General features: G+C 37.9%; 10 protein-coding genes, 2 long non-coding RNA genes and 1 pseudogene across 15 annotated transcripts; 6 read left to right on the top strand and 7 right to left on the bottom strand.

The window, feature by feature from the left end:
- Positions 1-6,155: 6,155 nt before the first annotated feature.
- Positions 6,156-16,401, top strand: LOC147868532 (uncharacterized). Of its 2 annotated transcripts, XM_087320417.1 has the most exons (7): positions 6,156-6,325; positions 6,408-6,604; positions 10,677-10,757; positions 12,718-12,888; positions 12,967-13,242; positions 13,318-13,940; positions 14,108-16,401. In XM_087320417.1, the coding sequence occupies exons 4-7, from the start codon at positions 12,724-12,726 to the stop codon at positions 15,681-15,683; spliced, it is 2,640 nt and encodes an 879-aa protein (XP_087176543.1). In that variant the 5' UTR covers positions 6,156-6,325; positions 6,408-6,604; positions 10,677-10,757; positions 12,718-12,723; the 3' UTR covers positions 15,684-16,401. The 2 variants fall into 2 exon arrangements, with proteins under 2 accessions (XP_087176543.1, XP_087176551.1); XM_087320425.1 differs by lacking the exons at positions 6,156-6,325; positions 6,408-6,604; positions 10,677-10,757 and having other exon boundaries at positions 12,760-12,888; positions 13,004-13,242.
- A 6,802-nt stretch (positions 16,402-23,203) lies between these two features.
- On the bottom strand, positions 23,204-25,979 carry LOC147868531 (3-ketoacyl-CoA synthase 4 pseudogene; annotated as a pseudogene). The gene is made up of 2 exons (XR_015529859.1): positions 25,398-25,979; positions 23,204-25,214 (listed from the first exon to the last, which is right to left on the bottom strand). The product of XR_015529859.1 is annotated as a 3-ketoacyl-CoA synthase 4 pseudogene (transcript).
- Positions 25,980-30,209: 4,230 nt separating this feature from the next.
- On the top strand, positions 30,210-36,757 carry LOC147868530 (protein NRT1/ PTR FAMILY 8.1-like). The gene is made up of 6 exons (XM_087320389.1): positions 30,210-30,389; positions 30,538-30,776; positions 33,643-34,009; positions 34,275-34,492; positions 34,734-35,308; positions 35,555-36,757. Exons 3-6 carry the CDS (start codon positions 33,673-33,675, stop codon positions 36,540-36,542), a joined length of 2,118 nt encoding a protein of 705 aa, XP_087176515.1. The 5' UTR covers positions 30,210-30,389; positions 30,538-30,776; positions 33,643-33,672; the 3' UTR covers positions 36,543-36,757.
- On the bottom strand, positions 34,647-37,822 carry LOC147868529 (uncharacterized). The gene is made up of 2 exons (XR_015529856.1): positions 37,701-37,822; positions 34,647-36,486 (listed from the first exon to the last, which is right to left on the bottom strand). It is a non-coding gene; the product is annotated as an uncharacterized LOC147868529 (long non-coding RNA).
- A 1,524-nt stretch (positions 37,823-39,346) lies between these two features.
- On the top strand, positions 39,347-46,456 carry LOC147868527 (uncharacterized). Its single transcript, XM_087320370.1, has 10 exons — positions 39,347-39,495; positions 40,110-40,234; positions 41,098-41,164; positions 42,250-42,439; positions 42,569-42,680; positions 43,324-43,407; positions 44,152-44,265; positions 45,258-45,412; positions 45,493-45,699; positions 46,136-46,456. The coding sequence occupies exons 1-10, from the start codon at positions 39,362-39,364 to the stop codon at positions 46,430-46,432; spliced, it is 1,485 nt and encodes a 494-aa protein (XP_087176496.1). The 5' UTR covers positions 39,347-39,361; the 3' UTR covers positions 46,433-46,456.
- Positions 45,189-46,275, bottom strand: LOC147868528 (uncharacterized). The gene is made up of 2 exons (XR_015529855.1): positions 46,143-46,275; positions 45,189-45,753 (listed from the first exon to the last, which is right to left on the bottom strand). It is a non-coding gene; the product is annotated as an uncharacterized LOC147868528 (long non-coding RNA).
- Positions 46,457-48,237: 1,781 nt separating the features above from the next.
- On the bottom strand, positions 48,238-49,818 carry LOC147868526 (uncharacterized). Its single transcript, XM_087320357.1, has 5 exons — positions 49,652-49,818; positions 49,041-49,082; positions 48,801-48,931; positions 48,670-48,714; positions 48,238-48,582 (listed from the first exon to the last, which is right to left on the bottom strand). The coding sequence occupies exons 1-5, from the start codon at positions 49,745-49,747 to the stop codon at positions 48,468-48,470; spliced, it is 429 nt and encodes a 142-aa protein (XP_087176483.1). The 5' UTR covers positions 49,748-49,818; the 3' UTR covers positions 48,238-48,467.
- A 1,084-nt stretch (positions 49,819-50,902) lies between these two features.
- On the top strand, positions 50,903-56,707 carry LOC147868525 (uncharacterized). 2 transcript variants are annotated; one of them, XM_087320496.1, is made up of 8 exons: positions 50,913-51,295; positions 51,775-52,018; positions 52,161-52,223; positions 52,561-52,643; positions 54,360-54,390; positions 54,804-54,890; positions 56,274-56,433; positions 56,566-56,707. In XM_087320496.1, the coding sequence occupies exons 1-7, from the start codon at positions 51,018-51,020 to the stop codon at positions 56,427-56,429; spliced, it is 942 nt and encodes a 313-aa protein (XP_087176622.1). In that variant the 5' UTR covers positions 50,913-51,017; the 3' UTR covers positions 56,430-56,433; positions 56,566-56,707. The 2 variants fall into 2 exon arrangements, with proteins under 2 accessions (XP_087176628.1, XP_087176622.1); XM_087320502.1 differs by lacking the exons at positions 56,274-56,433; positions 56,566-56,707 and adding an exon at positions 55,227-55,365 and having other exon boundaries at positions 50,903-51,295.
- Positions 56,708-57,767: 1,060 nt separating this feature from the next.
- Positions 57,768-60,183, bottom strand: LOC147868524 (pentatricopeptide repeat-containing protein At1g11290, chloroplastic-like). The gene has a single exon (XM_087320344.1). The coding sequence runs from the start codon at positions 60,178-60,180 to the stop codon at positions 58,273-58,275; it is 1,908 nt and encodes a 635-aa protein (XP_087176470.1). The 5' UTR covers positions 60,181-60,183; the 3' UTR covers positions 57,768-58,272.
- A 6,624-nt stretch (positions 60,184-66,807) lies between these two features.
- On the bottom strand, positions 66,808-71,931 carry COX10 (cytochrome c oxidase 10). The gene is made up of 7 exons (XM_087320333.1): positions 71,332-71,931; positions 69,343-69,472; positions 68,693-68,830; positions 68,451-68,584; positions 67,719-67,844; positions 67,542-67,645; positions 66,808-67,443 (listed from the first exon to the last, which is right to left on the bottom strand). The coding sequence occupies exons 1-7, from the start codon at positions 71,826-71,828 to the stop codon at positions 67,091-67,093; spliced, it is 1,482 nt and encodes a 493-aa protein (XP_087176459.1). The 5' UTR covers positions 71,829-71,931; the 3' UTR covers positions 66,808-67,090.
- A 1,179-nt stretch (positions 71,932-73,110) lies between these two features.
- On the top strand, positions 73,111-78,752 carry HVA22K (HVA22-like protein K). Its single transcript, XM_087320321.1, has 8 exons — positions 73,111-73,309; positions 74,192-74,250; positions 75,682-75,779; positions 76,415-76,466; positions 76,572-76,635; positions 77,139-77,234; positions 77,939-78,011; positions 78,318-78,752. The coding sequence occupies exons 1-8, from the start codon at positions 73,277-73,279 to the stop codon at positions 78,449-78,451; spliced, it is 609 nt and encodes a 202-aa protein (XP_087176447.1). The 5' UTR covers positions 73,111-73,276; the 3' UTR covers positions 78,452-78,752.
- Positions 78,753-79,713: 961 nt separating this feature from the next.
- On the bottom strand, positions 79,714-81,827 carry LOC147868521 (copper-transporting ATPase PAA2, chloroplastic-like). The gene is made up of 4 exons (XM_087320309.1): positions 81,506-81,827; positions 80,830-80,883; positions 80,263-80,410; positions 79,714-79,846 (listed from the first exon to the last, which is right to left on the bottom strand). The coding sequence occupies exons 1-4, from the start codon at positions 81,785-81,787 to the stop codon at positions 79,833-79,835; spliced, it is 498 nt and encodes a 165-aa protein (XP_087176435.1). The 5' UTR covers positions 81,788-81,827; the 3' UTR covers positions 79,714-79,832.
- An 11,888-nt stretch (positions 81,828-93,715) lies between these two features.
- LOC147868520 (protein MANNAN SYNTHESIS-RELATED 2-like) lies at positions 93,716-98,241 on the top strand. The gene is made up of 6 exons (XM_087320297.1): positions 93,716-94,010; positions 94,614-94,713; positions 95,611-95,681; positions 95,821-95,906; positions 96,633-97,209; positions 97,722-98,241. Exons 1-6 carry the CDS (start codon positions 93,897-93,899, stop codon positions 98,013-98,015), a joined length of 1,242 nt encoding a protein of 413 aa, XP_087176423.1. The 5' UTR covers positions 93,716-93,896; the 3' UTR covers positions 98,016-98,241.
- The last annotated feature ends 10,489 nt before the right edge of the window (positions 98,242-108,730 follow it).

Genomic DNA, 108,730 nt, shown 5'->3' with positions numbered 1-108,730 from the left:
AATTCTGAACTCAAGTAAAGTAATCGGCAACTAACATTTTCAAATACATATAGGCATTGGATTTCAAAAATGAAAGTAATATCTTGTAATCCTAAATTTTGTATATTACCAAAATCCCTTGTCGAACTACCATCATATAAATTCTGTGGTGTTTGTTTAGTTGACACTCTGCCTTGCTTGATTGGTCATCAAAATGATGTGTTTGGAATCTACTCCATACATATATCTAACGGGAAAATTCATCTTTGTACAATAAACATATTCATGTTTAGTGATTTACAATAGGTTACAAGTTTACGGATTTACAATAGGTTGATCTTTACCAACACCACATAGGTGGGAAAGATTTTTCGTCTTTCTTTCCTAAACCTGAACAATATCCATACGCGAGGTAGTCATGAATAATCTATGCCCAACTCACATGGGCTTTTAAATCATGTTTATTATCTCGTTTGGATTCATTGATGACATTTGTACCACTCCATGAGATTTTAAGGCTATAAACTAGAAGTGTTAAATGTACACATTTTAATCCCTTAACTTATCTTTTTCGAATGACTAATAAAGACGACTTGAAGTGTCCCTTTCTTATTCATAGTCTCTAGATATGGTGGTAGGCTATCACTTATTGTGACGCTTAACCAAAGTTGATTGTTTTGATTGATTACATTAAAAACATATTAGTCTTGTATAACCTTGCATTGAGTTTTATGTTTCTTCACATATTCTTAAATTGTGGAATGTGAAACGCTTAATAGGAATTCTTATAACTTCCTCCCTGGATTAACGGCACACCTTCATTCTTTTTCCTCACTCTAAAGAATAAAAACATGTGTTGTATTCGTGGGGCCATGGGGAAATGACATAGTACATTTCTAGGAGAATTTGAGTCCTTACAACATGACATGCAACAAGCATGACCAAAGGTAGACACCTCACTTGCCTACAAAATTAGGTACTATTTTATTTTTATTTTTTCAAATAAAGAGATACTACATTAGTATTAGAAAACGCCATAAGGCTAAACATACAAGATATCCACAAATCCCCTCTATTCTTCTAAATTCTAACCATCGGCTTAAATAAATACTTTTGGTGTTGAGTAAAACCACTCCACCTTATCAAAAGCCGTCTATAAACAAGTACAATTTTTTACACAATGGTGAATTGACTAGTAGTCAAAGGTTGACCTTTGAAAATATTTTTTCTTTCTTCTCTCTTGATTTAGGGAGGACATCCTTAAGGAAAAGCTTACTTGAAAGGAAACTTGTAAAAATACAATGTTGGAAATCATAAGCTAATAATAATCAACAAGCTCCATGTAGAAATTTATATTCATACAATATAAAATTCATGTAGAGAAGTTGTAACGGAAACATTGCTCAAACCATAGCAACTTTGCAAGTTCAATATTGAAAGACTTAAACTTAATTGGTTAGGGCACATCCACCATACTTTAGGCTCAAAACATGTTTAACATTTTGAAAGCAACATCAAGAAACTTACTCATTCCATTGTCATGTCGTTTAGGTTATTGCCAACTAGATCCATTTTCATCCGTGTAGGTATTGTCATGTTGATACCTTGGCCTAACATATGTATTAGGATGATTTAATGAAGGATTTGCATTTAGTCGTTTGGCAATGGGAAATTAAGCTCGTTTATGATATCCCAACAATAAATAAACCCCATATATATGTTTAGTGGAATATATAATAAATTATGGAAGGAATTTATTAATGTGTAAGAACTACATTGTTAAAGGCTTTTAAAAATATAAAGTAGGCAACAATTTTGTTTTCTATTATATTATGGAATCATGATTAGGATATTAAGTACAATGGACACTAGATTGGAGTTCAATGATTTATGTGCCAAGATAATCAATCAAAATTCCATCACCAACACATAACAATCTAATCGCAGAAAAATAACTTAAGTATATTTATGCTCATATGGTCGATGGCTATTATTATTATTATTATTTTCCAAAAAAATGCCTATGGCTATTATTACGTTCTATAGATACACAATTAGCTTGATTATTTATTCCTCGGCAATGATTTATAATGGTACATTAATGTATCAATCTATGATGTTTTTGTTTGTTTCAAGGAGTGAATTTATATACGAATTAATGCATGATGAAGGCACAACATTTGTGATGTCTTAGAGTGTGGCAATATATGTACACCCACCCTTCAATAATACCCATAGACTATGTCAATATAAAACACCATAACGAGCAACAATTACACGATCTACATCATTATGACTTTCTCTTTATATTTGTTCTTGTCGATGAAATAATAATGTTATATTAAAAGTTCTTGAACTATAATATATTAATTATAGATAACTTTGATAATTAGTATTGGTCTTTTGGTTAGGTGTTGGTAATTAAGGTTAGGAATAGATACTGTAATGGGTCTTGGTAATCACGATTCAATAAAATATTGGGCAATGGCATTCTTCTCAGATTCCTTTTTAAGTTTAATTTTTGGAGCAAAAACCAGGTAGTTTGAAACCCATAGATTGGCTCACAACCCACTCTCATTTGTCATCTTTCTCTAAAAATTTAGAAATTTGGAAACAAGGTCAAGCGGGGGGGATTGTAAAAGGCATTTACACAAGTTTATCTCCATAAAAGAATTCATATTCACCATTGGATCATGGCCTTTACCAATTGAAATCCAAATCCATTGCTTTGACATTGATCCCCTTAACGTGCTCTTTTCACCGCATCAAATTGGGGTAAGTGTCTTGCTTGTTTCCTCCACACTTCCATCCATTTGCATTTTATGAAGTGCCTGTGTAGAGCACTCACCTTTCTTTTGATGAGACGGCATTGGCACAATTATAGCCATCAACATACTCGTGACTAACGTCCATGGAGATTTTTGAGATAGATGTTAACACTATATATTTATGGACGGTTATGTCAATACCCCATATCATGTATGGGCACTGAGAGGATGGACTTTCCAATCATCTACCCCATTATTTCCGTCCTTACCTTTTACCATGCCTATGCTCTTCTAGGTTGAACTATAGATATACATCACCTCCTATCCCAAATACATTGAACTTTTGACTTATTTCTATTGTCCATGAGTCACATTTATATCTATTAATTCCATTGTCTAATATATTGTGGTGTGCATGAATGCCCTTGTGCCACTCTTTTAGCACGCCCTTTTTAGGATGCATGTACCTAAGCCGACCCACCCTTTTAGCATATCCTTTTAAGCTAAGCCAACCCAAATGGGTACCTTTGTATAAACTATAAATTGAGTAAGAAGTAAGAAGCTAACTAGATTGGTTTTGATCTCTTATGTGCATTTCACATATTGGTGGAGAAGTGGGGTACCAATCCCCCACGTCCAAGCATCTGCCTCTTCCCCCTCGACTTCTTGTCCCATGAGTTTCTCCGATCCCCTTCCTACACAATCCCCGATCCCCCTCTGACACGATAGCCCTCCTGTCCCCCACCTCAACCAAGTCCAGGAGCGATTGATCTTCGCCGCCATATGATCTTTCCTCGATCCCCCTCCGACATGATAGCCCTCTTATCCCCCACCTCAACCAAGTCCAGGTGGCCCTCAGTCCACAGGAGCGATTGATCTTCGCCGCCATATGATCTTTCCTCGATCCTCCTCCGACACGACAACCCTCCTGTCCCCCACCTCAGCTAAGTCCAGGTGGCCCTCATTCCACAAGAGTGATTGATCTGTATTCGCCGATTGATAGCTCGTTTTCCATCACTAGCCCCGTCCAACTATCAAGGCCAATAAATCCACGGGGGATGTCCTCAATGTCGTTGCAACTCAACTACGTGTCCGTAGATGTTTACATCCCCACGCCATCTTCACCGAATGTCTCAACAAGACCCTCAAGCAGGAGGTTGCCGCACGAATCAACCCTTTTAGAGCACTCTATGGGTGTAATCCTCACCTCCCACCAGAATCGTCCATTGACGTCCATTCCGAACCTGCCAACATGCCACCCTAGGCCCATCTTCTGACCCCCATCCTTTCCCTGTGTTGTAAACCTCCTTGTTTCTCTCAGGGGGGAAATGTGGTGTGCATGTATGCCTTTGTGCCACTCTTTTAGCACACCCTTTTTAGGATGCATGTACCTAAGCCGACCCACCCTTTTAGCATACCCTTTTAAGCTAAGCCAACCCAAACGGGTACCTTTGTATAAACTATAAATTGAGTAAGAAGTAAGAAGCTAACTAGATTGGTTTTGATCTCTTATGCGCATTTCACAATATTACCCTTGTGTTATAAACATGTTGCATGCCCTAAATGACAATGCATTATTCATGTTTTCATGGTTTGCCCAATCAAGTGAAGATCCATGGTTCAAATAGTCAGATTGACATCGAGTCTAGAACACAAGGAAGTATGGTTGAGAATGTATAGTCCACACGGAAAGTCCATGCTTCATTGATTATAAACTAATAAATTTGCACACTATATAAATCCAATTAGTGACCATGTAAATCACTAGTCCGTGAATTGCTCTCAGGACCTACGTGGAGTGATGCATACTTACATAAATTCGAATTGTTCATCTAGTTGGCTTTCCATACACAATACCATGACATATATACCTATAAATTTATACATACACACATGCATGGTAACCCAACAATATCAATCATTTTCTATTATCAACAAAACAATAATGATTGCATCGTTCATGATAATGGCAACTACATGATAAAGCATTGAAGGTCGAGTTTCTCGATTACAACATCCCATGCTCCATACTTGAGTGTGTTTATTTGAATATGCATGCTTTTCAAACCTAAAATCACTCATGTGAAAGTCGAAGAGTTCCCTAAACTCGTCCATGGAACAAGCATGACAAATAACACACACCAAAGTGGAACTTATCAACGGTAGGGCCGGAAAACCACATAATAAAAGCTCTATAGATAGTGTTCCATTCCTTTCTTATCATTTCCTCCTTCGTGTCTTTATGCACATGAGCCATTAGGTGAACCAACTTGTAAATTGACAACAAAAATTAGTTGGGCCGATAAAAGACAACAGTTTTTTGCTTCTCCCTCATGTATTGTTTCATTGTGATTCCATAATAGCACGAGAAGAACCTATGATCATGTGACGAATCACTATTATTTATTTATTTACTAGATATGAAGTGAGCCATTCTTTAAAAAAAAACCTCTAGAATTCATTTAGTTCTAAATCTTAGGTACCATCCAATCTTGATAAAAAAGCTATTTGGAGACTAGGGCCTAGGCCCTCTAGATAGATACATGACAATTTGTCACTTCTCTTTCTCTACGCACGAGGTGCATGAGGCAACTTCTTGAGATACGAGGAACATCCATCAAGAGGGGATACCAACTAAATAAGTTGATTCCTACTTCTCATTAATGAAGGTTGCCATGTGCATTTTTTGTTTGCAAACACGTCATTCCTCATAATGCAAGAAGGCATTGAAGACACACAAAAAAAAGTATCGATATCTATCAAATTGTAATTCTCTATATGTTTGATGAAAAGTGAGCATCAACATTTTCTTGACATGGCACTAGCACTTTGATATCTGAAAGTTAAGGGGAACTATATTGGAAGGGGGAGTGGGGGGTGATAACGTATTCCATAAATAACACAAGGATATGGGATGTCTCCGTCCATGGAGGGTGGCACCGAGAGGGATGGGGCCCATTGGTAGAAAAAGCCAAAAGCCCCTATCTGGGGAGGCTTGGCTAGGTGGGTATTTTGTAATTAGGGTAAGGTGGGGACTTCCTGGCGCTCTGAGCTCCCAAAGTAGACTACAAATCTCTTTTTTTTTTTACACTACTAGCATTACATGTTAGCGTTCGGAACCCTTCTCACCTCTCTATTACTCCATAGATATCTCCTATTTCACTAGATGCCACTTTGGAATGTAGGGGTTGAACCCATGACCACTTGGTCTCCATTGGGCAGCCTTACCAAATGAGATACAAATCTCTCTCTCTCTCTCTCTCTCTCTCTCTCTCTCTCTCTCTCTGACACACACACACACACAGACATAGACACACACACATATGTATAATGTATATATGAACTTATTTATTTATTTAGGGAAAAGAGAGTTAAAAAGAAATCACGTGATAAATGCCCTGTTCTCTTCTCCGCAACAGAGCTTTATTTTTAGATCACTCTCTCTCTCTCTCTCTCTGTGCGTGCGTGCGATAACAAGCCCTACTAAGAAGATTAGGGAAGAAGAAAGAATAAGAGGAGGATCCTACGTTCCCCTTTGCTGCTTCTCCTTTCAATGGACGCCGTTTCTCTGATCGTAGGTCTCTTTTCTTCCTCTCTCTGCCGTTTCCTCGTCGATTTCTTTATTGATGTTTTTCTTTTGCTGTTGTTTTTCCTAACTAGAGAATGGAAACTCCCGTTTTTGGAACCATGCGCATGCACACGTACACCAAGCAATGCGATCTGTAAGCTGAAAAACGCCCCCAGGGATCCAGCTTCCATTTTTATCCCATCTTTCGTGAAGCAATATGTCAGTTTTCGACAGATCCGTGAGGATTCTTTGGCTTGGTTTTCGTTGAACTACTGTTTCATGGCAAAAGGTGCAATATGAACTTTACATCATGTTTGTTTAATATTCCCTTTTTCTAACTGAGTGGATCTCTGAACATAGGACAGATGTGCTATAGAACTTTCCAGTTTCTTTTGGGGTCACCTTTTTTGACAAGGTTAAAAGATCCCTCATCATTTCCAGATTACATGATGTCTTGATCCTAAGTTCATTGTGTGTAGAATTGATGACTAGAAAGGACTATAAGAGAAATTCACCCTGGACAAGAGAAATCCGACAGGGGCACAGCCATGTACACGAGAGTGTCAGATATATGTCAACAATGGGGGATCCCAATCTATGAATGGGTTACAATTTCTGTAAACTTATAACACGTAGAAGTCCACTTGCGGTGGCATTGCCCTCGAAGCATCGACGACACACTGATGTCAACAACCATCATCTATGAACAGGATGATCCAGTTGGTGTGAAAAAGTAATATGCATTGATGCACAAGATTCCATTTTTAAGAGGAATGGGTGATGATCGAGGATCATCAAAGATGTTTGTGAGTTGTAACATGGGTTGTGTAAGCCAAGCCCAAGCCTAACATACTTCGTTGATGCTTCACCTTGATTGTTTATGCCGGACAATGTAGTCCAACCTGAAAAAGAGGCCAATGTTCAAAAAGGGGTTCCATACTCTTGTTGTAGATTGAACATGCACATAACCAAGGACGCGGTACTTTTGTCCCACGTTATCAATCACCATATTAATAAAAGGGATCTAATGAGTGAGTGAATTCGATACCAAAGCCATGGGTTTCTCAAGAGAATCTTGTGTAGGATGAACTTCGACCACTTCTCGTGCTTTTGCAAGCACACCAGATTTGATATACATATCTACCAATCTGTTATAAAACGCGTTTCTCAGAAACCTGTGGCGGGCAATCTCATTGTGAACTCATATGCCCTTTCCAACAGAACGTAGGTTACGGCAAGCCCTTAGAATGTAAATGAATCTCACTTCATTGAGAGAGATTCTCTCCTTTTGCATTTGCTCAAATTATGTGAATGTTTTGTAACGTAGCTCTTTGTTGGACATGCCTATAATGGTTTTGTTTCCCTTTTTCAATTGCCTTTTTGGTGCTACAATCTTTGAAGGATGAGGTTTGTCTGATCTGGAGAAAGATCCTCTCTCTGCATCTCTGCTACCTAAATGCTTCATGATCTTGCTTGCGTTGCACATACCCTGTCATAAATGTATTTCAAAACATCGTGTCTTGAATGGGAGACTGTTCATGTACCTTTCCTTTTGCAAATGCCACACCTAGCGTACATATCCACCAAAGTATTACCAAACTCACCATTCTTCAAAAACAAGATCCAATAAACAATCTCCTCTTGAATTTTTTGATAGCTCCAAGACTATCATGTGTTTGCATTCAGTGAGGGTCCTGGAATTTCCATATTTGCAGAAAACCACATCTTGGATAGGAAGCTCTTTGTGCACTTGCTAGTAGATCACATTCAGCATACATGCATACCAAAGTATGACCAAGCACAATGTTTTTCTGCAACATCCCCAGTTCCAAATCTTATCATTAGCTTCCCTTATCAATATTTCCTATGTTTCTGCAAATGACCTCATGCAAAGACAAGCCCTCTTTTTGCTTTTCATGACAATCTCTTTGTGAATGTGTTTGCTCTTATGAATAACACCTATAATGCCATAAGGCTTGAGAGTGCAAGTGACAATGACCTTGTTGGGAGAGCCATGGAAACAAACATATCATTTTCATTTTAGAATGATTGAAGAAATTCAAATTTGCTTGTTGGAAATCGTATATGAAGGCTCGTTTTATTACAATGTGCATCAGATTTCAGTTATTCATTGTAATAATAACAATGTCCAAGACATGGAAACAAAAAGTACATTCAGAAACAAAGACTAGATAGATAGATAGATACATGCATGCATGCATAGATATAGAGCTTTAAATTGTTACTTTTTCCAATTCAGTATTTTTTGAAAGAAAATGAAGTAGTTGATAAATAACAAACTGTTACAATAAACAGGTATTAAACCCACCGATAAGAGTCTAATTCTAGCAACATGATACCTATGTCCATTCATCCCACTATTGTGAAACTACCTTATAACCTTGTAGACCTTTAGTGCAAACAGTTCTTAATTCTACCACCATGTACTTTTTCCAATTCAGTATTTTTTGAAAGAAAATGAAGTAGTTGATGAATAACAAACTGCTACAATAAACAGGTATTAAACCCACCGATAAGAGTCTAATTCTAGCAATATGATACCTATGTCCAATCATCCCACTATTGTGAAACTACCTTGTAACCTTGTAGACCTTTAGTGCAAAAAGCTCTTAATTCTACCACTATGTGCCAATGTCATTATACATAATGTTCATATTTCGATGAGAGAACCTGATTGTTATCTGATATGCTCTCTTCAGAGATAGAATACTTTGTATAGTCTGTTCTAGAAATTCTCTATCTATTGTTGTACAGGATTTTTCGGCCAACTTAAATAAGATATCCTATTGAGGAAAAGACCGAGCTCAAATTTCCTAGTGCTCTAACTGTTAAGCTATGTGTTTTTATACCCGTTGGTCACTAATCACGACTAGAATACTAAATAAGATATCCTATTGGATAAAAGACCTAGCTCAAATTTCCTCTAAGGTCCATGAATAGTGCTCTAACTGTTAAGCTATATGTGTCTTTTATAACCTTTGGTCACTAATCACCATTAGAACTCTATTTATAGATGCTCCACTAAATTTCCCTATTAATGAGGTAGAAGATCAAAACCATTTAATATGATATTAAAATTATACTATATAGCTTACCAGTAGAGTGCTGATTAATTTTAAAACTGCCCAATGGAAGTGTGGAGTTTATCAGTATTCCATTAATCTTTCCACGGTATACAATAGGGGGCCACTTAGAAATGCTGAAGATTGGGCTTGACGAAATGCTGGAGTTTCCTTATCAATTAAGTATGCTATTGGATGGAATGATATACCTTGCTTAGTCCTATTGGCTAGTTAGGGCCATTGCTCAGTTTGTTTCCTCATGTGCTGGATCCTCCTCCCATCCACTTGAACCCTTTCTTCCATCCTCTCCTTCGATGATAATGTTGATTTGATTAGTAGTGAAGGAATTTATCGTGAAGCTACTTCGCAGTAGAGTGCTGATTAATTTTTAAAACTGCCCAATGGAAGTGTGGAGTTTACCAGTATTCCATTAATCTTTCCACGGTATACAATATAGGGCCACTTAGAAATGCTGAAGATTAGGCTTGACGAAATGCTGGAGTTTTCTTATCAATTAAGTATGCTATTGGAATTTGGATGGAATGATATACCTTGCTTAGTCCTATTGTCTAGTTAGGGCCACTGCTCAGTTTGTTTCCTCATGTGCTGGATAATCCTCACATCCTCCTCCCATCCACTTGAACCCTTTCTTCCGTCCTCTCCTTCGATGATGATGTTGATTTGATTAGTAGTGAAGGAAGTTATCATGAATCTACTTACCAATAGAGTGCTGATTAATTTTTAAAACTGCCCAATGGAAGTGTGGAGTTTACCAGTATTCCATTAATCATTCCACGGTATACAATAGGGGGCCACTTAGAAATGCTGATGATTAGGCTTGACGAAATGCTGGAGTTTCCTTATCAATTAATTATGCTATTGGATGGAATGATATACCTTGCTTAGTCCTATTGGCTAGTTAGGGCCATTGCTCAGTTTGTTTCCTCATGAGCTGGATAATCCTCCCATCCTCCTCCCATCCACTTGAACCCTTTCTTCCATCCTCTCCCTCGATGATGATGTTGATTTGGTTAGTAGTGAAGGAAGTTATCGTGAAGCTAGAAACAAAGCAAATCTGTTTGTTCTTGGTTAGGGAACATTGTTAGCTGAAGGTTATACATAGGATGGATTGAAACATTTGGAATATCTGTACGTAAACATTTTTAATTATTTCACTTAATTTACCTCAAGATCCTGATCAAAACTGAGTAATTGCGAGTGAAACTGGATTAGTAATATATTTAATCTTATCTTAGAACTTGATATGTTGAAATACAGGGTTGCTCATGATGTCAGAAAATGTTATGGAGAGGCGTTTTCATCCCGAAGGCATAATTCTTGTAGCTGCACACTAATAGGGTAAGGAAGATTAATGTTTACAAAAGTTGATATGCTCAATAAAGATGGCTTTTAAGGTGTTCTATGTGGTTTTGACTCAACTTTTAAGGTGAAGAAATTACGTGTTTTTTAAATTGTTCAAATGTTGGTTTTAGATCAGTATAGGAACTCTATGGTCTACTGAAAATTGATCTCTTTCTGATTATATTTTAAGAAAATTATGTTGGATATGTACATTTAATATTTCAGGCTAAATTTCAAATCTCTAAGGTTGAACAGAAGAAATCATATGTGAATTTTAAACCTATTGGGCAGAAGGACAGAGGGATAGTACGGTTCATGGTTGTGAACAATATGGAGATCTATGGTTGTGAATAATGAGAGGAAATGTGTGAATAGATAACTGAATGAAAGAAGTAACCCTAGCTAAAAATCAGGTGTCCAAGAAATATATAACAGAGCCAGGTAGATGAGGAATCCAGTGCATAATGAACATTTTTGAACAAATTGGGAAAATATGTATTGGATGACGAGTCCTCATTTATCAGATGTTTATGAAAGGAAGGCCCCAGAATCAAACATTCTTGAAGGGAAAGTCAGTAGAAGTGGAATATTTTCGAAAGAATAAAGATATGGATATTTCAATGCATGTGGATGATCATATTCACATCCCAAACCTAGCCTTAAACTCATCATGCTAACACATCTCATTTATCATGGCCAAGCAGACTTTGAAAAAATGATTTTCAACAAGCCAAGGGTTTACAAGTGATTTTTTTGCCTTATAGAAGTCATGCTAATAAGAGATGCTGCTTTCATTATTCATCTTTTAGTTTGAGATCATGTACACTGTAATCCTCAACATTCATTTCTCACATCCCAACGGTTTAAAATGAAGCTTTTCTTTATAAAATGCAATACTGTTAAGTAAAATATATCAATCAATGCTGAAACTCTATACATACATCAAAATGTTCAATTGTAAGATTATATTTGATGTTGAAGTTGTTCATTGTGTGCTAGCAATGTGTTGGAAGTTGCATGTTGAATGAATAAATTTCTCATTTTGATTTCACTTCCTCTGTATTACACATGAAAAACATCAAGAAAGATAAATGAGTTTATTTTCGAATGGGTTTCATAATATGATGATTGAAGGCAATACCATAAATTATGAATTGTTGATCAATGTGAAAGCTCTATAGAACGTAGTGCTCTATTGTGAGCAATAGATGTATGTTGAGGGGCCCCATTGTGTTCTGGCAAGTTGTTTAGAAGTTGCAGATCCAGATGGAAAATAAGTTTCTCACATTGATTGCATTTCTTCTCTCTCGTACACTAGAGAAGCTTAAAGAAAGACAAAGAAAGGAGTTTAGTTTCAGGATAGGTTTCAAAATGTGGCAAATGAGTTATTTTTTAAAATTGTGTGAAACTGTATTTAGGTTTACTAGTTTTGGCTGGGGTTGAAATGCAGTTTCATGCTACCATGGAAAGGTCATATTTTGAAATTAGTTGTTTGATATGTTGTTTTGAGTTGCAGTTTAGACTTGTGGTCTGATATTAGGAGTTGGCATATGTTGGCAATGGTATCATAAGATATATAGACAGACAGAAAGAAAATAATATTATTATACAAAAGGACAAAGGACCTGTGAGAACAATGCATTTATATAGAACTGGCAGAATTGTATCTCATGTTAGTTGCTTTTCTGTCTAACGATGCTAATATCTTGTGTTTGGTAGACCATGATTGCTCTAAAGTAACCTTTGAATGTACAACATATTGGTATACTTTTGTGTTTACTAGTTATATTGCTTTCTTTGCAGTATCATCAGTTGCACCCTTTTGTGTTTGGTACATCACAATTGGTCTATAGTAGTCTTTGAATGTAACAACATATTGCTATACTATTAATCTTTGTCTCTTTGCAATATCAGCAGTTGCCTCTGTCTAAAGTCCTTCTTTTTTTCATAATTCCAGCTCTGCATGGAGCCTTATGTTCAAAAATCAGGTTTTAAGCCTTACATTGGAGAAGGGTTCATAAGTCCAAACAGGCAGTTAGTAACTGATCACGTGAAAGATCTGGTTACAGAGCATCCTTCCTTTGCTAGGGCTATTCAGAAAAGGTGTCTTGGCCCAGCTGGAAGATTGGTACAATAGCCTAACCCTTTCAAATTGTGTTTCTTCAATATAGTCAAAGCCCCGCATCCTAATACTGTCTTGTTTCAGGCACTTCCAATAACTTTCATGAGCAAATACTTGACAGGATCACAAGGCCAAGTTATACTTGAGGACAAAGATGGGGTAGTATGGAGTATTGACTGGATAGCTTATATGCAGTCTGGGAGGAGGCTTACATTTACTCGTGGTTGGCCTGCTTTTGTTTCACGTCATGAAATCAAAGATGGTGATATATTTGTTGCAGAGATTGTGGCACCTGAACATTGGAAAGTTCAAGTTATTTGTGCTGAGGTTGCATATACAAAACCATATGTTTTGCGCTCGGTGAGTTTATCATTAGATATAGAGGTATCCCTCTGTTTCTATGGGGCTTAATGATTTTACTCGTACTCTCTTAAGGATCATGCTGCAGAGGCTCTTATGGATGTCAATAGTGGACAAAGTAACATGGATGACCAGGAAGCTTGCCTTGACGTGACCTCTGATCGAAAATCTCCATTGGCATTCTTGGCTGCGGAAACCCAAATAACAAGGCGTAAGAGGTCTGGAAAACGAAAAAGCAGAGAAGACTCATATCCTTTTGCAGATAGCCCAGAGAAGGCATTGAGACATAAGGATGATGCTTCTCCTTCTGAGAAGGTGATAGCTTTGGGCTCAGATGAGGGCAGCGAACCTTCTCTAAGTGACTCTAAACTCTTTGAATGTATTGCTGACAAGGAAGATGATGAAAAGCTTTTTGTTTACACAAGGAAGACTCAGACACAATCTTGTGTCGTGTCTGGAAGTGGTATCAGTGCAGTGTGTGCAGACATGAAATCGTTTAACAAAGGAACGACTTATGGGGTTCGATATTGTCAATCTTCGAAGGAACAGTGTTCTCAATATGTATTACATGGATTTCAGTACTGTATACTACATATTTTGGAGGATACATCAGCCCCTTACAAGCAATGCGATTTTGTGGACAGACAAACCTATGCAAGGTGTGGATTTGCTGTTTGTCTCAACATCGTAGATACAAGGTTGGAATATGTTCTCTCTTTTTTTCCATAATTCTCTCTTTCATTCTCTAATGCACGGACATATATAGTCTCTCCTTCAACAGTTCCATTTTCATTTCATAGGATGCTAGTTTTCTCGAATGTCTTATTTAAAAAACATGAAAAGGAATGACAGTGTAGTTATGCAGGTTGTGTCAGATCCATAAGCAACATAATGCTTCTACTCCAGATACACCGAGCCTAGCTAAAGATTTGTGGAGTATCCTTCCCAAACTAGGAAGCCTTTCTTTATTGATGATGGCAGCAATGGTGGCTCATCAATGTCACAACGAGGCAGATTTCTGGGTTTTAACCAAAATGCAATCATCTTATGGCAATATTCAGATTCCAGAGGCCAAAGATGGAAATTTCAGGTTAAATTTACCCGTTGAAGCAAGAAATGTTTGTGTAGACAAGCTCACATCTCCAATCAATATCAGTAGAGTGGGGGAGAATTTAGCTAATGAGGGTGTGCAAGTGCTACCTGTAAAAGTCAGTGAAGAAAATATAGTGCGTTATGTGGGTTGGAAGTTTTATGCTGCTAATAAAGGTAATCTAGCTGCTACGAAAAGTGTTTTGCCTTCTGCATTACAGAACACTGAGAAGCTTTCTGACATTCGGAAATCAGAACCCTGTCGATCTATATCAGTGAATGCAAATAATAGTTATACTGATTTGAAGAGAACGTCTATGCTAGATATGGGTTTCATGGAGTCCATGCAAACAAGGTCAGATTATGCTGTAGATGAGGCTTTATGTCTTGCAGGTCAGCAGAGAACATTATGTGCCATGCATATCCAGGGTAAAAACATCGGTTTCTCTCGGTTTATTGGTGTTTGTAAACGTCCATGGATTACTGGGGCTGAGATCCATTTTCCTCAAGGGAAGCATCAATGGGTTGGTGCATTCCCTACTAAGAAGGAAGAAGCACATACCTATCATGATGATCCTCACAGTGCAGTTACCCATTTTGATAAGAGAGAGGGTGTATACGATCTATATGAAATAGGGAATGGGTCTTTTGCTAAGCAGCAGCTTGATGAGATCATATCTGAGGCTCCGAAGAAGAGAAACTTTACATTTGATGGGAGTAATAAGTTTGACAGAAAAAAACCTGATAGATCAATGCCTTTTACTCTTGCTTTTGATGCAAAACATGTGGATGCTATGTCATCCCAGTGTGAAAGACCCGATCACTCTAAGACTGATGAGATTGTGAATCCAGAACAGAAAAACGGTTCACAATGTCTGATCAGTATGAGAACAGAAGTTAACTTGCCAAGCTCCTTGGCCACAGACCTTACTCTTGCATCAACATGCTGCAAAGAGGAACATTATTCAAGCCTAGAAGAGTGTAGGCATGAAAAGGGGACCCCCTTTGGGGCTTTCAAAATTCAACCTACAATTCATGAAGGTACTAAGGAAGCCAAAACCTTTGTCAATCATGTAGAGTCAATGGGTGTAGTAGCGCCAGAGGCAAGCAATGTTCTGCATGCTGCCAGCAGGACGATAAAAGTTTTCAAGAAGCTGTTCTTAGCTGTTCCTGGAGTAGAAGAGTATGAATCCCAGTCAGATCTATCGGTGGATTCCTTATCTGGACCAGAAGAACCTAGAGTTACAGCCCAACTTCATAAACGCTTTTTGGACCTTAATGATGTTGGGCATGGTGATAGCAAAGATAGCACTGGAAGGTTAAAAGTAATGGAGACGATGAACATCCTTTGATGGGTGATAAGTTCGGGCATACAAATCTCTGCATCTGATGATAGCAACAAGTCACAAAGTTCCTGTCTCTCATGCATCATTGTGGTTAAAGATGTCTATGATCAATGCATATTAGAGGATCATCTTTTAAAGATATGGCAAAGTTACACCATGCGCAGAAGTATCCAGTATGCTGGTGGGAGAAGTACTGTTTTTATACACAGTTTTATCTTGTAGTGGGACAACTCCACACCAAGTATGTATTTAACCTTACTACCTCTGAGTGAACAAATTTGATGTGGCGCCAATGAACTTTCAGCTGCCACTCAAATCAAAGAGTTCATGTGCTATCATTGGACAATCTGTGGCCAATTGTCCTGTTCTAGGTGCTAACCATTCTCGCTTGGAGAGAGATTCTAACCAAAAGCTTATGCCATTTTTTATGATTCATATTTGGGTCAAACGTTTCAAAAAATGGTCTTATAAAATGGTCCTCCATAATGTACCCAATTGGCTTGTTCAGATTACCTTATTCTTTGAGCTTATGATCAAAGCAAATGCAGTGTTTAGTGTAACTGTTTTTATGTGCCCATTCTTCGTGGTAGAACTTGAGTGTACTCTGAGACGTGTAAATTTTTTCTTCAGTGTACCCAATGGTTTGTTCAAACAGTATTATTCTTTCAGATGATAATGAGCAAAGCTTGTGTAAGCCTTTATATCTTGCCATTCTTGGTTATAATGTTATATCGAATGATTTGTTATAATGAACATCTTCAAAGTCCAATATAACCTATGAGACCAAAAGTTAGTGTGTGAATATAAGAGAATGTTCTGTAGGTGCCCTATGTAACAAGGATGTAACCAAGTTACAATGATATTGGGACCATGGGTAGTTGTAATGTGGGGTATACAGTGTACAAAATAATACACGCCTGGAAGAAGTAGAATATGAGTGCATCAGCCTGTGAACACTGTCATAGGATAATACAATGTGGTGTATGTATCCTTCTGTTTGTTGATCTGCATATCTTCAGGTAACAAACCAAATGAACTGTTAGGTCAAGCAATTTTCCTCTACGAAGTGCTGATTGTGCTTGCTTTCAGGTATCATGGTATAACATTCAGAAGAGGTCAACTTTGTACAAAACTTGCTGGCTGTTTATACCATGAGCTAGGAGAATGTGTAAAGTCTCTCTAAATAGGCTGTTGAAGATTCATGTAGTAATCCTTAGACTTTGACTCAGTATGCAGTAGTTATACATCCACTTGCCCATCTATCTCTATCTCCATTGATTCATGGAAGTGTATGACTCCAAATTAGACCCTGAAATCTGCACCCAGATAGTTATAACTGAGTCCATTGCATTTGGAATTGATTCTTTGAGTACATCCGTCGTACTTCTCCTTTTGTGCAAACACCTAATGAGTTCTACATCAATGTAGGTATATGTCTACAACTTCCACTCTTTGCTTTGAGTACTCCGAGAACTTGGGTGATAAACTTTTATGTACAGTTTTCACCCCATACCGAGGTTCCCTACTAGTAATATTAGAAATCACTAAAAGAAGAAAGACGGTATATATGACTAAATAATTCGCACTCCCCTGTTTCCATACGTGCTAACTTCTAAGGCATATATGGCTACATAATTCACCCTCCCTTGTTTCCATGCATGCCAAGGTATATATGACTAAATAATTCACCCTGCCATGTTCCATGCATGCTGAGGTATATATGACTAAATAATTCACCCTCCCCTGTTCCCATACATGCTTGGGACATTGTCATTCATTCAGATGTAGTGGTAAACAACATGAGCTCAATTCTCCCATAGTTCTCTCGAGTCTACAACTATGTGCAAAAGAATACAGAGCATCCCAAGTGTCTCTTTAAGCACACTCGATATTCTGATCTTTAAGCACGATATGATCTGCATTTAATAGAAGAGGTATCCAAAGCACCCGCCAACTGAACAAACCTCTTTCCCACCTCTAACAGTAAGGTCATAAACATGGAGTATCCCTATCCTATTCCAATTGTGGAATGAACAGGCTCTGGAACCCCCTTCTAAAGTCTGTACTTTTGTTTGCCTATTGCGTTCTAATAAGTGCCAAGATCCCCATGAACGTCCCCAAGGACTCTTGTGACAACCGCCTTCTTACCTCTATATTTCTCTTCATTTTTTCACTAACCTATTTTCATCCATCATTCTTTATTCCATCAAACCATACATTGTTTTTTCGAGTTTTCATCCTTTTGTCTTCATCCTCATCACTTAAAATATGTTATTATGAAGTCTTGTGAGCCTTGATTAGTGGAGACAAGAATTTCATCTAGGAGTTTGAAAACATGGCATCTTATATGAAGTTATTCTTGAACTTCATTCAAAGTCTTGACTTTATTTTTCAGATTCATTGAATGGGTAATCAACGGGACACAATTTTCTTATAAATTGTTTCATTGAATTTTGTCTTATTTTACGTATTTGAGTTTATTTAGGGGAACATGCTACAAATTGTTCATTGAAGGTCATGCAAGAGTAGACGTTGTGCATATATCGTGGTAGGGGCTAGATGTATGGGAGAGATTATTATAAAGTAAACAAGTAGAGGGTGAGACTCAATTGCAATAAAAAAACCCCAAAAACATAAAACATTTCCAAACTATGTGGACATGATTTTAGCATGCACCTCTCACAATGCAAAGAATTAGAAAAACATGCAGAGATGATTTTAGCATAAAGAGGATCCCAAATTGCATTTCATACATATTTCTTTAGTCTGATTTTATGAGTATGTAACTGTTTTGGGGGCAAAGGGGACCTGTTAAAGAAAACAAAAACAAACAAGTTACACCTTTGAACCATATAAACATTTTTGTCATTTTCAAACACTTTTTAGACTAAATGCAAACTCTTAGTTATTTGTTGTTATCGTAACACCCATCTCATTGGAAATCATTATTGGCAATAGGGCAACAAGAAGATCCGCAATTCTAACTCTATATTTTAATGTTAAAAAAGTTGTTAGCCATTAATGGATGCATGCAATTTGGTCATCTATAAAGTTGGCCTCTCCACTTACATCTCATAAAGATTGCACAAACTTAATTACATACTATTGAATTTTAACATATGCTGGTAGTTGTGCTTTTCTAAAGTGGTGCCCTATTTACTTACAAAGACATATGTACATCAAGGATGGGTTATTTGAAAGTCAATACTAAATTGTAATGTGGATGTCTTTGTTTCTAATATACAATGTTTTTCACCTAATCTTGCTTGGGGGTCTCTCACATAGCACTACAATTTATGAGGTTTTAAGTCAAGATAAAAAGTTGTAAATATCAATCTACACTGGAGCCAACCATATTGGGACATACAAATAGACAAAAAGAGATGACAATGTATTGTGTCCTCGAGAGGTCGTTAAGATGACCTATTGAAATCATGGTAGATTCCTCCTGCAATCAATGGCAATGGATGAAAACCGTAGTTAAGTTGGCTATGTTAAGCTTGTAGAAACCAATAGGGTGTTGATAAGTTTATACTCAAAAGATGTTGGCAATGAGGATATTAGCTTGAACACGACATTGCACGCTTTGAGTTAACTTTATGCCGAAAAGATGTCGCAATCGTAACTTTTGCAAATTGTTGAAAAGGTTATGTCGGTTTCCTTTACAATTATACGTCAAGTTAATTTCCTAACATTCTTATAACATTGTGAGAAATAGCCCCAATCATGCCCAATGATCATTCTGCAGCTTCAAGAGAACCTTTCCACGAAGGGAGAGAGAAAGAATGAAAGAAATTACTTTTTATGGAGACCAAAATTAACCTAGTACATGTGTATCCTTTGGATATCCATAGCAATTTTAGTAAATGACAAAAAAGGTGTCGGCAAATAAATGGGTTTTGCCCTTTTTAACAATGTCCTTGAAAAACTCTATCAACCTTCTTCCTCTCAACACAAATCAATTGGGCCGGATGCAAACTGTATTGAAAACAACTTTGCTCATTTTTCTCCATTGCTCATCATAAAGAGTCATTAGTCATATATGTAAGTTGTAATGAGAACAAGCGATGTACTTGTCTATAAATGTGCAATTTAGATAAATGTGGATGAAACTTACCTTTATATAAATTGCTTTTAAAAGGCAATATAATGTACGATATCACAAAACGTGATTTGTTAAAACCTATGATGCATCAACACAACACATAACAAGGACCTTGAGATCTCCTAAAGCTAATAAGCTAAAAACATTTTAAGTTCAGAGTATAGAGATGCTCCAAGACAATATAAGAACTATCACAAGCATGTAAAGGCAACTCCACGATCTTTGGAAAGGTCTTGGATTCTAAATTTTCACCATCAATATTTAGAAACAGAAGAAAGGATACTATGGAGATAGTTTCTATGGTGCATAGGAGTGCTTTTCTTTTTCATCAAAAGAGCATCACTCTCTAGGCTATTATTCAATGGAAGATTCCATTATGAATTCACATCTATACTATGTTGACTTCCGCAACATACTCCTACCTGGCTATTGCTCAATAGAAGATTCAAATATGAAATCACATCCATACTCCTACTGCCCAAACTATTCTCCAAACAAAGGTTAGAGAAAATCATTATTTCTATTTCTCCAATAACACATGTTTTCTTATGAGGTTGTGGCAATTGTTAAGCAACTAATTCACACGACATCTACCAATATTACTACTCGAGGACATAACCTTTCCCAACATGCACTTACACAAGTTTTGCAATGCACATACCCCCAAATTTCTGGTTAAAGCTAGAACGACCTTTACTCTTAAGTTGGATAAGAGGGGCAAAACAAAATACTTTTCAAGCATGAGTGTGCACAAATGTATCTATTCACCAAAATTTAGTAATATAGCTTTTCCGGTCAACATGAGGCCATTTGAATTGTGAATATTTAGGCCCACTTACATTCTTACGGTACACAAATATTCCAAACTTAAGAAATTACGTCAAGGCATTTTATTTCACTCTCTTATAATTCTCTCATGAGGCGAAGGAACGAGTGGCAGATATAGTTGAATATCAGCAATAAATATAGTTGCATGATTCTCAGTCGGGCATGAAGTTGCCAAGTGGATAACTTCATATTTTTTATTTATCTTCTCTAGTACCTCACTCAACTAGTGCTCTTGCCGAGTTACACCATACTAGAGAGGATAGCCAAGATGTGTCACCAACTCTTTCGATTATACTACTTGAGTAGGGTGACAAAAAGAATGTCAACTACGAAGACAGAACTTTGGATTTTGATAGATTGATCCACAATCTCACAACTAAAGCAAATAACTCAAAGTTTAAAACGATTCATCGTAAATCACACAGTTTTTATAGATAAAAAAAGAATGAATCATCAACGTATGTTAAGGATGACTTGCATAAATTTCACCACTTTGACTAAAGGGTGGTACACATGAAGCAGTGACAAAGTAAAGTACTTATGACCCACGATAATGGTTATGTTAAGAACTCGCGTAATTGGACATTCAATTGGTAAAGGAAACATTCGTAGCTCAAAAAGCAATGTCTAAACGATTGTGGTGCCATACATACCGGCCATTGTCTCTATGCCAATGTATATATTTCAAATGCTCATGACTCATATTGAAACAAAGGAGCATCATGATTCATAACGCATTTTCAAGCTTGTTATAAACACCATAATTTAGAGTTGACCTCAGCAAGCAAGAAGCTCATGATTTCTCTTTCTCCTCATTAGCATGCAATTCAAGATAATGTGTTTTAGCGCGCATAATATTTAACCAGCAATTTTTTACTAGGGCATGCTTGCACATTACCAGATGACAAATCGAGATCATGACACTCTCGATTGTGAGGAGTATGCATTTTTCTTCAAGAGATGCATATAAACTCTTATCATTTTGTTAGAAATATGTATTAAATATGCACACTCCATTGTGTCAACAACAATAGCATTATAATAGTTGTGTAAAAATTACATAGTATGTGGGCTCTTTGGTGCATTGTTGTTACAATAAGACAAGCCAACCCGAATTGACTCTAATGCATTTATTATGATCTAACTACCTGTGCATATATTCACATTACTCTTAGTGTCCTCACATTTTTGCTTTCCTTCTGACAATGTTCAAATGCTTGCTTTTTCTTTTTCGAGTTCAAGCAAACTATGCCTCCTTTTCTCAATACAATTACATCACATTAGTATTGCAGTTTACACCAGAACCGTGGCATGATGCAAGGCTTCATCAGTCACTTTTTAGCTTACCCGAAAAGGTATCCGAAGTTTTGTCAGTCAATTTTCAGTTCATTCAAAATGCAACTGAAATCTGGCAAAGCACTAGGATTGAAAACAATCTCATGCAATGACAGAAATGGACTTGAGGAGAACTGAAAATCGCATGGTGTAGGTAGCTTGGTTTAATCTTTAATTTGTATAATTCCCCTCCCCCCAACCAACAATTGAAAGTGAATCAGCCCACCCACCAACAAAACATAGACATGCAGGAGAAGTGATGTATGTGGATCTCAGAGATTCAACACAGGTTGGTATGCAGCATAAATGCAACATAAAGCATTGGTAGCTTGTTAAGATTGGGAGTCCAAAAGAGCTTTTGCATCAACCCAACAGAATTAATGGAGCCACCTACCTACCTCATCAACAATGTTGGCCATCCGCTTCCTTGCAGACTAGTTTGCGTAAAAGTCGGAAAAACAGCCCATTATCAAAATCTCATCTAACCACAACAGAGAAGATTATTCGAATTGCACTCCATCTCATGGTGATCCATCAATGCATCTCAATAGCCAGTAACTACATATATATCCATCTAATTACTGGTACAACTATCGACACACACACATATACAGAAATACAGGGTTCATTTCCTTCGGTCACACAATATTGAAGAATTATTGAATGCAATAAAATTAATTCTGTTGAAAGTTTTTTAAACATGTATGTATGTTCTCACCAAGACGCCGCCCATGAAAGGATCAAATCAAAGTAAATTACAACTACCCATAAACATCTAACAACAACCTGCCTTTTTATGTAGAGGAAAATTAACAGACTAGCAGAACACTAATATGATATAACAATGGCCGAGTCTGAAAATTTGTTCTCTGCGTGCAATATTCATTCACTCATTCACAGAGTGGACATGAATAATCCTGAATACCAGAGGTTCAGAACAAGCCCAAGGTTAATAATTCAATAAATCAAATGGAAATTACAACGAGATTTTTAACAGATTTGCAGAAAAGATAAAAAGGGTGAGTGGGTGGGTGATTAATTACGGCAATACACAAAGATTGGAGATTATATTTAGCCACTGATGAGTGGAGAGCCATGATGATGATGACAATGACGATGATGCCAATGAGAGACGATTATGTTAATTACGAAATGGACATTGTAGTTGCAACCATCAGATTCTTATTGATCTAGAAGCAAACACTGATTAAATGAAGAAATAGATATTTAGTTTCTTTGTACTTTTATAGCCCAAAGATAAAGAAATATAATAAGAGATAACTGTGAAAGATTGAAGGTTTGTATCAACGTGTAAAAAAAAAAACGTGAGGTAAGTAATAGAATAGAGGAAATTGAGAGGATTTCTGTGAAACATAAGGGAAATAGGGCAGAAAATAAAGCTGTGCTCCGAGAGAACGGAAGAAAGGGAGGGAAATTTTGAGCACTGCCAAAATAATAGGTACCAGCAGCAGTTGCCCCCGGATTAAATCAATAATGAAGAATCGCTTACTTAGAAGAAAAAGATATGAGAGTGAAGGTGGAGATGGAGATGGAGATGATGAACTTACATAACAGCGGGGACGAAATTATTGATTTATCGAACCAAAAAAGAAGCCCAGTTTACTTTAGTTGTCATCGAGCTCAGGGCAACTGTCGGGGACATGGAGAGGGTACGAGAGGAGGCAATCGCGCCACGGGTTGTGGACGGTGCACTTGGAGTCCCACAGGGATTGCCAGACGGCGCTGAAGCACTTGAATCCCGAGCCGAGGCCGACCTGCCAGAGGCGGTCGCCCCTCTTCACCTTCTGCATAGCCTCAGCATACGCCATCTCGTACCACACCGAGGTGGACGACGTGTTGCCGAAGCGGTGCAGGGTCATTCTCGAGGCCTCCGTCATCGCCTCGGTGAGCCTCAGGTTCTTCTCCATCTCCTGGATCACCGCCTTCCCGCCTGCGTGGATGCAGAAGTGGTCGAAGGCCCTCTTGAAGTTGGGCTGGTATGGCTTGCACTGCACCCCGAACACAGCCCTCGCCACGTAGTTCCCCGCGTACCTCGCCAGCTCCGACACGGGCAGCACGAATGGAGCCATGGCCGTCATGTTCTTGGTCAGGGCCGCCCCTGCCACCTGCATGAGCTCCTTGGACAGGGAGACCCCCACCCTACCGTGCTCATCCTCTCCATGGGTTATGCAAGAGAAGGAGCGATCGTCGGCTGCAGTGTTGGTCCTGGTCGTGTGGAGAAGCCTGTACTTGGCCCTCCTCCTGTCGGATACCCTGTTGGACAGGAGAATGGCTGCTCCTCCCGTCCGGAATAGACAATTCGCGATCAGCATTGACTTCTTGCCCCCCATGTAATCCCTCCCTGACATGTTCTCGGAGCTCACGATGAGCGCATACGTCTCTCTGTTCACAGACAGAAGGTGCTTCACCATGTCCACCGACAGCAGAGACGCCGCGCATCCCATGCCGGAGATGTTGAAGGACTTGATGTCAGATCGCATCTTGTATTTGTTGATCACCATAGCTGAGAGAGACGGAGAAGGATAGAAGAGGCAACAGTTGAGGACCAAGATCCCGATCTGAGAGGGAAGGACTGCGGTCTTGCTGAACAGCTCGTCCAGCATGGTGAAGAAGACCGTCTCTGATTCGTGGCGAGAGAAAGACATGCCTTGGCTGCAGGGAATGTAGTGATAGGATGGAGGGAGCGCCGTCAGCTGAGACAGGCCAGAGTGCTGAATGATCTTCTTCTGGAAGTCTCGATTGCTTTCGGACATGCCGTTGAGAGCAGAATGCTCTAGGAACGTGGCATATGAAACCCTCCATAGATCCGGAGGCCTGAAACAAGCATAATCCAGAAGATAAACCTGCTTCGATTGCCATCTCTTCATCAACAACGCCCACACGAGCACACAGGCTACAAGGACGAAGGCCGCCATGGCCACACCTAGATACTGCTCCTCGTTTCTGTAAAAGGCATTAGGACCGAATAGGAAAGACTTCACCTTTTCTGCATCAGTACTGAAGAAGAGGTCATTGGCGCTGCTTGCGGCAGAAGAGTAGAGGGAGCGAAGGAGGGGAGGTATGCCATGGGTATGAAAGACAGAATCTCCTTCTGCCATGACCAAAAAAAGAACGACTTGTGGTAGAAACGTGTTACAGAAAAGTAGAATGAACTTGCATGTGGATCTTCAGAACAAGAAGAGAATGACCAGTAGAGGATGAAGATGGTCGGATGAAACAGAATCAATAGTAGATTGCTTCTGTCGTTGCTGTAGAAAAAAAAGGACATCGTCACAGAAGGATGATTTTTATTTTATACTTGAAGAAGCAGAGAAACAAAGAAAAAAGCATGGGAAACCTAGAAACAGTAGTAATGGTTATGGTTGCAAGTGTCATATGAAGGTAGAAAATGGAACTAACTTTGCAGAAAAAGGGAGAAGAAGAAGGATTACCTGTGGGTGATAGTCGATGGGATAGGTAGGAAATAGCGCAACCAGATGACGAACCAGGAGGTCGATATGCTTGAAGAAGAAGTAGAAGAAGAAGAAGAAGAAAGGAATCGGAGGACCTGTGCAATAATCAGCAACGGTTGCAGAAGAAGTAGTAAATGGCGATGGCGGATGGAGGTGAGGGCAAGGCGGAGGAATTGAATGAATAGAAAAGACTGAGATAGAGATGGAGACAGGGACAGAGACAGAGAGGGAAGGGGGTGTAACGAGCAACGGACTAGAGTAAATATAGCGTGTACAGTAGTACTACCGCAACTGATCGAGCAGCCATGGCTACACAACAGTCAATATGACTTAGACCAGTACGTCCTTGTCTGAGCAGTTAGGCTCTAACTCTAACGAAGAAAATCTTCTTCCCCCCTTCTTCCTTTCTTCTCCTTCCCCCTTCTTCTTCTTCTTCTTCTTCTTCTTCTTCTTCTTCTTCTTTCCTCTCTGCTGCTACCTCCCTCCCTTAGGTCTTCCTTCCTCTGTCTGTCTGTCTGTCTATATGGTTTTCCTTTTAGGGTTTAGCAGAGACAGAGACAGAGACAGATACATACATACATATTGAGATGGGGGAAGATTCAATAGGGGAGGGAGAGGCTGTTTTCTTTTCTGTACTACTATATATAATTAATACATAGTCTATTTATTTAGTTAGTTCCTTTTCCGTGTATGTATTATATAAATTACACTTTTTCTTTCCCCTGCCCTGTTTTTCTAATAATGAATCAACACACACACACACAACAATAACTCAAACCCAAAAAGCAAAGTTTTTTGGGGGTTTGTTTTATTGAAAAGAGGTGAGGGAGACATGTAACATGACCTCTCTCTATTCCATCTCCGTGTATATATTGTATCAGTATGTATGTATGTATGTATGTATGTATGTATGTATGTATGTATGTATCATGTATGTATTTATTGCACATGAAATGAATGGTGTTGGTGTAGTGGTGATGATGAGACCCATTGATCTCTACACCTAATCAATCTATCTACCCCTTATCATCTTAGGTGGCCATGGCAAAAAGTAAGGATGGGTTGATGCCAATGGGGCCCCTCCTTCCTTTTTGCCCATCCACCTAACCACCCTCTCTCTCTCTCTCTCTCTCTCTCTCTCTCTCTCTCTCTCTCTCTCTCTCTCTCTCTCTCTCTCTCTCTATGCATGCATGCATGCCCCACCCCCATCATGATCACCCATGACATGCATCTAGCATCATCCATCCTCGATCCATCCATCATATGCATTTACGAACGGGTCATCCGTATCCTACCCCCCCCCCCCCCCCCCCCACCTCCCCCCTCAGTGTTTCCCTACTGTCATTAGCCTAACTTGCTCCATGAAACATAGCCCACACACTGTGTGATCGTGTATTGTTATCTTGTGACGTGTCTTTGCACATTCATTGATGATGCTTGTCCATGCACATGCATATCCTTCGACATGCATGTCCATAAGGATCCTTATTTATGGCATCCACAAAGTATATATACATCCTCGGGTCCGGACGTGTCTAATCATCTGTTGTCATCGCAGCTTAAACACAATCTCACCATACTATATTCTGCTCAAATTGGTGAACAATACGCCCGCCATTCATCTACCCCCCTATTCATTATTCATTGTGTGGCAAATGACAAACCGCCTACCTACATAACCCATGTTTCATGAATACGATGCCCTTTCACCACCATTTATGTCAAGTAGATTCTTGGTGGCAATAGGATACAATCATTGCAATAAATTATAAAAACTTAAAGTCGAATCATTGCCCTTCCTTCCCTTGAGTATACCTCTTTATCAACAAATGAAAAAGGAGGTGAGATAAGTTACAATTCTTAAAGATGTTTAAGAATTTGTGGGTGAGAATTATAAGAAGTTATTCCCTAACTCAACACATTATTGTTCCCTAACTTACAATTTAACATGAACCTATTTGACTGGGATATGAATCTCGTATGCTCATTGAGTCTCTTACCCACTAAGAGGGGGGTAAGGGGAGTGTATGCTTATAGGTAAAAAAGTGTGTACAATGGTGTTTGCCATTTGGCCAATCCTTGGAAGTAACATGTGTGTCATTCATTCCCTTATGTATTTTAGTGTTTGTGCTTAAATTTTTCTTTGAATGGTATGAATTTACCTCAATGGTACATATATCATGGATACAATAGAGCCCTACAAGAAACATTTTTTCTATAACCAACTACAACAAACTCTAAGAACTGATTATTACACCCTGTAATAAGAAACGTAATATACATAACACACAATTTTGCATATAGTTTTATGATCATATCCTTGGGCTCGCCCATCCTCATTGATGTTCACAGGTGCAACCATATGCCTTCAAGGTCCATCTATGAATGCCTCTTTTAATAGGTGAGCATTATTCAACCATAATCCATGAAGTATGCATCTCTATTATATTTTTGTCATTATGCGTTGACAACGATTTATCCAATATAAACAAGTATCATCACATAATATTTTATACAAGTTGCTCTTACATCTTTCAAAGGGGATTTCATTCTTTGGAGTAAAGGTAATATTTCTTTATGCATCTTCTTATGAACTATTGTTTTAAAAATGATCATTTCTGCATTTACAAATGGTGCAACTTTATATGTTTAAGTTGTACTTAAAATTTTCAAATTTTATATGGTTGTATGTGAGAATGGGGCTATAAGGCTCACAAAACAAGAACTCGAGCTAACAAACGATCCAATGATGCATGTCTTCTTATACATATATATGATAAAGGTTATCATATGCCTAGTTTGAGAACAGTTATTGCCCATGATGCACATTGGTTAGTATCTTACCAATAACAATGTATATTTTCAAATTTGAGTACTAGAAGGGAGGATGGTCAATGTTGATGAGTCATGGGCAATCTATGTTGTGGGTATTGAATATCCAAAAACATTACAAATCACAATAGCTCTTTTCTGGACATAATATATGCCTTGCAGCCTTTGTATTGGAAACAATGACAATGACAATGTTTCTCAAAAGTTACGAGTCATTGGTTTATATTTTCCTTCCCACCTTTGTTTGTTGGAAGTGTTGTACAACTATCATACCTGCTTGATTGCCATGACTAAATCCTTATGGATACGTATTATAGCAAAAGCACATTGTACAAAGCATTGCCATTATATATTATTAAAGAGCATTTCATTCTTGATCATTCTTGCACATGTTTTTTAGTAGATTTACAAAAACAATTTATTAAAAACCTAATATTTAAATATATTACGCATTATTCTATTGAATCTCCAACATGCGCTCGATGATTTACTCATTATAAAACTTGACACATTTTTTGTTTAAGATCATGCACATTGACAATTTGTGGTTGAAAAATGACTTTACAATATTGAATTTGATGCCATTTCTACAATGCAATGACTTACAATTCAAATGAAATCACACATATCTTGTTATTAATCAAACAAACAACCTCCAAGAGGGCATTTCTTCTTCATTAGCCTTGTGCCAATTGATGACTTTGTAATCTCTCATGGAGCTCTTTGAAAAGGTATTGGAAACTTAGGTGTATGATGGGAAACATCTAAATTTAGCCCTCCCTCCCCCAATAAGCAATGCCACCTCTTGTGAGTTTTCGGGTAAAGCTAAAATCAACTTCTGCTTTTCTTGAGATACATAATCGAAGATAGAAGCTAGAGGTTGGGGAAATTACCAAAAAAACGCATAGGTCAGGTCTATGTAGTACAAGTTTGAAATTTATTGCTTGGTTATTTTCACGATTACTCACAATAGGCTAGGTCGACCAACATTCAATTCCTAATCGCATGAAAATTAAGATTGTAAATGATATTATTAGCTTTAAACATAAATTGGAGTTGATGAAGTCCACTTTTTTCACAACAATTAAAAAATATGTTATTGCAAATCGCAAGACTTAATAATTATTGTTCCTTAACAAGAAAGTCGGAGCACGGACAATGTAAATGTAAAAAGTGGGCATGCCCATGATTGGCAAAATCATAAGCATAAGTTGTTTGTTTTCTGTCTAGTTTAAAGCTCAACGGCATGTTCAATCTTTAGTATCGTGCCATTAAAAGCTCTACTTTGACGATATATATATATATAGGTGAATCATGTAAGCAAGCCAATATACTATTATGATTCATGAGATATACACAAGTATGATAAATTTTCTCTTCAAAGTTAGGGGGGACAATAATATAGCATACTTGTGTCTCTCTAATGGTAATTTTATTCCTTTGGAGCAATTCTCCTACTTCCATTGGGTTTATATGTGAAAATTTTAGATATCGGTCAAGCTTGTGTAGTTTGGTCCATGTCTAAAACGTTATCAGATGCCTTGCCATCTAACAATATCGAGCACATAGAGCAAAATCGGATCCCCTTCCCACAACTCTTATATCAACACAAACATTATCCGATGCCTTGCCATATGACAATATCAAAAGTGCGTAGCCCAAAAGCAATTCCCGTTCCCACAAGTCTTATATCAATGTAAAAACTCTTTTCTCCTCGGTATCGTGTCCTATAGTGAGTGAACATCACAAGTTTCCTTCACATGAGACGTCTTGCGATTCCACACCTGAGGTGGTAGGGCGTTAGAGCAAAAAGGCATAAAAAAGGGGGGGTTAAAAGGGCAACGCTCTAGATATAGATAGAAGAAGGGGGGGGGGGGGGGGGGGGGGGCTCCGTTTCTGTCTGTACTCACAGCTTAATACTAAATGTATGTATAATGTATGTATATAGATGGCATCTATGTCTAAATATAGACATGAAGGCGAAGGGGCATTCGCGCCCCCTCACTCTACTCAATTCATCGATCTCCATTTCCATTTCATCTTCTCTCAACCATAACAATACAGGCAAGACAGGGGTGCCCCCCCCCCCCGCCGCCTTCTTACGCCACCATGGTCACATCATCACCTCGCCCTTTCAATGTATGTATATTCCACCATTTCTTCTTCTTCTTGGTAAGCACAAATATGCATTCTTCCCCTGTAGTCAATGAATGAATGCAAGCATTTTGTGTTTATTTGTTTGTGTTTTAGACTTGATCTTAACCTTTTCTCTTCTCTCCCCTCACAGTACTCCCATTGGAGCATGTATCGGGGATCGGGCGTGGGAATCATCTAGCCCGCAAATAAACTCCAGGCTCGAATGCTTTGCTTGTTGCAGCAAAATTGATTGCGGTGTCGCGCTATTGTAAATCGTCACTCAATATTACAATCCGTGCTTGGCAATCAGGGGCCTCTTCCCGGAACAATATTCCAAGAAAACTCAACTTGCAGCAGTCGAGCCAAAGCTTGTGGGAGGATCTGGAGCTAGTAGGCCTATCATCTTACTTTGTGGCTTGTGAATATCTGTTCATTGACATGTTCTGTTACACATATAGTTAATGCATGCACGAGTCAAATTTATTTGTAGAGTCACAAGCTGTTTGGGAATTGAATTGATGGGAAAAACATTAATTTCCTGACTCAAGGCAATATACAGTCTCTATAAAGGAATCACAGTTCCTTAGCTTACAAAATAACTAGGAGCATCATTGTTGGTGCGACATGACTCTGAGAACCCCACAATGTAGTTGGCGACTAGGAAGGGGCAAAATTTACATATGAGTAAGTATGAATCCCCTTGCAATACATATACATAGCTCGCGACCCTTAGACTGGGAGGGGCTTATCATATTATCTGTGAATAAATGCTGAAGACTCGCAACCAAGTAATATCGAGATCAAAGTTGGGAGTCTTGGGCAAATAAAAACTTCACCATCATATCCAAGCTCTTTATGAACCCTAAGTGAGCAAGTTGCATTATCTGTCTACCATGGACAGTGCTGTCGTAACAAATTTTCTATCTTGGCCTATTTCGTGTATACAGAAAATTGAGGCGCCACATTGCATTAATGTATGCATGCTAAACCCCTATTTTTATGCGTTTCTAATTTAGGGTTGTGTCGATTTGGCACAAGCATGTGCCATTCTGAATCACATTTTTGTGTGACTTATTAATAGGGAAGGAAGGGGTTGTGCAATATGAAGATTTGGGACTTTGGAGTTACAAATTCATATGTGTATTTAAATGTGCAATATTCACTTCATGAACATAACAATTATCATTACCATTGTAGTTACATTTGTTTTCCATACTCCTTTACTTAGCATAATCTTTACGTCAATTGTGTACTAATCTTCTTTGGTCCATCGTCGCACTTCAATTGATACCTGACCAACATAGTAGAGTCAAATAGGTTGTTTTATTTTATATATCAATAAATGCATGAGTAATCATTTATTATTCTTTGTGTATTTCTCTGAATCCATTTAGGGTTGTTGAACTATTTGTATTTAGGGCTTCAATCGCAAATATTCATCTCCTTGCTTTCACCAAATCTTACATGCATACCTTTCCCTACTAGCTCCACATCTATTACACATTTGTACCTGCTTCCCTTTGAAAAGCTACTTTTCACACCATATGAAATTCTCTTTCCCTGTTAACCTTTTTAGAAATTCAAAACAGAAGAGAAGATGTTATAAAGGAGCTCCTGATATGACGAAAGGACCATACTGGAATGGTTTTGTTTTTCATGCATTATTGACGTTGACATTTTTGTTAGATGACTAGGACATCTTGTTTGGGCTATGGTTCAAGGGAATCTTAGATGTGAGCTCACAATAGTGTGAGTGCAACATGACAGCCAATACCCAATAAATCAAACTATGGGCATACAATTGTTTAAAAGATACATGAATCTTATTGACTCATTTGGTTTGGTATTAGAACATGCTTAGGGTTATATGTGTCCTCGTAACTAGTAAGTAGTCAGTGTTAGGGTATCATTATTGAGAATTTGTTGGCATAGTGAGTTTAGATCCCCCCCATGTCTGATGGCATGTTGAAAGCTATATTTTGTAATATCTTTATTTCTTCTCTCCTTTAGTGATATTGACATGTCTGATGGCACTGTGTTAGATATTTGGTTTAGGCATTCCTGTTGTTGGAGCTAAACGATTTTGCATGGTCACATCATATTAAGTTGCTTGATTCTGCATATTTCATATGCATTTACAGACTTGTATGGATCAAAATGTTTAGTGTTATAAAATATTCATAGATCTACCCTTGATTAGGGTGCATATCTTCGATGATCCCTTGATGGTAGACCATTTTGATTTTTGCCACCAAGATAGGGAGCATGTTTTCTCTTGTTTGTTAATATAGCAAGATGCCATCTTAATATCTATAGACGCCCTTGGTCTTGGAAAGGGGCCTTTGGGGTTAACCTCAATGGAATTTGACAAATACTGAGAATGCAATGGGGAAACATAGCTCGTTAGTTAGGTTTCTAGCATTGTTATAGATTTATGTCCCTAGTTCTCCCTCTTTATTTCCTAGATGTCCTTCCCAACCATTACATCTATTTCCCAACCCTTTATCTTCACTGGAATGATTTTGTATATTTCCATTCTCTTTTTTTTTGTATTTTGTTAATGTATAATACTTTTGGACAATTACTTATGCAATCACTTGTGTAGCCATACAATTGAAACTTAGCTTCATTGTACATCAACATCTTAAGTGTGCTTCAATCATAGTGTGCAAGATACTTGGGTAAAAGTACTTGGAGACATTGGTGTTCATTAACATGTGGGTTTAGTACAGAGACAGAGAGAAATAAAGGCATTTAGGTTATTATGTTTTGCAACTTTGGGCATCATCAACTGGGATCTTCTTCTCCTTTTAGTGGGCTTTCCCTCAAGAGCTAGAAACTCATCTTAAGTATTGGGCTGTAAGGTGATGCTTGATTACCCTCAGCATTGGGGTTTATGGTAAGTTTTCGGGTCTATGGAGTATGAGAAATCAGTTTTTGTTTGATGGTCTTCATGGAGTACCAGAACTGGTACGTGGATTGAAAGGAAAATTAATTGGGTTGCCCTGGTAAGCAAGTTTTGTAGACACGTTGTCCGCAATGGAGTTGCCTTATACCAATGAGTCTTATAGAAGCTTGAAGTTTGTACCATAACATAAAGACCTTCACTATTGTGGCTGGGTCAAAAAAAGGAGTCATATATATATATATATATATATATATACTTTTGGGTGTTATCTTAATTTACATGCTATTTTATGAATTAAAAAAAGGGAGGGAACAACTTCAATATAAAATGTTAAATGATATGATGCAGGTATATGTTTGAAAAACTCAAACTAAGTCGATGGATGATAAAGAGAACATAGATCCTGGCCTAGTTGTCTCGCAAGCCATTGATCTTCCTTCTCCTGTGGCACCCATAAATAGTAATCTTGATCTACCAGCCCTTGCCACCTTGATCACAATATTGAAGGCTGACATTGATCCACAACTTGTTGCTACGATTAAACCTACGTCGAAACCTACATGCCATATACCTGATACTACCACGACATTTGATCAATTGTATAGTGACGATGCAACATGTGGGGACTCAGTTCAAGACTCTGCATTGGACATGCACGGCAAGCCTGCGTCCAAATCCAAGACTGGCAACTGGAAAGCTTGCTTCCTTATCTTCGGTACAAACAATTGTGAATTTATTTACAGGCAACGAATCATAATTAGGGAATTTGAAATAATATTAATGCCAATGCTCTGAGCTGACAAAGGGAGTTATTGCTACTACTCTGGGAACAAATCATTGTAATTGTGAATTCTATATACACATTTACTGCTACTAGTGTTAGTTACAGCATCATCAGCACCATACTATTTTCTAATTTCTAGATTTATTTGATTATTAATGTAATCCACCTACCACTTTTTTTAACTTGTTTCTTCTAGGGTGTGAAGTTAGTGAGAGAATGGCATTCTATGCCATCTCCTCGAATTTGGCAATTTATTTATCAAGAGAATTGCATGAAGGTATAGCCGAATCAGCAAAGAACGTGAACAATTGGACTGGCACCACCTTTCTTACGCCCCTCATTGGAGCTTTTTTGGCCGATGCCTTCCTTGGCCGCTATTGGACCCTTGCCATTTTCCTCTGCGGATATTTGTTGGTGAGTTGTGTGTAATAAGCACAAGATAATGTGTCATCTTATTATCAGGCTAATTGACACATTATTATATAGTAAATTGGAACTCAATATCAATATCTTTATGTATACACACACAAATGTATTGCCTACGTACATGCAGTTGTAGACATATGTTTTAAAACTCATCCATTTTCAATAGAAAACTACTTCAAATAATCTGAACTAATGATATTAATAATGAATCCTTTTGTTTCCAATGCAGTCACTTGTTTTTGTGACCATGGCAGTTTCATTCCCGTCATTGAAGCCTCCTTCATGTGAAAAGCTTGGTGACAACTCAATTTATTGCCCCCCTGCATCAACAGCACAAGTTGGGTTCTTTTACTTTGCTCTATATTTGATGGCATTGGGAGCAGGGGGCATCAAATCCAATGTCTCTGCTTTTGCTGGTGACCAATTCGATAAGACGGATGCAGTGGAAAGCCGGAGGAAGATCTCATTCTTGAATTGGTGGTTGGTGAGCATTAGTTTTGGGACCATGTTATCAGTGAGCTTGTTTGTGTATGTGGAAGAGAATGTTGGGTGGTCGTGGGGATATGGAGCTGCAACTTTTGTGACAAGCATTGCGTCCCTTCTCTTCTTTGCGGGAACACCTTCTTACCGACATCAAACTCCCGCAGGGAGCCCGTTAACTCGAGTCGCACAAGTTATCGTCGCTGCAATTCGCAAATGGCACATGACCTTACCAGGACACTTGGATATTGGATTTAATCTTTATGAGCCTGAGGGTTTATCATTTTCTCATAAATCTAGGCTTCCACATACCGATGAGTTTGCGTAAGTATTTATGCTCAGATCGAAACTTAAAGATTTGCTCATAGGATATAAAATTTTCTGCAATATTGGGCACTTACCTTCTCTTTGGCAACATGGACTGATGCTCATCAAAGGCAATGTATCTCATGTTGTGTGTAATTGTTCAACAAGCTGCACTGAATGGGATGAGAAGAGTTTGCATATAGCGAAAGGAAAAGAAATTCCGCCCACTTAGGCTATGGCAATTTTCACTATGTACTTCTGCAGGTTTTTGGATAGAGCTGCTGTGATCATACCTAGTGACCAATTACTCGATGGGCTTGGCATGCTGAAGCCGAACCCGTGGAGGTTGTGCCCAGTGACACATGTAGAAGAAGTGAAGTTGCTCATAAGGATGTTGCCGATATGGGTGACAAATCTTGTATTCTCCGCCGTGTTTGCTCAAGTGGGTACCTTGTTCTTGAACCAAGGGACGACAATGGATCGAAGGATGGGCCCCCACTTTGAGATACCTGCAGCATGTTTCCCTTTCTTCATCACACTCACTATCTGCATCTTGCTCCCACTCTACGACAAGTACTTCGTTTCATTTGCCAGGAGGTTCTCAGGAAATGAGAGGGGTCTCACAATCTTACAGAGGATTGGTGTAGGGCAAGCTATCTCCACGATGTCTATTGCAGTGGCGGCCATGGTGGAGATGATGAGGTTGAGAGTTGTGAAGGAGGAAGGATTGCTCGACCAACCCATGGACTCTAGTTTTGTTCCAATCACCATCTTTTGGCTCCTTCCACAATACATTCTCACGGGTGTATGCGAAGTCTTCATATCTGTAGGCCAGCTAGAATTCTTTTATGATCAAGCACCTGATTCCATGAGAAGTGTTGGCGCTGCTCTCTATTTGAGCACCATATCCATTGGTAGCTTCATAAGTGGCCTTCTTGTCACCATCGTGTCTAAAGTGACTCGAGGTGATGGAAGTGAAGGATGGATTGGGAACAACCTCAACAGAAGCCATTTGGACTACTTTTATTGGCTTCTAACAGGAATCAGTGCTGTGAATTGTTTTATGTATGTGATGTGTGCAAGGCGTTACACATATAAATCTGTTAGCGGCTCGAGAAGCTCGTCATCGTCATCGTCTTCGGTAACTTCAGTGTCTTCATCAGAAGAAGACCCTGTGATCATCACTTGTGATGCACCTTTTACATCAAATAAAGCTCTCAGCTACAAGGAGCTTGGTCCATCAGATCAATAAGTGTGTAAATGGTGTAGGAAGACATCGGATTAAATCAAACATAGATATATGTGAAGGGATGCAAAGCAAGAAGCTCCAACTAATTCCAACTTCAACATAAACGAGGTGCGCATCATTCTTAATTTGTACTTATATTAACAATTATTAGTACTACTTGTGAAAGATGGTTTGGACTCTAAAAAAAAACTAAAATCTCTCTATTTTCTAGAGTTCAATTTGAATTGCATTCTTTTGTTGCACACATATGACTTATGTGTACTTAATATCACCTTGTGTGTGATGCATGCATAACATAAAGAATAACTATCATCAAACAAAATTTACAAATGAGTGTGACTAAATTTTCTGGAGCTCTGTAGGGTTGGTTGTCCTTGGTTAACTTATGATGTTTTGGTACCTTTATCTTGGTGAAAATACTATAATCGATTATTAATAATAGAACCAAGATATAAAAGCGAAAGCAAAAAAACATTATATGACTGCAATATGAGTAAGAGGTTAGTTTGCATAAGCATTACATTATTGACATGTTCATGCTATATGCTTGGGAACTCCTTTCTTCTTGTATCTTCAATCTAATATTAGAGAATCAAATCTATGATTTACGGTTGGCTACTTAGTTTTTAATACATTAAAATTATGGATGTATGTTGAATGCACCTTTTTTAATGAGCATGGTTTTGGGAGTATCTATATTGTCTATCATTCAATCGAGCATCTTAATGTACTTCACTCGAAGCTAAATCTTAATAATAATCCCTTTTAATGAGCATGATTGGGATTATCTTTTTCTTGCCGCTCTTCTGATTGTTAGATCAAGATTCTTAATAGCATAGAAACCAAATCATGAAAATCCAGGTATATAATCCAAGAATCGTTATATAATGGAACTTAGCTATTCTAATGCTGTTACATGTATATCTTATGGTTAAGATTGACCTTGTATTCTACAATTTCTATGATGCCTTTTATAGGCCTGGCCCCTCTCTTATGCAAAATCACTAGGAAGTGTCTCAAATAATGAAAACTTGTATTTATTTTGTAAATGCAATAAGACCCATAATTGATTCTCATTGTTTGAATGTTGATTATAAAAAATCCTTAAACATTAGATTAGTTGCAAGTAGAACTATAATTGATAATATTATGTTTTCTTACCTCTTGAGTTTGCTTTAGGCTGTCGTAATGTCTGATTTCAAATTAAGTAAAAAGTTTGCTCAAACAATTCACAGAGACATTGATGGCTCATGAGCCATGTATAAAAGAGAGATACAAAACAAAGAGAGTTTGCTATATATATTTTGCTACGCTATTGCAATATCTTTATAGGGTTAATCAATATTCAAACCACTACTTGAAGTTGGTGGTTACATAGATTCAGATAAACATGAAGGCCAAGTATCTTCATATATTATAGCAGGATGTGCACTACTTGAATTCACTTTTCTACTTCTATATATTTGGATAGCTTTGATGTACATGAAAGCTTAAATTTATATTGCCAATGAAAAATAATCAATCTTATCATGATTCATCTATCGCCAATTATTGAATAGGGGCCCAAGAATTATACATTGCAACTACTAATTGCCAAATATAGTGAAATCCATGAGGTATATGAAACTTGGTGCACTAAAATAATGTTTTGCATTGTTACCAAGCCAAGTCTTGCTATATGATTCAACTCAAATTGAGATTTTCATTTCCATATTGATGAAATAGTGATGAAGATGGAAACATCTTGGTTGGTAGAGATTTATATCTTTTTCGCATTTGGATGGTTGCCATTGAGTAGCAGAGCTTGAGCACTTGAACAATTTGTTCTTGTTAGTAACATGCCACCTTGAAGCCACAATCCTTCTCTACAAAATAACAAATTATATGTTAAAGGACAAGTTCAAATACACATACATGTAATGAATTTAAATCTTCAAGCAACCAAGCGATCCTCCAAATTTGGAAGGGATGCCCATTGCAAGCACTCTATGTGTAGATATGCCTACACCAAATCCACTCATGCCTGTTCTTGAGTTTTTATGCTACAATGTGACTCTCAATGAACAAGCTAAATGATAAGAGTGATTTCTTTGTCCATAGTTGGCATATATAAAAATAAGAAAAAAGGTAACCTCTCTCTCAAGTGTGTGCGCGCGCGCGCGTGCATACACACACACACACAACACATGTCAAGTTTATCTATTTGTGGCAAATTTATACATCTAGTTCTCTACGTATACAAATGTTTGGCGCATAGTTAGCACAATGATTTTAATACAATGGTACATATAAGTTACCTAATGGCTCTAATAGCTAGTAACTACAATAGCGTAGGGTTGGGCATGTTTTAGCCAAAAGTTATGGATTTATATTGCAATATAAAGTAAGTGAATGGTCTAGAAAACAAGCAAGATTAAGGAAAAGGCACATTATTATAGATCATGTCTCACCCTAAGAGGAATTGTGGAGAAAGGCTGCCCTCTCCCTCCCAACGAAAGGAGGGTTGGTTATTGTGTGAAGGTGTTTCTTTTGCAAAGAAGACGAGGAAGGATAGGGCTTTAGGAGAAGACGGAAGGGTATTTTGGGAGTTTCCGTGAAACAGAGGAGGGGTATATCTGGAATTTCGCAAAAACGAAGAGCTTTTTTTTTGGGAAAATAAAAAATCGAATTTAAAAAACCTTCGTTAATTACAGACGAGGTAGGAAATTCAGAATCGGCCGGTGATCTCCGTCTCCGTCTCCGTCTCCGTCTCTATCTCCGTTCCATCTCCGTCTCCATCTCCATCTCCATCTCCATCTCTATCTCCATCTCCATCTCCGCTCATGAATTCTGTGGCGAGTTCTGCATTCTCCCTCTCCTTCTCCTCCTCTCCTTCCTCCCGAAAACGTCCCTGCTCTCGAACGCTGATCATCGCTCCTTCCGCCTCCCTCGGTTTCAATGCTGATCCTCGACTCAGGTGAGAGCTCTCTGCCCGTTTCTCTCCGCCATTTCTCTACCTTTTCAGCTCAATAACCCGCTGTTCCTTTGCGCTTCTGCTAGGTCTACCTCCTCCCTTTGTTTCCTGTTGCTTTTCTTCTCCCTCATCAGGACTCTCCCCTTTGTCCGGCGAATGTTTTTCGTTCATTCACGTCTCTGTCCCATTCATTATCAGGGAAAGGGAAGCATTTGCGATTTCCCTTCACTTTTCTGTTCAGGCATTCCTGTCTAGTTTTTTTTGTTTCTCCCATACCTAGTAAGTATTTCTGCCGCTGTGCACGTTTATCGCGGGAAATTCCTTCCTTTCGAGTGAATTTCCACGTTTCTGCTTTTCTTCAAGTAGAGTGTTTGCAGTTTCTTCACGTTTCTCATCTATTTATTGTTTTTCCATGTTTCTCGCACTTAGTTGTTGCTCCTTTTCTTCTTTATCAGGCAATCACTTTCTGTTTCTCTCAAAACTTTGTCCCTTATCATGCAGTTATTTTCCACCTCTATTATGAATATCACAAATTCGTCTCACTTGCTGCACGTTTTTGTTATTCCATCTCCCTTTTTCTTTATCGTTTGTTTCAGAACTTCTTCTTTCGTTTTCAGTATCGAGAGAGCAGCAAATAATTTGTTAAAGGATGCTTCAGCTCTTCTACTTTACCAGGAAGTCCTTCGAGTTCCTCCTGCCCAAGCTTTCCTGAAGGTTCTTCTTTCTCTCCGTAGAGGTGACGGTAAGGACCTCTGCATTCTACACTGCCTTATGAGATTACCAAACACAAGTTTCGTTTTGAGAACATTATGCTGATATTTCTATGTTCTCTTCACTGTTAAAGTCTATTTTGTAAGAAAATAAACCAAATTTCATATTGCTTCCTTATAGCATTCTTGGACTGACTGTGATTCTAAATTAAAGGTTGCTATATATATCCTGAATATTTACGATTCAATAAACTGGATTCTGCATTAATCTAGAAACTTGATGTAAGCTTTAAACTGTCCAAAGTAATAGATTTTTAAGAGGTATATTCATCATCCTTTCCTGTCTTGCTTCTCTCGGTCACCATGATTAATTAAATAGGAGAAAGGGAGGATGAAAGTTGTGACTGAACTAAAACATCAAACTTAGAATGAGAAGGAAATGGAAAAAGGCTCACTTGAGTTTTAAACTGTCAAGTAATAATGAACCTTGAGGAAGATTCATGCGGAATGACAAGATTCAGGATGAAATAGCTGCATAGAAAATGTGGGGAATAGGGAGGAAAAAATAGATTGGGGGAAACAAATTATGTCTTTTTTTGATATTCGATAGAAGGACAAAATTATGAAATTTTAAGGTTATGTTTAAATATTTCAGATTTTTGTATCATTGTGTATAATCATATATGATGTATCTATGGTGATGAATCTCTTCTTGCCTCATATGCAATTTTAGCTTCTTTAGAGGTGATAATCAACTCTCTTTTCTTCGTTCGCTCCTTTCACTCTTGTAGGTTAATTTGATCTATGATAGAATACCAAATGCTATATACCTCAGATTTCCCAAAAGGTGATACCAAAAATTTTCTGCAGATTATAATTGCATTTCTTTTTGCAGATGGATGGAAGCAATTAGATACATATGGAGAATTTTACAAGCTTATGGCTGCAGGGCATCATCTCAGGTTGGCTAAAAGCATATACTTTCTGTTTCATATGTGCATGAAGTTAGAAATTCTTCCATTTTAAAATAAAACTAGCCCTGCATAAAATGTCTTGTTCTGCCAAGTTTCTAGAGATAGAAAGATACTCAATTGAAAACTATGAAAATCACACTTTGCATTGGACAATGAGAGGGCATTGTGAAAATTGATTGGAGAATCTGTTTATGTTGATTTTCTGATGAAGGGCACTGGATTTTATCAACCACAAACGGGGCCAACCTTGTTCGATAAAAATGGCTTCTGGTGTCTTTGGATATCTTTGAAGTTCCTCCTTTTTCTTTTGCACTGAGTATGAATATTATGCAAATTACAACTGTAAAGGAGGGAAAGGCTGGAGCTGTAAGATTCAAGGCATCTCCAAGGTGGACTAGGAGGTGCCTCTTTGGACTGATGCATGCATCAAGAATGCAAGAAAAGTACCTTGCTAATTGTAGATATCTACTTGCCCTGAAAGAGGCACTATCCATAAAAAAGTAATTGATAGCAATGCATCTCGAAACTTTTTATTTTACTCATCCAAATTATGATAATCTTTGGAGCTCAATCCATGCCATATGGTCTTGAAATTAACCTCAAAAAAACAGTAAGGCAAGGCCCAAATCTAAGCAAAAGTTTGCTTGAAATGGAATCCAAATTGAAGGAACTGTACCTTGAGCAAGTGAAATTGTCCACCAATGGAGAGCGTTTCCTGTTAGAAAGGAAGCTGCTTTCCTTAAATTCGAAGATATTTTGAATTTCCTGTCAGAAACAAGTACTAAAATTTTCTTGGCCTTTTGCCCAATTAATATCTTGAATGTGACCGAAGGACCTTTTGTCACAGCTAATATAAGGCACTATTTTTCAGAAATAACATCACGTGCAGTAAAATGTAATTATGATTTTTTTCCATGTTCTGCCTATATAAATGAATTGATTAAATTTTGATTTTCATGGGTTTAGTAGGTCTAACGTAGAGACTGCTTGTTTCTATTAGTGAACTGCTGGATTAACATGTATCCTATATCTTCAATATATGTGTCACATGTATTAATTATTGTTCTGTGCAGCTGGGAAGACTTGATTTTGGAGGGAATCTTAGCGGGGGAAGGAAATCCTTTTGCGGAGGCCTCAGCCAATGTTGGGAACCCTAGGAGTAAATGGTCAGGTGGACCCCCCCCTTCTCTGCAGACTGCAGCTGGTGCAGATCTTGACAGTCTTCAGCGTCTCAGCGTTACAGAAAGCACGCTAGTTGGATGGGTAACTGCCACTGGCTTTACTAGAATTGAGCTATCATGAAACAAACTTCGATTGATGTTTTTCAATTCGGAGACAATTATAACTTAAAATACAAACAAATCATTTGTGTTTACATTCATCTTATATCAGGTGATGGATTTAGTCCCTGATGTTAGGCCAGAGTGGAGAGTGGCTGCTGAATCCACCCTTAGTAGTCGAGACATAAAGCAAGAACCATCTCATTTGAATCCATTAATCCCAGGTATTGTTCCCACATAGATTGAAATCGATGAGGATTAACTATTCCCAGTGGACATCCCATGTAGGAGGAATTTGCCTAATCTAGGTGCTTCCTGGATCTATTAAACCTGGTTATATCTCTTTATCTATTTAATTGGCTGTTCGCATCTGACTAATTAAAGCTATGATATTGCCAATACTGTCCTGTCTTGAATATGCATCACTCGTTCCAGGGTAAATGTCGTTTGACTGACCTTTGTTTACACACGTGTCCTTGGTTTATCACACCTAAATCCAGGTCACTTGTTTGTCGTCTAAGTAACACTACCTCATATGACTATCATCTTGTTCTGTGTGCCAAGACAACTTTTCAAAGAGAAAAACAATTGGGCAGACGAACTTGCCATAGATTGGAAGGTTTTTTGATAGAAACGATTATCATCCTTTCTATACACTCCTAAAGACATGAAAGGTGGAGTGTATAGAAAGGATTAGTCATCTTTTTTAAAGATGGCTATTTATGTGTCTATATGTATGTATGCTAATCTGAATTAGTAACTTATAATTGAAGGTAGTCCCATAGAAGGTTTAGGGTTTACCATTTATTTCTTCTTTATCTTTTGGCAGATGGATGTAAACTTCTAACAAAAATTGTTTTGTGGCAGATGACTCTATTTCCAATTCAAAAACTACTTCGACTGCGGGGATTTTATTGCCAAACAATTTGAGCAATAACATACTATCTAATGGTGCGTATTAAGGTTGTTTTAATCCTTTGACGTGAGTATGCAAAAGCTTAACTATGTGAACTCTCAAAATATGTATATATGTTATGGAACCTAGTATTTGACCAACGAAGATAATAAGCTGAACATTGTGTGATTATTAGTTCATGCACACACTTTCTCTTTGATTTTATCATCTTCTATTGCCTTATGGATCACCACTTGTACTCAATTAAGTTTGACTGTGCACAAATGGTGACTGGAAGACTTTATCAAGAAAGTATCATGGAAAGCTCCAATAAAGCAAGATCATTATAGTTTGTTCCTTCATAGAGGTTCAGGAAATTCTGGAACACATCTTATACTGGGGCACTCTATAATCTAAGCTACCAAACTGGATTCAAATCTCAATGGCTGGTTTGAGAATAGATTCTAGAATGGCTAAGGATTGACATCAAAAGCGTGATAATTAAAATGCTGTGGGTGAATTGTGCATATCTAGTGAAATTTCAAACAATGACTGTATGTCCTTATGAATTTATATTTGTATTATTTGAGAAATGTGTGTTTCTTAGGATTTTCTGATCATAAACATGGAAAATGTTTGAAAATAACTTGAGAAACATATTTTGAACTTTGTTTTCTGCTTAACAAACCAAGAAATGGGTAAATAAAACAAGCATAAACTTAAAAAAGAATGCCTTAAGTATCTCATTAGTATATTTCCTCATGGTGAAGGGTGGTTTTGGCTCATTTGTCAATGTCCAGACAGGGAAAAATGGCGCAAGAAGATCGGTGGTTTATGGCGATGGTCGGAGGCTGTTCCACTTTTAAAGGAGTACTATGCACTGAATGGCATTGGAAGGCTTGGATTTGAACAAGGTTGTGAATCATGGCATGGTCCTTTGTAGTTTCACAGTTCTTTTGAACTAACAAGGTCCTTTCACCTAATCTCGTCTTGAAATGCATTTAAGATGCAATAAATTTAGTTAGCTCAAACTTTAAATCACGAGTCTTGGTTTCCAAATAGCTATTTAAGGAAACCTAAAATGTGAAGAAATATAATGGTTAAATCTGCTGGCACTTATATGTGGGTGTTATTTGAAACCCCAAATTGTTTCGTAGAAGCATTTAAGTTATGCACATTAATTCTGTAAACGTGTTCGACAGCCGCAGAATGGATATAGATTTCCTTTTAAAACGGGAAAAAATTAGGATTGCCAAAATGATTGGCATGAAAACAAAACTATTATAAGGCAGGAGATATGAAACCATTATTATGTGTTGATACACTCTACAATTGGAATCCTCAGTACATGATCTACAGTACAATGCTGATTCAAGGCTTAACACATGCTCCATATGAGGACTGTAAGAACAAATGGCATCTGGGAAAGTATATGAGTAAAGTTTTAGGTTTTATTCATAAAGAATGTCCATTCACTGATTCTTTGCTTATATTAAGAAAGCTTTTTGATCAGTCATAAGAGAAAAACTGAGGATCAAAATAGAGAATATTTCTGTATAAAATTCCACTAATATGTGGAAAGATGATGACTGCTTTCACATACTACAAGGTCAGACATCAATAAAACAGGAGTTTCTACTGCTCCCTAGGATGAGATAAGTCACGGATAATGCTTTGGAAAAGCAGGGATAGAATCTAACCATTGAACTTCGTTCTCTTTCTTCTCAAACTTATATGTCATGGTTGATGGTTGACATGTCATATTTGTGTTGAGATACCCGCTATTCGCTCAGTCTTGAATCTTAAATGCCCATGCCTGAAACTTCGTTTTCTCCCGTCTCTTTAATTGTGTATCTTCATTTTTCTTATCCTTCTCTGAAAGAGACTATTCTGGTGATCTTTGCAGCACTGCTGTGCAAGGGAGGGAAACTGCTTCCTGATCATGATTTTCATAGATTTGGACAAGCTTGCAGACTGAGTATTCATTTAAAACATCATGAGAAACTGTTAAAGGAATTTGAAAGGCATTCTTCAAAGCAACCTGCCTTGCATATATTGGTGGTGCGTAACCTACTGTAGGTGATGAAATAATAATGGAAAAACAAGAATTATAAATTCTAAAACCATGCGTGTTGTTGCAGCAAGGTCCAAATGGTTCTGGAAAGACTTGGCTGGTTTATTCAGCCTTGTATGGCTTTGTAATAGCTGGGAAACTTAGAGCAGTGTTTATGCCGAAGAATGAAAGCAAGTATCTGAAAGTAATTGTAGAGGAGCTGGCAAAGAACTGGCAACTGCGCTATGTTTTGGTGATTGAAGGAGGCTCAAGTATGGAGGAAATAACTATGATGGTAAGCTAAGCTGAACCTTTATCTTGATATAGCTTCTGGTTCTTTGGATTGCCTCTGATATGCCAAGAACAAAATTACATGTCTATCTTTAGATGCAGATATTTTCAAATTAAATATGTAGTCAATTGATTTGCTAGATTGTTTGCGTAAAAAAGAAATTGAATATATTCCTGTATAATTTGCGTGCTATAGTGGGCTGAATTTGGGCATGATTAGATGTACAAATTCTACATCTCCAATAGCAGATCATAATCTTGGGGTACATTGGATAGATTTAGATTGTTAACATGATATGATCCTTTGCCATTGCTACAAGAAATCTCTTTGACCTAAAGTAAAGGTAGGATCGGCCAATCAAGAATCCTGCATCATATGCTTTTCAAAAGAAAGAGTGTATATTTACGAACAAAAGACAAAAAGAGGTCTGGTTTTGCAGGATTTACCTGAAAATGTGATTATGTGTGTGATAAACCTCACATCAAGTACAAAGGAGATTGATGACCAGGAATTTGATCTGTTTGGCTCAATTTTGACCTTACATCATTTAGATCTACAGAACTTTCTCTTATGTGTCGAAGAAATGCAGACTTCTAAAGAAAGGGCTGGTCTACCACTACTAACTTTTCATGTTGACCGTGAAAACCTTATGAAACAAGCTGGCTCCTGGGCTGAAGCGCGGAAAACACTCTCTGTTCGTTATGCTGCCCAGTTTGTAAGAAGTATTCAATTGTAATATACTGAAATCGAGATTTTTGTACATCTTTATTCATTCAGTTAGTAAAGCCCCAACAATACATCTTGAAAATCTGAGTTACAAAAAATCTTCTTGAAGTCTTGACATCTCAACTGCTATAAGCTTAAATTCTCAACTGCTATGTAAAAGGTTGTAATTGCTTGGTCACAGCGTAACAATTTTAATACATGGATATTGGATAAACATAAAGGTTGATTTGCAAATCATATTCATGAATTATTATAGCTATTTTCTCACCTCACAATATAGTTATAGCTTCGGATAATGAATTCTCATATGTTAAGCCTTACTGAACTAGCTGGTTAAAGTTGACATTGTGGTTAACGATGGCTCATCTGATTTTCACTACTCTCTTCAAGCTTTTATCATGTCCTACTTAAGACTGTCGGATTTTGACTGACAGTTTCATATTTATAGAGTACAATTTTTGGAGTTGGAGGATGTATTTTCAATGAAATCAAATTCTTGCAACTAAGTTTAGAAAAAGGAAAAATTAATTAAAAATGTGGATGCCTGAAAAAGTGGTTCTCGATCTAAACATTGTAACAATCATTATGAATATGTTGCATCTGGGAAGAAATTGTATTTTCTTGTTAGTCTGGGCTTATCTGTATCATAATATGTATGTGAAGTCATGAGGGAAGCTGTTGTGTACAGAATTGCATATGTAAATGAAGAAGGGAACACTATTTTGTGGCCACATTCAACTTCATATGATCACACAAATGTATCCATAAACCTTTCAACCGAACCTCAAATTTTATTCAGCAAATTGTCACCCATTTGTCAGTTAGATTTGTGGATATTTTATCATTATAGAACAACTTCATGGGGATGTAACTGTTTCTCCTAATTTTAAATCTTGAAGGATTTTTGCTATGTTAAATCCACTATCTTGCATGCTCTCTATTTGACTAAGCTTTGGAATGGGCTGAACTGAATGGCATGACAACCAACCTCAAGATATCTGAATTGCTAATATTGATAGTTGGTCTAAGCTATAATGCATGCTTACACTTGCACATGAAAAGTTAAACAACCATTTTCATAAACATCTTTCTTCATACTATGATCAAAAGGCATGAATATTTTTCTAGGATGAATATAAGTGTCCATGCAAATGAATAAATTGAACAATATCATATTGCATGTGCAATTATTAGCATCATGTTAACTGTGGCATTCATCTTGTCACATCAATAATCGTAGGTTCAGGTTGTGCAAGGGTGTTCAGAAACTTACAAATCTATAGATTTTCCAAGAGGTAATTTTGCCACTATCATAGGTGCATCAAATCAACACTAACATATCAATATCCGACATAGAACACTGCTTCATCAAAAGATATGTGTATGCCTATACAACCTTATGACTAGAATTTTAACCAAACTAGAAATTGTTGACTATGCTACAAAGCACTGATGTACAGCATAACGTAATTTTCTATGTCAAAAGGCACACATCACACAGTGTATTTTTATATAAAAAAAAGACACTGTCCATCTAAACACCATGTCATACAGTGTATTTCTATGTAAAAAGACACTGTTCATCTAAACACCATGTCTGGCATTTAAACCATTACAAAAAACATCCCTTCACGTGCGTACATCAAAGATATTGCCCAGAATTTAAAACACCCATACAACATCATGTCAAAGAATGATCAACACCTATACAATACCATGTTCAGTATTATAACCACCTAAAAATACATGTTACCACCATATTTCTCTTTCAAAACCTAATAATAAAATTTGTCAACTCACTCTCACACCCCTAGCGCAAACCCAACAACATTATGTCCGGCATTCAATCGATTTTCAATTACCAGAAAGATATCTTATTAAAGGATTTCTAATCCATAGCTTGATTTAGAAAAGGATTGCAAGCCTATCAAAGATTTATAGTTTGAAACATAATTATAGAAAATCCTCAAAGTTACGAACATTGAATTAGCAGCACATGCTTTATTGATAAGCCCGAATCCCACAATGATGGATATCGGTCACAATCACGCAAAAAATGCTAATTGAATGCCAAACACAACGGTAGCTATGAGGAGACCAAGTAGACCAAGCATGCCCCACGCACCTCTCATTCTTTTCCTTGGATCTCCAGTGTAATACCTACATGTGAAACACCATTTAATGACATCAGGAAATGATACCAAAGCAATAGTTTGAAATACAGAATTAACGCGGGTAACAACTAACCCCAAGGAATAGAAGATCCTTCCTGCAATCCAAATCATCCCCAATCTGCAAATCACAAAAATAATGGACACAATGATTGCATGCAAAATACATCAACTATCAGCTGACATGGTCATAATAGCAAGACTTACATTGATACAATTAAGGGGTAACCTATGCCTCCTAAGAGAAGTAGAATCAAGAATGCAGGGTAGGATTCAAGAGTGTTCTGATGGGCACGTTGGTAGCAGTTGAAAATAGAATCATCTTTGTCTTCATACATCTGCAGAAGATGCAGTTTTTTAGAATATCAACAATAACAATTATGCCGTGCAGGACATCCTGCATTTGTATGTGGCCGAGTGGACAAGAACTCTCTAGAGTGCACATACCTTGGGGTACTTGAGGCCACATTTCTTCCTCTGCCTTCCAACCTGCATAACACAATTTCAGGAAATGTAATATCATTTCCTTAAGATTGAAACATCGTGACATTCTTAAAACGCCTCCAGTATCTATGGCTTGTGAGAATTTCATTCATGATTCCTAAATCCTCATGAAATTTTACGTGTACTCAGAGCAGATGGGTGACAGAGTCACAGGAGTGGCCTTAACAGTGGTTGGTGCTTTGCATGAACAGAGGCACTCACACACACGCACACACACATTCATAGACGCACGCACATGCATACATACATATAAATACCACATATGCATATACATACATATAAATACCACACATGCAAATAAATACACACATGTATACAAGCATACATACATACATGCATACATACACAAATATGTTATCTGATTCTCATATCTGTGTAAGCCTAGAGCCTAGAAGCCCTTACATACCTATGCACCAACCAACTCTATGCAGTACATAAGTAAGGATCTGAGTCTGCTAATTTGGGCACGGGGGGTATTATTTCTATCAATCCTCCCTCCAAACAATTTACATACAAGGGAAGGGGGCTAAGGTTACCCTTTCTTTTTCTTTTACCTGGATAGCTTGCCACTGGGTGAGGAGTGTGCTCGCCGCTGCAGTGAGGACGACGTAGCCGAACTCGGGAGGCAGCGAGAACGAGATGCCAACCATGCTTGTCTCTCTCTTTCTCTCGATCACTATATTTCTCTGGTTTATGTCTCTGCTGCTCCCCCTCTTAGAACCTCGCCAGTCTCTCTGTGTGTGTGGTTTAGTTGCAAGAAATTACTTAATTGTTATGTGTGAGAGAGAGTGAGTGTGTGTGTGTGTATGTGTATATACATATAGCGAGTGATGTTTTTGAATCGGAACAAGTCAAAAACTTGCCTCTTCCCCCAAGTCATGACTTTGGGTGGGTTGTTTATTTTTTTGGTGTGTGTGTGTGTGTGGTGGGGTGGGGGATGGGAAATTGAAGGAACCTTCTGTAGAACCTTCCTGCTTAGTCTACTCCATTATATCCACGTGAATGCATGTTTCTTTCATCATCAACTAACTACTCTCGCGTACGGTAATGGTTGTCTCCCTACCCATCCACTTACTACTTTGTTACGGACACTTTGTCTTCGCACACATGCAAACGTACCCTTATCACCGTTGTGTGCCCCAAATATGGAATTGTCTCTCTTCCATATGGCATGCCTTTTCTAGAAAGTGTAGTTGCATTGAAGACATAATTATATGCCGCCTTCTATTGATTATTAGGAGGACGCAATCATGAAATTCCAGTGATTTGTGAATGGTTTGGTAAAATACTTTTCGGCCGAGCCCAATGTTGTCGTTCTTTCAGGAGGAGAAGGTAGGTCGTCGAGGTGAGGCGAGTGAATCAAAGGGTGGAAGGGGGGACTCACCTCCTCAGATCGTGCCGAATAACGTTAAGGTAAAAAAGTGTTCGTTACACAGGTGCAATTCTAGTGTATGTAACACACGAAAGCTTTGGGTGGGGCAAGCACGAGTGGCGATGTAGTAGCACGAGACACCATCTCATGGCATCGAGATAAACTTAGGGACTCAGGGACGAGACAAGAAAGAAACGAATCACTTCTCTCCTTTCACATATGCATATATGGTATGTGTAAGTATTGTATGTATACAGTACTGTACATGTATATGTACATATTGTATGTATTGAATGTATGTAGTGTGTGCATGTATATTGTACATATGTATGTACTATTTGTATTGTATGTACGTTGTGTTTTGCGGAACACAGAAGAAAGAGAGAGAGAGAAGAGAGAGAGAGAGAGACACACACACACAGACACACAGAGGCAGAGGCAGTCCCCATCCATCAAACAAACAAACAGAAGATTGAAAGCCAAGAAAACCACGATCAGACAGGAAATCTGAAATCTCTCTCTCTCTCTCTCTCTCTCTCTCTAGTTCCATGGGCCGCCGCCGCCGCCGCCACAGCAGTGACGAAGACGAAGACGAAGACGACGCTGCTGCTTCTTCCACCTCATCATCTTCTTCTTCGTCTTCGTCTGCATCCACGTCAGGCTCCTCTTCTTCTTCTTCTTCTTCTTCCTCGTCTTCCTCGCATGATGATGGACACGGTAGCATTCGTGGCACCAGCAGACTTCATCATCATCATCATCATCATCGCAAACCCCATCAGAAGTCAGAATCTCGTAAGATCAGAAGTAGCAGCACCGGTTCCAAGAGGTCTACCTTCTCTCCTCCTCTTTTTTCTTCATAGTGGTAATCCGAGTTTCTACTTATCCATGCACTGGGCGACCGAATCTCATTGTATATTCACACACACACAGCTTTACTAAATGTACCTGCGTAATGTAGGGGGTCGAACACAAACACACCAAATTCTCTCTCTCTCTCTCTCTCTCACTGTCGAGAATGTCTTCTCTCTGCTTTTGTTTCTAATCATGGATGAGTGTTGTATATACATCCTATTTCTTGAAGCTCATTCTTAACTCATTGCGTGTTTGGTATCAACGATGAATAGTTATAAACTCATTCCTTTTCATTTCATTATCTTGGTAACCGCTCTACACATTTCCTTAAAACGGTAACTGATAGAGTAAAAAAAATCTTATCTTGCTACTGCATGTTTATTCTCAGATATTCTTACTTTTGAACCTGTTGCCTTTTTTTCTTGTGTGTATTAATTGTTTGTCTGTAAAAAGATCGAAGAAGAGGCGACTGAAGGATGATCATTCTTCTAGTTCCAGAAGGGACAGGATGCAAAGAAAGAAACGTGATTACCAGTTTAAAGAGACATTGAAAAAGTCAAAGCAAAAGAAAAGGAGAAAAGAAAATGAACATGATGAGGCAGACAGGATATCTTATCCTAAGAAGAAGAAATCCCAAAATTTGGCTGAGGATGCTAGAGAATCAAATTCAAAGCTTACGACTAACAACCCCTTACAAGTATGAAATGCGTGCTGACTTTCTGTCCAACTTCCCTTTGTTGTGGGAATTTATGTTTCATATGATATCGATGTTTGTTTTGAATTCCATCCCAAATGTTTGTTTGCTCATTGAGAGTCGCTTCTATTTTTCAAATCCACAGATTGCATTAAGTGTTCAGGAGCAGCAGAAAGCTATGATACGCCACAATGCAGAGATAGCGAAGGTATGTCTGTCTCTTCTAATATCTTGAAGGAAAATATTTTATAATCGTCATAAGAAAAAAGAGAAGTTTTCTTATCTAATATCTTGAATTCTTTTTTATAATTATCATAAGACAAAAGAGAAGTTTTCTTATCTAATATCTTCAAGGAAAATCTTTTGCAATTATCATAAGAAAAAGAAATGTTTCCTGAGAATCTCATTTTTAACATGTCCTCCTAAACTCAAGGAATTATTAGGCCTATCGCTTTGAGAATGTCCTTTGTAAAGCCTGTACCCCAGCATGCGTGCTTGATGTGTTTAACTCCCAGATTAAAAATCCAACCATGTTTTTCTGACAGGCTAGGTTGGCAAGTGGAGAGCTTCAGAGAGCCAGGGAAGAACAAGCGAAGATGCTTGAGCTCTATGGCACTGTTGATTGGAGGTCTTCCATGTTTCTAATCTTCAACTTGTTTCTAGAAATTTTGATTGCATCACTATCTTTTGTCTTAATTTTGGGGTTCCATGGAGTTTTATGACACGTTGAAGGTTTTTCATGATCATTTTTTGGATTTGAAGCACACCAATGCAGTTGGCATACAAGATAAGATGCATTATATGAAAAAATATATGCAGAAGCCACAGGATGTCCCTAATTGGGAACATGTGACACAATTTTGTTAATACTTTGTTGAATGATTTTTACTGCCGGAGAGTTTGATGTTGAAGATGACATTAATGTTGATCTGGATATTAGATATGTACAAGCTGTTCTATGAGCAGGCAACCGTGCTGTTGTACGAGAAACGTTTCTTTGATTTCTTGGGCTAGACCATAGTTGCATGCACTGTTAAAGGAAGAGTGTACCTGCTATTTAAATGGGTCCTTTTGAGTTGTGATGGTGAAACAAGAATCAATGTACAAAAGTGTATTTTCATCCACTAATAGGAATGGACACAAAAAAACAAACAGCAGTACAAGAATGATAGCAATAGAAACGGAGATGTTTATATGGTCTTGTGGTAGAGAGATGACAAGGTATAGCAGCTCCTAAATCTAGTTAATGGTTATAAGTCCAACTTAGCACAGTGATGAGATCCATATTGTATTTCCGCTGTTTCATTCCTTGCATGTCCTTGCTGAAATGCTACTTCGTAAACCTCTCGTTCCACAGAGAAGAGTTTGCTCCACTCATACATTGAATACCATTGCTCTAATTTCCATCTAGGAGCTGTGCTTAAATGCACACGTTTTCAAATTCATAGGATTGGGCTGTGTCAGCTTCCACCTCCCTACTTAGACACCTGCTCCTCATGTGTTGGCTTGGTGTGCCACTTGCCAAGGTATTTGAAATTGTGAACCACTTCAATTGAAGCTTGACCAAGCAAAGTGTCATGGATCAGCTGTCTCCATCATTTGTCAAATGGTGGAGTCTGCATAGACAGTGTAAGCTGGGAATAGTCTTCACATAATTTGCGAAATCTTGCAGCTCTAGTTTTACAAAGTGCTCACCCTGTGTCAATTTTTAATTGGTGGGGGGAAACTGAGTTGGCGTATTGCTTTGCAAGCACTCTATGGTATGAATCCATCCTCCGAGAAGTTCATGAAATGATATTAGCAACCTATCTGAGAACAGAGACAGAGAGATAGAGAGAGCGAGAGGGAGAGTTGGATTAGCAACATGCATTTCTTCTTTTGCACTCTTCAAGTGGAAGAGTATGCATCGTTTCATACAATGTCTGATGACTCATCAGATTTTGGGTTACATTTCTCAGACTTGGCAAGTTTTTTCAAGTTGTTATTAACACCAAGACAGTGAGTGATTGCAGGAATCACACAGTTCGACGCAGGATCAGAGATGGAGATCATTTTCCTTTTGTTTTTGATGGTAGACATGGAGTTAGAACATATCTACAGAAGTTGAAGGAAATATTGATGTAGCAGTTTTGTTTATTGGTGCAAGGGAAAATTCTTTCCATTATGTTCGTCTTGCCTATCAGAGATTCAGCATGCCCCAATACCCATGTAGCGGTGACCACCACAGTTGTACCATTGTAGAATTTTCACACACATTTTGTTAATATTATCGTGTGTTTTAACCAGAGAGAGGGAGAGACAGAGGGAGACAGAGAGGGAGACAGAGAGATGTCTTTGTTTACAGAGCCAAAAAGAAGCTTCGAACTGAGAAAAAGGTAAATTATGGGAGGAACCTTTGCTTAGTTGAGTTAAGCAAATTGTGGCATATTTTTTACTTGATTTTCATGTATGCTACTTGATTTTCATGCCCATCCATAAAGGAATGTGAATCTCTTTTCATGATCTAAAAGAAGCAAATAAATGGGTAGAGTTTTCATTTTGCCTAAATTTGATTAAGTTTCTACTATATGTATTGAATAATTTAGTAGATGGCAAATTCTTGTATTTAGCTCTAATGCTAGTGAACTGTATGTTATTGTGGCATTCTTTTGACTTGCTTTGTTGCCTATCAAGCCATCATACTCTTAAGAGGAATTGACAGTTCTTTTTGTTTTATGATTATGAGAATGATTTGTCAGCATTAATTGAATTAGAGCTGTGAAATTTGAATTTGTTCTTCTTTTGCCAGAAACTTGAACAGACTGTTGCTGCAGGAAAGAAACTAGCATCTTTGGAAGAACGTGAACATGCTCGAATGGATGCTTTTCGAGTAGCGGTATGGAATTGAGATTTTATCGTTAAATTTATATGCCTAATGATATGTAAATACCACACTATATCGTTAAACTCAAATACCTAATGATACGTAAATATCAGTATCTACCATAAATTTGAAGAAGATTGATAGGAATCCACATAATAAAATGACGGATTTCTTATTTATACTTCATGCTCATTGGGAGAGGAAACGACACATTGCTTGCCCATTATGTCTAGATAAAAAAATTGCTCCTAAGAGAAAGTAGTTGTCTCAATAGATGACTCTTGGAGTGAGAGATTTCTCGCTTGAGATGGAGAAAGATGCAATGCTGGTTATGCTTTTACTTTTTAGGGGTTGTTTGCTGATAGAAGCACTTAAAACGATGGTTTACCTCAAGTTCAACATGATACCTCCACTTCCATGGAATGGATGTGTATAAACTGTTGGATTTTTTATGAATGGGAATATTGGAGGAGGAGATTTTCACATAACCTCAGTTGGCAGCTTATAGCTCTAGCAGTGCATTTGCCTCGCATGTCTTAAAATCATTTCCATGTGTCGCGTTTTCTGTGAGAGCTGCAGGCTTGGATTGGCAACACCCACATCCTTCACTTTACCTACAGATTCAGTCTTTAGGACTTCAAGCTGTATGAACCACAAATCTATGAAGTCAATAGGACTTCCAGCATCATTTTCTATGAAGTTAATAGGCTTGATCCTGAAGTGGCATGCTTTGCACATTCTCAATATTGTTCCTGGCAGCCTATGATTCCATATAAGGCTAATGCTATTTGTCCGGAGAGTTTACGTAGGAGATAAAATATAGCTCCAATTAATACATTGATCATCATTTTAAACAAAGGGAGAAAAAGTTCAAAATGGTCAAATGATTTAGTGTCGGTTAGTATGGATACCAACAGGCAGAGATGATGCATCAATTTAGGCAGAAAAAAGTTCTGATATTAATGTTGAAGTGGTATCATGTTTTGGCAGCATGGATAAAAATACAGATATGAGAAGCATAAGTTAGAATATAATTCATAGAGTTGGATGAGCACATAGTTGATGGCTGAAGTTGAAGCAACTTTGAAGAATGGTCTAGCTTGTTTGACATTATTGTAATTGGCAGCCAATAGTGAGTGAGACTGGTAATGCATGGGGAGACCTTGGCAACATGGTGGAATGCCTGGAACGGGAGGGAATGGGAAGCAATGTTCTTTAGAAATAGTATAAAGTAGTTCTGTTCAGGCTTCTAAACAGTTCTGACCATGGTAAAGCTTATCTTCTTCTATCTCTGTTAGAGTTGGGTGACCTTTGAAGGTAAAACTCACAGAGTTTATTGTCTTTTTAGTTGGGTGATCTTTGAAGATAAACTCACAGGGTTTATTGTCTTTTTAGTTGGGTTTACCAACAGCTGAAGCACAGAGGCAGGCAGAATGGAGAGCAGAAGCAACCCAAGCGTTACTTGATCTAGAAAACTCATCTGAAGTGTCTATGCAGAAACGGTCTAGATCAATGAAGAATGGGATCATAGGACCAACTCTACCCCCCTAAGCAGGTCATATCTAATTTCTTGTTTTCAAAGAGTTTCAATGTTAGGTATTTCATGGAATGTAGCTAACTTGTTTTTTTTTGTGGCTTCACAATGATGGCAAACAAAATTGCCACAACATGCTGGGTGACATCACAGCTCTATCATGAATACCCATACCATTCTTAGTGAAATGGACTCTTTTCTATGACATGAGGGAGACTTGGAACGATAACTCTCTTTAGACAGCAATGTAATTTGTTGGCTTGGCCCACATTTAATATACCACAGTTTGTTATGATTTGAAAGTGCATTCTATTTTTTATTGTTGTTTATCACTACCTTATCTTGCTCACAGAATATCTAGTGTCTTTTTACAATCATGAACCTCAAAACTGAAATTATAAATAAAAAAAACTATCCAATTCTAGTTAAGCTCATCAGAGATGGATTGTCATTTTCCACAAGTTGCATTGTGAGTAGCTTCTGAAACTTGTGATCTAGTAATTATATAATTTAACTCTTGGGGTGTTGTAATTGAATACAAACATTTGAAACAGAAGAATAGAATCCAGAAACAGAACTGTTACTTATAGTTTCTCTCTTAGGATCAGTTTCCAAGTACATGAAGTGTTAAAGTTGAAATGCTTTTGTAGATTATGATGTATTTACACCTCTATACACTTGGCCTATTTCTTTTTGCTCTAGGAATCTTGGGTCCATTTTACAGGGCACAGTCGGTGGCCTATAACAGAATTTCCTACTATGTCTAAACATGAGAAAGGTGGATGGATGTGCACAAAGATAAGAACTGCATCTAGATTTTTAGCTACTGGGGGAATTTTATGAGTTTGTGCATGAGTTCTCGTGTTTCAGTAGGTTTTTAAATATCCATGGATACAGATGTTTTGGTACTACAAGGACTTAAGGTATTTTGGTGTTTGTCTCTTTATATATTTTAATAGGTGCATAAATAGGTTTTAATGTGCATAATTGAAAATGCCTATATACCATACTGGAGAACTTTTTTGGGCATGTATGTTCTGACTTGGTTTGGTGCTTGGTGTTTGGGAGTGTTTTAGGCACTTTTTTGAAATAATAAGGATTTGGGGAATAGATGCCAACTTTTCTTCAATTTTTTGATTGATGTATTTGGATCTTTCAATAATAAGATGCCAATATGTGACCTCATAGTAAGGCATCCGGAATGGAAAAATATTGTTAGCACAACATTAGAATCATTTTTTAATTCAGGACGCAAGTAATTTGTATGCATCCTCAACTGAATTTGGTTGTCAAAACAATTTTTCTGATGCTTCCTTCATATACTTTTAAGGAGAGCTAATAGTCTCAGATTAGAACACCATGAGTAAGTAATTCTCTCAAGTCAACGTCTGTAGAAATATTTTTGAGGCATACATTGGGATTTCCCTCTTGGGTGGCATAATAAGATGTGTCTGTTGGAAAGGAAAAAAAACACATGACTTCCAAAACACTGAATGAGTGGAAGAGTTTCTTCAGACACTGGCACTCATGTTCCAAATCCATGCTTTTCACCTCAGTAAAATGAAACAGAATAATTTCCTACCCTTGAAAGCTAAATCAACTTTGACCGCAAGAGATGAACCACCTAGAATCCATATTACATAGCTGCCTGCCTTTATTCACCAAAATCCCATTTTATCCCACAACCACCAAATGTTGTTGTTAACCCTCAACCCTCAGATGGACATGTATCCAGGATCAAACAAATAATTGGTTCTGTGAAAACAGCTTTCATGTTAGCACTTTTTACTTCGTAGATGATGAATAAAAATGATATGATCTGTGAGGTCAGCCACAGCATCAAATTGCAGCTAAATCGTTCTAATTATCTGTCAGCCCTCTTTCAAACATTAGTTTCCAAATGTTTTCTGCGTCATTTTGCCTGTCTTCCGAAGAATATATGTTGGAAAGGAGTATGTATGGGGAATCGATCCGTGAATCCAACTTAATTGCCCATTCTGCAGCCCGTTTTCCTCGATCCACATCTCCATGAACTCGGCATGAGCTTAGAAGTGACTCCCAGATTATAGCATTCGGTGGAATTGACATTCTGTTTATAATACCCTCTGCTTCCTCTAACCTTCCAGCCCTTCCAAAAAGATCGATCATGGCTGAATAGTGCTCGATGGTGGTTTCTATACAATAATCCTCGATCATAGTCTTGAAGTAGTAGCATGCTTCATTTACCATGCCCGCATGGCTACATGCAGATAGAACATTGACAAAACTCACATCATTCGGCTCCACGTCTTTCTCTTGCATTCTTGACACAAGCTCAAGAGCTGCAACAGGACAGCCCAAATATGCTTCTACCTCAATCACGGCTGTCCATGAAATCACATTATGTAAAGGCATGGCATCAAATACTTTCTTACTATCTGCAAGGCAGCCGCACTTACCATACATATTGATAAGGGCATTCCCTATGGCCACATCAGTTTCCACTCTGCATTCGATGGCATTTGTGTGGATGAGCCGCCCATGTGTTAAAGCTGACAAGTTGGCACATGCACCAAATATTGATATGAACAAGACCTTATCTGGTTTTAATCCTTCCATATGCATCTCAGAGAAGAATCTCAATGCATTCATGTCCTCTCCATGCTGTGTATTCACGCATATCATCGCACTCCAAGAAACTAAATCATGCTGTGGCATCCTCATGAACACGCTTTGAGCATCTTCTAGGCTTCGACAATCACTGTACATGCCCACAATTGAGGTCGAAACAGAAAGCTCTGCCTCTAGACCTTTTTCCATTATTATGTGAGCATGTACCAGCATACCGCATGCTAAGATTGCCAAACCCGAACACGCACCCAAGGCATTCAGAGAGCTCACCTTTTCACATTTAACATCATGACCTCGCATCTGGTAATACAAAGTGAGAGCCTCCATTCCATGCCCGTGGGAGGCATATGCTGCAATCATGGCATTCCATACAACCCCATCCTTACAGGATAGTGTATCAAACAATCGCCGGGCATCGGCGAGGCTACCACATTTTCCATACATGTTCACCAATGCAGACATGACGAAGACATCCGACTCCAGCCCTGCATCGGTCGTTGCGATATGGATATTCTTGCCCTCGTGAAAACATTCAAGGGTTGACGTCGCCGCAAGGACATTAGCAAACGTGAATTTATCCGGGTGGATCAAACCCTCATTCAGCATACGGTAGAAAAGCTCGAGACTTTCTCGAGCACGATGATGCTGTGTGCATCCAGAGATGATGAAGTTCCACGAAAATACATTGCGGTGGGGGAGGGCGCGAAAAGTTGCAAGAGCATCGGCCAAAGAACCACAGAGGGCATACATCCGGATGAGGCGGTTCCCCATGAAAGTGCCCCTCTCGAAATTGTATCGGATTGCATGCCCATGCACACATCGACCGTCCAAAAGAGCCTGCGAGGCACCACATTGCTTGAGGAGGGAGCAAAATGTGGAGAAACTGGTGGATATGCTTTGGACATCGCTTCTCCTCTGCACAAAAACGTCAGTGCCTTGGAGAAAATCGACGCCATGTAATCCCTTTTCCTTTGGACGACAGGGGCTGCTATTTGGTTTTGCCGCCAAGGACTTATTAGGAGTTTCGGGACTTAGCTGGTGAGTTTGAGGAATCTGAACAAGCTTACCTGGTTGGACTGCACTATGGCTGAGCTCGCGTTGGTGTGGCACCTGTCTCTGTTTCTGTCTCTGTAGTAGACTTAACTCTTTGAACAACATCGGCTTTTGTTGTTTTACCACATCATCATGTCTGTATGTATGTATGTATGTATGTATGTATGGAACGTTGGTTAAAATCACCTAAGCAAACACACATAAGGTATTTCTTGTCTTCTTGTACACACATACTACATACATGGCTTTCTTGCTTCACTTCGAACCTACCCCATACTTCCTTGGTTCTGCTCTTGCATCATTCACTTTGTTGGTGATCTCAAAGTGGCATTATTCATGATCCTTGCACGCTTACAACCATTCTGGATGGCTAGAAAATGATTGCCGAACTTCACTGCTTGCATGATATTGATGTCCACATTGATGGTGTTTGACATCAATGTTTCAATTTGAACAATGGAATAACAACCTACATACATCTAAACCACTTTGACGTAAGTGATCTAATTATCAATCAACTAATCGACGATCCAAAATCCTCAATTCAATGCTCACTTAATCAACATCATCCCACAACACTAATCGAAACAATAATCACACATGCAATCGTAGGAGTTTTAACATAGAAAGGTTTGTTATCAACACATCATCAAGACCATTGAACTCAAGACTACTGATTATTGAATGCGTATTTTCACGATCATTCCATGTCAATAATTAGGTAGTTGTGTCCCACGTATAGGTTCAAGGGTTACAAGATTGTTCACATTTGATAGTAATGGATGAGTGGCAATTCTGTAGGGTAATTTTCAGAACAGAGGTGTTCATGAGAGTAATGAGCTCATGGGACAACCTTGCATTACTAGATTATATACCATGTATAAACCAATCCATATTAAACGACTTTTGACATTTTAGGGTTTAGACCATGTATAAACAAATCCATGTTAAACAACTTTTGACATTTTAGGGTCAAATCCATATTGCATGTTGTAGCTTCCTTAAAACTCAACTGGGTGGTATCAAATGCTTTGTCAATTCAATCTCCACTTGCATTATCAGTAGTAAGTAATACATCTTAAACTTTGTGTAATTTGCATACTCCAAACCAACATAACCATTTAGTTTAATGGTATCAAATATTAGGTATTACTCTGCGATGTGTCTTCGTTCCACCATAGTATGGGATGACACGAGGACATCGAGAGAAAGTAAAAAAAGATGAGAGAGAGCACGATGGGTGAACATGGTGTTTAACGATGGGTGAACAAGGGGGTGGGGTGTTTACCGATGAGGATTGGGGTGTTAAGACGCAAGGGCAGAGACGTATATATACATATGTATGTATAGTTGATGGGGGGGGGGGGGGAGGGGGTCAGGCGAGGGGTACTTTGTGAAAATAAGAGAAACCCGATTAATAAATAAACAAATACGAGTAAATAGGAAGAGAGAGAAAATTTAAATAACGATGAGACGCACCGCTCAAACAAGGGAGAGAGAGAGAGAGAGAGAGAAAGAGAGAGGAACACAGACACAGATACGGTGGAGATGGAGGCGGCGGCGGGAGGAGTGCAGGCGGCGGCGGCGGCGGAGGTGGAGGTGGAGGCGGAGGCCGCGGAGGCCGCGGAGGAGGAGGAGGAGGAGGAGGAGGAGGAGGCTCAGACCTCCTCCTCTACCTTCTCCTCCTCCTCTGCCGCTGCCGCTGCCGCCGTCGGAGTCGGATCCCACTCCTCAGAACCCTCCTCCTCCTTCTCCACCTCCATGAAGAACCACCTGGACCGCATCTTCAACTGTAGCGGCGTCTTCTTCGGCATCCAATTGAAGAAGCGCAAGCCAGCCAAGAAGCCCAAGCCCCGCATCGACCAATACTACTACCAAGCCGAGATGAAGGTCAAGCTCGGGGCGGGCCATCGTGGTCGACCAGCCGCCGCCGCCAACGCCTACGCCTGGATGCCGCCTCGTAACATCTCCTTCGGCTGCTATAACCGATCCGTGCGCACCGCCATGCGCGCCTACAATTTCGGGGCGCGCGTCATCGACGGGAGCACGTGCGCCAAGCTCCACGTCTTCCCGGGCGGCGACAACCGGGACCCGCTCTTGGTCCTCTTCCTGTCGCGCGCATGGAGCCAGCAGAGTAGCAGGGCGGCAGGCGGCGACGCGAGTGCCGACGGCATGGCAGCATCTCGCGAGTACGAGGCGCAGGTGCGGGCGGGGGTGCTGGCGGGGGACGCCGACGCATGCGAGCGACTCAAGAGCCACTGCAAGGCGTACGCGCAGTTGATGCGGGAGCCGGAGGACTCGGAGGATCACGTGGACCGCGTCTTCTCCTACTGGGAGCGCTACCGACAGAAGATCCGCGGCGGCGGCGGCGGCGGCGGCGTGTCTGCGCCACCGTCCGATCATAACGGCGCCCGGCGCCGGCGCCGGCGCCCGACGGTAGGTAGTGTCCCACGTCCCCTCCTCTCCGCTAATAATAGTAATAGCAGCATCCGGCAGCGAATCCAAATCCAGGGTGTCGATCCCACGTTACGAAACCCTAGTGTTGGATGGATGAATCACGTTAATCCTCCTCCTCCTCCCCCTCCGATTAACAGTAGCATTGGACGAATCATCATCGATAATGCCCATCCTCTCGCGAACCCTGACAGTATGGGAAGGTCTCCAAGTAATCTCCTCCCCCCCCCTCGCAGTGACATGACAGTAGGAGCTAATAGTAACCCTAGGCCTGGTGTAATAACATCAGACTTTAGTAATGATCAGCACCTCATTCCTAATACTCCAGCTAGGGCTTTTAAAACGAATCCGGAAGTGGGTAATGCCACTCGCCCGCATGTATTTAACATACCGCCTCCCATGATTATTGACGTGGATCGAAGGAATCATGAGGGAAATAGTAGTCGTAGTAGTAGTATGAATAGCAATCCCCATGGCCCCCCCATGAACGTTTACTCGCACCTAATCAACGCCATTCGCTCGCCTCCATATTCGACACATACAAACGTTACCAATCATGGCAATGACGTGACCCTGAACCATCAAGCGTTATCTACTAGTTATAACGATTTAATGAATGTGAATTACCCCCAGCTAATTGATCCTATTAATCCTTCGTTCAGCCCATATAGGAGGAGTAGTCTTAGTGACGACGATCACATTTATTATACTTACAATTACCACCCCATGAATCTCACCAATCCGCCGACAAATCTAGTCAGTTTGCCAACAATTCGACATGCAACCAACGCTAATACCAGCGATAATAACAATTACAATCCGGTGACACAAAATATATCAATGGACCCAGGTCAATACATTTACGCTAATCGATTATATGACCGAATTTACCCGCATTCACCACATGACAATACGGCCGCCCCGGCTTATGCTATGAATGCCACACGTAGCGGTAGCGGTAGCGGTGGTCATAGCTTTGGGTCGGCGGGCCATGGTGGTGGCGCCACCCTTCCCTTGGTTTTGTCTCAGCCTTCTCATGGCCATCATCCCATTAACAGCGATACCGCAGACACTAGTACTAGATCACGTGCTGAGATTCAGGCTGATTTACTCTACAATAACCCTAATGATGTGTGGTCCCCTAATAACAACACCAATAATGTATGGTCCCCTGGCCTCTTTAACCACCACCTGAGTAATCCTGCCACGTGGTGCGCGATCAACGGCTCTGCCACGTGTCCACCTGATTCACCGCCGGATTGCGCCAACGTGGCACCCGCCCAAATCCTGGTTCACAACTATAGAGAAGAAGCGCCCGCACAATTGTCGCCCGATTATTATCCGTTCCCATCTGACCTTCTGAGGGTGGACAGAGAAGTTGGGTTGGGGCCTGGGTCCAGGTCTCGGTCTGGGTCTGGTATACCTGGCCCACACAACCCAGCCCATAGTCTTGGCACCTTTACTACTGACCCATACCTGCCTCACGATTTCGAGCTCGATATGGCCGCTGTTGATTTCCACGGGGGACATACCCCTCACACTCACCATGACAATGCCACCTCTATGCCCCATGCGGAATGGCTTGACCATACGAATCACGCTTTGGATGGCAGCGTTAGACACGAGGTCATCCCTTGGCATGACGGAGGCGATGACACCTTCGATATGTTTGACATCCTTGGAGACACGGAACAACGATCGCTCATCTTTAACAACAATAGGCTAGGTTCCAATCCTAGTAATTACGATTCTCGCAAGTACCATACATGAGGCAAGCTGGTCTTCATTTGGTTTCTTGTCGTTTGATGACTAGAAGTCTGGTCTTGTCCATGTGCTTTTATTCCACTAGTGCCATTGTTAGTCATCGTGGAACGTTTGGCTTTCACCTAGGAATTTCAAGTGCCTTATCATGTGTGGACTATTCTAGTTCATATATAATGACAAGGAGTTGATAGGATATGTGGAATGTTCTCCTCCTTCTTGGACACTAGAGCGGCCAACTAGCTTCAATTAGCTAGTTTTGGTTCTCCAAGACAATGCTCAGCCAAGATGGTTCTCCTTTTTGCCCTTCAAAGTGTTGTGGCAAGCTAGAAGCTTCTCAATGTTGCCCGTAGGATCTTGATTTTGTAATTATAATGACTCTTGGGCTGATGGCTCAATGGAAGCTACTTATGCTTTTGTTCGGGGTTGCATTCCTTTTGCAAAGCTTCTACCTCATGTATTCAACAACATGGCTTAGGAGATAGTATTAATTGTTTGGATCCATTAATATAGCTACCTACTAACCCTTGAGGTGATGCCTAAGCTTGAACAATTGTTTATTTCAACTTTGATGTAACTACTAATTTTTGTAGCTTAAGGAGATACTCAATTTTAATCAAATTCAACATTTAATGTTTTACCAATTTATCCCACTTTTTAAACGCAAGCTTGATATAATTATACATGGTGTGAGTGGTGACTAGTTTATATATTCCATTATTGATCTTGAGTTGAACTACATATACTTTAAGAGTGTGTACCGAGTTAATTTAAGGCATTACTAATTTTCATTCTTTTTGGTAAAAATGTTTGAGATCAAATGGTTAAAGCAAAAAGGGGTCCATGCTATTGTTTTAAATCACTCCTTATATTGTGGAAGAAATGTGGGCAAGTGTGTAGTTGATGTTTATATTAGGAGCAATTCATCATTTGCAAGATCTCAAATTAAAATAATCATGAGTTTTTACGAGTACCATTGCAAGAACTCAAGCTAGGTTATATGTCTCTATATTAGAAATCCGGTAAGGAAACTTCGTAAATTTCTATTTGTAATTGGCAATGGCATCTTAAGTCACTTTTTGCATCCTCTTGCTTGTGCGTGTGTTGATTTAAAAAATTTTACAAGCCAAATCTTGAATGATATTTATTCACTCTTATAATAAGCTAGTTTTGATGGTAAGATGTGCAAGGTGATATACATATGTGCTTAAGCTAGCTACAAACATTTTACTTTCATTTTCATGTGCTATTTATTGCACCTTATGAGCTGCATTTGAAATCTATTTTAAAGATTGAGTAAACTATTATGGACATTCTAAAATTTTGATTTCCCAATTAGTGTTCCTTTGGATTAAAAATTTCACATGGTCCATACAATAGAGAATTCCCTTGAAATCAGTGAGGCACCTGATAAGAGTCTCATACTACAGCCAACAGAATGATTAATATTATATACTCAAATGAGGAAGAAATTATCCAAATAGGTTACAACCCTGCCAATGTTTTCTCTCTTAAACTAGCTGAGGTCTTGGGTTGAGGTGGAGGGTTGGATAAGCATTGATAAGTTAGTGCAAGTGGCATTGGTATGCACTAGGAGAAAGACACAAAGATGCCAGTCTACATGCAAAGAAAAGCCAGCAAGTATTGAAAACTAGAATATATGGAATATCACATCTTTAAAAGGTAGTTTGCAGGAATACCAATTCTTATTGCATCTGCAAGAATGAATAAAAAAAATTGTTTTCTATAATCTTAAAATGCCAAAATCTCAGACAGTATTTGATTAAATTACATTAATTTCAGCTTCCAACATAACCAAACACTCCAGCTTCTAGTTTATTTGATTTAATTTAACTCTTAAAGGCAGTTTGCAGGAATATCACATCTTGTATCTGCCAAAATTAATCAAATTTTGCTTTCAATAATCTTAAATGTCAAATCCCAAGGTTTAGTTGAACAATTTGCTAATTAAGGAATTTACAACCAAGTAATCAAGATTTGAGCACTAACCAAGTTATCAATTTCATCTAATCAAGACCCATCAACAAACATAGTTACCATAATCAATGTATCGAGTCATCATTGATTCACAATTTTTTGGATCAATCTGCCACTAATTAATTAATGTCCTTAATGACCAATGGTGGAAAATCTACCATTTTGGCCGATACAAACAATGTGAAATATCAAAAAATACACATAAAAGAGTGGATTTTGAGAATATTCTGTATACTTTATTACCCTTACAAAAGCTCATAGTGGCTCTTAAAATTGGTGAAAAACATCTCACAACTATTTGTTTCAACCGAACAACCTCCTGTACAAAACCATTTCCAATCATTTGCAAGACACTGGATTGAAGCCTGCCTCACAACAACATATGATGCAAAAGAGAGCAATAACATGTTACAATCTTCTGACCTATCCATAGATCCTCCCATATCTAATAGTATTTACATGTACTTTCCTAAATTTAGCATTTTTCTAAGTGATTAGTACTTACCCACAAAACCAACATAACAAACATGACGGATATTGTTATACCTAGAGAATTTTGATGTATTCCCATTCATTGTTCATCCAGTCAATTGTTTATTCCCAATACCATTATGCACAGCCGAAAATCGTGAAAAGAACCACTTGGGTTAGAGTACAGTATAATGAGGGGCAAAGAAGAACCTTCAAAAACCCCTTGAACTCTTTTAGCATGATTCCAAGACTTATTGCAAAACCTCATGGGCAAATGATAAGCAAAAGTAAAACAAAAATTACCATCTGGGGAGGAGGAGAGAAATGTTCCTTAGCTAGGTGTAAAATCAGGAAGTGGCAAGAAAGGGAAAGGGGCAACTGAGAAATATGCTACAGGAGGTCTTGATATTTGTTGAGAATCCAACAAAACCCTGTGAGCTTGTGCACTTGATGTTATAATTTCCCCATTCATTGTAAGGTCCTCGTCAAGATCAGATTCAGCCACATTAGGATGACGATGAGAGAGCATTCCAACCATCACAAATGGCAAGTATAGCAAACTGGCTCTGAATAGCTTCCGGGCCCTATCATTACTAGGCTTAAAATAGAACAAAGCTGCACTAGTTCCCATGCCAGCAGACAAGAGAGCCGTTTCCAATCCAAACCATTCTGAAGTCATACCACCTGTATACAAAGCATGGTGAGATATTGACTAGCTCTAAAAGTTATTTAGAGGGTTCAAAAGACATTCATTGAATATGACTCAGCATCAACTCCCATACTTTGATATGCTAAATAACCTAAAGGAGCCAGATAACCACAATTACGAAGAGCTACTAGAGCTGTTCTTCGTCCTGAAACATCTTCCATGGAGAGCATTTTGAAGCTGAAACAAACCATTGAATTCCGATCAATAACTGACAATTAAATATGAAAAATTAGAATATAAATAGCATTACCCTCCAGCTGTATAGTCTTCACGACACATATATGCAATTGCCATGAAATGTGGTATTTGCCAAAAGTACAGCACACTTGCTAGAAGCCATCCACCCATGCTGACTTCCCCAGCTGCTGCTGCCCATCTATTTCCAACAAAGACTAAATAAGTATCGTTTCATTTATTCAACTGAAATGATAGGACGAAATAATGATACATGTGTGAGGGAGACTATAGGCACCACTTTTGTCGGGCAACATGTGGCATCTAGAACCCACACACTAAACTGCACCTTTTGACAGATCAATCAACCTAGTTATTTTTATCGAGAGAAAATATTTGGGAAAATATCCATATGTTATCACAGCAGCTCAAGAAAAACATGGCAATACAGTATGTAAATTATAACTAGTTCTAGAACCTACATAGCAGCATGCAGTAAGTACATTGTAAGTAGTTTGGATGCTAAATAACTCGCTTGCTTTTCATGAAGTACCTTTTACTTTAGGCCATGTAGATTCTATACAAATTCTTATGTCCCACATCTTTTTTATTCAACAAGATATCCTCATTCCTAATGCTCCACCTTCAATTCAATCATTCCAACTCCCCAACATAGAACTAAATGTATCTTGAGAACAACCACAACATGTTCTCAATAGAGATGGGCTAGAATATTTATAAGTGATTTTCAAAACCTTTGCCAACATCACACAAAGAATAGTAAGAAAAATCATAGAGTTTAGCATACCCTAGAAGAGGAGGAACAGCGCCAACAACTGCTCCAACCCATGTGTTTACTGGATGAATTTGCTTTAAAGGTGTATACACAAGTGTGTATAGAATGAGATTAATAGCCCCAAGCCCTGCTGCAATCATATTTGCCTGTAAAATGTCCCAATATTGCTAAGCAAATCATTATCCATTACAGTGGTCCCTAATAAGGGCCTTATCATTTGTAAATGTAGTACTACTCTGTGTGTGTGCATGGACCTGGCTTCCCAGCAAGGCAATGCCCCCAATACCAGTCGTTAAACCCCACGCAATCGCATGTTCTGTAGTTATACAACCTGATGGAAGTGGTCTCCTTTTTGTTCTTTTCATTTTAGAATCGTTCTCAACTTCAAGGATCTGAAAAAAACATTGAGTCATCTTAATTGATCTTTTTCTCATAACAATAGATACTTCTAAAAGATGCTGGTTAACAGGACATGACATAAGTGATGTGATGAATTCTGTTGTTCAATCAATTCAGGACAAGAATCTCAATGAGTGAAAATAGGGTTAAATTGGAATCCCAAATAAATAAAAAGTGCAAACATTAAAATATTATAGTTATCAATGTTAATACACCATATATTAAACAAACATCATGGTTTTCAATGTTACTAAGCAATATATTGACCATTATATTGATTTGTAAACATTAGATGATCTAACATTGGTTGCTAAAAAGATATAAACATTCTTCTTTATCAAACTCAGCATGTTATGCTACTGTGCCCCATGCATTCATATACATGATATATTTCAGGCAACGTTTCGTGTTCCACAACTGCAAGGACTGCATTTTTAACCGCCATAGTGAAAGTACCAATTCCCTGTTTCATGATTGTAGTAAACAAGTTCCTTTGCTAAGTTACCTGGTTGAAGGTATTGGCAGCAGCAGCAACACAGAAAGTTCCCAGGCAAGTCCAAGAAAGCCCACAATAATTTATGGCTACTCCACTTCCCATAACATAGCCCGCCCCCGCTGTTGTGACAACCAACATACTGTCCAAAAAGAAACATTCTATTAGGTTGATGATGTTCCAAAATGCAAAATAAGCATATTTTTTCAAATCTCCTTTGGAAACAATATATACAACTTTTCTGATGAGTGCAGTACAATCTCCAAAAAGATAGGGTTATCCAATGGTCACATAAAAAATCCCAAGCCTCTAATAGAATAATATCATACTCCTACTTCAAGCACTTTAAGATCATTCAACATCTATTTGTCGAAGGTTTGTCTATGAAAGATGTTATCATTCCCAAAGCTACATACTACAATGTATAAAGCTTTTAAAGCAATACTACGGAGATTTACGATGCATAAACTGTGATCACAGTGGGTCAATTGTAATGTTAACAAAAAAATCCAAAAAGGTAATAAACTTTCATGAAAATTGTGGGAATTATTTATTATTAGATGTCCCGATATTATGTCTAAACATCTTAGGGCATCCCATGCCTTGCGATTGTTATTTCTTGCGAGAAATCAGTTATACAATTATCCATAGGATTAAGATAGTTGGCTCTGTTTAGAATGTCAGGTCATAGAACTGCTACTTGAGTGTGCAAACAGGATCCTTGAAAGACAGCAGTTTGTATCATGTATATTGGAGTCTCAGTTTCAATTTTAGGGTGCTGCAGTCAAGATCTCAGATAATAGGCTTCAATTTTGGATTAACCTTTATTCATTTCATAGTAAGGTTTTTACATTTCAGTTGTAGGGTTCTGTACTGAAGTTGTAGGCCGCCCTAATAGATGTGATTTCCCTAATTTGACTAGTGATCACTTGGCTGGTCATCACACACCTCTTTCTTTTTTTGCTTTTTTTATTCAATAATTTGTTGATACTTAACCAGCTGTGGTGTGTACACCACTGTTGTACTTTCTTTAAAAAACAAATCTCTCTCTATAAACATCTCTAGTTGTCCTTAAGTTTTTTTCTTCAGTTTGTGGTGCACTAATAGCTTAGGTCGTTACTCCTCTGTTCTAACAGTGTAGCATGATGATGGTTCAGCTACCTAGATGACACAAGCTTTGGAGAGCTTTCAAGTTCAAAATTTAAAGGTAATTTTCAAACAACTGCAAGTGAAATTCACATTAAATCTGAGACTTCTTTATAAACATGATAATGATAAGGCATTAACCTGAGGAAAGCTTTGGAGACGTATGTCAACTCCAAAAACTGAATTTTGAATTTTGAATAACAAAAGTGAACATTACATTAAGCTCAAGATTTTGTTTACAAACATGAGGGTGGCAAGCTTCACAGGCGTAGTCCTTCAATACATCAGTTTCAAGTCAATGCTTTTTCTACTATGAAAGGGAGGAAGGAGTTTAGGAGATGGATGTGTACCGTCAAATTCAAAATTGTAAAGATGATTTTCAAGAAATGCATGACTAGCATATATTAAACTCGCATTTCTGTCTGAATATGATAGTGATGTAATTCAAAAACTATATATGCCTTCAATTTCAAACATTTTGCAGTCAATTTTAGTCTAATGCAAGTTCACATTTCATGGAACTCAAGATTTTGTTTTCCAACATGATAGAGATGAGTCACCAACTCAAAGTATTTGAAAAATGCAAATGAAAATAGTGATGAGGTATGTTTGAAGAGGTATATGTCCCTATTATTCCAAAATTTCAACTTTTGATTTTCAAGATTTACAAAAAACCTGTGCAAGAAAACCTTTTTAGTTTTCGAATAAAAAGATTTTCAAGAAATACCATGGCAGATTATAATTGACATAAGCAATATTTGATTAATGCAGGTGAAATAAATTTACAGCTACACTGAACTTGAGTTTGCTGGTTTCTGTTTTTTAAACATGAAGATAGAGCAATAAAGAAACTACCTGAGGCGAGCCTTGGAGAGGTCCCAGTAGCACCGCAAATAATGCCTGATTGACTGAGAAACTGCATTTGTTTGAAACAATAAGCCCCCTGATGAAACTTCCTGCGGTAAAACACATTCATCTTTCATGCATCTTGCCACAGAAGAGAGTTTCCGAGAAAAGTCAGAACCTAATCCGTAATTGCAGACAATCTTTTTTTCCGGATAAGATTCTTCAGAAAGCTTTCTTGTGGTCTGAAACCCTAATCCACCGCTGTATAAAATGTTCACCCTCGGGCAACATGTTTGGGAGGGATTTATAGAGGTCTGAGGCCCTGATCCATCGCTAAATGAGATGAATTTTATTTGATGAGCTTCATGGAGAAGCTTTCTGGAATGCCGGAACCCTAACACAAATCCATCGTTGCACAAGCTATTTCTTCCCTGATAAGCTTCCGCCGCGAGAGCAGAAGCCTTTGGATTTCGGAAGACGACCTTTTTAGCCCTCGAGAGGAGCATCGGCGATGGCGAATTTCACGCAGCAAGAGAGAAGAAGAACTCGATGAAGAAGAACATCATCCCCCAAAATAAACACAGAAAAAACTCGGTAGGAGAAAATGCGCTGGTCAGTGGTCTGTCTGTCTGTCTGTATGTATGTATGTATAATGTACGTATAGAATGAACCATACGTAACATACGTGCATTCGCATTCGACAATGACCCAACCAAACGTGTATGGTAAATCATCTCAAAGTTGGATTGGATTTATAAGGTAGAAAAATAAATAAAGATTGGAATTTCAGAAAATGACTATGGCCTATTCAATCAAATGTCAACACAATTGAAAGTTCAAAACTTAGGATTTACTTAACTACTAAACATTAGAAAGCACGAACATAAGAATCAAATAATTCAAAGGCATAATTGTAATTTGTATTGATGATGAGCTCATCTTGTAATTATCAATGGTTTACAAAAAAATGAGTATGAACTATAGAGATCGAATCAAAATATGACATTATAAATTATAATCAAACGTTCAAAAACACATAAAACGTACATTCGAGAATATGAAGAAAACATGACACTAACATAAAATTTTATTATGACATGACACTAAAGAGAGAGAGAGAGAGAGAGAGAGAGAGAGACTGAGGGGGGGGGGGGGGAGGGAGGGAGGGAGGGAGAGGTGAGAAAATAAGCAATAGTAGCACAACAACTTACCACGAGGGTTAGCTAATTTCTAATAATAGAAAAGGAAAAAAAGAAAAAGAAAAAAGGAATACGTATTTTTCCCTTTTCAAACGTATTCGTTTCCAAACGTTTGTATGCTTGCACGAACGCGTTTATTACGTTGTATGTATGTAATTACTTGCGTTTTTTTTTTAACCCAACATCTAAAATGGGCTTGGAGTGTTTTGAATGTTTTGTAACGAGGATGTTGTTAGTCATTCGGGTACTTGGAAATCTATATATAGCATATAGAATAGTTAAGGTTGCAAATGGCAAATGCTCTATATAAATAAATAGAGGACTTTGGAATGAATGAATGAATGAATGAATGAATGAGTTCGCACACCTCTATTAGTCATGGTGACTTGTACGATGATCATACAACAAAAAGCTTATAAAATGTGTATATGCATTATTATTATTGGCAAGGGCAAAGGCAAGGGAAGGGGAAACCAAAACTCATTGGGCGTTCAAGACATTACTGTGTGTCAGTCGCAGAGAGACAGAGACACACACAGAGAGGCGCAGAGAAGATGGATAGTTCGTGCTGCCAGAGGAAAATGAAACCACAACAGTTTATGTCCAGCGGGAAGCGATGATTTGACCGCAAGAAGCAAAGCCGCGCACACACACACCCACACGCTCTCGCTCTCTTCCTCTCAATTTGCAAAGAAGAAGAAGAAGAAGAAGAGAAATCATTCTCTTTTTCTTTCTTTTCCTCGGCGTCGTTGGCTATGGCATTCCTTGCAACTTCATTCGGCTGCGATGTAAATCTCTCTCTCTCTCTCTCTCTCTCTCTCTCTCTCTGTTTCCCGTATATGTTACCGAATTCATTGTGTTAGAGGGAGAGAGTGAGAAGAGAGAGCGACACCCTATACTAAATTTCTGGAATTTCCTTTTCATCATCTTGAACATACATAAGCGCACGCCCACAGGTGATGACGAGAGAGAGAGAGAGAGAGAGAGCGCACTATTACAGGGTCCTCCAAAGAGAAACATAACAGTTAAGCTTTGTAAGAAAAAGAGTATTACAAGGGGTTAATTTTAATGTGCCATTGTTTCAAGTCTCTCAAAATGAAACCTTCTAAAGACCAAAGATGATCTACGAGACCAAAGAAAAATTAAATCCAGGTGAGAGACTTGGTATTATGTCTTTTGTTGCTGCTGTCAATGTTTTAATATCCTCGAATTGAGAGAAAGTTCAATAAATAGATCAATTATTAATGTCCACTGGAGACGCAATATGATCTATGACCATGGGGTTGACCTCATTGCTAGAATCAAACTTTGGTTTTCTCAATTTTATGACTTTAATGCTATGAGAGATATATTTACATACTCTGTTAACCTTCTTTCACGTTGTTTGGGAAATAGATAATGTGCCTTCTGGTAGTGACTCTATTTGTTACATGAATTAACTCAAATATTTTCTTTCACCATCCAAGTAATGATGCACAGTGACAACCTAAAACAGGGATACAACCCATAGTTCACAAAGGGTTTACATATTTCTTTCACTCCAATAATAAGTTAAGATCACCATGTACATAAAGGAGATACAGCCTCCTTTAGTAACCGTTTCTGTTGACGTAAACATTTTGTTTTTCATCAGTTTGGACTCAAGGAGAATTATATCTATCTATCTGCAGGTGGGATTGCGGTTGCTTCTCTCCCCAGTTTCATCGACCATTATATCACGGACAGCATGGTATGTGATGTTATCCAAAACCACATTGTGAAAGCATAATTTTGAAGGTAAACTTTTGGATCAGTAATATTTTTGAAATGTTCTCTTGTATGTCTTAAAATGCACATTCTCAGTCAATAATGAGATTTATGCAAATTGATGATGTTTGGTATGTTCTCATATGCACACACTTTTTTGGCATATTTAAAGAATGGTATAAACGGTTTCCAACTTGTTACAATCTATATCAGCATTGAAGGTTTGCCTTTCTGTCATGACCAAAAGTGTCATGGTGCCATTCTCAGATATCACTTCGTATGTGTGTGGACAACGGGTTGGACATGCACAAGAGTCCTTATGCATGGAGGCCACTATATAAGTGCATGTCCTATGGTTGTGAGGACATGCCTTAACATGAACAAAAATGTTTTGGTGTCGTTCTAAGATGTCCCTGGGTGTGGGGCTGGGGGTGGATACAAAACCTTAATTGCATGGGCAAGGGAATGGACATGTATAGTAGCCCTTATGCATGGGGGCTAGTCTATAAGGGCATTTCCTATGGTTGCGAGGACACACCTTAACATGAACAAAAATGTTGTGGCATAATTTTAAGTTGTCCCTGGGTGTGGAGGTGGATAAAAACCTTAATGTTGCATGGGCAAGGGAATGGACATGTTTAGCCCTTATGCATGGGGGCTACTATATAAGGGCATGTCCTGTGGTTGCAACATGTCTTACCACACACCCACACTGTGCCTTTGTCAATCATCGTTGTCGTTGTCATCATCATCATCTTCTTCTTCTTCTTCTTCTTCTTCATGACACATTTGATCTATTCCAAGAGAGAGAGAGAGAGAGAGAGAGAGAGAGAGAGAGAGAGAGAGAGAGAGAGGGAAAGCACACGACTATATCTTGACACATTCTTGTCTGCTGCATGAGCCGACGACTGTGCACATGGGCATTGATAATGTGAACTTGGATGATGACTTTTTAAATCTAGGCTATATATTCAGAACAAAGAATAACTTGCAATTGTTGGTGGTACCTAAATTACGGAGAAGATAATTTATGTCACTGACCCTCCTAGGCGTCCACTATAGGATGTACTTAATACCCATTGTGTTCACGTTCCTCTTATGCGAAACCCTTTTTCTTTGTGTCTATTTGCAACTTGAGCCAACATTTTGTGTCTATGTGACATCACCGTCTTCACCACTTGTAAATACTGAATTTCTTAGCATGTTTCCTGATAGGTTTTTCTCATTGAGGTGCTCCTAGGACAAACATTTAGATTTCCATACTTTTGGATATATATTTTTCATTATTAACTTGAGTCTTTACAAATTTCAGTCATGTTTTTTCAACCTCTAAATCTGTGGCTTTTTTGGGTGTTTTTCAAACAACTCAGAATTGCAATAGTTTGGACTGATTTCGTTTGTCTTATACATGTAGTGTTGCTGTTGGAGTAGGTTTTCCAGTGTATTCAACTTTCAAAGCACTTGAGCACAAGCAAGAGCAAGAGCAAGAGAAATGGTTGATTTATTGGACAGGTAACTTTTTTCATTAAATATTTTGAATGGCAAAGTATTATGTTTGTTCCAGGGTTTGACCTGGTTGATTGAGGGCTCTTCACTTGGTTGGTTATGTGTACATAATTTCAGGTAGGATCACTGCATTATCCCATCTAGAAACTTAAAAATAGGTATAATACAGATTCATTATATAGAAGAAACTACTTTGACAGACATCATATATGAAGGTAGGGAGGGGGAAAGAGAGGGACAGAGGAGAGGATTATTATGGATGGTTTAGTTCCTAGGTATTTGGTTTCTTTATCAGATATAGTTGTTTGTGATTTTTGGACAACATTGTAATTAATACAACCACCCATAGTGAAGGAGATGGAGAGATGGAATTTTATGACTTCGATTCTACAGTGTAAACCACCAAGGCAACAAGCAGAGATAGATAATTCGATGGATAGATTTTATTATTGTCTTTGGAGGTCAAACATGACCTATAAAATATAAAATTCACATAATATATGTGAAAGTGAGTAGTAACTCTCGATGTTCAAGAATTATAGTAATGAATGTCACAATTAAGGGTGCACACTTCGACTGAGAGAGAGAGAGAGAGGTTTTAGTAACCAATGCATGAGATTCTAATTAATCATTGGCTGCAGTATATGGTTGCTTCAATGTAGTCGAAATTTTCTCAGATAAACTGCTTTCATGGTACATCTGTTGGCGCAAGCTCACTTTTCCTTTCCTCAAGTTAAAAGATTTTATTTGTAGTTCTAGAGATGTGGACCAAATGTTGTATTTTTTATTTTTCAACAGGTTTCCATATTATTATCATGCAAAGCTTGCATTACTGATATGGCTTCAACTTCCAATAAGTGATGTGAGTTCACGCTCTTTTAGCCATTTTTCCTTTGCATTTTGGGGGCAGGGATAGACAGTGACATTCCATTAGTATGAAAACCCCCATAGGATTGGTATATGTTATATGCTATTTTAGGGTCTGTTCAAACTTAAATGAATTTGGCCATTATATTGACACAATTTGTTTCATTGTATGCACTAATTTACTGCAAAAATTGGAACTGGTGCTTGGTTTTGAAATGTTGATTCTTTGAGAACATGGGACATCTCTTGGATCTTTTCCGATCTTATTCATTTTTCATCCACATTTTTATTTTATTTTAATGACAAGAGCATTCAATTTACTGCATTTTAATCCTTGCTGTTTGCATTTTTATCATGAATTGTAACTTGTTTGAATCTTTCTTGCTAATCAGTGGTGCATGTCAGTTGATGTTTGTAGAAATGCCAATGTGCTTATATGTTCACTATGAACTTTTGATGTAAAACTTATTGTCACAAAAAGTTAATTCATTTATGTAGGGTGCTCGATATTGCTTCATGCATCATGTGCGCCCCTTCCTTATGAAGCATGAAGTCATTCTAGACAGAGTCGTGTATGGAGCTCAAAATGCAATTGTAAGTGAAGTTTGATTTGATTGTGTGTGTGTGAGAGAGAGTGAGTGTTTTGATTAGGAATTCCTCTTGTTCAACATTTTTTAACCTTATTTTTGTGTGTTTTGTGATTTCTATTGATGAAAAATTGGATTAATTGAAATTGTTGTTTCATTCCCATACAATTTTGGGGTTTCTTAAGATGCATCGTGTCTTTAACGTTTTTTAACAATCATTGGGGTCATGCTTATCCCATGGATAATGCATTTATTCATTGTTGGAAATGAGAGAAACATTCTATCAATTGCTCAATGATTGAAATTTTGAACTGTGGCAGCAAAGCTGTTAGTGAAAGATGAAGGTGTTTTATTTCATCGAACACCTCCCTTTTTAGTGTAGGCCTGGATGATATTTTAAACAAATAAATTTGTTGTTATTGCGATACCTAGAAATGTTATATGTTTTTTCACTCACAAAGTCACAATTACAAATTAATCTGATTAATGCAATTTCATCAACAAGAAAAATTCTTTGTAGATTTATTTAAATAGAAACAAAAACAATTATTTTACTGAGCTTTTCATGAGTTTCTTTGCTTCTTTTGTTGCTCTCACAACCTAACTTCATTGGAATAGTTATTTCTTTTTATTATTTTAGTTTATGTAATAGATAGCTATATCTTACATACAACTTTATTTTGTTAAACTGCAAACACCAATTTTGTGCAGACCAATTTTGTGGTTTCACACCAGAAGGAGATCGACCTATTACAACATGGAGCTCAGAAATTAATGAAATCAGGTAGACTTCTTAAATTAACCTAAAATTACTTTACCTTCGTTTCATCAGCTTATAAAATACCTTTCATCTGGTTTTCTATTATTAAAAATTGCGTTTCACCTTGTTTTCTCGTACAAATGGAGAGGGTGGAAAGGGCACGCACGGGCCCTGAAACCACTATGTCAAAATCTCTGTAAAGCTGAAATATTTGGAGAGATGAAATATTTAAAAACTCTTAATTGTTTCAGGATAAAGGACTCCCTTTTTACTTTTTTATTATAATAATTCAATTTTTAGACTGGTATGATTTTGTTGCTCTTTCTTTAGTTCAACATAGTTTCTTGGGGCCAAGCTCATCATCGTCAAATCAACCAAGACTTGACAGATCTCCTGCACCAGTTGCAGATGATGTTCCAGATGCGGAGGGTGATGGCATGGTTCCAGTCGACACCAGTAACTAAAAGAAAAACAAGTTGTTAGTTTAAACAAACTTGTCACGTATATAATTGTTTTCTATGTATGCCAATATTGGTTATTGTAAATAGTAACAAAAAATGCATGAACGTCAAATCTAGTGAAAATAGATTATGGATATCATTATATCATATACACTAGAAATTAGACACATGTTCTCTGCATTTGTTTCAGAATATCACTGTGGAAATTTGCTCAGATGTTACATAAACTTACTGTAGGAGTGGCAATAAAACTTCAATTATCGCAAAATATGCTTCTATTTATTTGACTACCATTTTGTATGCATATGGATGTGTGTCTCTGAGGGTTAAGCGTGGATGTTACTATGTTACATGTGTACTGGAGCAAAACTTGAATATCATTTGAATTTATATAATATGTACGTTTCTTTACAGAATCCTAGTATTGAGGAATTGTTTTCTGTGGATGTACAAGTGTGAAATAACATCAACTATGTTAAATGTGTACTGGAGCAAAACTTGAATATCATTTAAATTTATAGTATATACGTTTCTTTACAGAATCTTGGTATTGAGGAATTATATTCTGTGGATGTAAAAGTGTGAAATAACATCAAGTAATCTTCCAAGAGAAGCTCATTAGATGCATAGAACTTTTTAATGCTTAAGCTTATTACTTAGTTTTTCATCTCAAGTGTAGTAATATCAGGAATTTATTTGTACAGATTCATAAAATAACTTAATTTTCTGATCGAATAGAGTGTTGAATGAAAAGAAAGTAAATTTGTATGTCATTTTTTATGGTTTACCTTAAGCAATGATATAATTTTTTTAATTTTACTTTGTTTTGTGTTTCATGTCAAACTTAACCGCATCCATAATTTCCTTCTGTAGACAATGGACAGGCCTTATTTTCTGATAGAGTAGAATATTGAATGAAAGTTGATTACATCATTTACTTAGTTTTTCATGGTCAAGGTTATGCCTTGATTTTGCTATACAAAGAAACATAAATTTAACTTTTGCACGGGCTATGAACTTTCTTAATGTTACACTATCACAGGATAGCTGATACTAACCTAATGGTGTGGTGGTTGGTTACCAAAAATAGATATAATTATCTATATGCATGAACATTTTTGCCAATTTGTATACTTTAGGTATTATTATGTATCTGCAAGGTCAACAAGTTCACTTCTCTATACAATTTACAAAGGAACCAAATGTACATGAAGATATGCAATGATACACTACTTGAAACTTTTAACCATAAAGATACACAAGAATAAACTTCCAAATAATGTTTTCATAAGAATCCAGAACAAAAGTTACAGCTTGACGATTCCTTTTAGGTAGTTCAATGAATCCATCAATGCCAGTTTGATACACAGCTCCTTTTTTAAGCTCAAACCGATTCTTCTGCAAAGTTAGGTCCAAAAATTGCTTAGGAAGTGTATTCTGTTTTATTATGCAATTTCTTAGTTAGAAAGGATTGCATAATAAAAAATTCTCTCTCTCTCTCTCTCTCTCTCTTTCTTTCTCTCTCTCTGACAACATGCTTTTGTACCTTGGAATCATCTCAACACACAAACCGCAAGAACCCAGAAACAGCAGTGCATAACAGGATAGCACGTTGAACCCTTTGCATAATAGGATGTGGTCATCCACAACATATTGGGCATATCTCTCTAATCTAATTTGACACCATTAATTAAGGATTCACTTTTGGCAATAGATTAGACACCATTAATTAAGGATTCACTTTTGGCAATTTTTCAATTTGCATGCCAAAAGAACCAGAACTTTCATAGTCAGATTAGTAAGCTCCATCATACCTCGCACACGTGACTCAAATCCGCAATTTGATAAATGCTTTGCGAGGGCTTGTCCGATCTCTCCTTTTGAGCTACCCGAGGAAGCAAGTGATACTTTCACTTCAGCTGACTTCGTGGCTAGAATTACTGAAGCATCAATAACATGCGGCTGAAATAAAATCCACTTAGAAACACTTAATCCACATCCATATAATATCGAATTACAGAAGATAATTGCACTAATAAGAGCACAAGTTCTGAACAGGAACACATGGAATGGTTCGAAGCCTCTGTTATCTTTACTATTATTGGCCCATTTGAATATCAAGTCTACTTGTTTGAACCCTATTACTTTTGGTCACGTTTTTGAGGTTGAATGCTATTTTCATCGAAGTAATTACCAAGTTACTATTGGTTGCCTTGATGAAAACTGTCTTCTGTATCTATTATGAATTGAAAGGGATTGAAATGGAGCCAAACAAAATGAAGAATAAGAATTATAGCCTTTCAACATTCCAAGATCATCAAAAGCCACAAACTTATAATTTTCTAACTGACTTACAGTTATGCAAGATAAGAGATTTTTACCTGTGACTCCAGAATCTTTTTTACAGACGATGTACAACCACCACACGACATGCCCTGAAACAATGTTTCCATGTGATGTGTGAAAACTTAATTATATGTCTAAAAATCCATCTAGAAACCCATCCAGAAAACTGATTTATATATCATCACAACCCATCTAGGAACATTTCTTCCTTAGTGTGCACATGGTTATGCGGGGAAAAAAAGTAGGCATTTCAAATTCCTTACCACATGTATATATTGCAACCCTCTATATTGTTGCAATCCATGTAGTTTATTTTTAACGAAAGCAATCAATTTGAAATTGAGTATCCTTCTATGGCAACAATACACACATGATGAATTATACACCATACAAATTCCTCTCATAAAGACCAAGAACAGAAAAGAAACTGATTCATAAATGAGGCCAAATTCCTTTCACATAAACAAAGAGTAGAGTTCCTTCTACAGTTGCAACATATATATTTGTATATGTAATGTATAAATAGATCTTTCTTTGATCAATATTATAGGTTTGCAAATACTGAACTTCATAAAACATATTATTATTGTAAGCACACCAACATAAATATTCAGTTGAGACATGCATCAAACCAAAATTTATTCGATGAAAAATGTACACAAGAGAAAAAGAAAAAAGAAAAAAAAGTGTCAGGTGAAAAATGAAACATACCTCCACATCTAGGAAGATAAAGTCATCTTCAGAAGAAATGGATACATCAGAAACTGAGCATTTTGATTCCTGACCTAAAAAACCATATCTTCCTCTAACTTCAGAGTTCCATGGCCGAGCTGCTGCCCTGTGCCTGTGCCACTGACTTTTGGGGTTTAAACTAGGAAGGGAGAGATGAGGATGTATAGGAAAGCAAGAAGGAACGAGCCATATCCGAGAAGAAGAAGAAGAAGAAGAAGAAGAGAAGGGAGCAGGAGGAGCAAAGGGGAGAACTCTCTCCATTGTTTTGATAGGCCGAGGGTAACAATAGTTTCTCCCCTCTTTTCTTTCTCTCTCACATTTGTTCTGTCTCCTTTTCATGTTTGGAAGAACCCCCGAAATACCCCCAAGTTTCTCTTTATCTCCCCCATATGCCCCTGAGTTTTCGTTCTACCCTCCTCGCACATGGTGCTATAACTATTCTTCAGCAACCACATAGGGGCATTTTCCGGGGAAACAAAGAATCAAACAAAACAGGGGGAAGGCCTTTCAAAAGTTTCCCTCCTGCATTCTTCTTTAGCAAGGCATAACTCTAGTCACAGGTATACAACCATATATATATGCGTGCTTGCCTGTGTCACCAAACACATAACAAAAGAGATGGGGTTTGTTCGAGATGGTATGCATCGCCAATCCATGGTTTAGAATTTGATTGCCCCAAAATTTGTATCCCATAAGTGTCCAAAATCGAACCCCACCAATGTCTTGTGTTGAAATGCAAAGCCAGAAGAAACTTTCAGGACCTATAGTCGAGGAACACTAACTATGTTCCATTATGGATAACTTGCTATAACAAAACATATCTTAGGGTGCTTGGGTAAGTCTGAATAATGGTTTCGTGTACTTTTCCTCTATTGTTACATATCAACTAGGCAAGATCCCAATCTCCAACTTCACGCAAATGCCAAGTTGAACATCCCACTTATAGCTTCTTAGTTAAAAAGAGTGGTTAAGCTCTTATGGTTTCGAGAGAGAGGGGGGAGGGGGAGATAAATGTCTTGCTAGGGTGGTAGATTTGATTTTAGTAGGCTAGATCAAAACATTTCTTGAGCAACAATTAAAACGAGAATTCCTTTGTCTTAAGTTTTTAGGAATGTGTGGTTAAGGTCTAGACTAAAAAAAAGAAGCCATGTGGACACTTGTTGAACCAATCAAAGATAAGGTTTTTGTGCCTTGATACTTATGTATACTCTTTGTGGCAATTCATAATAAAAAATCTTATCCTTGTAAAATGGTGTTGCTATCTTTTTGTGTATCAATGTTATGCACAAATATTGTAAATTTGGATCATCATGCAATTTGGTTGTGAATTTGAGATTGCATTCTTTTTTATCATAAGAATCTAAGATTGATATAATGATTCAACCCATCTTGCTTATATAAAATTATGCAAAGTGAAATCAACCTTAAAACTTTGGTTTATTCATTAAACTTTACATACAAAGAAACTTTTGCTCCGACATCTCTTGACAAAGGGAACTTGAACTAAAATGCATGAGGTATGGAAGAGAGTGATTCATTAAACTTCTTATACATATAAAGACACTTTTGTTCAAGTGACCCCCTTGTGGAGGGACCTTGGATTGACATACACAAGTTAGGAAGAGAGTTGATTGATCAACAAAAGATAGGTCCTAGAAGTCGGTGTTGCAAACCAATCCTTGGTTGAAGCGACATGCTAGAACGTATATTTTATTTCTTTTCAATTTAAGATCCACTAATTGCGGGAAAGGGGGGGGAACAATATTTAAATGAGTACCTCACCATGTATATGATCAAATAATGAGAACACAAACAGTCCTGCCGCGATTTGGTTGAGAAAGGGATGTTCAATCTTGTTCCAATACACAAATTCAAGATTGTAGTTCATCAATCATCATCTATTTGGTAGCACATGAAGACATAATTATGATAGGTATAGTTCAAGATCGTATGATAAGACATCAAGAAACGTTAGACTTTATTGTACAATGGTATGTTGTATTGCATTGTATCATACTTGCTTTTAGTGAGTTAACAATCATCTCCAAAATCTACAAAGTGATTATTGATTGACCAACACACTCCCAAAAGCTTGCACCTCCCAAACACTTAATGATTATTCTTGGGTTGACCAAAGTGGGCTTTCATGCATAACCCATTGCTAATAACTACCCAAATGATAAATTTAACAATCTAATTCCAAATATTCCAATGGAGGTCCCCACGTATAATTGATTGTATTCTTGGGGTTATGTTTTTTAAAAGTTAAATATATAAACATGATGGTACGATGGTGCAACTTTTGTTTTGAAACATTAAGGTCATGGGATGGTTATGTTTGGGCCATTGGGTTTGATGTTCTATTGTTTATATGAAGTGTTCATAGTTTAGTTTGAGACAAGTGCACCAAGGCAATGTTTTCCAAAGAAGTAGGCTTTACAACACAAGGAGTCGAAACACATTGACACCTTTTTCACAACCCAAATCAAAATTATAATGAAAGTTGGTGTACAACATGTCTATTCGATTGGATATAGTGAATGTCTTATTGCAGTTATAAAGTCACATTTGCATTAAGACTTGCACACCATCATATAACATTCTTTTGAAGGCCCTCTTGTTAGAGAGCACTTGGGTGAAATTTAGTTTTGAGTAAGAATCATTTTTTTACTGAAATTTTAGTCTCTTTGAAGCATTCGCAGAAAAATCTCACTCTATGAATGATCGATGTGTTGTTTTGGTTAGCATTGCCTCTGTAAGAGTACATAATTGAATTGTGACAATTTTGAATTATGGAAAGTTTTTATAAAGAAGGATTTGTTTAAGAATCCATTGGTGATAGTTGGCATCACCATCTAGTTGCCACCATTCACTTCCTTTTCTCCACCACATGTCACTTTCTATGTTGTCTCAATTATGGTTGTCTCACTACCTTGTGTTGTTGGGGTGGAGTTGTAGAGAGAGAACAATTGTGGAAACCTTGATTGTTGTTGTGGTGAGCCCATAGGATATAATAATCAATTATCAACCCATTATTTTTTGGACTTTGTTGATGGCTTTTGTTGCTATAGTTGTTGGTGGTATAGGCTACACTCCGTGATCATTCGCAGTTTGGGAGGAGTAGAGCATAGTAATCTTGGCGATATGGTATACAAATATGTTTGGCTATTGTATATACACATCAAATCGGCCATGATGTGGGTCTAATGGAATGGGATGTTATCTCTGTTTCTCCAACACAACTTTTGTACCTCTTTTTTGTGATTTTATAATACCAAGGCATATCTTTTACAAAAGAAAAAAATATAACTTATTGAATGATGAAAGATTGGTCAATGATTTTCCTTAAAATGGCTATCCTTTAAAAGGTCTTTTAGGCCAATCACATCCGCGGACCACATTCATCAATCATGATGAGAATGAGAGGACTTACATGTAGCATTGATACATATCCCTCTCTCTCTCTCTAATTGAGGCTAAGGATATCTTTATGTATAACCAATCATGCCATTAGCTAACAAGTCCGAGTCTTGCTTAAATTAGTTGAGGTTATCTCTATCTCTTGATCTCTATAAGCCCCCTCTTTCTCACTCACTTCTTGGCCATATGAAGATATTAACGATCACAAGTCTTCTTTATTTTCACTTTAGAAATTTCCAATTATGCGCTTATAAACATTGATTTCATACCCCTAAGAGAACATGTTGTAATTCTAATCGCTATATCTCTACTTTCAACTATTGCAAAATCAATAACCTTTTAGAAGTTTTTCAATGATCTAGTTTCAAGTTTCATAACCTAAATGAGTTAATAACATTGAAGAGGAATTTTGTTGTCTCAAGGAGCCTTGTTCATGAAGTTGATGGTAAATCTAATATTAAGTCGATAGTTATAGAATATTCCTCGTTATTATTTCCTCATCATAACATTAAATGCATATAAGCGTACACATTGTGCTTTGTGTGTAACATCTTCTTCTCTACATTTGGAACATTTAAAGAAAACCATGTCTCTATTTCAAGAATGTGGAGTACATTAATAAGGTCAACATGTAATTGTAAAGTTGTAACTTGTGAATTCAATTGCAAATTCACAAACCATACGATTTTGCTTCATGACCATGATCATATTGTCAAAATAGTGTCTACTAAAAATTATTCACAAATGATGTGTTGGTAGGAATCTCTACGTCATCCGTCCTTGTCTATATATGTTTGCATAAACTAGTTGCTTTTGCATTGATCTCTCAATTAAACTACTAATGAGTAAATTTATACAAACGGGCCAACAATAAAGAAAAAAGTTACATTAATTGTTTAAACCTTACATTTTCATAAAACATAAATTTTAAGTTTGCATTATGACTTCCCCAATTATATATTGTTGGCTTTGAAGAAGTTATATATCCAACAAATGAGAGATCAATGACATGAATTAATCACTCTATTCAACTAATATGCTACGCTTCAATAACGAGCTTTCTAATAGCAACAATACATAGACATAGGGAGATAGATAGATATAATATTGTCCTCAAAGACCAAATAAATAAATAAGTACATACATATACATATATATATATATATATATATATAGAGAGAGAGAGAGAGAGAGAGAGAGAGAGAGAGAGAGATTTCATGGTGTTGTTTTTTCACACTCCCAAAGGACTATTTGCATTGTAGACTAGAGAGAGTTGTCTCATAAGACAATGATGACTAATGTTTTACTTAACTATAGTTCATGTAAAAGGAGAATATATGCACATTCCTTGGATTTAAATGATATACAAAGGTTACATTGAACTTTAAAAGTGATGATCATGGAGTGACAACATAGGTATTAAGATGATAACAAGCGGGAATTCATGCATAATAGGAAATTGTTGGATGCATTATGAAAGTGGCGAGCGACTGATCATAATCACATAAAAATAAGGTTGAGTGTGATGCCATGCAAAATGAAACCATGATGCATCCAAGACATGATAAACCTAGAGAAAATGCGTGATATTGCAATACGAGTGCATTTACTATGGATAAAATTGAGATATATATATATAAGTTTGGCATAAAGCTTTTGAACAACTCCAAAGGATTAAAGGAGTTACTAACTCCAAAGGAAGGTGCCCATGGCAAAGTGTTGTTTGTGGTGTAGGGTGCCTACAATAGGGAGGCCATATTCTTGGAGGAGACGATCCAATTGCCACTCAGGCATGGTCTCATAGTCCTCCCTATTGAATCGAGGGTAGTGCAATGGCATCTCAAACTTACATGCCACTTCCGGCCTCTCCTTACATGCATTATACACCGCTCTATCGTTACTTATGTTACTTCGCTCTCCACTATCCTCCTCTATATTCCTAATATTCTCCTTAATCTTCTTCTTCTTCTTGTCATCACTTGTTGATAGTTGCGCCATATCTAATTTTTTGTATGATGCCCTCTTCATGATCCTCTCCTCTAATTTGAGTATCCCCCATGATAAATTTTTCCATGAGACATTACCACCACACCATTGTTGTTGATCCTTCATGAGACTACAATTTTGCAACCTTTCCATTGCTCCAATTTCTCTAGAATCTTATCTCTAACTCTCTTAGCAACAACCTTAACCTTCTCTCTATATATAATATGTTGTAGAAGGACATGAGAGAGAGAGAGAGAGAGAGAGAGGAGATATGGATAATCCACTATTATACTAGTCATTTTGTCTCTACCCCCAACCTACCCCACTTCTACTACATACCTCTCATTTGGCAAGACCCACATTCCATACATTGTGGTAAAAAAATGCACAAAAGGATACATTAACCATATAAATAATTGTAACCGGTGACCTATTCCATTGTGTAGACAAATACAATTTCAAGTTAGTACTTCTAGACTAGATATCAATAAATGGGATGTAACCTATATAATCACACCACTTGCAAATCAATCAAAACCTTACTACACAACTTTCTATTTAGCTTAGGTCTAGCTACTAGCCATTATTCAAAGTTTTTTAATTGATGTTGCATGTATGGCACCTCTACCAAATGGTTTTGCAAGTTGATTAGGACTAAATGCTCAAACGTTGGGTGGGGTCTAAACTCTAATATAATTTTATAGCTACTTATTTGTTAGTGCCATAGTTTAATGATAAACAAAGTACACTACATCACCCGCATATTGAACTGATTCAATGTACGCAACATTAAGCATTCAAGGAGAAACAAGAATTACATTTTGCATCATGCACATTTACGTGAAAGCCCTTATACTTGCAGCAATGTATAATTATTGTGGTGTGCAAGTATTCTTTTAGAAACACACTCACACATCACCAACCTTATTTAAAAGAATGGTTTTCCCTATTTCTAGCGAAGGTTATACCTTGTGGAGATCAAGTGTCAACACAACCTACGATATGCTAGCAAAATATACCTTGAGTGTTCAATTATTAGCATATGGATGTGAGATGCAATCCAAATAAAATATATTTGATTCTCCATATCAAATTCGTAGATAAATCAAACACATGCCGAAAAAAATGATATTTTTTTCGTAAGGATAAAGATCCAAGATTATCCCTTTATATTTCTATTATTTTCACATTATAACGTTATTGGGTCCAAAAGTAGAAACCCATATTTTTTATTTGCGAGAATTTTCATTCTTATGCGAAAGAACACGGTTGGCTCAAAAGAGGTTTTCTTTTTGTATGTCTTCATATGCCACTATTTCTTGCAATGTGGCATGTCCAAATGTGTATATATAAAACACAATCCATGCATTGACCTTTTTGAAAATTTCGCATTTTCTCGTATATTGTTTATCTTGTTCTCGCAGTCTTTCCTTGTGGCTCCATTGACATGACCTCTCGATCAACCCTTCACAAACGTTGCACATCATGGCGTCCTCCTCATTTATTCTATGTTCAAACATATTATTGTCAAGAGGAAAAATAGCCTTTTGGATGTAGATGGTGTTCTTAGGTTAAGTTTTTTGTAAGTGTTGTCAATATAGTTATTTCATCTAAGTTTGATTTAATGTTCTAAATCTTTGCATTTTTCATTTGATATGAAGCATATACTCTAAGGCTGCTACTTTCATACCATTGAGAGGTGCATTAGGATTTAAACAAGTCATTTGATCTGGGATAACTATTTTTTTCATCATTTTGATGCCATATTATTTCAATGTTTTAAAGCATAATTCTCGTTTCATCGTGCAGAAATTGCATTTCTCCAGGAGATTTTGTCGTATTCGTTATGAACATTAAATTTTCTATTAAAACGTAATGTTATCATTTCACTACTTAATTGTGGAATGGTTCTTGATACTTAAATTGGATTGTAGGATTCCACAGTTGTCTACCCATACAAGGCCGACTATGGAAGATGTCACATGATATGTAGAAAAATGTTTTTGAAAGAGTCATAGGCAGCAAATAGAAAACTTTTACTCATCAACATGGGTTAGGGAGAAATATACCTCTCATCCATAGACAAGTAACTTTGTAAAGTGCCCCACTAAAACATAACATATCCCATAAACCGATAAGGTATACGACGGTTATAGTCATAATCTATAATGTAGGTTCATAGCTTGTTGTAACTAATAGATGTGGTTCTTATGATTTGTCAAGAAACAATACATTAAAAAATATGTGTCAAACATTTTACTCGTTCATGATGACCACGTTCTCCACATACTTCTTATGCATAACTGAATTATATTATTTTTTAATACTTGAGGATTGAAATTTATTATCTAAATTGTAGATTTCAAGAAGCAAGATTAACATCACGAGACTTCTCAAATCATTTATCAAAACATTCCATTTGTCACTCCCTATAAATACATTTGCTATAAATGAATTTTCTACTAGATATTTCATGAGACATGTATGTGTAGCATAACAAGAATTGAGGCATGACTTTAGTTTATGTTGAAGGCATTTCACACCAACATCACCAACTAGATACATTCACAAGAGATGGTTACAAGTGTTGCATCAATCATTTTGGGAAGGATTCGCATGCATTGATTAATCAAGGAGAATGTTAAGGTGAAAGACGATACTTTATTATACGGTTTTCTAAGTAAACACTTCAACAATCTATGTTGTCATGTGGATTCTTGAAAATGTGTTATATTTGCATTTTTTGAACAATTTATAATTTTTTAGAATGGCAATGGATGGATTGCAAACTAAGAATTTTGCGGATTGATGTTATGATAATCATAATTACTATAATATTAAGGTTTCATATCTAGTATTATGCAATTGGGCAACTCAATTGGGCAACCATAATGACCAAATGTTTTCATATAGAAAGTAGAGGTCACGGATATAACAATGTTTTTCTAAAGAGCATTTGCTTCTACCCACTTTGTGCAATATTACGTGAACATGATAATGCATTTGTTGTTTATTTAGGTGGCTCCATGTGTAGATGGACCATTGAAGTCAAGACCCCGTTAATGAAATAACATGAGTGAGAGAATTGGATGGTGGGGCTTGTGGGGCTTGGCCTTTTGGTTACATACATATCCTTTTGCACCATGGGCCATCCTAGAGTACTTTGCCACCCTTTAATGTGGGTGGTACCTTGATCTGAAATGGGTTAGGAATGAAGTCAATTGCATATAAATAAGAGCATTTAAGAACACGACCTTGTATTAGGATTTTGGTAGTTGGAATTCGATCTTTGTAGAAGTTGGTTGAGTCAAAGCACAAATTAGGCTAATGTCTATTGTAGTTGTGGTGTGCCAAATTCTTGTCTTTAACACTTCAAATTCTTCAATTCAACTAGCACAATACCTTTCATGAGTCAATTCGCCTCACACATTACATCCTATGAAACTTCTCTTAATTTCCCTTCAAATAGGTTCTCAGATTCTTCTTTAGGCTCGTACAATCATTAGGGTTGAATGTTGTATACATCCACTAATGAGGAGATTGTTGATAATTGGTTGGGACTATCGTTGTGCATGTGAGCTCCATCCAACAAGGTTGTGGGTTGCTTCTTGGCATGTTTGAAAGTGGGTGTCATAGTCACATTGCATATTCATTGTTGATAATGTATCACCAAGTTTGACGACATACATCATGTTCGTCTGTCATTTGTTGAGCATGTCATCGTGGCTTGCAATGTGTTGCTTGTTTTGCAACATGAGTGGTTCCATTCCTTAGCTTACACATACTTTAATCCTAGTGATAAGTTGTTGTGTTCAAGCTCAAAGTAGAACATCCTTTTTTTTTCGAATAAAGATTCACCTTGGTATTAATGGAAAGATGGCCAAAGGCTACAAAGAACCTTTTCATGCACCCAATGGATGGTAAAGTTTACTACTATAACATGCATCTTATTATATATATATTTATTATAATTTATTGTATGTACTGATGTGATAGAAGATACCTACCAGCTACAATACATTTTTATTCGGTTTTGTTGTGAGACCAGTATAGATAATATACTATGTTTAGTGATATAATTCATAGACATGAAATATATTTAGTGGATGAAGTTTATAAATTTTTATTTTGCATGACTATAATGAGAAAATGAACATTAAGTATCACCAAAATCACAACATTGTTCACATTCACATTTTCATGACCAATCTGACATTAAGGCATGTAATTTAGGGGGGTTGAATATCTAACTACTTTTATAGTTAATTACAATCTTGCCTCAGTTTTTTATCAAGGGGACATTGATTGTTAACTTTCTTACCCTTACAAGGGACACTTAAAATATTATAGGTGCATGATCTTCTAACTAAACCATCACATCACTAATCTCTTTCGATAATAATGATGTTATTACTAAAAGTCTACCTGTGGTAACAACATAATTCAAGGCAGATTGATGAACTCACAATGAATAGTGAGTCTGCTCTATAATTATTCCAAGGATGAGATAGAAATGCAAAAAATATGAGAGAGATAAGCGAAAGTGTTGAAATACTCTTGAATGTCTCACAATTTCTCCAAATACCCTTGATCGATTCTTGAGAACGTGAATATACGTGTTATGCAAGCAATTTATGGTCAATTCACATCCTTTTTCATCAACTCATCCCGTTTTCCTCTTTTTTGGGGATAGAGAAAGGGTTTCGAGGAAAATAATGTAAACATTGGGCAATTGAGGAAACAATGAAAGGCTCTCTCTCTCTCTCTCTCTCTCTATATATATATATATATATATATATATATAATACACACACACACACACAAAGAGAAAGTGAACCGACTTTGAGTGTATGAGGGCAAGAGAAATATTACGACATAGATTTGAGACAGAGATGGATAAGATATCATTACAAAGAAAGTTATATTTGTTAAAACTTAAAAGTAGATCCAACTCATTTTACATTGCAACTTCAGTACATATTTTTCAAGTTAGGACACTACTTTTAAGAAGAAGCAGAAAAGCACAAGACCTCTAAAGATTGATTTGTTCCTTGTTAATTAATGTATAGAAATATGTCACATGATGCAACGTAATAATGTTGGCAAAAATCGTAGGATTATTAAAAAAACATAGAAGGAATATTAAATGTTGTAGGCATAGAAACCGAAAAAGCCTTTAAGTGTGTTTGTGGTGTCCTTTCTTCCCATTTGCCATTTTTATCCCCATGTCATTATGTCATAGAAATGCACTATACTCAAATTTCAATGTAAATGCACAAGCTTGAAAACTCACAAAGAAGACAACACCTCGAGAAAATGGCTTAAAACTAGCACTTAGCCTTGCCATTAAATGGTACTTGTGAGTTGAGTGAGCATGATCATGATAGCAATGTTGAACAATTATAATTAAGAGAGCAATTTCAATTGGGAACTCAATTCGAGGGAATCTATTTGGTTGATATAAAACCTCTTGGCAACAATTTAACATCCCCATCCATGATGCACTAAATGCGCAACAACGTGGTTGTCGAGCATAAGTTTGACCACCCATGAAAAAGGAGTTGATTTGTTTTCTCGTAAATGAGTTGGATGTATAGGATTGATGGCAGCCACAAAATGATATATTTGTTACATACATATGTTTAGGAAAAATAGTGTGGTATGATAAAAATAATGTGTCGGTAAATTAGTACACACGTATGTATATCAGGTTGAGAAAAAGAATTTAGTCTGTAGTTGAAAAGAGGTGGTAGGAGTGTTTTGAACTTATGATAATAAAAGGACAGAAAAAGAAAGAGAAAACGTGCATAGTGACCAGATTCTAAAAACCTTGCAATATCCAACTTATTAACATGTTGACATGACTTTGCGAAATATAGGAATATAGTTGTCTCATACAATATTGATTGGAGTTTTGCCAATGCAAGATCCTTAGAATGGCGTTGGTCAAGAGCTTTAGGCAAAAGATGCAAATAAATGGATCATTGGATGTATCAAATTACCCTATCCATTAATAAAGGCCCATCCAAAGAACCACAAGCATCGGAATAGAGACATGCGTGCATCCTACCTAACCTAGAACACGACTGCATGTAAAACGTTGTTTAATCGAGTAAATGAGATGTAAGCAAAGCTTACAAGATCCACAAGTGAGACGACTTTTCGTAATCAGTGGTGTGATTATGCAAAACGGAAGATGCGATGGTTATATGCATGGTGTGATTATGTAAAATGGGTGATGGCACAAATGGATGGACAACAAACTCATAATTGAGGCAGGCTGCAAGACTTAGCACGATAGTAACAAGGCGATTGTGGGGTACCCATGAATGTTGGTATGCATCCAAAACCAGCCAATAAAAAGCAAAAAGCAAAAAGCAATCCAATTTCCTTGTCATTGGCAAGTAAAAGAAACTCTACCCTTTTTCTTTCATTGTCACACCGACACAAGACAACAACACATACATACATACATACATACATACACACACACATACATAGATATGTACATACATCCATATACATACATACATACATAGATGTGCACACACATACATAGATATATACATACATCCATATACATACATACATACATAGATGTGCACACACATACATAGATATGTACATACATCCACATACATACATACATACATAGATGTGTACATACATACATACATACATACATACATACATACATACATACATACATACATACATACATACATACATACATACGTGCATACATGCATACATAACACACATACGGACAGGTATGCATACATTCACATCCATACAGTTGGAGGTGTGCAGCTATGTTTTGCTGGGATAGCTCAAAGAAATATCACGTTTTCCTGTTCTCTCTTTCTCTGCTCTGATCTAACTCAGATCTAATTCTGTATCCCTTCATCTCGTTCCTCCCATCTTCTACTTCTTCTTCTCTGCCGAAGAAAGCAAAAAACGCAAAATGCCGTGTGATGTTAAGCAAGCCGTAGCAGCCGTCTTGACGACGGCCATGTTCGTCATGCTTGTCAATATGATGAGCAACGATCGGTTCTTCTCCCTATCCACCGGAAACAAGGTAATGTATCATGTCGTTAAGGTTAGGTTCTCCTTTGCGATCAATGGATTCTCTGTTTCAGTTCGTGTTGCATTTTCTCTTCTGGGTAATGGATTCTCTGATTAGGTTAGAATTAGGGATAGGGGCCACATTTTCTATTATGGGTATGGATGCTCTGAATCGGTTGGTTAGGTTCTGGGATACGTTTGTAATAATAGGTTTATTGGCTACATTAATCTTTGTGGATATGACTTGCGTAATTGTGTTAGAGCTACATGCTCTGTTGATGGTATAGATTCTGAGTAGGTTTAGGATGATTACATTTTCCGAGGTGGGTATGAATTCCCTGAATTCAGGGTTATGGATTAAAGCTTTCCTGTTGTTTAGCTATGGGTACCATGATAAGGGTTATGGTTGTACCGTTTCTTTTGTATTGGCTATGTCTCCATTGATTAGGGCTTGTAGGAGTTCTACATTTTGCTATTTTGTGTCGGTGCCTTCTATGCTTAGGCTTAGAGCAAGCTATACATTTCTTGCTGATACACAGGCTACGGATTTTCCTGATTCAGGGTTAGGGTTTACAGTTCTCGTTGTCTTTTTTCTTTCTTATTTTCTGTTGTGTAGGAGACAACAGAGGAAGTGAAGACCGCTGATCCCCATCTGGAGGAGCTATGGGGTAAAACGGGACCTCATCTACAACAATGTTGGAACAATCCTACACCAAGTGAGTTGTAGTCTTTGCTATGCCAAGGTTGTGGGTTCAAATCCACATTTTCCACAAGTCTTACTTGTTGGGCTTTTGAATCGAGTTCACGGGTTCAAATCCTTATTCTCCACAAGTATTTTTTTATATCATGCTATTACACTACCAACACAAGGTTTGAAAATCTATTTCCCTTCATCTTTCTTACACAAAGCTATTAGGTCATAGACACAGGGTCGTGGGTTCAAATCCAAGATGATGTATTTAATTACCCATTTCCAGAAATATTTGTTACACGAAGCAATTAGGCTGTGAGCACAAGGTGCTAGGCCCAAATCCTTGCTTTCCACAAGTCATTGTTACACCAAGCTATTCAGATATCAACACAAGATTGGGAGTTCGAATCCCCTATACTTTCACACATCTTGGTTACAAGTCAACATATTAGGCTATCAAATTCTCTTGCTTTCATGGCCACAACCATAGAACATTGCCAAATAGCTGACACAACCATTTCAACATGGCAGGATTTCCATTTATACCTGATTCAAGTTATATTTATTAGAATATAAATATATATGAACGATAACTAACACCATCTTTAGCTATCTTGCTTAATGTGTGAATGTGATTATGGGCTAATGCAATGGCATGGCACTGGTGTTAGTGAATAGTAAGTATGTTTAGTTGGGAGCATTGGGAAAACGTTAAAAAGAACTATACAAAATTATTGATTTAGAAAATTCAAAGTTATAGTCCCAAGGATTTGAATATAGATAGATGGATTATGTAGCAGCAATGAACAAAATGTTTATGTGGTGAACCTTTGGGTTTTCATGAGATTTGAAGTGCACTAACATGAATTTGAAGACTTTAGGCTTTAGTAACACCTCAGTAACTATCTTTTCTTTTTGCCAGTTAGACAAGGTCGGACATGGGGTTATGTGGTGGTCATGTTATCTAATGGCCCCCAATATCATCCATTGCAAGTAATGCTCTTAACTACCTATATAATGAGATTTCCACATGGTAGTTAGTTCTGTCAGTTAATTTTGCACGTCACTCATCCTACCCCAAGAATGGTCATTTCGAGTGTATGGTAAACCCTAAACCCTACACTCTCTACAGGTAGCGGATGCTATTGTCGTAGCCCGACAGCTCAAAGCCACTTTATTGCTTCCAAAAGTAGCAGAAGCTTCGACGGAGGGAGATGGGTAAGATCTTGACACCTTTTTTTAAAGTTTTACAAAATCAAGACTCTTTGGAGAGATTCATGTCATAAAACATTAAAATAAAAAATGAATAAACGCATAAATCACTAATTGTCATGGGATAACTAAGTTTTTAAGGCTTTTAAAACCTTTTTGTTTTGGCTTCATTTTTATGAGCTAGAATTTTCTTGAAAGATTCATTGAAACTCTATTAAAGTTTGAAAAACTGCAAGTGATATTCCCTGAAAATAAGCTCATATCTTTTTGAAAAGAATGATCGAGGCTTTGAAGTTAAGTCAAAAGTTACAAAAAAGAACAACTAAATCTTGAGAAGCATTTGCCAAAAATAGCCTAAATATGATGGAAGCATTAAAGATTTGCCCGGTCTTCTATGCTTTCTTGGGTTTCATCAAATATAAAATCGTCATAATCTTAATTCGACATCATGCACACTAGTTACTACTCCTTCAGAAACTTTGATAGAAAGATTTGTTACAAAACTAGAAAGTCTAAATTTTGTTCATCAACATATTAATATGTATAAGTGTGATACAAAAAAGCCTATTCTATTCATAAAGAAACAATATGATATAATGATTTTATGTACATCCATTAGTCACATGGCACTATGACAACACAATTGCCTTTCTATTTCACAAATGTTATATATATTTTGATATTCTAATAAGTTTAGCAACCCTTATAAAATTTTCTTGCTTTGGGAGGTAGTGAGTTTGACAAGATTTATGATGTGAATAACTTCATATTGAGCCTCAAAGACATCGTCAAAGTCGTTGGAAAATTGCCTGACGATGTGAGAACTATTGAGCCTGTAGTTGTGAAAGTGCCTCATCGAGTAACACCAAAATACATAGAGGAGAATGTGGCACCCATCTATAAGCAAAACCGCATCATCCAACTTACCACAGTTTTTTCGCCATCAAGTTTGAAAGATGAAGAATCTTCTGTGCCGGAAGATGTGAGATCGATTCAGTGCTTAGTGACTCATAATGCCTTACGTTTCCACTCCAAGGTGCAAAAGATAGGAGAAAGAATGATAAGGCGAGTTAGTAGAGGCAGCGGTGGAGATAGATTTGTTGCTGTTGATTTGCGTGTGGATGTGCTCAAACGGAAGGGATGCTCTCAAACATCATCTAATGGCAAGAAATGTTATGATGCTGATGATGTGAGCACCTTCCTTAAAAGGCTGGGGTTTGCATCGGATACACCAATCTATGTGACACAATCGAGATGGGATGATAGCCTTGCTCCTATCAAGGAAAACTTTCCGAATGTTTATACCAAGGTAACAACTTTGAATTTTGGGTTTAGGGTAAATTATGCGTTCAAAGGTCATGGTATAATGTTTAGAGTTTCTAGTAATTGAATTTTGGGTTTAGGGTAAATTGTGTGTTCTAAGGTCACGGTATATAGTGTTTAGAGTTTCTAGTAATTGAATTTTGGGTTTAGGGTAAATTGCATGTTCTAAGGTTAAGGTATAGTGTCTAGAGTTTCTAGTAAGTGAATTTTGGGTTTAGGGTAATATATATATATATTTATTTATTTATTTTCAAAGATTTTCTTCAATAGTATTAAGAAAAAACGCCCGAAGGCTACAGTTTGAACTGTCTGCCTAGAAGGGTAAATCTTGTTTTCTAAGGTCAAGGTGTATAGTGTTTCGAGATTCTAGTAAAGATGGTCTTATATCGCTAATCAAAGGATTTTTAACTTCAAACTAAATTTAGGCTGTTTAGGATTTTGAGTCTCTCAACATACGACACAACAATAATTTAACATATACGTTTTTTTGTGATGTAGGAATACAACATGCCAGTTAATGAAGAGAGGCAAAGCCTTGGGAACACACAATTTGAGAAGGCTATCGATATGTATGTATGCATGCATAGTACTGTATATGTACCCGCAATATCGGGATTATCCTATCTAGGTATTGCGGGGGGGCGCATTGCCATCGGGAAAACACAAATACTTGTCCCTACCATCAAAGGAGAGGCTTCTACCAACCTTAAAGTTTCTCAAGTGCTTTCAAGGTTTGTTACACACAAAGACCACCGTGTCTACTCATGCTTTTGTAAATCTTCTACCGATTGAAGTAAGTGAAAAGATGAGAGCATAGGTCCTAACCAATCTCATATTGGATGGATTAGACCATTGGTGGGATACTTGATGTTTTAGTGCTCGTTTGAGATAACTTTGGCAGTAGGTTGGGGAGGTTGACAGGGAATTGTATTGGCAAACTCTTTTTTTTGTGTGTAATGTCAATAAAACGATTCTTTACAATTTCATCATTTAAAGGAAAAGTTGCTTTGGGCAAGAATCTTTCCTCGCATCTAACATGTGAGCAAAACTCTTTCCCCATGTCTGATACTTTAATGTCATAAGAAAGGAGACTAAATACATACAAAAGGTAGTTAAAAATCATGCATCATCACCACACAAGACCATATTAACAATAGGCTGTCAATATGAACGAGTAAAATTATGAGCTTAATGTAGAGCTAACGAGTCATAGAAAGGTGTTATATAGAATAATCTCAAACATAAATCCTAAACCTTATGCCTTACATTTGTAGAATCTAAACCCAAAAATGACAAATGTAGAGAAATATTCATAAATTGCATTAAGATACCTAGGTAGGGTGGTATGTTACCTAAGATTATCATTGAATGGTTCTCAAGTACGAGTGTATGGTCTTGTCAATGGGTTAAGTTTGCTAACCCAACTAATGAATTGCCAACAATCCCCTACTAAGCTATAATATTATCAACTGATACAATTCTAATTGTACCTTAAGAAAATTTTTCCAGAGCTTTTATCAATTTATCTTTTCTTTTTCTCTTTTGAATAAAGAGTCGCATTGGTATTAATGGAACCCAAAGGCTACAAAGAACGGATACAGTAAAATATAACCCTCATACCCACATTGTCACGGATAGAAAATATGCACAAGGGAGTAGACGCTAATCAAAGGGATGAGTTGATTAATTGAATGACTCCGTATCTAGATGTGACACACATCGGCCAACATGTTGAGTAGCAAAAGCCCTCATGCATGGTCTTTCCAAGCCATTTTGGTGGATCATATCTCCACTTTATTCTATCCCCAAAAGAGGTGAAGACCTCTGCCTTTTTCCAAATTTCTCAAAAATTCTGTTGCTTATGAAACACAACCTCAGGCTCACCAGTTATTGCCTCATTGACGTTATCAATTTATCTTGATGAATGGCAAGTCAAATAAACAATTTAGAAGCCTATTTATTACTTAGGAAATATATGTACTTATAAATCCTTTTGCAAGAGCTTTTATCAATTTACTTGATGCATGGTAACTCAAAAAAACAAGCTAGAAGTCTACTTCGGTCTTATGACATATATGTCAAACTATCCAAAGAGGTTCCTTGCTCAAACAAAAACTCTAAAATTTATTTCTTATAAGTGAATGGTAAAATACTTACAGGAAATCGTTGTGTTTATGTCATAACTGTAAGTCAAGATATTCATATGTTATTGTGTTGGGATAAAAGTCCCACTCTGCCCACTTTGTATCTCTAAACACACAGTTAACCTAACTATATAAGTGGGTAACTGACCTTGTAAAGACAAATTGAGGGTTAATGTAAGATAGTCTTCTTTGAGCACGTCTCTCTCTCTCTCTCTCTCTCTCTCTCTCTCTCTCTCTCTCTCTCTCTCTCTCTCTCTCTCTCTCTCTCTCTCTCTCTCTCTCTCTTTGTGCAACTGTCTGCTTTCATCTTCTTGAATTTTGTCATAGTGCATATCTCTATCTTGATCACTACTTGTGTTGTTTGCTAGACTCACTAACAGGTCCTCAATCTCGTTCCACATCAACAATTCTCCACATATTGTATATGATATAAAGTTGTTAGAAAATATTGCAACATATGGCATGCACGAAAGGAAATGGTAGAATATAGTAGAATTTGCAAGTATAAAATAGCAGTATCACTAGCTTGTAAAATAGAGAAATTGGTAATTAGGATGAAGACAACGAGTGTGACACTAATAAAATGACAATAAGACGAATGTGAACCAACTAAATGGCATATTATATAAAACAACAACCAAGTTGTGTTCAAATGGATACACAATGATGAAGAATGTGACTTATCGTTGTTTGAAAGTAACCAAGCATGTTGTAAACCATACCATCCTTGTCAAACCATTGTAATCAAAGCGAGAAGTTTTGTAGTACTTGATATCTTGCATATTCAAGAGAATGTCAATGGTAGAGTACTTTGCTTACCAACCATTTGCTCTTAGGTTTCACTCCTATTCATGATACTCATACCAACTTAAAGGATTAACATTATTAAAAGATTGACTTATTTGGAGAATTCCCCAAGTTTCAACAAGATATCCAAAACAACCGGATGAGTTGGCTACCATAGACATTATAGATCACATAAATTTATAATTTAATTATTCTTTGTACTCTTGTAAAATAGAAATATTCACTTAGGGAATGCTCTATCAATATGTTTGCATTCCTTGGACAAGACAAATAAACCAGGAACTATGTGGCCATCATTGCTAGTCTAGCACATCATCAAAACATTGGAATATTGGTTATGTGTAAAACTTCACATTATCTACTCGTAGGTTGAACTTTCAATCAAGGTGCATATGGTTATCAATATAGGAAACCACAAAAACATTAATAACATATGTTTGAATCCAAGAATCTTACGACTTAGAGCCAAAGCATTACATGTATTGTAAAAGAAAAATGGACACTTGTAATGAGTATGTTTGCCCTTAAGCCCCATAGAACATCCATGGATTTCCCTATGTATACATAGATATCCATTTCTCTGAGGGTCTATGGTCCCCCAAGTTTTTTAAATTTAGTGTTATCGCACAATTTCGTAATCACCCTTTATTGAAATGTAGATGGTAGAATTGAGATTTATGAAACTCCAAGATGGATATTTGGTTACAAAACTTATCAACATAAAATATCAATGGAGAGCATCTGAATGAAGAGAAGCATACTCCAAAAGCATCCAAACCTGAGATGAAAAATATTTGTTGTTATATCCAACTTAGGATTTACAAGAATTGAGGTGCATCACAAAAGGTTACAAACAATGGAAACTATGAGATAGTTTTTTTTTTCATAAGAAACTATCCTCCATTCGTATTAAAATTAAAGTGGCTAGAGGCAATATACAAGATAATCCAATATTATAATGAATGTTTTATAGCCATGCCAAATGACCGTAGCCAATCTTTCTAGGTAAAGATAAATAATCTTTCTAGCCAATCTTATTCATGTTCGGCATATCCAAGTATAATGTTTCATCTAGTAGCCCTTTTCTTTCAATCTCAGCATGCATCTCACTATGAGATAGTTACCAAATACATTAAAACATAGATGTTACTCTTGGCTTTAATCTAGAGATGTACAATTTGGATCTTACCTAAATAGAATGTGTGGATCGAGTGAAAGTACTGAAACACATTTCCCATTGGAAATATAGAAAAAGGATGAAGTAGATTCTAGTTATAGCAAACAAAACTACCCATCTTTAGTTTTGAACTCAATGACACATGTAGACGTCATAGCCTTTTCAAAGCTCACAAAATATCGTATTATATCTCCTAAGCTAGTATTTTATATTTTATACCATTCAAGAAGATGGACATTGATAAAAAAATATATTAATTATAATATTCTTGTAGAGTGAAATTCAAGAACACAATGGATGGCCATTGAAGATTATTGAAGTGAGAAACGGGTGCATTGGACGGTTGATTGTTAATACATATGTGTGGTGTTCAAATTTGAATCCTTGCATTTCATTACTAGTTAACGATTACTTAAATAATGTGCTCGAGTTAAGCCTTGTCTAAGTTATTTAGCTTTCTTTTAATTACGAGAGTTAGCTAGCAAAATTAGTAGGGAGTTCACCAAAGTGAGTTAATCACAGCATTGAACCCACTTGAATACATTTGACAAATATCTTCCATCTTTATCCGTCTTGCTAACTTTAGGGTAGGTAGAGATCTATTTGAACAATTCACAATGAAATGGTGTGAAGGTAGTTGTCACATCAATTAAGTTGGAACGCCCTTAACATTAAGATTAAACAACGTACTTGTGGAACAGAACACCATATTCTTTCTTTCTAGATTTCATCACTTAAGGTACTACAATTTTAGAATAGATTCCTGCAAAGTACCGAGTTATAAGAATAGATGTTAGTGTACCATGTGTGTGACAGGATATTCAAGTTTTAGTGTGATGGATTCATGCCATGTCAACTTAATAATAGGACTCAAGTAAATTAATTAAAAATTTGCATCAGGTTTGCGCATGAAATTAACATGAAACGTATCCTTTCGAGAAGAAAGTTTTGAATTTTGCAACTTCATAAAACAACAAGAGTGTGATGAACCATGCTATATAAAAGCCTATTGTGATAATGGAGCAAAAATGTTTTCTTTAGTATAAGGAGATTGATGAAGACTTTACCAGACCACCACGATTGTTGGATACTTTGTATTGTCGCACATACTCTCGTGCTTCTATTTATGAGATTAAAATAGTGTGTTAGATCATGCATGTATAATATCTCGATCATTATTGTATTATTTGAATTTTCTTGACCTTAAAGACATTAAGAAGGATTTGAATTAGAGTTTGGTAGCAATTTTTTTTGTTAAAGAATTGAAAGTAAAGACTTCATGATTCCTGTTCTAGTTCTGTGTGCAAGTGCATGAATTGTCAGTCAAGTTATGAAAAAAAATTAAGGCAATTTAAAAGTATGATCTATTATGAAAAAAATGCACCCACATTTAAAGTGTTACAAAATGGTACACATTATTGGTCCAGAGGACAACCTAGGGTTTGAATGCATGCAACGACGAATTAAAATTCTAAAGAATGTCATGCTTCTCAATTTTTTAGGCAAACTAGATTGAAGTTATACTGATGGGTCGGCTTAGGACGTGCAATGGATTATCCACCAAATGAATTGAATAATGATGTTTTAAGATTGCATTACTTCGTTAACATTAGCTTGGAAAATCTAAGGATTCTTTGCTTGATAAACATGATGATGACAATGATGATATATTTCCCTAACTGAGGAGGGATTGTTTAATTGATTGTTACGAAAATGTCTTTCTCATGAAGATATAGTCTACATTAGGGAGAGACTACACAAAGGCAATACAAGAAAAGGGCATAAATTTATTGGAAAGGCTTAATTCATTAAAAGAGGGACGTATGGAAAATAATTGAGTTATTCATGACCTCAACATGACCTATATGTATTTTATCCATAAGCCAAATCTCCATCTTTTCCTCACAATGAGCAAAAATCTTGAAAAAATGGGATACTTGACATTCAAGAAAGGTCTGTCTCCTCCTAAGATCCGATATTGGGTGGTATCTAGAACTTCCATAGTGGTCTCTAACCTCAACTACATTTAGTTGCACATCTAATGTTTGTCCTTGCAAGCCGGTCCTTGTAAGTGATGTGCCATTTATTATTTTTATAAATAATGTTACATGTCTTCTTCTACAAGTAGTTAATGAACATATTCTATCATGGATGGGAACATTAAGACATGTGGAGCCATTTCTAAGGTTATCCATGGTAAGTAGATGCATGTGTATTTTCTACATGAAAAGAAGAAAGTTCTTATTTTTTTTCTTTTTTCTTTTTGAAAAGAGATATGCCTTGGTATTGTAAAATGCACGTAAAAACAAGGAGTTTTACGACATGGGGAAATGAAGGGTGCTAGAAGATAGGCTTGGGGTAGTATAGGGCTTGATACAGGCAACATGGGCGGAGGTGAATCGACCGTTGGAATCACGTCGGAGCAAGTAAGTAGTGGATTTGATGGCGCGAACTACGGTGAACGGGCCGATCCATCGGTGCATGAGGGATTTGCTAAGACCGTGCCGTCGGACTGGGAAGTAAACAAAGACTTTGGTTCCATCAAGCATAAGTTGGGGTAATTCGACCCACGTCGTAGTACCGCTTCTGACGTTGTTGTGCGACTTGTAGATTTCGGGATCTGGCTTGTCAAAGGAGGGGGAGCATTTGCTGGAGATAGAGCCCCCAAGTGACACTATCCATGTTAGCAGGTTTGGAATGGATGTCAATGGATGATTTTGTTGGGAGCTAAGGGTCGCGCCCATAGAGTGCTCGAGAAGGGCTGATCCATGTTGAGGCTTGTACAGATGTATTGTAGGTGTGGGTGAGAAAAGGCAAGATTTGATCCCAGGTTTTGTGGCATGGATCGATGTAAGCGGCAATCTCCTGCTTGAGGGTATTGTTGAGGCGTTTGGTGAGGTCATTTGTTTGCGGATGGTAGGGGGATGTAAACACTTGTTGGACACCTAGTTGAGTTGCGATAGCATTGAGGACATCCCCATGGAACTGACAGCCTTGATATGATAAGATTTGGATAGGGCAACCATGCTAAAAAATTACCTTCTACAAGAGTTGGGAGGCAATTGTTGGCGCAATGATGTCAGGGATGACAACAATTTCAGCCCACTTGGTGAGGTATTCTGTTATGACCAGGATATACCTGTTGCCCCTCGAGGTTTCGGGAAAAGGTCCCATGAAATCCCATCCGACCAGCTCAAAAGGTGACATGACGGTGATGGGTTGGAGTGTTCCAGCTGGCTTGCCCGCAGGTTTGATATGTTGACACAAAGCACATTGTTTGATGTAGGTAGAGACAGAGTGTTGTATGTTGGGCCAGTAATACTTGAGGCGTAATTTTTCAAGAACCTTGTGGAAATCCAGATGGCCCGACAATGGGTGGTCGTGATAAAATTGGAGATACCTATATTGTAGGGCGTATTAAGGGATGTAGAGACGAGGCTCGTGATGCGCTTGAATGAAGAACACCAAGTTATCGCAGAGCATGAACTGCCGTTGTGAGGGAAACGGTGGGAGAGAGCGCAACTGATGGGTTTTCTCTTGGATGGCAGGGTCATGTTGTTGAAGTGTAGCGAGTTGTGGCAATGGTAGCAGAAGATTAGTTGTCTTAGGGAGAAATTGGATAGCCTAGAAGTCGGCGCAAGAGAGACTATCAGCGACCAAATTGGTTTCACGTTTCCGATAGGACAAGGTAAACTGATAATCTTGGAGTGCCAGCATCCATCGCAACAAGCGGCCTGGGGGGAGGTCGAGGGATAAGAGGAAGCAAGGGCTGGTGGTCAGTCTCAAACGTAATTTGTCCACCATGAAGATATGGGTGAAGACGCTGGAAAGACCAGACGATCTCAAGTAGCTCCTTCTCGGTGGTTCAGTAGTTGCATTCACACAACGTGAGAGTGCGGCTAATGAAGACGACCGCCTTTTCTTGCCTGTGGCAATCGGCTTGCAAGAGGACGGCTCCTAACCCATGGTTTGATGCCTCTGTCTACAACGTGAACGGTTGGTCAAAGTTAGGATGGGCAAGCAACCCCGATTCTTGGACCATGGTTTTGAGGTGACGAAAGCAATCTTCGCAAGCATGATCCCAAATGAATGACAAACCTTTCTTCAAGAGTTGGTGAAGCGGAAAAGTGACCAAGGCGAGGTTCAAGATGAAGCGAATGGAAAAGGTGAATCTCATGCCCAGAAAACTTTGCAATGATTTTATTGAGGTGGGGCGGGGGTAGTCGGTGATGGCTGCCACCTTTGCAGGGTCCATACGGATTCCGTCGCAAGAGATGCTGAAGCAGAAAAAACGGAGTTGCAAGTTATGCTTAGTTATGCAAGCGAGGACTTCGGTGAGAGATTGTAGATAGTCCTCCCACTTGGCCGTGTGGATAAGGATGTCATCCAGATAAACGAGGAGGACACCTTTGATGATAAGGGCGGCAAAGATGGAGTTTGCCATGCGTTGGAATGTGTGGTCGGCATCCGACATGACGAATGGCATGCGGGTGAATTGGAATAGCCCGCGGGGTGTGCGAAATGTAGTCTTCTGGGTGTCAGAAGGCTTTAGGGAGATCTGCCATATCCCAAGGCTAAGTCCAGGGAGGTGAAATAAAGGGAGCCACCGATTTGATCCAAGAGGTCGTCCACGTGAGGGAGCGGGTAGAGGTCATGGATAGTCACTTTGTTGAGAGGCCTGAAGTTGATGCAAAAGAGGAATGTGCCATCATCTTTCTTGATTAGGTGAGGAAGGAATGATAATACCTTTAGTGAGCATGTCGGTGACGATAGCATCGACGCGATCGTGGTCGAGGGGGGAGTGTCCGTGGGTAGCCATGCGGATCGGAGTGGCTTCCCTGGTACAAATGGCATGTTATACCGGGAAAGAGACAGTTGGAGCATACGTGGGTTAGAGAGTAAAGAATTGGGTATTCAATTCTTGTTTAGCAGTAAGAGATGTGTGTTATGTGTTTATGTATGAGAGAAAAGATATGAGAGAAGAGAAAACACAAGGTAGATTAGATAGAATGGAAATAGAATACTGAAGAAGAAGAAGATGTATATTCACAAGTAGAATATGAAATACAAAATGTAGCATTACAAGAAGTCACAACCAACTTGATATGAAGTATGAGGAGGTTGCTTTATATATAGTTAACTAACTACAACAACCACTCTCTCTTGGGGAATGTGAAGACTCATAGTCATGGGGAATATGTAACTCATTAGTTATGTGTCATAGAATATGATTCTATGACACATAGTTAATGTGTAGAGAGTAGTGGTGTGCCTCTTGACCTTTGAGTAATCATAGATTCTCAAAAGGTGTGTTCACACATTGCACTATGTTGAGCTTGATTCTCAACACACCCCTTCAAGCTCAACTCAGGTCGGTTCCTTTCGATTGATGTCCGCTTCGGCTGGTATCTGGTTTTCGCTTGTACTCCCCCTCAAGCTTGGCAAGTCAGGCATCGTCAATCCAAGGTCTGACGTGAATTACCGAAGCTTGTTAGCTCCTAGGGCCTTGGTGAAGATGTCAGTTGTCTGAAGATTTGTGTTGATGTGTAGAAGATCGACATCTCTAGCCCGAACATGCTCTTGAATGAAGTGGTAGTGCACTTCGATATGCTTTGTGCATGCGTGCAACACCGGGTTCCAAGCCAGATATATACTGCTCATGTTGTCGTAGTAAATGGGAATCAGATCCTTGATGGGAACACCCAGATCTTTCAAAATCATCTTGAGCCATAAGGCTTCACATACAACTAGGGGTGCGCCCCTGTATTCGGCCTCCGTACTTGGAAGTGTGACGGTAGGTTGCTTCTTACTACTCCAAGATATTCCTCCGCTACCGAGCGAGAAGACAAATCCGGAGGTGAATCGTCGATCAGCTCTGTAGCCGGCCTAGTCGGCATCCATGTACCCTTCGAGTATAATTGGTGTGGCCGATGCGTAGAGAATGTCGTAATCCATTGTATCGCTCACGTATCATAATACTCGCTTAGCGCAATTGAAATGGATATCTCGTGGAGTTTGCATGAATTGGCTAAGGAAGCCAACCGGATAGTTGAGATCGGGTCAAGTGATTGTGAGATAGATGAGGCTCCCGATCAGTCCACGATATTGAGTCGGCTCGCACTCATCTGTGCTGGAGTCAGCGTCTAGTTTCAGGTTTCGATCGAGAGGGGTTGCCACAGATTTACACTCAGTCATCCTGAACATGTATAACAAGTTGAGGATGTAATGCCGTTGAGATATCATGATGCCTAGGAAGCAATGAAGCTCCTTCATGTCTGTCATCTTGAATTTGTTGGAGAGGAGGGACCTCACCTTGTTGATGTCAACTAAATGCTCACCTTCAATAACTAGATCATCCACGTATAAGATGATGACAATCGAGTTTCTAGAGTCGTTTCATACGTAGAGGGAGTTGTCGGATTTCGACATTCGAAATCCATTTTGATGAAGATATTGCGTAATCTTCGAATGCCAAGCACGTGGTGCTTGCCTGAGGACATAGAGTGGCTTCTTGAGTCAGCACACGACTTTCGGATGAGTACGCAATTCGAAGTCAATTGGTTGTACCATGTACACTTCCTCTTCTAATTCGCCTTGAAGAAAGGTGTTCTTAACGTGCATTTGGTGGAGGTGCCACGTTTTCGCCATTGCGAGTGCGCACAGAAGTCATGCGCCGCCTGCAGATCTCACGACTTCGTTTGCCGGGGGTGGGCCTAGCTCAAGCCACCTCCTCGTTTCTTCCATTCAGGTCGGTGTCGGCTCGGCTCTAGTTTTGACAGCTGGTCCAGTAGGCGAGGACCCCTTCTCTTTCCAATCTCGGCGTTTGTTAATCCTGTTGCATACTTCTTTGACGGTCGCCTAGTCAGTCATGAGACTGCGGTTGGTTTCAAGAAGAAGACCCACGCTTTCTCGGACGCACAAGTCAAACGACGTAACGAAAAATAGGACTTTGCTCGTTTTGAGCTCAATTCGGTCCAATCAAGAGAGCCGCGCGAACCGTGACTCGAACTCCTGGAGGAGTGCCGAAGCGTTCTGACCCTTGTCGGGGTTGTTGACCCAATCCATAAAGTCCTTTCTCGATAGTTGGACCAAGTCGTTGTAGCTGTATCTTTCAAGAACTTCCTCCGCGAATTCCGCCCAATCACGTCAACCCGCTTGTATTTCAGCCATCTCCATATGGATGTGTGGTGTCACGACCCGGGGAAATCCTGTCAGTTGTCTATCGTCGGGTATATTCCTCATCTGCATTTAAGATTTGTAGGCCTCTAAGTAACTCATGGTGTCTTTCCCACTGAACCGGCCTATCTTGTCGACCATTGCTTCTATGGCCTTGTCGAGGGCACTCGCGCCCTTGCGAGCGCTAACCAGGTGGTGTACTG

Source organism: Azolla caroliniana, unplaced genomic scaffold (assembly GCF_043228905.1).
Source record: "Azolla caroliniana isolate FFs.n. ecotype wild unplaced genomic scaffold, voAzoCaro1.0.p SCAF_1, whole genome shotgun sequence".
Lineage (NCBI taxonomy): Eukaryota > Viridiplantae > Streptophyta > Polypodiopsida > Salviniales > Salviniaceae > Azolla > Azolla caroliniana.
Note: the sequence above shows the minus strand (reverse complement) of the source record. Positions and strands in the feature narration are given on the sequence as shown.

What these genes read in the sequence shown, in the direction of transcription:
- LOC147868532 (XM_087320417.1), top strand. Translation starts at nt 12,724, where the DNA reads ATGGAGCCTTATGTTCAAAAATCAGGTTTTAAGCCTTACATTGGAGAA. An exon ending in AACCATATGTTTTGCGCTCG is followed by an intron (nt 13,243 to 13,317) that starts GTGAGTTTATCA and finishes TACTCTCTTAAG; the next exon opens with GATCATGCTGCAGAGGCTCT. An exon ending in CTCAACATCGTAGATACAAG is followed by an intron (nt 13,941 to 14,107) that starts GTTGGAATATGT and finishes GTAGTTATGCAG; the next exon opens with GTTGTGTCAGATCCATAAGC.
- LOC147868530 (XM_087320389.1), top strand. Translation starts at nt 33,673, where the DNA reads ATGGATGATAAAGAGAACATAGATCCTGGCCTAGTTGTCTCGCAAGCC. An exon ending in AGCTTGCTTCCTTATCTTCG is followed by an intron (nt 34,010 to 34,274) that starts GTACAAACAATT and finishes TGTTTCTTCTAG; the next exon opens with GGTGTGAAGTTAGTGAGAGA. An exon ending in TCCTCTGCGGATATTTGTTG is followed by an intron (nt 34,493 to 34,733) that starts GTGAGTTGTGTG and finishes TTTCCAATGCAG; the next exon opens with TCACTTGTTTTTGTGACCAT.
- LOC147868527 (XM_087320370.1), top strand. Translation starts at nt 39,362, where the DNA reads ATGAATTCTGTGGCGAGTTCTGCATTCTCCCTCTCCTTCTCCTCCTCT. An exon ending in AAGGCTTGGATTTGAACAAG is followed by an intron (nt 44,266 to 45,257) that starts GTTGTGAATCAT and finishes TGATCTTTGCAG; the next exon opens with CACTGCTGTGCAAGGGAGGG. An exon ending in CTGCCTTGCATATATTGGTG is followed by an intron (nt 45,413 to 45,492) that starts GTGCGTAACCTA and finishes GTGTTGTTGCAG; the next exon opens with CAAGGTCCAAATGGTTCTGG.
- LOC147868526 (XM_087320357.1), bottom strand. Translation starts at nt 49,747, where the DNA reads ATGGTTGGCATCTCGTTCTCGCTGCCTCCCGAGTTCGGCTACGTCGTC. An exon ending in GTGGCCTCAAGTACCCCAAG is followed by an intron (nt 48,932 to 49,040) that starts GTATGTGCACTC and finishes CATCTTCTGCAG; the next exon opens with ATGTATGAAGACAAAGATGA. An exon ending in AGGATCTTCTATTCCTTGGG is followed by an intron (nt 48,583 to 48,669) that starts GTTAGTTGTTAC and finishes TTTCACATGTAG; the next exon opens with GTATTACACTGGAGATCCAA.
- LOC147868525 (XM_087320496.1), top strand. Translation starts at nt 51,018, where the DNA reads ATGGGCCGCCGCCGCCGCCGCCACAGCAGTGACGAAGACGAAGACGAA. An exon ending in ACAATGCAGAGATAGCGAAG is followed by an intron (nt 52,224 to 52,560) that starts GTATGTCTGTCT and finishes TTTTTCTGACAG; the next exon opens with GCTAGGTTGGCAAGTGGAGA. An exon ending in AGCTTCGAACTGAGAAAAAG is followed by an intron (nt 54,391 to 54,803) that starts GTAAATTATGGG and finishes TTCTTTTGCCAG; the next exon opens with AAACTTGAACAGACTGTTGC.
- LOC147868524 (XM_087320344.1), bottom strand. Translation starts at nt 60,180, where the DNA reads ATGTTGTTCAAAGAGTTAAGTCTACTACAGAGACAGAAACAGAGACAG.
- COX10 (XM_087320333.1), bottom strand. Translation starts at nt 71,828, where the DNA reads ATGCTCCTCTCGAGGGCTAAAAAGGTCGTCTTCCGAAATCCAAAGGCT. An exon ending in CTCTCCAAGGCTCGCCTCAG is followed by an intron (nt 69,473 to 71,331) that starts GTAGTTTCTTTA and finishes CTTTTTGGACAG; the next exon opens with TATGTTGGTTGTCACAACAG. An exon ending in GCTGTTCCTCCTCTTCTAGG is followed by an intron (nt 67,845 to 68,450) that starts GTATGCTAAACT and finishes TGTTGGAAATAG; the next exon opens with ATGGGCAGCAGCAGCTGGGG.
- HVA22K (XM_087320321.1), top strand. Translation starts at nt 73,277, where the DNA reads ATGGCATTCCTTGCAACTTCATTCGGCTGCGAT. An exon ending in ATTATATCACGGACAGCATG is followed by an intron (nt 74,251 to 75,681) that starts GTATGTGATGTT and finishes TTATACATGTAG; the next exon opens with TGTTGCTGTTGGAGTAGGTT. An exon ending in ATGGTTGATTTATTGGACAG is followed by an intron (nt 75,780 to 76,414) that starts GTAACTTTTTTC and finishes CATTGGCTGCAG; the next exon opens with TATATGGTTGCTTCAATGTA.
- LOC147868521 (XM_087320309.1), bottom strand. Translation starts at nt 81,787, where the DNA reads ATGGAGAGAGTTCTCCCCTTTGCTCCTCCTGCTCCCTTCTCTTCTTCT. An exon ending in TTATCTTCCTAGATGTGGAG is followed by an intron (nt 80,884 to 81,505) that starts GTATGTTTCATT and finishes ACATTGTTTCAG; the next exon opens with GGCATGTCGTGTGGTGGTTG. An exon ending in AAAAGATTCTGGAGTCACAG is followed by an intron (nt 80,411 to 80,829) that starts GTAAAAATCTCT and finishes ATTTTATTTCAG; the next exon opens with CCGCATGTTATTGATGCTTC.
- LOC147868520 (XM_087320297.1), top strand. Translation starts at nt 93,897, where the DNA reads ATGCCGTGTGATGTTAAGCAAGCCGTAGCAGCCGTCTTGACGACGGCC. An exon ending in CCCTATCCACCGGAAACAAG is followed by an intron (nt 94,011 to 94,613) that starts GTAATGTATCAT and finishes TCTGTTGTGTAG; the next exon opens with GAGACAACAGAGGAAGTGAA. An exon ending in CCCAATATCATCCATTGCAA is followed by an intron (nt 95,682 to 95,820) that starts GTAATGCTCTTA and finishes CACTCTCTACAG; the next exon opens with GTAGCGGATGCTATTGTCGT.